This window comes from Capra hircus, chromosome 18 (genome assembly GCF_001704415.2).
Source record: "Capra hircus breed San Clemente chromosome 18, ASM170441v1, whole genome shotgun sequence".
Taxonomy (NCBI): Eukaryota; Metazoa; Chordata; class Mammalia; order Artiodactyla; family Bovidae; genus Capra; species Capra hircus.
The window spans coordinates 28,134,975-28,279,153 of record NC_030825.1 but is presented as its reverse complement, the minus strand read 5'-3'; positions in this window follow the sequence as shown (position 1 = coordinate 28,279,153).

The following is a 144,179-nucleotide window of genomic DNA, read 5'->3' as shown; positions in this document are numbered from 1 at the left end:
GTACCACCATAATTTTACATTCCCACCACAAACTACAGGAGTTCCATTGCCTACGTTTTTATCAACATTTGTGGTGTAGCATCTTATAGCGGTTATAGTTCTCTAATAATTAATATTGAGCATCTTTTCATATAATTACTTGATATATGTATATCTACTTTGGTGAAGAGTCTGTTTAATTTTTCCCATTTTTATTGAGTTGTTTTAATATTACTGAGTTTTTGAGAATTTTTTGTATATCCTGGATACAAGTCCTTTTTTAATAAATGAGATTTCTAGTATTTTCTGCCTGTCTGAATTGTCTCTTCATTCTCTTCATGATGTCTTCAAAGAGAAAAAGATTTTAACATTAATAAAGTCAAAATTATAATTTTTTTAATTTTGTGGAACATAATTTTCATGTTGCACTAGCCAATCTTTTCCTGACCGAATGTCACAAGATTTCCTCCTATCTTTTTTTTCTAGAAATTCTATCATTTTCAATTTTTCACTTAAATATAAGATCTATTTGTTATTAGCTTTTGTATTTGGTGCAATCTGTGTGGACCATTGTCAAAAATAAATTGACCATATGTGTATGGGTCTATTTCTAGATTATATTCTCAAGTGATCTATTTATCTATTAAAATGGCAGCATCATACTGTCTTCATTATTGTATTTTATAATAAATGTTAAAGCCAGGAAGTAAAAAGTCTCCAAACATCATTTATCTTCAAAATGTCTTCAAATAATTTTTGACATTTTTATTTAAATTTTAGAATCTGTATATCAATTTCCACCAAAACAAAAGACTTCTGGGATTTTTATTAAGATTTTAATGAAGCTAGATCAATTTGGGGAAATTGTCATCACATAAAGTTTTCTAATCCACATACTTAGTTCATCTTTAATTTATCTCAGCAATGTTTTGCTGTTTTCAGTCTACAGATCTCCAATACCTCGTCAGACTTATTCCAACTGTTTAATATTTCTGATTCTATTATAAATGGTTTTGGATTTTTATCTCAGTTTCTGTTTCATTGCCAATACATAAAAATACAACTAACATTTGCACATTCATCCTTTATCGTGAATTTTTGTTCAATTCAATTGTTAGCTCTATAGGTTTTTTTTGGGGGGGGTGGGCTTCCCAGGTGGCACTAGTAAAGAACCCACCTGCCACTGCAAGAGACATAAGAGATGCAGGTTCAGTCCCTAGGTCAGGAAGATCTCCTGGAGAGGGAAATGGCAACCTAATCCAGTATTCTTGCCTGGAGAATTCCATGGACAGAGTAGCCTGGTGGGTTATGGTCCATACGATCACAAAGAGCCCAACATAACTGAAGCAACTTAGCACACATAGGTTTCTTACATATTTGATTTAATTTTCTACATAGAGTAAAATATTTTCTGCAATAACATACAGTTTTACTTTTTCTTTTCCAATGTGGATGGCTTTTCAAATTTCTTGCCTTATTGCTCTGGCTAGATTGTCCATATACTGTTGAATGGAAATGGTGAAAGGAAATATTCTTGCTTTGTTCCTGATTTAAGAGGAAAGTATTCAATCTTTCACCATTAAGTATTTTAGAACTGCAGGGTTTTGGTAGAGGCCCTTTATCAAGCTGACAATGTTTCAACTGATTTCAGGTTTACTTAAGAGTTTTTATCAGGAATTTATGTTGGCTTACTTCAATTTTTTTTTTTTGCATACATTGAGATGATCATGTTCTTTTCTTTCTTCATTTCTTAAAAAGGTAATTATCTTGATTGGTTTTTAAATGCTAATGGAAGCATGCACTCCTGGAATAAACTCCACTGTGGTCATAATGTATTACACTTGTATATACTGTTGGATTTAATTTGCTAAAATTTTAAGAATTTTTAATTCTATATTCATGATGTAGATTGCTTTGTAGCTTTCTTTTCTTGCAACAGTTTTTCCTGGGTTTGTTATGAGGGTAATGCTGACCTTATAGAATGTGTTGGAACATTTTCCTTCTTCTTCAGATTTCTGGAACAGCTTGTATAGAATCTGTTTTAATTCTTCCTTAACTGTTTGAATTCTCCAATGAATGCATGTGGACCTTGAAGTGATCTTTGTAAAAAAGTTTATCTTATAAATTCAGTATCTTTTATAGATATGTTTATTAATGTTATTTATTTCTTTTTCAAGTAATTTTGGTAGGTTGTGTCTTTCAAGGGATTCAACTATTTCCTTTAAGTTGTCAAATTCATAGTCATAAAGGTGGTCAAAGTATTCCCTTATTATCCTTTCAACATCTGTAGTAAGATCTGTAGCCATTCTATTGTCTTATCTTCCCCCTTGGTAATTTTCCTTGTCTTGTTCTCTATAAGAAATTCACTTCCACCATTATTTTCATTTCTATGTACATATAATTTTTCCTTTAAGATTTTTCTCTTTGTCACTGGCTTTTAGTGAGTTGATTATCATGTGCATTGGTGTAATATTCTTCATGTTTCTTGTGCTTCAGGTCCATTGAGCTTCTTGGTATCATGGCTTTAGAATTTGCATTAATATATTTGGAGTCCCAGAAAATGAAGAGGTATTTTATCTTATCTGATGAAAGAGTGGCAACAATTTTGTTTCTAGTTTAATAAAAATTCTAAATATGAAATTAAATTCTAGGTATAGAACTTTTGTATACATACGTATACACACACACACCCCAATACACATAAGTCTTTGAAATTTTCCCAGAGCTTAGTGAGGCATTGTGGGGTTTTTAGCTATATTTTCTACATTTCATTTTAAAAAGTTTGCATTTTTATATCTTTGAGTACACTAATATTTTCTTTCACAATTTCTAAACTGCTATTACTCCCATCCATTTATTTCAGGAGTAGTAATTTTTATGTGTTTTATTTCAAATTTTGTCTCTTCCACAAATATGATCAACCTTTCCTCTAGTTTCTTGAACGTGTGGAATTCAGTTATATGGTTTTAATGTCGTTGTCTATTAATTATGTCTTGTCTGGCATCCCACTCCAGTACTCTTGCCTGGAAAATCCCACGGATGGAGGAGCCTGGTAGGCTACAGTCCATGGGGTCAGTCGGACACGACTGAGCGACTTCACTTTCACTTTTCTTTTATTTATTTATTTATTTATTTATTTATTTATTTTTAATTTTAAAATCTTTAATTCTTACATGCGTTCCCAAACATGAACCCCCCTCCCACCTCCCTCCCCACAACATCTCTCTGGGTCATCCCCTTTCATGCATTGGAGAAGGAAATGGCAACCCACTCCAGTGTTCTTGCCTGGAGAATCCCAGGGACGGTGAAGCCTGGTGGGCTGCCATCTATGGGGTCGCACAGTCGGACACGACTGAAGCGACTTAGCAGCAGCAGCAGCCGCCACTAATTATGGATAGAATTTTTTGCATTCCTGATAAATTTTAATTGGATATAAACAATGTGTATTTTACCTTTTAGTGCTGAATATTTTTTGTATTGCTATAAACATATTAAAGCTTTGTTCTGATGCATAGATAAATTACTTGGAAAGTCTCATTGGATCTTATTCCATTACATAAATCATCAAGCTAATAAAAAGAGCTGAATAACAGGGTCTATCAAGTTAGAAGCCTTGGCAAGTCCTATGTGCTCTTGAGGGGGAAGACAAGCCAAACAAAGTTTCAAAGCTCTGCCACTTGAGTGAAATGTTTAGGAATCCAGTGCTTAGGAGTATTCTGGGATAACCCCTGCAAAGGATTAAAGATTATATTTGGTACCTTACTCCATAGGAAAGGAAACATCACACAGTGCGTTTCTTTGGTTCTAGAGACATCATGTTCATTATCTGGGACTGTGATCCTTTTCATATACCAAGTGTCACAGAAGGCTGTCACCTGTGAATAGGGACCAGAGCATGAAAGGACTGCACAGCAAGCCAAGACTGCAGTGTGAAAACTTTGCCTCAGGGGATATTTGAGCCAGGAGAACATATAGTTTTAGACATACCAGTGGTGATGAAGATGCTGTGGGGGATTAAAACAAGCCACAAAGTGAAAAATCACAATGAAAACTCCTAAGTTTCTGGAGTGGGGTCAACCTAACTGAAGAAAAGAATCACATACATTTTTGGAAAAGAAAAAAATAAACCCTAGCATGCTTCTAGGCTCTGGTAGAGAGAAAAAGTGCCTGGTGATGGTATAACACTGTCCAGACAATCAGAATGTCCATCATGAGCTAGGTCCTGTCAGACTCGCAAAGCATTAAGACAAGCTAAGTAAAAATACATTGTGATATAGAAGATACAGCAAGACTGAGCACAAAGTAAAGCAGAGGGCATAAACAAGCTACCCATCTGTCAACCCAGATCTCCTAGGATTGTACCAGAGCCTAAGCTCTGACCAACAGCCATACAGGAGTTTCCATTATGACCATTTGCATCTTACAAAGTTTAAATGAGATAAAATCAAAGAGCTGCCAATGGCAGTCAAGTTATAGAAAAATTTTAAAAGATGTATAACAAGTGTGTTTGTGATTATCTGCAAATAGAATTCTATGGAAATAACTGAATCAATAGTCACAGTAAGTTAATTTAAGCTTTTTGACAAAGATTTCAGTGGACAGGGAGAGGTTCTAACATTCCAGACTCATAATGAAGCAGCAATTATGTGCCAGAACTGATGCTAGAAATCTGCTATCTCTTATCTCACTGAATGCATATAACTAGTCCTGCTGCTGCTAAGTCGCTTCAGTCATGTCCTACTCTGTGCAACCCCATAGACGGCAGCCTACCAGGCTCTGCCATCCCTGGGATTCTCCAGGCAAGAACACTGGAGTGGGTTGCCATTTCCTTCTCCAATGCATGAAAGTGAAAAGTGAAAGTGAAGTCACTCAGTCGTGTCCAACTCTTGGCGACACCATGGACTGCAGCCTCCCAGGCTCCACTACCCATGAGATTTTCCAGGCAAGAGTACTGGAGTGGATTGCCATTGCCTTCTCCAATAACTAGTCCCATTGCCAACTCATTCGAAGATAAGTTGATTTTCAAAAACACAAGAAACCCATCTAAATATACATACAGCATTGTTAAATTAGGGGCTTCCCTTGTAGCTCAGTCGTTAGAGTCTCCTGCAATGCAGGAGACGTGGATTCGATCCCTGGGTCAGGTAGATTCCCTGAAGGATGGCATGGCAACCCACTCCAGTATTCTTGCCTGAAGAATCCCATGGACAGAGGAGCCTGGCAGGCTACAATCCATGGCGTCACAAGAGTCGGACACGACTTAGCAACTAAACCTCCACCGTTGTTAAATTTGGAGGAAAACTTTATCTGCCTTCAAATAAAATTTTCCTGTATACCATTCAAGTTAGCAATTCAAGAATAGTTAACATATATTATTGTATGCAGAGAATGCTCTACCACATCTAGTAGAGAAATTTGTTGCCAGGATTCAGAGACAAGGATTTCCTAAGACCAAGATTTCAGAGCAAGGTCCCCCAAGACTGAGTCTCCAACTCACGAGTCACCATTGACTCAGGCACTGAACTGAGATACCAACAGAAAAGAACCAACAGAAGATACCAACAGAAAAGAACCCTGCAGTCATCCAACAATAGGGCCAGACATCCCTAGATTCCTGATCGCACACAGCCAAGGTGCTGACTATATCGTGTTTCTTGAGAATTCTTCTGGCTCTAAATGCATACGCCTTCTGGTCATTATAATATAGCCCTCTACCCATTTTTCATGGTCTAGTCTCAATATGTAGGCCATATCTCTGCCTCAGGAGAAACTGGATGAGAATTAGCAAGTTCACCTGGAGGAGACAAGTCTATAGCAGCAGAAGATAAACAAAACAACAGGAAAAACGTGGGGGAGGTTATCTGCATATGTACAATATATATAATATTCTATTTACTAGTTGACCTTGAGACAATAAATTATATATATAGTAAACAATATAAATAAATCATCTACACGCAATTATAAAATTTAATTGGGAATGAGATATTTCATTGCATTCTATTTTTTAATTTATTTTTATTTTTTTAAATATAAATTTATTTCTTTTAATTGGAGGCTAATTACTTTACAATATTGTATTGGTTTTGCCATACATCAACATGAATCCGTGTTCCCCATCCTGAACCCCCCTCCCTCCTCCAGCTTTCCTGTTGTTATCCCAGCCTCCATTCTTCTCCAATCATCCCAACAACTGCTCAAGATTAATCTTTGACAGATTATTAATTATTTTAGAACAAACATCATGATTTCTCTATTTGTATATTTCCCATGGAACATAGAGCTCTGTCATGTGTGATCTCTGTAATGAATATTTTTAGAGTGAAAATTAAAGGTTCTAGGAAATGAAATTATATCCACATTATTGTGGAATCTTAAAGTTAAAACTTCCTTACAGACTTTTTAGTACAAATTTTCATACTCTGTGATGGCGGAGAATTAGAATTTAATTGATTTGCACAAGATCACAGAACCAAGCATCAGTAAAACTAATTCTGTTAACAAATATTACAAGTCCCTACTATGTAATAAGGCCTGGGATTATAATGAAGGTCTTTCACTACCTAATTTAGTACTCTTTCCAAAATACCCAGGAACTAGTTTTCAATTACTCATAATATAATATAAGCTCCATGCGAAAAGGGATTTTGTTCTATTCACTTCTATATCGCCAGCAAATTGAGCACTGCTTGGCCTCTGAATATTTAATGAATATTTGAAGAATAAGTTGATGAACCATCAATTTTCAGACTATGTAAATATCATTTGATGATCTACAAGTTATTTAAGAATCTTATCAGTTCACATTCAGAAATGTCAGTGATTACTGTACAAATCAAAGATTGTAGAATTCTGATCAAATGTGTTTCCCTTTCTCATAAAAAAAATAGTCATATGTATTGGAGGAAAGGATTCAGTTATATGTGCTTTGTGATTGCATTCAATATAAGCAAGAGTTTATTTCTTCCTTTTCAAAGAACGTTCACATTTCTGTTGGATTTTTTGTGTTTCCTTCCCTTGTTTGGGCACAGAGCAAACACAGCCAGAATCTATAATTGGCCATACTATGGCTGAGCCCTCACTTGCCCAATGGAACATCAGCTTTATGAAAGCAGGTTTGCTTTTCATGTTCACAGTAGTGTGTTGAGTTTTCTAAAATGAGACTCTGGCAAGCCATTATCAACGAGAAATAATAAAAGGCTAGTGGGGGCCAGGTTTGCATTACTTCTTTTTAAGGTGTTTTACAAAGGTATTCTTGGGAATGCTGTTTTTCAAAATCCTGTCCTGACAAGTTAAGTACTAGCAGTTCTTTGTTGAAAGAAAGATCTTTCATCTTTTTTTTTTTTTTCTATTTAGGAAAGTTTCTTCCTCTGAGATAGCCTCCTTTACTCTGTAATATGCCAATTGTATGGCAGGCAGAATTCACATATTCACTCCCCACCACCCTCTTTTATTCTGAACATAGGAAAATTGCTAGCTATACATACTGCTTGAGTCTGAAGAATGCCACATTCTTCCTGTTTCAGTAATATTGATTTATCATTCATAAACATCTCCTGAGTGTCTAACATATGCAAAGGGTACATAGGTAACTACAAAGAGGAATCAACCTTTACAATCATAGTATATGTAGAGTAGAAATAATTTGTACTGCCTGCCTTCCATATTCCAAACACTGAGTGAACCCATGACAGTATATAATTTAATATTTAAAAAAAAAAACAAATTAGGCACTAAGGTATGCATGCATGTGTACATGTCCAGTCATGTCCAAGTCTTTGTGAGCCCATGGACTATAGCCTGCCAGGCTCCTCTGTCCACGGGATTTTTCAGGGAAGAATACTGGAGTGGGCTGCCATTTCCTCCTCCAGGGGACCTTCCCAATCCAGGGATCAAAACTGCATTTCCTGCATTGCAGATGCTTTACCTCTGAGCCACCGGGGAAGTCCCATAGACACTAAGGTACTAAGATGGTTATTCTTAAAAAGAGATAAGTGAGACTTGATAAGATTGAACAGCTTTTCAGGGAATTCTCTGGCAGTCCAGTGGTTAGGACTCCATACTTCCTCTGCAGGGGACATAGGTTCAATCCTTGGTCTGGGAATAAAGATCTCACAAGCCAAGCAGCGTGGCCAAAAAAAAAAAAAAAAATTAGCTTTCAAGGTCACGCATAGATAGAAGACCTTACACTCTGATTTCAAACTGTGCTTCTTGCCCCTAATCTTCATGCTTTTCCTACTCTAAAAAATATTTTAAAATTTTACAAATCAAATTTAGAAAATAAATCATAAAATTTTAATTAAATCATTTAAATAATAAATTTCATTTATAAATTATATGTTTATGAATTATTAATATGATGGGAATTATTTAATTGATCTTGATCGTTAAAACTCCATGGCTTTGGGGGCTTATAAAGCTACTTATAAAGGTTTGACTAGGCAATTCTGGACATACTGATGAGAAAGAGAACACTGCCTGCGAATTACATCCAAGCTACCTCCAGGCCCCAATTTTCTCTATAAAGTGAGGAAGCATATTCTACCAGTGGTTTTCAAACTGGGAGCCTCCTAATCCTACTGTCTACAGAGGTGCCTCGGGGGCCAAGGAAAAAACCAAATGATATAATATTTTGAGCTGTCCCATTTCTATCCATCCACCCCCACAACACACCTTCAAACAGAGCAGCTGCACCTTTTTTGGTATGATACACTGGATTTCCATTCAAGATTATCTTTAAAGAAAATATTCATAACAAAAAAATTTTAATCAAATTTGACAGTGACTTGACTCTAAGTTTTAGCATCTAAGGCCTCTTTGATTTTGTGATTCTAAGGCCAATACAAGTAGCAATGAAGCATCTGGAGCAGAAACGACAAATTCATATTTCATCAGGAGTCAGATGGGACAGATAAACTTGGGGAAAAAAAAAACTTGAAAACCTGGTTAGAAATTATACAGGTAATGCTGTTCTGCAGAAACATGAGAGTATATGCCCTACTTCAAAATGTGTGAACTTTTAGATTTTTTTGGTCTTTAACACTGTGCTGATCTATATCTCTATATATCTAAACATGTGACTATATATCTCTAAACATGTGACTCCCAGTCTAGAATGAGAAACTCTGTCCAAAAAGAACTCTGAATTATAGAAACTGTGAAAAGAAGGATTATGTTCATATTGACGATCTGGGTTTGAATGAGCACCACTATTATTTCACTCAGGAAGAACTCAATGAAGATGCAAAATGCAGTCATGGCTTGTGAAACTGCTACCCAAATGTTCACACTGTACAAAACTGAGAAAACGGATAAAAAACAAACAAATGTAAAACTAGGACCCTTCATCTACTCTCAATTTCCTCATATGTAAAATGGACTCTAAGGATACTGAGCTATACCATTTACCAATGGTATATGGGATCTGACTTGTGGGATCTCTTTCCCCCACTGTGACCCTGGGTGGATTATTTTCAAATAATAGATCATAGACTTTCCACATCATCTTTTGCTAGAGTGCACATGTCACACACACACACACACACACACACACACATACACACACAGAAAAGCATGAGGTGGATATGGCAAGACTTTATCCCTGCTGTTCATTGTTCACTGCATCAAAAGGGAGCCTGCCAGCCACTTCTCTCTGAATGCACTAGTCTCTGAGCAGGGTCAAGAAGAGCCTTCTTCCTTTGGCTCCTAGCATTAGCTGTCTTATGTTTGACACTTCGTGCTGAGAGGCCTTACTTGGCTGGAAGCTCTGCACTAACTCAGCTCAGTCTGATGAGCCACTTGGAAGAACCAAGTTGAAGCTGTCTTAAAACTGCAAAAAGAGCCAGAAGGTCAGTGTAGTTAGTTTGTAAAGAACCAACCTGGCTAATGAAGAGGCCAGGAAAGTCCAGCTCACTCACATAAGGCTGTCTTTTGATCCTGCAGGAGAAGGGAATTAAAACTTTTATTTTACAGCAAATGTGCTTAGTGAGTCTGAATCTAATTCTTTGTCTGTTCCACTTTATTTCACCCTGGAACAGGAGAAGTTGCACAGAGCCACCCCCAAATGGGTAGGATTATCCTGAGATAATAAAGCAGAATGGCCTTAGAAGAACAGGGGAACTTTGGGCAAACTTGTAGGTACAGGAGTCAAGAGCATGTTTAGGAACTGTTTGTGTGGGAAGGGTCAGAAGATACATCACTTACCATTGCTTATTCCTACAGCATAATAATACTCACAGCATAGTTATCATTGATTAAATTAGATACATCAATGAAAGGGTTTCACAGTGTTCTTGGTTTATATAAATATAAATACTAAGTGTTTAATAAATACTGGTTATGTTATCATAACATATTACTATTACTGTTATATTATCATTATTTGAAAAAAAGCTTTAACAACACACTAATAAAATAAATGTATTGTAAAACTTATTAAGAGTGTTTTACATACATTAACTTATTTAATCTATATATAAACCTATAAGATATATAGATACAATTAATATTATTATGTCAAATGAGGAAACTAAGGTAGAGAGAGGTGAAATGATATATCCAACATTATCCAGCTGGTAAGTGGGTAGTCAGAATTCAAATTTAAGCAATGTGCTCGTGAATCAATGTCTTGATCACTAGTCCACACTGTCTCTCTACATCTTGGATGGCCAGGAATGCTATGCTAGGAATATCGATTTCTTCCTTTCTTCAGTGAGAAGTTATTTATGTTTTTGAGGAAACAAATGGCCAAACCATGCCAAAATAGGAATCACTGGAGAGCAGAGAGACTACAGATATCAGAGTCTTTTAGGAGGTTACTGAAAGGCAAGAGAAGGTACAGATGAGAGGCAGGGGTGAGATGAAGGAAGGAAGGAAAGAGACACAACAGAACCAGTGTAACTAACATGAGGTGTGAGAAACGGAGGAGAGTCTCAGAGCTCCGAAGCTCTGAGTTGGGCAAAGAGGAGGTGGCACTGTCACCCTTCTCCCCCCAAAAAAATAATTGGGGAAATAAGCAGGGAGAATAGATTTAAAGACGTAGAAGTCCTAAAAAGGCATTATGTAGTGAAAGAAAAACACTGAATAAAAAGTGTCACCTAAAAAAAAACTATTGCAGTATCAACACATATGTTCAACTGTACTGAAAGTTGTAGCTAATCCAGTAAGACAAAGCAAAAGGCACAGGATTGGGGCTTCCCTGGTGGCTCAGCAGTAAAGAATCTGCCTGCCAACACAGGAGATATGGGTTGGATCCCTGGTCTGGCTAGATCCCACATGCCATGGGGCAACAAAGCCCTCGCACCACAACTATTGACCTGCGCTCTAGCGCCCAGGAACTGCAACTACTGAGCCTACCTGCCAGAACTGCTGAAGCCTGCATGCCCCAGAGCCCGGGCTCCACAACAAGAGAAGCCACCCCAGTGAGAAGCCCATGCCCCGCAATGAACAGTAGGTCTGCTCGCGGCGAACAGAGAAAGGCCAGCGCAGCAGCAAAGACCCAGCACAGTCAAAAATACATAAGCAAACAAAATTATTTTAAAAGGCACAGGATTGGGAATGATGAAATAACACTCTCAGTTTTCATGATGACATGATTGCAGTCTATAAGCAAGCTATCGAAATAAGTGAATGTAAAATGTATAAGTGAGTGTAGCAAAGTGACTGGATATAAGGTCACTGTATTAAAATTACACAGCAGAGTCCAAAAGTCTGTTCTATACATCTGCGTCTCTTTTGCTGTCTCGCAAAACCAATACAGTATTGTAAAGTAAAATAAAGTAAAATTAAATAAAATACAATTACACAGCAATGAAAACATAAGAGTGAATTTGTATAATAACATCATTTATAATTGCTTCAAAAGTATTAACTACCTAAAGACAAATCTAATGAAAGATGTGGAATACACTGAAAATGGTAAGTATTACTGAAAGAAATCAAAGAAAACAAAGAAATTGTAGATAGACAATGTTCAGGGACTAGGAAATTCACTATTATTAAGATGTTAGTTCTCACAATAAATCTATTGGATCTATAGATTAATAAATAAATCTACTGGACCTATAGATTAATAAATAAATCTACTGGACCTATAGATTAATAAATAAATCTACCTTTGATTGAATCCAGTCTCAATCAAAATCCTTGCAGGGGTGTGGGGGGGTGTGTGTCGACACATATGTGTGTGTGTCAACACGTGTGGGTGTGTGGGTTTATGTGCATGATGGAAAGAGAGCAAATGTGTGTGTGGAAACTGACAAGCTAACACTAAAATTTACACAGACATTTGAAAAGACCGAGTATATTTGAGACAATCTTAAAGAAGGACAGGCTGGAGAATTTACATTTCCACATATCGAAACTTATGATACAGTATTTAAGATAGTGCCGTATTGATGCAAAATGATACAAACTGATCACTGGAATAGAATATCAAAAAACAGAGGTGCACAATGTCATCTGTTTTCTCAGCATGTTTATGTAGTACAGTGGGGGAAAATGTTCTTTCAACAATTAGTGCCTGTTCACTTACAGTCATAAAGAAAAAAAAACTTAATCTTAACCTCTACCTCACAGCATACACAAAAGTTGATTCCTAATGGATTGTAGGCCTAAATATACAGGGAAAATATTAATAAACTTTTAGTAAAATACATATGAGAAAAACTCATTATTTGGGTATAGGCAAATACTTCTTAAGCAAGACCTCAAAACTTCTAACCATTAAAGGGGAAAAAAAAGATTAAACTGTACCCTATTAAAATTAAGAAATTTGGTTCATCAAAAGTGAGAGTGACTCATTCGTGTCAGACTCTTTGGGACCCCATGGTCTATACAGTCCATGGAATTCTCCAGGCCAGAATACTGGAAAATAACCATTAAAACTGTGAAAAGGCAAACAGACTAAAGGACATAGTTTTAATACATAAGTATTAGGTTGAACAGTATCTCCCCAAAAACATATGTCCAAATCCTAACTCTTGATAACTGTGAATATGATCTTACTTGGAAATAGGGCCTTTGAGGTTATAATTAATTTAAAAATCTTGAGATAAGTTCACCCTAGATGTAGGATCCAAAATTCAGAGCCCCATATTGTATCTAGTGACTGGTGTGCATATAAGAGAAAGGAGAGGGGGATTTGAGACATAGAGTGATGGGGGAAAGGTCTTGTGACAATTCACATAATGATGGAGGCAGAGATTGGTGTCCTGCAGCCCCAACCGAAGGAATGCCTCTAGCCTCCAGAAGCTAGAGGAAACCAGAAAGGAAACTCCCCCTAGAGCCTCCAGGGGCACTCTTCGATTACTGCCGACACTTAGATCACAGATGTCTGGCCCCACAACTGTGAGAGGATAGAATTCTGCTGTTTTAAGCCATCAAGTCTGGGTGACTTGTTAAAGCAGCAGTAGGAGTCCAATATAACACATGATCTACAAAGGACTTGCATTCAAAGTACATTCTTCTCTTTTAGAGAATCCCCTGGTAGTCCAGTGGTTCGAATTCTGAACTTCCAATGCTGGGAGCCTGGGATTGACCTTGGTCAGGGAACTAGAATCCTGCAAGCTGTGGGGCATGGCCAAAATTTTTTAAAATAAAATCTCTTTAATAAAAAAAATTATAAGCATTAATAAATGCTCTTTTAGCTATATCATTGAGACAATCAATAGAAACACTGGCAGACTACTTGAAAAAGAAATCCACATAACATGGTACACAAGTGACTTGCAGATATATGAAAAGATGCCCAACTTCTCTTGTCATCAGGAAAATTAAAATTAAAATCAAATGTGATGAAACTATACTATACCAGAATGGTACAAATTAAAAAAGAAGGCAGGCAACTCTAATGCTGAATACACACTCTATCACTAGGCAATTCCATTCTCCTAAGCATTTTACCTGCCTCTTGAGAAATCTGTATGCAGGTCAGAAGGCAACAGTTAGAACTGGACATGGAACAACAGACTGGTTCTGAATAGGAAAAGGAGTACATCAAGGCTGTATATTGTCACCCTGCTTCTTTAACTTTTATGCAGAGTACATCATGAGAAATGCTGGACTGGAAGAAACACAAGCTGGAAGCAAGATTGCCGGGAGAAATATCAATAACCTCAGATATGCAGATGACACCACCCTTATGGCAGAAAGTGAAGAGAAACTAAAAAGCCTCTTGATGAAAGTAAAAGAGGAGAGTGAAAAAGTTGGCTTAAAGCTCAACATTCAGAAAACAAAGATCATGGCATCTGGTCCCATCACTCCATGGGAAATAGATGGGGAAACAGTGGAAACAGTGTCAGACTTTATTTTGGGGGGCCCCCAAATCACTGCAGATGGTGATTGCAGCCATGAAATTAAAAGACACTTACTCCCTGGAAGAAAAGTTATGACCAACCTAGATAGCATATTCAAAAGCAGAGACATTACTTTGCCAACTAAGGTCCATCTAGTCAAGGCTATGGTTTTTCCAGTAGTCGTGTACGGATGTGAGAGTTGGACTGTGAAGAAGGCTGAGTGCTGAAGAATTGATGCTTTTGAACTGTGGTGTTGGAGAACACTCTTGAGAGTCTCTTGGGCTGCAAGGAGATCCAACCAGTCCATTCTGAAGGAGATCAACCCTGGGATTTCTTCGGAAGGAATGATGCTAAAGCTGAAACTCCAGTATTTTGGCCACGTCATGCAAAGAGTTGACTCATTGGAGAAGACTTTGATGCTGGGAGGGATTGGGGGCAGGAGGAGAAAGGGACGACTGAGGATGAAATGGCTGGATGGCATCACTGACTCGATGGAAGTGACTTTGAGTGAACTCCGGGAGTTGGTGATGGACAGGGAGGCCTGGTGTGCTGCGATTCATGAGGTCGCAAAGAGTCGGACACAACTGAGCAACTGAACTGAACTGAACTGAACTGAAGCATTTTACAGTAGTCCTCACAGTAATCTTCTGAGGCATACATAACCATTCTATAGACGAGGAAAAAGCAGGTTCAGAGAAGGCAGAACAATTTTCCCAAAGTCCAGGATCCATCTTGCTCTAATATCCCTGTACTATGCACAAGGGTATTTCTCAAAAAAATCATGAGACATTTGGGACTACAGATCTGGAGAAAACAAAACGCCCTAGAGAAAGAAGGGGCAAAGCCAGAAAAATGCAGTGTATGAAGTGAGAATAAAAAGTATAAATTCTTTTTATTGGAGAAAATCTCTAGAATCAAGTTGCCCCATACCTCCCTGCCCCTTCACAAAACAAAATTTTTAAAAATCCACCATGGGGCCAACTAGCAGAAGAGCAAGGTTAAATTCCAGATCCTCTGATTCCCAGCTCCATTCATTTGCCTTTGTCCTATGCAATCTTCCAATCCCAGTTCTCCCAACATACATACCCTGATTAACACCTAGTCACATAGAATTGCCACAGAAGTTTCTCCATGCATTTGTCAGTATGGACAAAGCAAGCAAACTGACAGAAAACTAGTGTAGTGTTCCAATTCCATCAGCTACTCTAAAGATCAAATTTGATAGAGAGGTGATTGCTTGTTAACCAGTTTTATGAGTGTATTGAAAGAATTCAGTCTGACCAAAGGGCCTTATTCTTCCTTACCCTGGATGTCTCTATCTCTTTGCACCTGTCTCCTTATAACAAGTTATATCTCTGGATCTCAGAGAGATTTTAAAACACCACAGGTCTACTCTGAGGCATTTTCATTGCATTTCTGTGGACTATTTAAATCTCTTCTGTTTTCCATAAATTGAGGTGATCCAACAGCTCCAACTAGAAGGATAAAGTCTAGCCCAGTAGGGGAGGCATTAAACCTCCTTGCAAGTCAGCAAAAGCAAAAGTGACAGCCTGGTAGCAATTTAAAATTACTCCGAGACCAAAACTGCCAATTAAAATAGACTTTCACGGTAACAGATGAACATCTGCTATCTTCCATTTGGAAAGAAAAATTAAGAAGAGTTTACATTTCTTAGTAATGAAAAACTTAGATATAAGCCTGCAATGTTTTAGTTTGGGCTTTGCTTAAATTATATATTCTTGCATTATGCCTTCCAACAGTACAACATTTCCTTTTTTGTTGTTTCTTTTTAATAGCCACAAAATGTTCATAATGAAACAAACTAGGCAAAAGTCAGAATCTATGATTCATTCATAGTCATTCTAAAAGCTACACATTATCCTCTTCTCATCTCCTGCAAAAATAGATTTGGAGGAGATTATCTTAAAGATGGTATTTTGATGAAATGCATGTGATCTGAATTCTACAAAAGCATTCCTGGAAAAGGCCTCTCGGATCTCAGATGGAAAGAGCGAGGAAGGAAGGGATGGAGGAAGGAAGGAATAGATATTACACATGTGCACACATATAGGTGCACACAATCTAGACTCCTAAAGAGTACAGGGAGGGAGGGGGAGGGGGGTTCGGGATGGGGAACACGTGTATATCTGTGGCGGATTCATGTTGATGTATGGCAAAACCAATACAATATTGTAAAGTAATTAACCTCCGATTAAAATAAATAAATTAATATTTAAATAAATAAATATGATTGAAGCTTGATTCTAACTTGACTTTTTACTCAGACCCCCCATATAGTCAATTTTTTGAACATGTGGATTCTTTAATAAGTTATGCTTGATTAGCAGAAATCATACCAAGTATTATCTCTTAAGAAAAGAATTCTAGGATAACTGATAATCCATTTAGAGAGATATATCTTACATTCAAATTTTATACCTTTTGAGAAATCTGATCTTACTACTCAACTCACCCTTCCCATCTTCCTGTAATACACACCTCCATTATAATAATTAGTATTGAATCATATTGTTTACGGTCATGTCTTATCATCATGTGTTCCTAATGAATCATATTTTTTACTGTCATGTCTTATCATCATGTGCTCCTAAACTTTGACATGCTTCTTTCTACTTCTTATATAGTGAGTGAAGTCGCTCAGTCGTGTCCGACACTTTGCGACCCCATGGACTGTAGCCTACCAGGCTCCTCTGTCCATGGGATTTTCCAGGCAAGAGTCCTGGAATGGATTGCCATTTCCTTCTCCAGGGAATTTTCCCAACCCAGGGATCGAACCCAGGTCTCCCGCATTGTAGACAGACGCTTTACCGTCTGAGCCACCAGGAAAGTTATACTTCTTATCCAAGACCCAAACCTAACACAGGAATGACATTAAATAAAATGACAACTAAATGAGTAAATGCTATCATAAGAACGTGGTAAAAAAAAATTATCCTGAAGTGAACCTCAGTCATTTCTGCCGTCAATTACTAGTCAATCTCTTTAATTTTAAATGCTGACCTCAAGGTCTCCTCATACTCAAAGCCTATCTTCTATTTTTCCCTTTCTTTAATAATGTGTGACCTACATAAGTTCACTCATACTAACAGGAAGTATTTTCCACACATACCTGTTACACATTGACATGCTCAATGTGTTCCTCTAGGAAAGCTAGACTTTAACCACTTGACATAGCATCCATTCTCCCCACATCCTTTGTTCACCATCTGGTCAAAAACAGCTTCTGATGTCATTCCCCTCTCAGACACGCAATGCATTGGTCTTTATTTACTAAACAAATTCAGCCTTTCTTCACACTGCTTCTCAAGCAGGTATTGAGATGAAGCAACACAGTTTATGAACCAGACAAAGAAGAAGCACCAAAGAGAAAAGCAAAACCCTTGCGTGAAGTGTGATTCCTTGTGATTTGCACTGTGTGTCTAGTATAGGAGGTAAATTATATCACCCCTACCTCTGCACATGGTGATATTATAATATGGAGAGAGTAGGTAATTTTTCTACACATGAAAGTCTCAAACATTTGTTCAGAGAATGTTAAGTATGACAACTTATTTTCCTCTATTAGACCTTAAGCTCCTTGAATACAGGGGTTGTATCTTTCTTTTACTGGTCTTACTTATTGTTATTGGAGTAGAGTTAATTTACAATGTTGTGTCAGTTTCTGTGGTGCTATCTTGGTACTGAATCACATTAGTTAATCCATTCAGGATTGTCAAATGAATGAGTAAAATGGATCTATCATAGGATTTTCCTAGGATGTCCCACATAAGCACTTTACCCTCCCATCACCTCCTTCAAGAAAAATGAAGAATTACAGTGCCTAAATTATATGACCTAATATATGGAATGTGAAGTCAAGGGGGCCTTAGGAAGCATCACTATGAACAAAGCTAGTGGAGGTGATGGAATTCCAGTGGAGCTATTTCAAATCCTGAAAGATGATGCTGTGAAAGGGCTGCACTCAATATGCCAGCAAATTTGGAAAACTCAACAGTGGCCACAGGACTGGAAAAGGTCAGTTTTCATTCCAATCCCAAAGAAAGGCAATGCCAAAGAATGCTCAAACTACCGCACAATTGCACTCATCTCACACACTAGTAAAGTAATGCTCAAAATTCTGCAAGCCAGGCTTCAGCAATACGTGAACGGTGAACTTCCAGATGTTCAAGCTGGATTTAGAAAAGGCAGAGGAACCAGAGATCAAATAGCCAACATCCACTGGATCATTGAAAAAGCAAGAGAGTTCCAGAAAAACATCTATTTCTGCTTTATTGACTATTCCAAAGCCTTTGACTGTGTGGATCACAATAAACTATGGAAAATTCTGAAAGAGAAGGGAATACAAGACCACCTATATGAAGGTCAGGAAGCAACAGTTAGAACAGGACATGGAACAACAGACTGGTTCCAAATAGGAAAAGGAGTACATCAAGGCTCTATATTGTCACCTGCTTATTTAACTTATATGCAGAGTATATCATTGCCGGGGTCCAGCCCAGGTGGATCCAGGGTAATTCGAAGGGTGAATGGAGTAAGCGAGGCAAAACTTACTTATTTAGAAATATAAAGAAAGATTAGGGAAGAATAGTGTAGTGGGAAATTTAGTGGAGAAAAGAGGCTGAATAACTTGGTTTACGCGGAAAACTAATAAAGCTACAAGACAAGGAACTTGCACCATCTACATTAGGCCACCGGTGCCCACTTGAATAGCGGAGGGTGCCCCGCCTTAGGCTCCCTCTCACGTGGGTCTTAGAAGCCAGAGCAAGTAAGTAGACTCAGAGAGCTTCCATGTCCCAGGTGGGAATTCAGCCTGAAAATAGAGTAAAGAAGACACGGGGGAAACCAGTCTTTCCAGTGACTGGCCCATCCTCTATTGTCCAGAAAGGCCTTTTATACTTTTGATTGTACATAGAGATCAATGGATAATACAAAATTATGCAGCATCAGCAACCCTGACTCTTATCAAGACCAGGCTTTCTCTCTGCATACCTAGTTGTATACACAAGTCTTAGGTGATTTACATCATCTTCTGGCCAGAAGGCCAATTAGCATTTTACAGCCCTTTTCTGATAAGGGTAATAGTGTTGTTCTTCCCAAAGTCTGGTGCCACTCTCAGAAAGCACTAAATAAAGTTACATTCTTACATAGCAAGTACACAACAATTGATAACAAGGAAAAGGAGTACAGTGATTTATAACAAAAAGAAAACTCATTAACTCAAAAGTCTAGTATTGTTAACATCAAAACTACTATATTCCTATTTCTGCATCCCATTTACATTGATTAATATCCTCCCAGGTGCCTAAAAGATAAAGGATACAGAGGCCTAGCAGCAAACATTAACTCAACAAACTCTTCACCAAACTAATTCCTAACTCCAAAAGGCTCTATATCTTTAAGATGTTTTAAGCTTCGTGCCTCTCACGGTTGGGGGGCTGTAAACAATTCACAAGTTGTAAAAGTCCAGACACACTGGTCAGGTAAGTTAGAAAGCTATCAGAGGGGTTTAAGCCGAGACATTCTTTTTATATGCAGGAGACTGTTAACTGGAGCTCTGAGTTAACTCTTTCCAGAGAAAGCTGGTAATGTCAGAAGAGTATAGTATAGCAGACAGTAAACAGACAGATTTTGGTTTCAGGGTAGATGCTCAGGCAGAGGACCCCTTGAGACCTGACTCGCCTTACCCATCAGGTCTCTCCGCATGACCTTGTCATGGGTGGGATCTCCCGTGCTGGTTCCCAGCACATCATGAGAAACGCTAGGCTGGAAGAAGCACAAGCTAGAATCAAGATTGCCAGGAGAAATATCAATAACCTCAGATATGTAGATGACACCACCCTTATGGCAGAAAGTGAAGAGGATCTAAAAAGCCTCTTGATGAAAGTGAAAGAGGAGAGTGAAAAAATTGGCTTAAAGCTCAACATTCAGAAAACGAAGATCATGGCATCTGGTCCGATCACTTCATGGGAAATAGATGGGGAAACAGTGGAAACAGTGTCAGACTTTATTTTTGGGGGCTCCAAAATCACTGCACATGGTGACTGCAGCCATGAAGTTAAAAGACGCTTACTCTTTGGAAGGAAAGAGTAAGAGACAGGGAGGCCTGGCATGCTGCAATTCATGGGGTCACAAAGAGTCGGACATGACTGAGCAACTGAACTAACTAAACTGAATAAATGGTTATATATTATCAATGTCTCCATTTTTAGGCAAAAAAAAAAGCCAAAGAAGAGACTTTTTTAAGCAACTTGCCAAGTATCACACAATGAATCACAAAGATAAGAGTCAAATACCAGTTTAATCGCCATGTATTTTTCTGTTTATTTTCTGACTATTCATTGCAAGACAATGTATTACCTAGATAGCATATTCAAAAGCAGAGACATTACTTTGCCAACAAAGGTCCATCTAGTCAAGGCTATGGTTTTTCCAGTAGTCATGTATGGATGTGAGAGTTGGACTGTGAAGAAGGCTGAGTGCCGAAGAATTGATGCTTTTGAACTGTGGTGTTGGAGAAGACTCTTGAGAGTCCCATGGACTGCAAGGAGATCCAACCAGTCCATTCTAAAGGAGATCAGCCCTGGGATTTCTTTGGAAGGAATGATGCTAAAGCTGAAACTCCAGTACTTTGGCTACCCCATTCGAAGAGTTGACTCATTGGAAAAGACTCTGATGCTAGGAGGGATTGGGGGCAGAAGCAGAAGGGGACAACAGAGGATAAGATGGCTGGATCGCATCACTGACTCGATGGACGTGAGTCTGAGTGAACTCTGGGAGTTGGTGATGGACAGGGAGGCCTGGCATGCTGCAATTCATGGGGTCACAAAGAGTCGGACATGACTGAGCAACTGAACTAACTAAACTGAATAAATGGTTATATATTATCAATGTCTCCATTTTTAGGCAAAAAAAAAAGCCAAAGAAGAGACTTTTTTAAGCAACTTGCCAAGTATCACACAATGAATCACAAAGATAAGAGTCAAATACCAGTTTAATCGCCATGTATTTTTCTGTTTATTTTCTGACTATTCATTGCAAGACAATGTATTACCTAAAACTGCAAAGCAAAACACAGGTGGAGCCAAACCTTAGAGGCATATCTTACTGATCCATGTAAAAATACACACAGTTAAAAGTTGACTCATTACATCCTGCTCACTGGTGGGCAGCCAACAGAACACTGGAGAAAAATTCATCAAATCTCTTCAATTTACCCAGACTGAAATAAGGTTCCTGGGAAAACAAATGACTTCCTCAAGACTCCCCAGCAAGTGATGCTAAGGGAAGAAGGAGATAGATCCTACTGTCCGTCCACAAATCTGGTCCTCAGGCTGCCACACTACTCCGCCTGTCTTAATTAATAGCTGCTTCTGTTATTATCGAGGTACTCTCAGAATGGCCTTGATGGAATAATTCAACAGAGCTTTCAGAGCAGCTTATGTGCCCCACATTGGGACTGCTTTTTGGGGGGAAGCTGAGATAAGACATGTTTCCATTTCATATTGAACAAGCCCCCTGAAATGGAACAAAGGACAGCCTTTGTGAGTCAGACAACACACACACACACTCCTTGATATTTAATGGAAATTCCATTATCCTTATGTTTCTTGCCCAAGCCCATTGCTTTCCTCTTTATTCTCTTTGGCCAGAGTGATTAGGTTACAAAGCTGAGCTAATCCTGTTAGAGCCCAGATGACTTTTTCACACTTGTGTGTCCCGTAGCTCTTAGAAAGTCAGAAGGAATTACTGGACATTGAATTCACCTTGCCAGAAAGATGACAAACAGGGGAGGGAGTGTGGATGCCCAGCCGACCTGTTCTTTAACCTTTCCCTCTGGAAGCCATGCTTCCCTCTGTGGGTGTCGGTGCAGGCCAGAGGCATGGATAACTCTGCCCTTGAGATACAAAAAGAGCAAAGTTGACGTCAGCTGTTTCTTCCTGAGCAAACATTCCACTAATTCCACAGCCAGACAGTTTGCAAAATTGCCTTTGTAAGACTGCTGAGGTCTCCTTTCCCGTCAAGTTCACTTTGTATCTATTCAGCAAAGATGCACCTACCACAGAGTGCACCCAGAGACACGGCGTCAGAGTCGTGGCGAGCCCACTTCATGGATGATTAGCATTTTCTGACCCAGTCACCATTTTCAATCACTTGCACCTGTAGACCTCTGGCTGAGGCAATTACTTCTATCCTTCGAAACACTTTCCTTCTCAACAACATCAGAATAAGTTTGTTAAAGCTCTCTGCTTCAAATGGTGCCTTGCTTGTACACCAGCAGCACTCTGATACCAAGTCGGTATCAAAATACACATATTATGAACGCTGTTGCTGCTGCTAAGTCGCTTCAGTCGTGTCCAACTCTGTGAGACCCCATAGACGGCAGCCCACCAGGCTCTCCTGACCCTGGGATTCTCCAGGCAAGAACACTGGAGTGGGTTGCCATTTCCTTCTCCAATGCATGAAAGTGAAAAGTGAAAGTGAAGTCGCTCAGTCATGTCCAACTCCTAGAGACCCCATGGACTGCAGCCTACCAGGCTCCTCCATCCATGGGATTTTCCAGGCAAGAGTACTGGAGTGGGTTGCCATAGCCCTCTCTGATCCTGAACGCACTCCCCAGCAATTTAAATTCTGTAAATCCCATGCATATCCCCCATTAAGAATCACTGCATGAGATGAATGGCCATGTGTCTATTTGATTTTCAACCTAAAGTAGAGTTCCTAAAATTAACTGAGTTGATTTTCACTGAGCATCTTCCGTGAGGCTTCCCTGGTGGTTCAACAGTAAAGAATCTGCCTGCAATGCTGGAGACACAGGAAACGCAGGTTCGTTCCCTAGGTCAGGAAGATCCCCTGGAGGAGGGCGTGGCAACCCACTCCATTGTTCTTGCCTGGAGAATCCCACGGACAGAGAAGCCTGCTGGGTCTCAAAGAGTCGGACCTGACTGAGCACGTTTGCATGAGCACCTTCCATGTCCTTTGCATTGTGCTAGACCCAAGGCTCCTGGAAGTGTGAACTGTAGACCAGCAGTAACAGCAGTACCTGAGATTTGCTAGAAATGCAGATTCCTGGGCACCACCCAAACCTACTGACCTAGAATCTCCAGTGGCAAGGATCTCCCAGCAAATCATATAAAGTCTGAGAAGCCTATAGGTTGTGGCATACTATAAGTGGCTCCAGCATCAGTGGCAAGGTGATGCGTCTCCTGAAATTAAAACAGAATTGTTGGAACCTGGATTCCATGGCTTGGGTGTATTAGTGTACCAGAGCTGCTATAACAGAGCACCTCAGACTAGATGGCTTCAATGATTCAGGAATTTGCTTCACGGTTCTGGAGGTTTGGAGTCCAAGATCAGGGTGTTGGCAGAGCTGATTCCTTCTGAGGATGGTGAGAGAAGGCTCTGTTTCCCTCTCTTTGACATATAGATGTCTATCTTCTCCCTGTGTTTCTTTAAATCATCTTCTCTATACGTGTATCATTATCCAAAATTCTCCTTTCTGTAAGAACACCAGTCATGTAGTATTAGGACCCATCCACCCAGTGATACCACCTTTCCTTGACTACCTCTGTAAAGAACTATCTCCAAATATGGTCATGTTCTGAAGCAATGGAGGTATAGGACTTCAGCATATTTCTTTGGGAGGGGGGAGGCACAATTCAACACCAAGTTCTGGGGAATTTCCTAAGTTTAAGTATGATTTTACAAATATTAATCACTGAGCTAACACTGTGGCTTTTGCTATCACACTTAACCCTGGTATCACCCTGATGGTATCATATGATGCTAATCACTTTCTTTGGTTCCAAGTGAACTCTAATAATGCCAAGTTTTTGGTGAATTTTACTATGTCTTCAAGGTGAGTGTCATGGGGAGAGGAGTGTTGCGTATGGTTCAGTCGCTGCCCCCCCCCCCATTCTTTACTTTTGTTTAACTGTCAGCAGTTGCGCCAACTACCCATGATTCAAAGACAGAAGAGATACCACCATGAATCCTCTCATGTACATTAAGAGGCTGTTCTTTTATACTATCAGCCTTTATTTATGATGACAGGTTTTAAAATGGATGGCCAGGTAACATTTGCCTCTGAATTGCTTTGAAATTCTTGGTGCAGACATGGTTCATTATTGCCACTCATTTCAAAAATCACATTTTTCCTGGTGCAAATGATTTGTGAACTTCTGACTTTCAAATGTTGAGAATGGTCAGGAAATTTGTTTCTGAAGAGGCTAAAATGTAAGCCACATATTCCGTCACAGCTCTGTAAATCTTTATTGTTAGGGTGCTGACTTTCTATCTCCCTCCATGGACACTGATATTTTATTACTAGTTCGATAGATGCCTTGTCAATGTTAGTAGCAATGAAAACTTTTTGGGAGGCAGGGACAATAGCCTAAATAAATCCCACAGGGGCGTACTAAACACTCATTTAAGAATCAGGCAGCATCCCCTAGCAAGCTAAAACCTGAAAGTCAAAACACCCCCAACAGAATCCATGCTGTCACCCCTTCAAACCGCCTGCTTCCTTGCCTTTCCCAATAAATGGCCCCATTATCCTCTAGGTGTTAGCACCAACTTCTTTTCTTCACTTTCCACATCCAATCCATCAACAAATACGTCCAAAATTACTTCAAAAGTGAAAGTCACTCAGTCATGTCTGACTTTGCAACCCCATGGAATTCTCTAGGCCAGAATACTAGAGTGGGTAGGCTTTCCCTTCTCCAGGGGATATTCCAATCCCAGGGATCGAATCCAGGTCTCCCACATTGCAGGTGAATTCTTTACCAGCTGAGCCACAATGGAAGCCCATTACCTCAAAAATAGGTCCTAAATCAAGTTGCTTCTCCTAGCCACCATCTTTACCAAAGTCCTGGCCACCACAATTATTGAGTGGATGGCTGAAATAGCCTCCTGGCTGTTCACTGCACCTCACCACCCCAACATCTCCATTAACTCACTGCTGCCAAAGTGATCTTTTAAAAACTTAAAACATAATCATATCACTTCTCCACTTACAACCCCCTAAGGTTTCTCTATGCCTATAAAGTAAAATACAAACTCTGTACTCTGATTTACAAAACCACATACAGCATTTCTCTATCGGACTTTAACTCGTGTAACATGCCTTAGGTCAGAAATGGCGCTAAATACCCAACAAGGAACATCTTCCTTAATCATCAAGACAATGCTTCATTTCAGTAGAGTAGCTGGCAGAGGGAATGCTAGAGATGAGGATTTAATAAAGTGAAAGAACTTGCCCAGATGCACACAGCTAGTAATTTCTATAACTGAGATTCACACCTACTGTCGAACAACAACTCGTTAGTGCACGTTATGTGCCAGACACGAGGCTAAGCCCTTTATGCATATTTACTCATTTAATACTTCTATCATGGAATATTATTCAGCCATCAAAAGGAACAAAATTGGGTCATCTGTAGAGATATGGATGAACCTAAAGACTCACAGAGTGAAGTAAGTCAGAAAGAGAGACACAAATATTGTATATTAGCGCATATTTATGGAATCTAGGAAAATGCACAGACGGACCTATTTTCAGGGCAGGGATAGAGACACAGACATAGAGACAGACTTGTGGGCACAGTGGGTAAGGAGAAGGTGAGATGAATTAAGAGGGAAGCTTTGACATAAAGACACCACCACGTGTAAAATAGATAGCTAGTGGGAAGTTGATGTTTAATGGACGGAGCTCAGCTCAGTGCTCTGTGATGACCTTTCGGTGGGGGGAGGAGCGAGGGGATATATGTATACAGACAGCTGATTCACTTCGCTGTATGGCAGAAACTAACACAACATTGTAAAGCAAGTATACTCTAATTTTTAAAAATAAAATAAGCATATAATATGTCATTATTTTTGTAATAAATATATTTGAATACAGCTAATATTTTAATAACTATAAATGGAGAACAACCTCTAAAAATTGCGACTTACTATAGTGTACACCCATAGCTTATAGAATATTGTACATCAACTATACTTCAATAAAAATAAAATGCAAAAAAAAATCAGCTCTGTGAGTCAAGTGTTATTACCACCTTTATTTTATAGTTAAGGAGACTGAGACTCAAAGAGGTTTCATAACTAGTTTATGGTCATACAAGCCAATTAACGGCAGAGTCTGAATTTGAATCCAGGCAGGCTGTTCCTAGTTTCACGCTGATAACACTTTGTATATTGCCACTACCACTGAAATTCTCTACACTTCAGCTTCCTTATCTTTAAAATGCAATTAACCTACCTACCTTGGAAGGCTGTTTAAGGATTAAAGCAACAATGTATACATGAAATTCGAAAAAAAATTAAAAATAAGTTCCATTTAATCACTACAATGAGAAGGGAATGACCCAGAGCTTAATTGCGTGAGATAAAATAAAACTATAAGCTTCCATACTTGACAGTAGATTAAGACTGGGTAAAGGAAATAGAAATAGCATCGTCTAGATAAATACAGATTCATGCAAATGGATTTTTTTTCCATATGAAAGGCTCAGAGGATAAGGGTGGTCAAACTAAAAATATAGATGGCCTAAAATCCAATATCTTAAATACACTAAACCCAAAGCAGTTTGGTTGATGTGAGATCATAATTCCACAATGTTCATTTTCACCTCTTCTGTGTCCTCTCCCACTCCACTACATACCCAGCCTTCTTGATGCAAACCTAGCAGAAAGGAGAGTGGTGTGATCCCTGGAGGCAGCCCCTTGGCATCTGAATCTGACATAGTGCAAAGTCCATGTCCCGCTGTCTTTCACAGTTTTTATTTGGAGATGATTCACCGGATGGTTCCTGTGGTTCCTGGTCCAGCAGGGACACAAATGTGACAATCTGACTTGCAAGAAAAATTAATTCTTCTAAACTGGCAACTACCATGACCAGTTGGGGAGCTCTCTTCCTTAGCTGCATTCCATGAACTACAGAGAGGAAAAGACAGAACTGTCTCAGCAATCTCTCTGTATATCCCATTAGAGTTACGGCAGGAGGTGTTAGTAGCAAAAATGAATGAATCATCCATACTGGTGACTTCGTAGTTGCCAGTGCACCCCTCTTCCTTGGTCTCTCCCCGTCACTCTGCCTGCTCTATTCAGACCATCAGTCTTCTTGATTCTCCAAATCCCCAGTCTCCATTCTAGTTCAGGGACTCGAACACGTGGTCTTCTGCCTGGAACACTATTGACCCTACCTGCTGTGAGTTAATTTGTGCCCACTCCCTGGCCCCCTAAAAAATGATGTGTTGAAGTCCAAAGCTCAATATCTCAGAATGTGACTTTATTTGGAAATAAGATCTTTACGTAGTTAATCAAGTGAAAATCAGATCATTTGGTGGGCCCTAATCTAATACAACAAATGTCCTTAGGAAAAAAAGAGAGAAATTTGGACACAGAGACAGACACACAGAGAGAGAGGAATGATGTGAAGAGACAGAAAGAAGATGGCACTTTACAAGCCAAGGAATGCCTGAGGAAGCTCGGAAGCCTAAAGCAAATCCTTCCCTGGTGCCTTCAGAAAGCCGACATCCTGGTTTTAGGCTTCTGGAATTCAGGGCAGTGAAACAATACGTTTCTGTTGTTCTAAGTCACTCAGTTTGTGGTACTTTGTTATAGCAGTCCTTGCTGATGAACATGCTAATCTCTGTAGAGCTGTCTTCTTTCCATCCTTCAGGCTCAGCTTGTTATTATCCAACATCCTAACTAAAGTACCTCTCTGACAAAGACAGACTACTATACAAAAGATAACTATTAATGACCTACTGTATATCATAGAGAACTCTACTCAATACTATGTATTGGGGATTTCCTGGTGGCCCAGTGGCAAAGAATCACCTGCAATGCAGGAGACATGGGTTCGACCCCTGATCTGGGAAGATCCTACATGCCCCAGAGCAACTAAGCCCATGCACCACAACTACTGAAGCCCAAGCGCCCTAGAGCTTGTGCTCTGCAACAAAAGAAGCCCCTGCAACGAGAAGCCTGAGCACCACAGCTAGAGAGCAGCCTCCACAGTCCGCAACTAGAGAAAGCACGCACAGCAAAAGAGACCCCACATAGGCAAAAATCAATAAACTTTAAAAAATTAAAATGGTCATTTAAAAAATATTCTGTAATGACCTATATGGGGAAAGAACCTTGAAAAAAAAAGAATGGATATATTTTTATGTATAACTGATTCACTTTGCTGTACAGCAGAAGCTAACACAACATGATAAATCAACTAGACTCCAATAAAAGTTAAAGAAGCAAATAAATAAAGCTAATCTCCTTCTCTTCCCCAAAAAAGTACCTCTTAACAGGAGGTAGTATACAGAATGGTGGCTGTAGTTAACAATAGTAAATTTGAAGTTGAACATTGTGGGCATCCCTGGTGGCTCAGACAGTAAAGATTCAGCCATCTTTCCTGTAATGCAGGAGACCCAGGAAGATCCACGGGAGAAAGGATATGAAAGTTGCTAAGAGAGTAGGTCTTAAATGTCCTCATCACAAGAAAAAAAATTTTTTGTAACTATATATGATGATTGATGTTAACTAGACCATTTTGTACTGTACAGTTGACCCTTGAATAACTCAGAGATTCTGAACATCAACCCTTCTTCACAGTAGAAAATCCAAGTATAACTTTACACTTTGTCCTCTGTATCCTCAGTTACATATCCATGTATTTAATCAAGTTCAGTTGCCAATTTGGAAAAATATAATACAATGCTGTATTGTATTTATTGAAAAAAATGCATATAAATGAACCAATACAGTTCAAACCCATGTTGTTCAAAGGTCAACTATAGAAAAATACTGAATCATTATGTTGTATATCTGAAACCAACATATTATATGCCAATTGAACCTCAGTTTCTAAAAAATCCTAGAATATTCTGATTGAAAAGTCCCACTGAGTGTCAGAATGGTGAATAGAGAAAGATGTATTAAAAAATACAGATACATCTCTTCTCGGCCTTTTGGCTAAGATCAAGTATAAAAAATACAGATAGACAAAGAATAAAATTTTAAAAAGAAAGAAACAAAAGTCACTCATAGAGAACCATGTCTTTTTAAAATTATATACACTTTCTCTACAAAAATAGGATCATGATTTTTGTATCTTTAGCGCATAGATTAGAACTATGCTAAACTCACTTGTCTAAGGTTTCTTCTGTAAATACCATGGATTTTTCTACATAAACAATCACATCAATTGCTAATATAGCTTTACGGTTTTGAAAGAGGAAGGGAGGGAGGGAGGGAGGAAAGAAAGAGCCTCTGAATATGCTCTTGTCTGCACCTTTCTACCTCCTTCACAGTAGTAAACACAATCAATACCTATTCAACCTCTTTCACCTGCACTCTGCTTCTGTGTCTGTGTCTGTGTGGGTAATGTAAATTTCATCACAGAAAAACTATGATTTTCCTGTTCATGTTTATATTCTAAACATTTGTCATGGCTCTGGCACATAGTAGTTGCTCGAGAAATAAACATATTTAATGAGATCAGTCCTGGGTGTTCATTGGAAGGACTGATGTTGAAGCTGAAACTCCAATACTTTGGCCACCTGATGCAAAGAGCTGACTCATTTGAAAAGACCCTGATGCTGGGAAAGATTGAGGGCAGGAGGAGAAGGGGACAACAGAGGATGAGATGGTTGGATGGCATCACTGATTCAATGGACATGACTTTGGGTGGACTCCGGGAATTGGTGATGGACAGGGAGGCCTGGCGTGCTGCGGTTCATGGGGTCGCAAAGAGTCGGACACGACTGAATGACTGAACTGAACTGAATGACTGAAAAAGAACCTGAAAACAAAAACTGAATGCTTTCAAAAACAACAAGTGTGAATGAATAAATGCAAATAATGCTGTCTAAGACATGTCCTGGAAGTCTGAGACTGTCTCATTAGAATGTAATTTTAAAATGTGGCACAAATGAAAATCTTCCCCAAATCCAGGATATGATCCTTCTTTTTCTCCTTTTGCCAACCTTCTCAGAACTTTTTGACTCATGTTACATTTTACCAGACTAAAGAGCTTGTATGGAGCCATTCGATATTCATTTGGAGCCTCTGGGAGTCTTGCTGAGGCAACCTCTGTGGGTTTCTTCCTTACTAGGTGGGAAAAAATTGATCAAACAAGAGAGTGCTTCGTGAGATGTCAGGGAGAGTGAAGGGAATAGGAGAAAAGCTTGGCTGTTATTTACCAGCCCCTGCTGGCAACTTCATGCCTAGAAAATCAGCTTTAGGGGAGAGAGACTTATAAAAGCCACCTCTCATTGCCCATAGCTTAAAGGTCAGCATCGAATAAATGCTAACATCGCACAGAAAATTACCTCTGAAAAGCTCCTCTCTCCTTAGATCTATATCCAACATGCAAATGTAGCAATGTCTTATTTTTCCTTCTCAACCCTTGAGGGTTGTGGCTGTCTCACTTTCACACCAACAATGGCAATATTTTTTTTAATTAAACCAACAGATATTTATTGAACATCTACTATGCGTCAGCACCAGTTAAAGGTACTGACAATAGAGCATTAAACAAAACACCCGAAGTCCCAGCTGTCTGGATCTGACATTCTAGTAGGTGAGATAAACAATAAATAAAAAACATGTCAGATGATGACTCATCATGTAGTTTTAAATTTCCAGACCCTTCTCTTTTGAATGTGAAAAGGGGTGTTTCATGATTATTCTGGGACAAAACAAGTGTGAAGTAAGACTGTCCTAAGCAAAAGTAGGCATTTAGTCACCCTAGGAATGAAGAAAAATATAACTAGTATGCTCATAGAAATGCTGACCCTTAAGCAAGAATCAGAAGACCTAGATTCTTGATTTGAATTGTCTTCCCATGTTACCTTTAGCTAGTCACCTCAACTTCTATGAGCCATTTTCCTCCAATCATTAACTAGCAATCTGCCACCTGTATCGTTTGGATAATTCAGTGAATTCTATCTTCAAAGTGCACTGACTCTCTAAAGGAATGATACATAGTCTAGAAACCTGGGTTCCACTTGTTGGACCTCAGAGCAGTCTGTCCTAAAATAAGCAAAAATGGCACGTTGATCATTTCAAAATAGGGTTATTTAAGAAATGGGCTTCCCTGGTGGCTCAGGCAGTAAATAATCCACCTGCAATGCAGGAAACCCAGGTTCGATCCCTGGATCAAAAAGATCCCCTGGAGAAGGGAATGGCTACCAACTCCAGTATTCTTGCCTGGGAAATCCCATGGACAGAGGAGCCTGGAGGGCTACAGTTCATAGGGTCACAAAGAGTCGGACACAACAGAGAGACTAACACTTTTTTTCTTTAAGAAATGGCCAACACAGGAGGGCTACTTTGACCTTCTCCTATGTCTCCCTGAAAGCAGGAAATAAACCTTGTATGTGAAAGCCACCCTCCCTGCAGGGTAGGGAGGAAGAAAAGATGGAGAATTCAGACCAAGAAGTTTATATATACAAACCGTGCTCTTCTTTAACTTATTATCCCAAGCCCAAACTCTGGTTAGGTTCGCTGAACACCCAAGCTTACATTTCTTTGTCCTGCCAGTTCCTCACAAATGTATCATTGTTTTGTCTAGAAAGTAATAAAAGCTGCCTGCTCTGGCCACTGTTTTCCCCACAGGTAGATTTTTCTTTTTCCATTATTGGGAGGTGATAATGTATTCCACGTATAAAATTCATATCATTTGTGTATAGCCTCCTTTGTTATTCAGTGGGTTGTGAGGGGCCCCACTTTAAAACGAATTTGCTGGGAGGAGGTAAGCCTGGTCTGAGTTTTTCCAAACACTGCTACTCACTTGCCAAAGTGAGGTCAAGGAGGACTTGCTGTTAAATCCTTCAGACTCATCTGCAGGGGTTTCAAAGTGCTAATCAAAAAGCTAGATGAGGTGAGGTTTTTCACATTAGAAAAAAAAAAATGGCTCTGAAGGTTACTGGAGATCAGTCTGAAGAAGAAAGGGTGTGTGATGGTGATGGCATCACTCCTGCAGGGATGGAAACGGACTCGAGGTCAGGAGAGTGCTGAGGTTGTTTTGTGTTGGGCTTGAGTTGGCATGTTTTGATTTGACAGGGGTAGGGCCTGGAGAGGGGAGCAAGCTTCCTCCCCCAGTGGTGGTACATGAGTGCGAACCAGCCTCAACTTGGACGATCCCACCGGAAGTTCATCAGCAGGATGCGATGCTGAGCCGCAAAGGACCATCCTTTGCGTTCCAAGTCTGGATACAGACTGAAGATGACTAAGGAGCTGGGTGAGGCTGGGGCAGGATGAGATGGGGCAGCTGAATTCCTGGTACTTAGGCTAACTCGCTAGAGGTTGAAATCAGCTTAGGGCAAAGGCTGGTACCTACACTCTCATTTTCAAAACACCAGAAGAGCCCTGCACCTGGGGCTTAGGGTCATTTGAGATCCATTTTTGAGAAAAGGGAAACAACAAAATTGTATGAAAAATTTTCCCTGTGGAAAAAAATGACATCCACTCAAAACAAAATAACTGGCAATCAACTTTCTTTTTAGTATGAAAATATTATTAGCATAATTGGTTTCTGCAGGGCTGCCATTGGGACACCTGGACAGGGGAAGTCATATGCCTTATCCCAGCTTCTGATTGTTATTTCACAGCAATAGAAAGCCGTGAAATAACAATTTTCACTGAAATGGGTCGAGATAACCGGTCCCCTCTCTGCCTAGGGCTTTTTAAAACGGAGTCCCTGCTGCTACCCAGATTTCTGGATACTGGTCTCCCAGGGGTCACATATTTGCGGCATTATCATCCAGGGACCAAAAGCCCACCAGGGAGAAGATGTCCAATGATGGTAAAAATTTTCATCTTGAACTTCTATTCTGGATCTCACTATTTAAAAGGCACATGACCAAAACAAGACAAAACCAGAGGAAAGTCATAGGGAAGGTCATAGAAACAAAGATGGAAGGAGAATGTAAAACCAGGGGACACCATGGTAACCGAAGGACCCAGGGACACTTACCCTGGGGAACAAAATGTGTTATGAGCTATGGGTTTCAGGAGGAAAGAACTAAAGCCGGTGAGTATGATATTAGATTGAACAGGATTCTGGCTCAACCTATAGAACAATTTAAACTCTGAAATGATCTCATACTGAGATGCACCCTCTTAGAAGCGGCTGACCTGTCTGGGTGAGAACAAGCCCCTCCCTAGCTTGTTCTAGGATGGGGTCTTATAGACTGGTCTATAGACTGGGCAGCCTTCAGCGCTGAGGGTAAGTGAGTTTATAAAACTTACCCCAAAGTCCAGCCTGTCTCACTTAACCAGTTTGGGCTTCAGAGGTATCATTTGTAGACCTTTTAATTTGTAGAACACCACCTCCACCCACCCTGCCAATGATGTCTACCTATACTGGTGAGGGAAATTCAACAGTTGGGCACCTCTGTTCTTTTTATGTTAAGATTCCCTTGCCCCAAAGGTTCATTTAGCATAAAGAAGTAGCTTCTCTGTTGAACTGTTCTGTGTCCCTCCTCTAATGTACCAATGTCTAGTCAGCCTAACAGGCTCTAAGAAGTTAAGAGTCATCCCTTCTCTGACCTCTCATCATCCATCTGCAGGGTAAAGCTCAAACTTGGTCCAGGAAATCTTCCACGACCTGTCATCTGCCGCCTGAAGGCTCATTTGCTTTTCTCTCTCTCCTCGCCACATACTCCTATTACAACTCTGTCAAGAGCTTGTGAGCACTTCTGAAGAAGTCCCTCCTCTGAGATTCTTATATGGATTTGTATAATAAACATGTTTCCACAATTGTACTTCTCATACCATACTCCAAATATCCTATCCGACTGTGTGCTCCTTGAGAGAAAGACTTGAAGTATTCATATCTAAATGTCCATTATCTAATATATCACTGGCATACAGAGAGTAGACCCTCAAAATATACTTTAAATGAATCAGATATAACCAGAGTATCATGAAATTGAATATACAGCTTTTAAAGTCAGAGACAACAGCCTTTTATATATATATTAAATGTCTATAAAAACTCTGTAAATACAGGTTTTTTTAATATTGTTTGCAATTCAGTAAACAGATATATTGTCTTTTGCATAAAGATTTTATTCTTCTCAAATTATATTAAGTGTACTTTATTGGAAGGATATTGTTCATCTGACAACATCAAATTCTTGGTCACGTATGTTGTCTTCCAGCTTTTCTTCTCTCCTCTCCTTAATATTTGCTATTTCTTCCATCCTTCAGTTCCAGCCTATTGTTCATCTCTGGTAACTAAGCTAAGCTGCCCTTTATCTCCTCTTGAAATCGTCTTTTCTCTTCTTCTAAAACATTTTATTTATTTTTTAATTGGGGGATAATTGCTTTACAATGACCAGCAAAGACCTGGATAGCACATGGAACTCTGCTCAATGTTATGTAGCAACTTGGATGGGAGGGGAATTTTAGGGAGAATGGATACATGTATAGGCATGGCTGGGTCCCTTCACTGTTCACCAGAAACTACCACAACATTGTTAATCAGCTATATCCCAACACAAAACAGAAAGTTTTTAAAAAATGAATAGTATAGTATGTCAGTGCAAGAGCAGCAGTAGTATGTAAGAGCAGGGCTCCAGGATCCATTAAATTCAAGCTCTTTCATTTACTAACTTGAAGACAGGCAAGCAGCCAAACCTGTTTCTGCTTCAATTCCTCCTCTGTGAAATAGGATGCATGAGTGCTAAGTCACGTCAGTGTCTGACCCTTTGTGACCCCATGAACCGTAGCCCACCAGGCTCCTCTGTCCAAGGGATTTTCCAGGCAAGAATACTGGAGTGGGTTGCCATACCCTCCTCCAGAGGATCTTCCCGGCCCAGGGATCAAACCCGCATCTCTTATGTCTCCTGCATTGGCAGGCACATTCTTTACCACTAGCACCACCTGGGAAGTCTGTGAAACAGGAGTAATGGTACCTATCTCAGAAAGGTGGTCTGAGAATTGAGAAACAGGCAGAGTGTGCTTAGAATGGTCCTGGGAACCAAACTGTTTAATGAATTTTAATAATTGGTACAAAGGTATATTATAGTATATTATATTATATTTATCATTATAACAAAAGCAATAAAAATATAATTTAAATTATATTGCTCACTCTTTTACCTTCTTCAATTCTTGAGTCAAATTTCATCTCATAGAACACTTTCCTGACCAAGCTATAACTGCAAACAACTGCCCCACTCTCATCTATGTAGGTACTTTTTCTCCCTCCTTTTTTCCTCCATAATGTCTCACCCTATTTTATTTTTCTCCTTAGCACTCATCACAATCTAACACACTATGTTATTTATCTATTTATTCACTCATTCATTCATTCTGTTTACTATTGGTCTCTGCCCAGTAGAATCTCAGGCCCATGAAAATGAAGATTCTTGTTTATTTATTGATGTATCCTCAGCACCTACAGCAATGTTGTCACACGGTTGATACTCAATAAATATTTGCTGAATGAACAAATGTTAATAAAAAGTTTGCAATGACCTGACACATGATATATACTGAACATATCCATTCAATTTGTCTTTTAGTAGAAAGTGCCTTGGCCAAACATATTCACTTAATGAAATCACATCAGGCAATCTGAACTAATGGAGTTTGATCCTAGGGCCCATAAATAGCTAGAGGATGGCACACAAGTATCTCTCTCTTACTCAATGAGGGAAATGGTAAATAAGCATGCCAACCAGACTGGCTTCTTCTGGGCCTTTTTCTAGAGACCATCACAAGGATGAGCCAGGTGATGAAGGGAAAAGAGAAGACTCACAGAAAGAAGAGAAGGCATAGAATGGAAAGTTAAGACAGAGAGAGAAAAATTGACTAGTGCTTCCTCAACCTCTAACAGCTCTCAGTTCCAAATCCAGGTCGAAGCTGCCAGTCAAGAATGCAAAACCTCCTTTGTTGGTTTTTTGTTGGTTGTCTTGCTTCCTTTACGTGAACTGAATTGGTTTCTGATCCTTAGAATCCAAAGAACTAAGTTAACAATTGAAGATTGGTTAACTAGAATAAGCAGTATAGAAAAATGTACTGAGTTTATCACAGTTATTTTTATTACTTTTAATGTGCTTAGGAAAAAGAAGGCCAGAAGGAAATGAGCCATCTTGTCAGCTTCTTCTGAATAGTAAATTAGGTTATGATTATTTTTCTTTTGTAATGTAGTCTAATATTTGTCTTCCAAATTTGCCACAATATGAATGCTAAGAGCAAACCTTTTAGGCAGTTAAATGCTACTATAGAGTATGTACTCAATACTTTCATCATTGCTTGTTCATTTATTTATCAAAAGACTCAAATAAAGCACCAACTATTTTCCACCTACCTCTACAGAATAGTAAGATGATGTCATTAGTAAGTTTCAAGAGTTATTCTGAATTGTTGGCCAGGGTTTCCTTGAAAATTAATATTATATTCTAAAACTATTATGAATTCTAATAATCCTTTCTAATGTAAAAATTAATTGCTTTTGAGAAGGACAAGGTATAGAAAAGCCCTTTTCAGCTCCACCTTTAGGATGATGCTCAGTTTCTGATGTTTTTACCTGTAGAAGAAGATGAAGGTCGAAGTGTTAATTCCACTATCATTAATATTATGATTCTAATTATTATTATACATTTTTATAGCGTCTTTCATCTTAGAGTCTCACAGTAACTAACTGCTTTGTCTAGGAACTGATTAGCTCTGCCTTGAGTCTGATGAAAATTTCTAGATGAAAAATAAAGGAGATTGTCATAATGGAGTTCACATATCAGTCAATGAAGTGGAATGAAACTAACGTGGTTGGTTTCACCTTCTTTTAAATTTGATATAATCGGAGCTGAACAGAGACTGACTGAAAAGTCCTGAAATCATCTCCACCAGAATGTGAAGACTGACAGTATCTGATCTGGCCGTTCCAGCGGGTGCATTCAATTTTGAAAGGCCAGTTAGATAAGGGAATATTGGCACAACTTTCCAGATATCTACTCCCCAATTAACAATGTCATTTTGTGTTTTTCTAAGTGAGGACTGGGAAACTTGCCTTGGCATTACCAGCCTCTGCTTGGAGCTTATAGTTTTCACAGATAGTGACTGCTCCAGTTCTACAGCTTTGGAAGGATGTGGGGAGAGGTGATAGAAGGTGATGACGGGGAGAATAAGAATAATAATATAGAGATGAACACCATGGCTAGACTATTCCTTCAAGCCCTACTATGCTCAAGTTTCTACTTTATGGGAACCTATATTTTAGTTATGAAGACAGACCTCTATCTAGACATGCTAATAACAGTCAACTACATGGGTTTCCCTTGTGATTTTATTTGACTTGGCACTGACTAATTAACACATATCTGAGGAAACAAAGAGCAAAATAAAGGATCAAAAATAAATAAGTTCATACTTGGCACAGACTTCAGCAACCATGTTGCCCACTTCATTGTGGTCAGTAACAAAAAGTTACAGACGCTTGGCAAATTTTTAACTTCTGCATGAATATCCATGTATGATGAGGGGGATATACATGTGCTAAACATGTATATGTGTAAAAAATTTAGATGTTATACCCTCCCTATTTTTTGTCCCCCCAAACTTCTCCGGAACCAAGAATATGAATGGGTTTCTAATGTAGAGGATATTAGAGAATTATCTCAAGAAAAAAATCAAGACAACATAATAATATTAATCTACAGTGGTTATTCTGGCCTATAGATGATACCTTATCTTAAATTCCAATGATCCACCCTCTCATATATCAATCTATAGTTCAGAATGATATAACAATCAATCAGCCTGCTTCAAAGCTTACCAGTCATTTGAATTCTAGACAATTGTCTACCTTTTCACTCCCTCTTTTCTTGATAGCTATTGGAGGAACAGTTACACTTCATGCCTATTCTGATCTATGAGACCATAGCCAGGGGGCATTTTTGGTGGCATGGTTTTTCTGTTCTGTAGTAAGACTCCACAAAGAAACTGTTGGAGTGTCCAATGTCAGAAACTGACATCGGTTTCCATATAAATATTGTATGCCAGCCACTGAGCCTACTTTTGGCTTCTCCAAGAAGGTTGGATGCTGAACCATCAATAACTGACAACAATGACAAGAAGATAGAGCTATCTGATGAGAGCCTGATAGAAGCTGTCACAAGAAGGAGCTTATCTTTGCTGAACACATGCAGTGTTTCTCCTGCAGAATATATCTTGAGTGAAGAGTAATCGTGTCTACTTGTTTAATTGATGGAGAGTCCATGTATTCAAATTTTATCTGGACAAACTCAGAGAAAGGAACAGACACTGTCTGTATGTTTGTGTGGCAATGGAGGTTGCAGGGTAAATATCTCCGATATCAAACAGACTGAATTTTTGGGAGCCAGACAAAAGCACGTTGAGGAGGCATTTAGAGACTTACAAAATATGCAAACACACAGACATATATATACATATATACATTTACATTTAGAACAGATTTGTATATAATAGCTAAGAAGTGGGAAGCAACTCAAATGTTCAAAACAGGAGAATGGCATATTCATACATGAATGTACATTGTATGAATTATTGATTGACTCATACACTGCTTTACATTGTATGAATAGCATATTCACACAGTTTGATATATTATGGTTTATTAATACAATGGAACACTATTTGCAATTTTAAGAAGTAGCAAACTATTGATACATCAGCAACACAGAGGAATCTCAAAATTTCATTTTGAGAAAAAAGTCAGGGACAAAGGAGTTCAAACTGCATGATTCTATTTATACTGAATTCCAAGAACAGGCAAAATGAATGCAATAAATTATTGAATAGTGCTCCTACTTGGGACACAAATAGTTGTACCCCTCATTTTACATATAATGAAAACCGAAGTTGCTGAAGCAGATTGGCAAGGTTACGAGAATAATTAACAACAAAACTGAGATGTGAATTCCCAGACATAAACTGTCTCCCCTTGGCTCTTATTTATTCAGTGACTACATGTTTATGGAGCCTTCTCTTTATTCCAGGTGCTGTGCTAGGTATGAAAATCAAACAATAAAAATAAACTTGCCCCATGCCCTAACTGACAATGAAGCATACAAGGCAAAAAATTTACTTTTTCCAAAAAGATGTACTGAATTCATAGTGTGTAGAATAAAACCTAATAGTGTATAGGTTGCTCATCTCACCCCTTTAAACCTTGACTTTAAACTTACCCAGAAATCTACCTAGCAACAACTTCAGTCCTTGGGTCATAATTTTTTCTAAGAAGAATACAGAGGCTGAAGGTCTATCCTTTAAATGCAGCCGTGTGAAAGGAGGCTGCCATTTTCTAGCATATTTCCACTTCATTCCCCAAAGTCAAGTCTTCTAGGCTTTGGGAAATCTAAGAATTCATTTCTTCTCTCTTTATCATAAGTAGCAGTTGTCATTACCTTGTTATTCTAAGCGATAGCTATTTTAGCACTTGCTTGTTTCCCTCACAGAGTTGTGAACTCTTTGAAGGCAGAGTATTATTTCATTCATCTCAGTATCAACTGAGCACACATCCCCAAGTGCCTGTCTCCTGAACACTACACTATGCCTGGTAATCTGGGCCCTTCCCATCGTCTACCGCTATTTTCTTACTCAAGCGCATGTGCACCAAATAAATGGGTTCTATAGCCAAATACAGAGCTTTCCCAGTGGCTCAGTGGTAGGAATCCAGCTGAAATGCAGGAAACTTGCAGGAGACATGGGCTCAGTCCTCAGGTTGGGAGGATCCCCTGGAGAAGGAAATGCAGCCCACTGTAGTATTCTTGCCTGGGAAATCCCATGGACAGAAGAGCCTGGCAGGCTACAGTCCATGCAGTGACAAAAAGTTGGACATGATAGAGTGACTAAATAACAACAACAATAGCCATATATATTACATGCTCTGAAGGAATAATGGCCCCAGTGAAGGCTTAGATCTAACATATGACAGGTATACATGGATCTTGAAATAGACCAGAGTTCCTAAACTTCAGATTTTCTCCCATGACCTCAGAATCACCCATTCTAGTCCATCGTCATCCCTACCGCATCAACCTAGAAATCAAGTCGAACATCAGGCTCTTGAAAGGAGATAATGTGAAAAGGATAAAGCTTTCTCTGTTTCAGCACACTGCACCTGGCCTCCTGGAGCCAGTCACCTGCACAAACGAAAGCAAATATTCCTCAGGGTTAAGTTCTAAATTTCTCATGTGAAATTACAAAATACAGTGGAGTAAAAATGGAAGAGAATCCTTGGAATCTGTATCCTGGAAGATAATATCATGGAAGATGATGCTCATACGAGACGCCAAGTATCACACACACTGTGACAAAATAGCCACTGAACAGACAGACAACTCAGACGGATTGTTTGCTGTCAGAAAGACAAAGAAAAGCCTGAATGTTTGGGGGTGTTCTTCTTTTTCTCTCCTGTGCAACAGCATGGAATGAGCTAATGGAAAGGATGGAAATGATGCATGTGATAATCTGATCCACTAACGTGATGGGAAAGAATGCCTTGGAAGTTGCTTGTGGCCCAAACACTGATTGCAGACTCTCCTCCCATCCCTCTTCTACCATCACTTAACCAAAATGTTGCATTGGAGCATCAGGCATGATAAAATAAAAGAAGGTTTTAATATTTTCTTGCTTTATTATTCTTATTTTATTTTATTTTTTGGCCATGCCATTTGGCATGTGGGATCTTCATTCCATGATAGGGAATGAACCCTAACCCCCTGCAATGGAAGCGCAGTCTTAGCCACTGGACCTCCAGGGAAGCCCCACTATTATTCTTTGTTTTCCATTTGTAATTTTTTCAAAAGCATAACATAGCATTGAGAACATATTTGAATTTCAACCTAACAGTTGAAACAAACTTTTAAACCCAGATGTATTATTACTCTTTTGCCATGAGCATGTGTTTAGCTTAAGAATATTTATTCAAGAACCAAGAAATAGCTCTAGGCTCTTCTTTTTTTCATACTCAGTCACAAGTTACAAAGAACCTTCATTATGAAAATTTAACTGAGCCACGTGGTTTTGTGTCAATTTGCATTCTGAAATATTTGGCTTCTGCCAGTTGGAAAGATATTATTCTTTGTTAGGTTTATAAAATCCTACAACTTTAATTCTTCTCTACCATTTTGAAATAGATCTGGTTTTTGGCAAATTGAGTCAGTAAGTAGAATTTACTTTTTTCCTTGTAACTGTTTTATTTTCCTAAAAAATATGTGCAACGTGGAAAATGAAGCAGGACTGGAATAAATGGCTGTCAACTCAACAAACCTTAAGTAAATTTTATGCCTGGTGCTGCCATTGGTATTCAATATCACTAGATATTTTACCTTGAATAATCACTGATGGACATTGATTTTGCCTTTGCTCTTCACAGCACAGCAAAATTAATGTGAAAGTCAGACTCAAATGAGTCCCAATGGTGTTCTCGGATCTCTGCTGAGAAGCACATTTCAAATACAGAAGAAATGGCAACCAGCTGAGACCCCGTGTATCTTGTATTGTAACAATTAATGGATATGAACAGCCCTCACAGGAGAGCTCAGGTTACCTTTCTATCAACTTTGGAGGTGAGAGTCTGAAACAGTTCATTGAGGTTAATACGTAGTGGGTTTATGATTTGATTAATCCCCACCAATTAAAACAATGATGTTTCTCTTTTTTCACATTGTATTTTTGTAATTATTCTTTGGGGTACATGGATGTAACACTGAAATGTCAACAAGGGTGCAATAATTGCATAGGAGTTTAAAGTGAGGGAAAAAATACACTTTTCTGAATGTAATTTTTAAAAAGGAGAAAGAGAATGCAATACAGTATTCAATGGGAAAGTAACAGTAACTCTTTGCCCTTCATTCAAGAAATCATACTGGTGATGTGACGTGTTGACATTGTCTAAAACACTACCCTACCACTTATTTGGTTCAAATTAATTCAGATCATGAGACAGAAGAATGAAAAAAAAAAAGAGCAACTATGCTAGGTGTGGTAGTGGTTTGGTCACTAAGTTGTTTCTGATTCTTGCAACCCCATGGACTGTGGCTCCTCTGTCCATGGGATTTCCCAGGCAAGAACACTGGAGTGGGTTGCCATTTCCTTCTCCAGGGAATCTTCCAAACCCAGGGATCAAACAAGCATCTCCTGCATGGCAGGCAGATTCTTTGCCAACTGAGCCACCAAGGAACTTTAGACTACTATAGCTGGTGATTTTTTATAGATAGATAATGTTTCTTCTTTGCTTTTAATCTCCCAGAACCTAATTCAGCTCACTGGGGGCAGGAGATGGGTAAGTTCTTAGTAAATTTTGAAACGTAACATATTTGAATAAATATATAACAAATAAAAGACTTACTAGACATTACCTATGTGTCAGAGGAGTAACAATACCTGACTTTCATATATAGTTGGTGCCCTATTCCTGAGCCTTGGGCCATCACTTCTTGGCTTCTTACTCTCCAAAGGCATTTTATGCCAAACGGGTGCAACTCTCTGCCCAAAGATTTTTCTCATTGCACAAAGATTCTTGACCCACACAGGTAAGCCGTTAGTGCTATTAAGTCTGTAATATCACTAGAAACAGCCTCAATGAACGACAAAAGGATTTAGAGGGAAATAACTTCGTATTCTCAGATCTTGGCCGGGGGGCGGGGGGAGGCGGGCAGGGCAGGTAGCTTTGAGGGTTGCTCAGCAACATCATTCAGAGTTTCTTGCTGAGATTAATCCAAGGATTCCTAACAGTAATCATTTGATTTATGCACCCTATATTTTCTCCTTTCTCTCACTTTTGCCCTTCCCTACTGGTACCTCCTGGAATCACCTTCCAGGTGCTTATTGTCATAGGTCTGCTTCTAGAGTAATCCAATTTAAAATGCATGATTTGGCAACATTCCTCAGGATACTTAAAAAAAAAAAAAGATGGTACATGGCATTTATGCCACATCATGTTCTACAATGCAATGTAAATAAGCAGTTGTGATGCTCAGTCACAGTACCTACAGCTTAATACCTATTCATTGCATCAGCATGTTTCAAGTATTTGTATTAACTGCACATATCCTGTAGGAGTTTGTATTGTGTTTCTAGCACCTGCTCCTGGAAGGGATAGGCTACCCACTCCAGTATGCTTGGGTTTTCCTGGTGGCCCAGCTGGTAAAGAATCTGCCTGCAATGCAGGAGACCTGGATTCAAATCCTGGTTGGGAAGACCCCCTGGAGAACGAAAAGGCTACCCACTCCAGAATTCTATCCTGGAGAATTCCATGGACAATACAGCAACTTTCACCAGGACCAATCCAGTGATCAAAAAAGCAGAAATGTTCTACACAGTTAATCAGATTGCTTCATGGACAGGGTAGGAACCAAATCCAGTCATTTATCTTCAGTGCTTTACTTGTCGTCTTATCTCTTGAGCTGTCTGTGCAGCATACACTGAAGAGGAGATTTGGCAATTATTTGATGTAATTTAATCAAAATAGATGGCAAATCAAATACCCCAAGGCATAAAGTTACATAGAGACTAGATTTCATCTGTGTTGGTGTTACAACTGCCAAATTACAACTTTAATCTCTCTTGAATCTTTACTTCTCTTAATGAAACTAGTTGTAATATCACTGGATTTTTGTTTTACCATTTTCACATTCAACAGAGTTTTGGTAAATTGAATTGATTCTCTCATCCTCAGTCTATCTCAGTGTTTTTGAAATATGTCAAATATTAAGACTAGATTATCTCTATTTTTAAAATAAATGTTCCCATTAATAACTAATGATAGAAGAGGAGACAAACACAAGAGATAGTAAAGGATCCTTGAAGCTATAGGATCCTTGCTGCTACTGCTGCTAAGTCATTTCAATCATGTCCGACTCTGCGTAACCCCATAGACGGCAGCCCACCAGGCTCCCCCGTCCCTGGGATTCTCCAGGGAAGAACACTGGAGTGGGTTGCCATTTCCTTCTCCAGTGTATGAAAGTGAAAAGTGAAAGTGAAGTCGCTCAGTCGTGTCTGACTCTTAGCAACCCCATGGACTGCAGCCCACCAGGCTCCTCCATCCATGGGATTTTCCAGGCAAGAGTACTGGAATGGGGTGCCAGTATAGTGCTAGCTAAATTTATTACCAATTGTGTGACCTCAAACAAAATTCTTGATCCCTGTGGGTCATTTTTTATCTATATGATGAGAATAACAATACCTAACTTTCAGGGCCTTTATGATAATTAGCAATAATATATTTAATATCACTAAACACATTGTGAGTACACAGAGCTATAATTATTGTTTTGGTATTGCTCAATCTTCCCAGGCTAATTTCTAGTCCAATTGTATTAATTGCCTCTAAAATTGATTATGCTTCTTTGGAAAGCTTTGCATTCTATGTTTCTCTCAATTCACATAGGACCAGTTCTAGCCAAGGTTTTCATAAGCTTACAATTTCAATCAAGTCAACAAATAAAACTTTGCATAGGCAACTCATGAGGTAGAAGTAGAGGTGCCTGTTTCTCTAAGTGAAATGGTTTCCATGGAAGAAAATATAATTTTAAGATAAACTTAACAATTTAATTAAGTGTAATGTGTCACTAATCTAGGAAGAAAATTAAACCTGAAATTATTATTCTTGAGTTTATGTTTTAGAATTCAGCCTGTTAAACTGCCAGCTGCAAAAATTGCTATTATAGTGTTGCAAAAATTAAGTGAGATAACATAAGTAAAGCACCTAGCACAATGGTTGGCAGAAAAGAGATTCAAATAAGTATGACAACTTCTTAACAAAAGAAAACGATGAAATTGTAATACCATTCTTGCTATATCATGGGACAAGATAATTTGGATTGACATATACTACTTTATCCTAATATTATAAATCAGGGATGTTAAATATGCAACATATTCTTACTCATTTAAGACCCAGAGACATCATTCATAAGGAAACAGAATTTTAAATGCCTTCTTCACTTTTTTGCCCATAAACTGCACTTCCCTTTCTGTCTTGAAACTAAACAGCTGGAAAATATCCCCAACCAACCTCTCATTCTCAGTGATTTAAATTTAAGATTTTTGTTTTAGGGAGAATAAAATAAAATATCTTATCATGGTAAGATGCATCTCACAGCATTGAGCCCAACTGGTATAAATGATCCAGGCTCACAAAACACAATTTCATTCTAGAAAGCATTCCTAAACTTGCCATTTGGGATTTGTATTCCGAGAAGGCAGGTAATGCAACGAAGATGAGAGATCTCTTCTATCTTATTAAACGTCAAAAAAAATGACATTTTACTTATTTTTTTTTATAATTTTTATTGGACTATATTTGGTTTACAATGTTGTGTTAGTTTGTGTACAGTAAAGTGAGTCAGTTATACATATAATAACATCCACTTATTTTTAGATTTTTTTCCCATTATAGGCCACTACAAAGTTTTGAGTATAGTTCCCTGTGCTATACAATAGGTCCTTATCAGTTATCTATTCTATATATTTGCTGTTTAGTTGCTAAGTCATGTCTGACACTTCTGTGATCCCATGGACTGGAGCCTGCCAGGCTCCTCTGTCCATGGGATTTTCCCAGTTAAGAACACTGGAATGGGTTGCCATTTCCTTCTCTAGGGAATTGAACCTGCATAGGGGATACAGGGTCAGAAAACGAAAATCATGGCATCTGGTCCCATCACTTCATGGGAAATAGATGGGGAAACAGTGGAAACAGTGTCAGACTTTATTTTGGGGGGCTCCAAAATCACTACAGATGGTGATTGCAGCCATGAAATTAAAAGACGCTTACTCCTTGGAAGAAAAGTTATGACCAACCTAGATAGCATATTCAAAAGCAGAGACATTACTTTGCCAACAAAGGTCCGTCTAGTCAAGGCTATGGTTTTTCCTGCGGTCATGAGTTGGACTGTGAAGAAGGCTGAGCACCGAAGAATTGATGCTTTTGAACTGTGGTGTTGGAGAAGACTCTCGAGAGTCCCGTGGACTGCAAGGAGATCCAACCAGTCCATTCTAAAGGAGATCATACGGATGGCTAACAAACACATGAAAAGATGCTCAACATCACTCATTATTAGAGAATTGCAAATCAAAACCACAATGAGGTACCACTTCACACCAGTCAGAATGGCTGCGATCCAAAAATCTGCAAGCAATAAATGCTGGAGAGGGTGTGGAGAAAAGGGAACCCTCCTACACTGTTGGTGGGAATGCAAACTAGTACAGCCACTATGGAGAACAGTGTGGAGATTCCTTAAAAAATTGCAAATAGAATTACCTTATGACCCAGCAATCCCACTTCTGGGCATACACACCGAGGAAACCAGAATTGAAAGAGACACATGTACCCCAATGTTCATCGCAGCACTGTTTACAATAGCCAGGACATGGAAACAACCTAGATGTCCATCAGCAGATGAATGGATAAGAAAGCTGTGGTACATATACACAATGGAGTATTACTCAGCCGTTAAAAAGAATTCATTTGAATCAGTTCTGATGAGATGGGTGAAACTGGAGCCAATTATACAGAGTGAAGTAAGCCAGAAAGAAAAACACCAATACAGTATACTAACACATATATATGGAATTTAGGAAGATGGCAATGACGACCCTGTATGCAAGACAGGAAAAAAGACACAGATATGTATACCAGACTTTTGGACTCAGAGGGAGAGGGAGAGGGTGGGATGATTTGGGAGAATGGGAATTATAACATTTATACTGTCATGTAAGAATTGAATCGCCAGTCCATGTCTGACATAGGGTGCAGCTTGCTTGGGGCTGGTGCATGAGGATGACCCAGAGAGATGTTGTGGGGAGGGAGGTGGGAGGGGGGTTCATGTTTGGGAACGCATGTAAGAATTAAAGATTTTAAAATTTAAAAAAAAATAAAAAATCAAAAAAAATAAATAAATAAAGGAGATCAGCCCTGGGATTTCTTTGGAGGGACTGATGCTAAAGCTGAAACTCCAGTACTTTGGCCACCTCATGCGAAGAGCTGACTCATTGGAAAAGACTCTGATGCTGGGAGGGATTGGGGGCAGGAGGAGAAGGGGACGACAGCAGATGAGATGGCTGGATGGCATCACTGACTTGATGGACATGAGTCTGAGTGAACTCCGGGAGTTGGTGATAGACAGGGAGGCCAGGCGTGCTGCGATTCATGGGGTCGCAAAGAGTTGGACACGACTGAGCGACTGAACTGAACTGAACTGAGGGGATGCAGGGGGATTCTTTACCACTGAGCCACCAGGGAAGCCCCATCCTAGTGTGTATATGTCAGTTCTAATCTTCCAACTTATCCCTCCCTTCCCTTACCCCCATGGAACCATAAGTTTGTTTTTTACATCTGTAACTATTTTTGTTTCATAGATAAGTTCATTTTTACCCTTGTTTCTAGATTTCACATATAAGCAATATTATATTATATTTCTCTTTCTCTGGCTGACTTACTTCACTTATTATGACAATCTCTAGGTCCACCCATGTTGCTGCAAATAACATTATGTCCTTCTCGTTTAAGGTTGAGTAACATTCTTTAGTGGGCTTCTCTGGTGGTTCTGTGGTAAAGAATCTGCTTGCCAATGCAGGAGACACAGATTTGATCCCTGGGTAGGGAAGATCCCTGAAGGAGGACATGGCAACCCATTTCAGTATTCTTGCCTGGAGAATCAATGGACAGAGAAGCCTGGTGGGCAACAGTCCGTGGAGTTGCAGAGTCAGACATGACTGAAGCAACTTAACATGCACACATGCGTGCACATTTTTAAATTACGGTTTTCTCTAAATACATAACCAAGAGTGGGATTTCTGGATCATATGGTAGCTCTATTTTTAGTTTTTTAAGGAACCTCCATACTGCTCTCCATAGTGGCTGCACCAGTTTACATTTCCACCAACAGTGTAAGAGGAGGGTTCCCTTTCCTCCACACCCTCTCCAGCATTTATTGTTTGTAGACTTTCTTATGATGGCCATTCTGAAAAGTGTGAGGTGATACCTCATTATAGTTTTCACTTTCATTTTTCTAATAAGTAATATTGAGCATCTTTTCATGTGCTTTTCAGCCATCTGTATGTCTTCTTTGGAGAAGTGTCTATTTAAATCATCTGCCCATGCTTTGATTGGGCTGTTCATTTGTTTATTTGCTTTTTATACTGAGCTGCATAAGCTGTTTGTATATCTGAGAGATTAATCTCTTGTCAATTGCTTCATTTGCAAATATTTTCTCCCATTCTGAGGGCTGTCTTTTCATCTTGTTTATGGTTTCCTTTGCTGTGCAAAAGCTTTTAAGTTTAATTAGGCCCTATTTGCTTATTTTTGCTTTTATTTTCATTACTCTAGGAGGAGAATCAGAAAAGATCTTACTGTGATTTATGTCAAAGAGCTCTCTGCTTACATTTCCCTGTAAGAGTTTTATAGTATCTGATATTACTTTTAGGTCTTTAATTCACTTTGAGTTTATTTTTGTGAGTGGTCATAGGGAGTGTTTGGATTTCATTTGTTTACATGCACCTGTACAGTTTTCCCAGCACCTGTTTTGAAGAGACTGTCTTTTCTCCATTGTATATTCTTGCCTCCTTTGTCATAGATTAAGCTACCATAGGTGCACAGATTTATCTCTATGCTTTCTATCCTGTTACACTGAAGAGGAGCTCCATAGTTCCATTGGCTATGCTTCTGTTTCTGTGCCAGTACCACACCGTTTTGATGACCAGAGCTTTGTGGTATAATCTGAAGTCAAGGATTCTGATTCCTCCAGCTCCATTTTTCTTTCTCAAGATTGCTTTGGCTGTTCATGGTCTTTTGTGTTTCCATACAAATTACAAAAATCATGACATTTAAGATCTATGCCACAATAACACAATTTACACACATACCCACAAATGACCAAACATGCACGGGATTACAGCTTGCACTTTAATATACCTTTCATTTTAATTTTTAAACTTTCTAGCAAGCAATCCATTGGCAATTTAGAGATAAGTGCAAAGAAACTTTTTTAAATATATATTTTTTAGAGTAGAACATACTCATCTCTATTTTGATCCTTTCAGACATGATTTCACTACTTGTAAAACTTAACAGAAAACTTGGGCACAGTGTGATGGGATCTCCAAACTCTAATTTCTGCAAATCTACATTAGTTACAAGGAGATCAGCTCAGTCAGAGCTACAGGTTTAAAACACTAGCTCCTTCCTTCCCTCGTTTTCAGGTGGATTCCGCCAGTTTTATTAAAGGAAATCCTAAAATATAGTTACTTGATAAGCAGTGACGAAGTTTAAGTATGTTGCATGGGAGAGTCCAGTGGGAAAAGTTTCTGAATAGCTGATTTGCATGACTTATTTAAAAATTGACCCACATTATTATTTTACAAAAGCATAGTTTTCTCTTATTCAGGCCTCCTCCCTTTATAGTCTTATTCAACTTGACAATTATGAGTATTATAATAATATACTATAATAAATAGTGATCCTTTTCTGCTACCCCCTGTTGATAACAGTAAAGAACCCTTATATGAATAACCTTTTATTTTCAGTTAGGTGTGTCCATCAGACAAATAAATGTGAAGGTTTGAGTCCTCCCCACCTTCATATTAGCAAACATGTTAACTAAATTTGGATGGTAAACCACTGAATAATTCATTAAAAATAAATATGACATAAACAATCATTACAAATTTGCACCATTTGGTTTTCCTCTAAATAATAAGAAGAGAGCTGGCTCTGGCGGATGCTAATTGAGGTGGAAATGGGAGTGGGGAGCTTGTTTTCTGAGAGCACAATTCCTGGGCTTGGTCAGCTTAAATTTCAAAACTCAAAATGAATCCAGCAATCATGATCCTAAAATATAAATGCTCCATCCCGCAACCAGGATGGGAGTCAGGACTCCTTTCCCATTTCAATAATAACCTTTTCCTGGCACATATCAATAGGTACCAAAGCCAAGTTCTTTGCAAGAAAATGAATATTAGGTCTCACTGCTTGAATAACAATTAAATTTGGATGGTTAACTACACTAGATATGACAGTCTGTTAGGGAATGTTCCATTAGAGAACTGAAGTATTTGGATATATTACAGTCACTGTAATAAATTCAAGTCAGTGGATTTGAAAGTCCTTTCTGTATGAAAATGCAGATATAATCTCAGAATTATCTTTGCCGAGACATGCATTTATAGACATGTCTAAATGTCAAAAATGTCTGCAGATAGACTAGATTTGGGAATGCAAAATAACTATGTAAGATGTAAAACTTAGAAAAAATATCTAGCAAACATGTACCTATCTATTGGATTATTGTTAAATTCCCTATAAGTGGGAGAGTCAATTCCTAGGTAGGTTGATAAGAAGTCCAGGGTTCCTGAGGAAGAGAAAGGGGTCTGGGGTTCTTGATGAGGAGATAGGGGTCTGGGGTTCTCCAGGAGGAGGAAAGGACAAACTTTTTTTTTCTCTACATTCCTTAGTCTTAGTCACATAAAACAGTTTTTTTTTTTCCTTTAAGCCTGGAACTGATGATTACACAACTCAGTTTAAACACTTTACTAGGGATTATCACCATTTTAGGGATGAGGGAATTGAGGCTCAAAGTGTGTCCATAACTTAATAAAAATCATATGATACAACAGATGGTATTTTCCAAAGATAGTCACACCAATAACTCCACATGCTCTTCTATCATGCAACCTTGAGGTCAAGTCTATACCCTCTCTCCATTTTTCTGGGAAATGTGTTAACTGCTCTAACCAACAGAATATGGCAGAAGTGATGCTATATGGTTTCCTAGGTTACAAAGGCCATGCGGCTCCTGCCTCATTCTCTTTGGATGACAGCTAGGTACTACATATGAATTTCCACCACTCTGAGACTGTCTTATTGGAGTGGTCACATGTAGATGACCCAGTAGACAGCCATAGCTGAGTTTTCAGGCAAGAGCCAACATCAACTGACAAGCATGTAAGTATGCCATCTTAGACATCTAGCCTAGCTGAGATTTCAGATGACTGCAACAGCCAACATACAACTTCACCTGCGTGACAGATCTCAAGTGAGAACTTCCCATCCAGACCCTACTTAAATTTCTGACCTACAAAATCATGAGCAAAATGATTTTTTTTTAAGCACTGAGGTTTGGGGCAATAACAACTGAGAAGCACAGCTAGTAAGTCATAAAGCTAGGATTTGGAGCTAGTTGTGTCTGATCCAAGGGTATTATTTTTCCCAATTATATATCCCCTGGGGTATATAATTCTCATTATTTTTCACATTCAGGACATGGGACTTCAGTGGAGAGAACGTATAGCTTTGAAATCACCTTTTCTTTAGTGAACTGAGTGGTCAGGTGGGTAGGTCCAATAAACACTAAGGTGCAGCAAAGATAAAAGAAAGTACGAGGTAGAATGCTGAGACTTACCAGTCATTAAACCGTTAAGCTGAACCAAAAGCATGAAAGGGATCTCTGAGGCAATGGAATCTAACTCAGTCCTTGCGACTTAATGGTTAGTTAGCAGAGAAAAATGTACCAGAATAAAGGACCTTACCTTCTCCCCACTCCCCCGAAATATACTCTGTTATATCTTCCAGAAATCAAATATGGCAAGCAATTGCAAAACAGACAGCTATTTAGATTTTAGCTTCACTACAACTCCCAGAAGGGAGAGGACAGTTAATGGATGCAGAATTCAAGTGGAGGCAAGCATCTTTCTTATAGGTGAAACAGAGCAACTGAATTTGTTCTTATTTGTCAATCATCACCAAACAAGATATATTGAGTATCCATGGTGTACAAAGAACCCTGAGGTAGAAAAAGAAAAAAGAAACAGAACATAATTTTATTCCCAGAGAGCTCTGGCAAGCTCTCTAGGGATAAGACAAACATATGGGAAGTGATGACACAATTTACTTACTTTTTGCTTAAACACTTGTACTTTTCACAAAGGACCAGAGGGCATCATGACTGATATACAGAAATAATCTAACATTTGAAGGTCCAATGCAGGCATTGTATTTACACCAAAACTGTAGGAGAAATTCTTTTTCTTTTTTATCTTACTTGCAAATAAAAGGACACGATTAAAGCAGTTAGATGACTTGCTCAAAGTTACCCAACACAGCTGAGGTTTTTCTGGAGCCTGTCAATGCAGAATCACACATCTATTCATTGTGCAATGAAGGTGAAGGACAAAGAAGAATAGTGGACACTGAACACCAGACTCAGGACGGCTCTTGAAATGCAGAAGTAAAAGGAATTAACAACAAACAAAAAGGTCATCCACCTGCGTGTTGTTCCTGTATCACTTGATTTTCTGTAACCTCTAGTTTTTTCCCTGCCTTTGAGTTGAGCTAGGTTTCCCGCTTACCCTGCTAATTCCTAACAGCAACTTTAAATGTGCTACCTTTCTGGCATCTAATGTGCCTCCAAGTAACATATGTATAAATCAAATCAAGTGCTGTTTTTAAAAAATTCCTTTATGAATTTGTGTTAATTCCTCAATGAGAGCTAAGCCTAAAGAGTCTACTTCATACTTGCATCTATGCTTTACAGCTGTTCCCCACATGTCTCCCTGCCCCACATTAGACGTGTTCATTTGATTGTTAAGAAACCTAGATACCATGCTAAGAGTTTAAAGAGAAAACTGTGCCTGAACCTGAACTTGTCAGGGATATTTTGTACAACTAAGCAGGGCTTGAGCACAACATTAAAAATGGTGGAGTAATAAATATGGAGAGGATGATGTAAGGGAAAGTATATAGGTGTGGGCTGGTAGGGGAAGAAAATTAAGTTGTATAACATTGTAACAAAATTTGTTTCTAGTAATCTTTTAAAATGATGGAACATCTGGGATCGCATGTACACCCATGGTGGATTCATGTCAATGTATGGCAAAACCAATACAGTATTGTAAAGTAAAATAAAGCAAAAATAAAATTTTTTTTAAAAATAAATAAAATGATGGAACGACAGATTACCATGAAAGGTGGGAAGAATATAATTTCAGAGCGGGGTTGAGGGTACAAATACCACAATGCTTGATTACTCTTTCAATAAAATGTTATTTTTCCTAAAATTCAAAATAAAAGATAAACTTATATCAGGCACCTATCTTGCCGCAGGCATTTTGCTGTGTCCCTGTATGGAGTACACATTGACAATTAACAGAGTTTGCATAGAAATGCTAGTTAAAAGCCAGAGACTCCATTGTGGGCTTACTTTCAGAGCAGGTTTAATCCTATTTTTGAAGCTCACAGGTTTTTCCCAACGCATGATAGATGATGGAAAGCCAGCAGAGAAGCCTTTCATGTATTTCTTTATTTGCCTGCACCAGGTCTTGGTTGTGGCATGTTGGATCTTGAGGTAGGCATGCAAACTTTTATGCAGGCATGTCAGATCTAGTTCCCTGACCAGGGGTTGAACCTGGGACCCCTGCATTGGGAGCACAGAGCCTTAGCCACTGGACCACCAGGAAAGTACAGGGAAAAGTCTTGGAAAGGCAACTGTGTATTGAAGACATTCTCTCATGCAATGATATCTGGGACAGTTACCTTAATGGCCACCTTCCCCTCTCACGTAGTACTTAGTACTTTTTGGAAATATTTTCTACACTTTTAAAAATAACATTATTGGAACTTTATTTTAACTATCTTTCAAAGGCATTGGAGGAAAGGGCCTAGATGTTTATGGCCTTTAACTTATTTTTTAAGGCAAATACTCTCTAGCTTTGTTGATTATAATGTACTGTTTTTTTTCTTTTCGGTTCTCCACTCTAGTTTACCCTTTGGTATCAAATTGATGATGGTCAATATTAGTTAAGCAAAAATCTGTCCTATTTCCCCATATTTGCCTTTTCACCAAATTTTCATTTATGTATATACACATATATATATTAGCATAAAATATATATTTTATATTCTATATTTTATAAATATATATTAGCATATATTAGCATAAAAGCACAGCTCTGGAGCCAAACTCCCTCAGTTAAATTCTTGGCCATGTCACTTACTTCAACACAATAGATCCATAGTGTCTCTGTGCTTCAGTTTCATTTGTAAAGATGTGGATAAGTATATTCTCTCATAAGGTCATTTAAATGACTAAAAAGAGTAATAAGTTTCTGACACAGCATAATTTCTTTATACATATTAGCAATTTTAAGTATTGGAATACAATATCCAAGAGAGCAGGAAATTTTATCTGTATTGCTCACTGTTGCATCTTCAGTAGCTAAATAGTGCCTACCACATAACAGATATTCAATACATAATCATTGAATAAGTATATAATTTCATTTGCCTATTTTTATAATAGCAAGGGAGACTGTACTAGGATTCTATTATTCCAGAAGAATATAAATAAAAACTTAACTAAAGAGAAAATAAATTCTGCAGCTAATTGAAAAATTAAACTTGGACTTAATGAATCCTATCCATGAAGTGGCTCTAAGAGTCCAGAGAATTTCAGGATGAGTTACAGTAATATATGTAGTTGTAGCAAATACTTATTAAGCATTTACTATAAACCAGGCATTTGATAAGCATTATCTTATTGAATGCTAGTGTGTCCTTGTAGAATAAGCTGATTTTTATCCTGATTTTACATATGAGAATTTTGAAGCTCATAAAAGCTAATTAACTTGCCCAAGATTGTATACAGCTAACAAGTGGTAGAGTCGGGTATGCATCATAAGGATCTCAGAACCCAGTTATTCAGTTGCTCAGTCGTGTCCAGCTCTTTGTGATGCCATGGACTGCAGCACTCCAGGTTTCCCCATCCTTCACCATCTCCCAGGGTTTGCTCAAACTCATGTCCATCGAGTCAGTGATGCCATCCAACCATCTCATCCTCTGTCGTCGCCTTCTCTGCCTTCAATCTTTCCCAGCATCAGGGTCTTTTCCAGTGAGTCAGTTCTTCACATCAGGTGGCCAAAGTACTGGAGTTTCAGCTTCAGTGTCAGTCCTTTCAATGAGTATTCAGGGTTGATTGCCTTTAGGACTGACTGGCTTTATCTCCTTGCTGTCCAAGGAACTCTTAACAGTCTTCTCTAGCACCACAGTTCGAAAGCAACAATTCTTTGGTGCTCAGCCTTCTTATGTTTCAACTCTCATACCTGTACATGACTACTGGAAAAACTATAGCTTTGACTATATGGACCTTTGTCAGACTCCAGAGCACACGTTTTTAACCACTTTACTATGTGCTATTATATTTATTCAATAATCAATGTGTGCGGAATCTAAAATATGTCATGCTCTATTTTGAGAAAAATGCACAGAGAAAAACGTGGTGGAAGAACGGTTCCAAGGTAAAAAGAGCAGAGCTGCAATGGGACAATTAAAGGAGAGAGTGAGCACCTTAGTAACTAATATAAAGGGATGTCTACACCAAACAGAATGATGTATAGCGCAAAAGCTGCACTATAGAGCCAGCGATTAGAGACAGAGGAAAAAGTGGTCAGTCATAGGTCTGAAAACAAACAGCAAGGTGCCCCTGAGTGAATCATGTGACCTGCCTCTGGCTTTTTCTTTCCCCTCTGGCTTGTTATCTATGAAAGGATGACAGGAGCCCACAGGATGCTAGCCTGCCCTCTACATAGAGCACACTCTTTGTTCACGATTCCTAATCCTGCATATACTGCGGTCCCTTACTATGATACATCATTACAATGTGTTTAAATATTGAGGCACGAAATAGATGGGCCTCAGGCTAAGTAGCCAGAGGTCATCCCCTGTGGACAGATACTCCAACATAGCAGGAGCAAGAGAGGAGTTGAGCCCTGCTCAGATAAAAGACCACTTATTTCTCATTTTTGAAGTCAAGGAGACCTTCCTGACTACACTTGCACAGAAAGACTTCTTGGAGGTCAAAAGGAGGGGGGCACCAACCCATCGTAAGAGATGTCTTGGATGCAGACAGGTGTTATGAAAGAAATAATAAAACTCCTTAAGTATATCCAAGGTTACATGAAAGTTAATGCCATTAGCTCTCAAACTTTATTGGAAATCTGGACTTTTTCAAGCCTATTAAAACACAAAACTACATGCTTCAACATGGTTAAACCTTGAAAACGTTATGCTAAGTAAAAGCAACTGGGCACAAAAGGTCACATATGCTATGATTCCATTTATATGAATAGCATATAAATGGGTTGTTTCCAGGGGCTGTGAGCAACAGGGAAGCTGGGAAAGGATACAGGGTTTCTTTCTGGGCTGATGAAAATATTCTGGGATTAACTGATGATGACGGTTGTGCAATACTGTGAATGTGCCGAAAGCTAATCAACTGTACACTTTAAAATGGTTAATATGGTGAGCTTGATGTTATGTGAATTTTACCTCAGTTTTTAGAAGACACAAAAATATTACTAACAGGATCTTTGACTCACAGAAATCCTTTTTAACTTCAATTCCAAAGCCTCAGGACATTCATCTGAAATCAAACTACTCTGAAAGTTGCCAACATTTACTCTTTTAGAGATCAAGAAATGGAAGTAGAGAAAACTGAACAGTTTGCTTCTAAAATAAGAGGTCAACCTCTTCTAATAAAACAATTACAATAAAGGAAAAAACCCTGGGCTACTTCCCAAATTGCTTCCAGCAGAACTGCTCTAAGACATGGTATGTCTTCATTTTCATAAAATATTGAAAAATACTTTAAGAACACTAATTTTAGATGGCACAGTGTTATTTTAAATTCCTGAGTAGTTATTAATGCCCATAAAATAGCCAATATTCATTTACAGCAAATAAAACCAAGAAAAGGAATTTGTTACTTAAAATACTTTTCCAAAAAATTTATCATTATTTACTCACTTCAAATAGCTCGGTCTTCCTTCTACTTCTACATAAATCAAGCTCTTACCAATTTTTTCTAACTCTCCCTCCATCTTTCCATCCATTTGACTATTTAAAGTACTTTGCAATGACTGCCCTTACTCTGAGCCCCCAAGTGTGTCTTCCCCATGTCTATGTAAGACCATAGAGTAAGGCAGCAAAAGAAGCCAAGAAAAGGTGAAGCTCATAAAGTAGAGAGACAAGATAAAGGATCGGAAATGTGTTGGAGATTATGAGGCTCACGTTTAGAGCTTGTTGGCTAAAGAAAGCCAGTTGTGCAGCATTGTTAGTCAATGTCCACTCGCAGGCTGCCGTTCCAGAATGGTGTCAAGGTGTGGGTTAAGGCAATAAGCTTGGGTTCAGACACTCCTGGGTTTGAATCCAACTCTTTATGAGCATGGTCAGGTTTTCACCTACTTTGAGTCTCAGTTAACTCATATGTAAAATGGGATTAACAATATTTCCTGAAATTATCATAGTGAGTAAATAAGATTATGTTAGCAAATCACTTAGCACTGAGTAGAGTTCAAACTAAACTCTATCACCAATAGTAAAGTGAACCCCATATTTCACTACTATCAACATTATGGACCTTACTTATCTACCAACATTGTTCAAGGACATATTAGATTGTTTGGCTTTTATATTAATATCTATTATATTGAGCATTCAACAAGCATTCCAATGGCTTTTTTGGCCATTTATAAAGTTTATTTCCCCCTATCCTAATCATTCATTTCTTATTGACTTAAAGAACTTTTACATTTATCCCCTCTCGATCTCACATAGCATCATTCCTTCTCCTTTTTTGTGACCTTTCAATATTCTACCCTTTGCTATTAAGCAGACTGATTTCAAGGGCTTCTCCAATGACTCAGCAGGTGAAGAATCAGCCTGCAATATAGGAGACACAGGAGATGCGGGTTAGATCCCTGGGTCAGGAAGATCCCCTAGAGAAGGACATGGAAATCCACTCGAGTATTCTTGCCTAGAAAATCCCTTGGACAGAGGAGCCTGGTGGGTTATAGGCCATAGGGTCGCAGAGTCGGACACAACTGAGCACAGCACAGCACAGACTGATCTCAACTTGGTTCAGTTCAGTTCAGTTCATTTCAGTCGCTCAGTCGTGTCTGACTCTTTGTGACCCCATAGACCACAGCACGCCAGACCTCCCTGTCCATCACCAACTCCCAGAGTTTACTCAAATTCATCTCCATTGAGTCAGTGATGCCATCCAACCATCTCATCCTCTGTCATCCCCTTCTCCTCCTGCCCTCAATCTTTCCCAGCATCAGGATATTTTCCAGTGAGTCAGCTCTTCGCATCAAGTGGCCAAAGTACTGGAGTTTCAGCTTCAGCATCAGCCCTTCCAATGGTTGCTGCACTGCAATTCCAAACCATATTAATGAGCCAAATATTAGTCACCTGAATAACTGAAGAGGACAGTCTTTCCACTTCCATTTGCCTTTTAGAAGAGACTAATAAATTGATTCACAGCCCATGGCTCAGGGATGAATCCAAAGAGTTTATTCCCAGCAGGCAAGGCATGTGCCTTCTGTGTAACAGCTGTCTCTTTGTGCTATAACTTCAAGCACAGTATTGTGCTAAAATAGCAAGTAAGGCAATAAAAATGGGACAATTTGGCTTCCCCCTGTGCACTGGGACATGTGAATAGGAAAAATAAAGAAAAAAAAATCTGATTTTTTTCGTCAGTGAAATGGAGACACTGACCAAAAAAATAGCTGGGGTAGAGGAAAGGTCTGGGAGATGATATTTCCATTTCTCCTTTGCTAAAGAAAAACCCCAGTTATTCTCTGACTTGCTTTCTGATGTTTTGCCAATACCATCAGATTCTCTGAAAGGAAGAAAAGAGACACTGACAGCTGTGCCCAGCACAGAAACCACCACACTGTATAGCCTATCACATGGCATCAAGCCAAAGGAAGATATCAAAAAGATCCAAACACAGCTCACATGTATCAGAGTGTTTAAGAGAAACAGAGGGCAGCGCATGTGGGAGCACCATGGGCTCTGTGATACATTTTTTTGTCTCCAAAAACATGAGATTCATGCACTAGAAGAATTGATCCAGTAAAAGAGTATATCACTATGCCTGGTGTCAGGAGAGGTTCAGGGGAAAAAGGAAAATAATGCTTTTTGGGTAATTTCTACACAGTGCTTCTCAACACCTAGTGCTTCGCAATGATCTTCACGCTAACCTTCTAAACTAGGGAGCACTTTTTAGTACATAGAAACCAATTGCAAATTAGCGTACACAATAAAGAGAACTTATTAGCTGATCTGGGTTCATGAATATTAGATACCCTAGTGGACCCCCCTGTCACATTTACATGACTTTCTCCTCAGATAGAGCTCCTCCTCTTAGAAGGTGAGGTTGATCAAAAGAGAAGGAAAATCTTGAGCTTTTCCCAGTGTCAATTCCTTCCATTTGATTGTTGTGAGCAAATAATCACCATTTCTCACATGTGTCCTCAAAATTTCCTGTCTCCACAATGGCCAACCAAGTGTTAAAGATCCTTGCTGAAAGGGAAGGAGGAGAAGAAGGGTGAAAAGGTGAATAGAAGAAAGAGATTATGGATGAAATGAGAAAGTACATGAATGCTCCGGTTGCTCCATTTTCTCTGTAAACATAACAATAGATTAGATTCCATTACTCAACAAATATACGTTCATCTGTACCGTTTCATATGGTAGCCACCAGCTATATGCGCTCATTTCAATTTAAGTGAAAATGAAGCAAAATGTAAAATTTAGTTCCTCAATTGCACAAGTCACATCTCAAGCGGACAACAGCCACATGTGGCCAGTGGCTACCTTACTTGACAACATGAATATAGAATATTTCCACCATCACAGAAGGTTCAACTGGATAGTGATCTATATTTTTAAGACTTAGTCTGGCAAGCAAAATAAAGAGAGATACAATTCATACCAGAAAAAATATAGAATTCAGAAGTGAAAAGCAAAAGGAGAAAGTAAACTTTCTGATGGGAGAGGGTAGTGAATACTGTATCAAGAGGGTCTAAGGACAGGAAACAGATCAGCTTCTTATGGATAAATCTTTCTACACTAGAAAGAAGTATGAGATAAGGTTAGAACTGGGGAGTGAGGAAATGGGATCTGTAACACAGGCCCAGGAGACACATTGAGTCAAAGCTTAATCTCAGACTTGGGGATCAGAGATACGCCACTCAAGGTGAGGGATTATCATCTGCCTAAAAAAAGTTTTTTTTTTTTTAATGGAACTGAAATAAAACATGCTGTAAATTGGCTAATTGATCAGGTTGCTCTATCAGCTTCATTTCTTAAGGCAAATATTAGGGTTTGCAAATTTTACTATGAATTAGGTGCCAAAGAATGCATTTTCTTTTAAATTTCTTTATTTGAGTAGGCAGACAGTTTACAGATACAATCACCATCTTACGCCGGTTTGCTTGCTAAGGTGGAAGTGATAAAATAGTTTTTATATCCTATATTTAGCATGAAATGTGACACCAGATGTCACTAAGTGTACATAACCTGAAATTTTAGTAAATCTAAATCTCTGTGATCCGAAGCGAAATTTGTTCTCTCTAACCTTCCAGACAGATTAGTACATTGACCTGGTATCAGAAAGTCCTATGATTCTTGAAACACCAAGGAAAAATGAGGATGAAAGTCAATATTTTCACTCTGTTTTGCAACTATGGAATGACCTATAAAAGAAAGTAGAGGAAATCCTTAACTTTAAAGGATAAATGTTTCCAGCGTCCTTGACAGATATCTTTAAATGTCAGTGTTTAAAATGAATACATTTTTATTTCCACAATAATATACTCATTATGGAGAAAAACAAAATATAGAAAAAACAAGGTGGAATTGGGATAAATATTTGAACATATTTGTACAACTTATATATGAATACAATCCCTATTGACATTTTGATGTTTGGGGGTGTTTTTGGTTGCTAATTGTAGCTTAGACAAGTGTGTTTTGTCATACATTTAGAGTTAGGATTATTTTTAAAAGCTGTCAATATAAAAAACTTTGTTTATAACACTTTGCATAATATAATTTACCTACCCATTTTCCTTATATTGTTTTTAACTTTTGGATCATCATAAATACAAGACAACAAATATTTTCAGACATTATTACACAGAGGGTTGAGATTTTAGTGATTTTGTGCTCACGCACTGATGTTAGATCCCAGTATTGAACATATGAATCTCTGGTTTCCCATCTGTGGGATCTTGGAAAGCTGCTAAAACTCTCTGTACCTCAGTTTCCTTATTTGTAAGACTCAATTCATTCTGTGTGAAGAATTAAAAAAGAGATGATAATAGCTCATTCTCTTAATAAATAATATTCTCTCCATAAGATGGATTCCCAGAACTGAAATTACTGGATCAAAGCTACAAAAGGTTTCAAGTCTATTATGGAGTCTTGCCAAATACACTTTTTAAAAGATTTATGTCAATGGTTATGTCACCAGTCGTTTCTAAACATGCCTATTCGCTATTCGGTCACCAGCCATAATTTTAACTAAGTAAGCAAACAACAGATTTTCTTCAGCCAAAATAGAAAATAAAGTCCTACCATAAAAAAAAGTCAAACTTAGCATCTTGCTCTAAAACACCTGGAAGGAAACAATCAGGGCATCTATTCTTTAATATTTGCTCTCCTTTCTCAGAGGCCTTTATTTTTAATGACATTCTCAGTGGGGAAAACAATGTCCTGCCAGCAAATGGAATATTGCTGTTTGTAAGTAAAAGTAACAGTATTCAGGGGACTTAGAACGGATGAATGGAAATGATAAACATCAAATGATAATAAGAGGCTCATCTTTCTCCTGTGTCGCAGCTAAATAAAGCTTTACCGTAGATCCCAGTTGAGGAAATGTGCTGGCAGGTTTTGACTATCCAGAATTTCTATCACATTTCCCAAGGTTAAATACGCTGCCTTGAGGCAGCTGCTCAAAATGATAAAGGGGACACTGTAGGACAGTGGTGCTCTTTGTAATGTTAATAACCCTTGGTTCTGATATCTGATGCAACTCTGGGGAAATCTGCCAGTTCCAGACAGTTTAAAATCTAACTCAGTTAAGTGCACATTATTGCAAAAAAAAAAAGTTTGTGTTTTTTTTTTTAATTTGGCAAGAGCAGGAAGATAACTTGAGCATTCCACATATTTAGATACTTTCTTTATTTATATCACTGAATTGAATTTCCACAGGATAACATGTTGGGATATAAAATTAATGTGTCTTTTTCCTACCAAAGCAGATGGTATTTTATTTCAGAATTCACATATATTTACGTGCTTATTGAATTCATTTTTATGGTATAAAGCTAACCAGGGTAGTGATCTTTTATCATACTTTTTACTTATTTATTTATTTAAGATTTATGCCCCATCTGGCTTCAAAGGGGCATGAGAACATCTGCAGATGAATGCACAGGTAAAGCAAGACATAAAGCCATCGTTACGTTTAATTGAAAAGAGCAGAAGGAATGAGCACATTCAGAACCAGAATTAATGCAAGTACTGCTTTGGGTAAAAAAATTGAGTCCTCTATATTTTCTCATTGCTAATTTTTTTAAATGTATATATGCGTATATACATATAGAATCACTGTAATACATTACCAGCCATTCCCCTGTTTTTAAATGGGAAGCATAAGATAATTCCACCTAAAGAAGAATTGAATGCGATGGAGATCTAGGGTATCCTAGAAGCCAAGAAGAAGAGGGGCAAAGAAAAGGAGAAAGACACCACAAGAAACAGTTCTCAAGGAACATGCCTCTTATAGGGATGATCTGCACTGTGACTGGTTTGAAAAAGGCGATAATGAATAAAATAAAGTCGTGCTCATGTGATAAGTTTTGGCAAATAGAGAGGGCTTCCCAAGTGGTGCTAGTGGTAAAGAACCTGCCTGCTAGTGCAGGAGACTAAGAGACGTGGGTTCAATCCCTGGGTTGGGAAGATCCCCTGGAGGAGGGCATGGTAACCCACTCCAGTATTCTTGTCTGGAGAATCCCATGGACAGAGGAACCTGGCGGGCTACAGTCCACGGGGTCACAAAGAGTCGGACCCTACTGAAGCAACTTAGCAAGTGTTAATCAAATGTTGAAAGTAAATAAAAATGGGTACTTTCACATGTTATCATCTTAACACAATGATGGACTTGGATTTCTTTTTGAAGACATTAAGTTAACCAAGTAACAATATGCTCAACCACCATTTTAAAGAAGGCATTTTTGCATTATTCAATTCACTATCATATTAATTAATAAGTGTTGAAGACAAGAAAAACATCGTAATTTATATTCTGATGGTCTAACATTTAGGATAGAGTTTGCAGAAAGCTGGAGAAGTTGATTTAAAAAATAACAATATTGACATTCTCAAATATCAACTCCCTTAGTAAACAGTAGAATAATTTTCTCCTTCAGACAATAGAACCATATACCAGAGGCTCATGCATTCAATTATTAATTCATGGAAAGCATTTCTCTATTCTGTATATATCCTAAGTCATGGCTGCCATCTATTTGTGACCCCACCACCTGTGCATATGGGCGGTGTTCAATTTTCCTTTTTAAACTACAGCCATTCTAGCCATTTTGGTTATGTTTCCAGTAGCCCAATAAAATGACATTAGAAGATTTCAAGCATAAATTGCTACTGACACAGAAAGAAAGATGTTAAAACTAGAATGCTTGTGATCCAGCAACAGCAAAATTACAAGCCGTATTTGAAAAGTTAGTCAGAGCTGGGAGGTAACATGAAGTTAACCTGGCTGTGTTCATCTCTCTTGCATGAGTCACTGGAGTGGGAGAGTGACTTGCCGAAGGTCATAAAAAAAACAATGAAAGAGGAATGCTGGATGTACATCGGAGTTAGGTATCCCATCTGCCTGTTACCCTAACCTTTGGGTTCTGCCCTTCCCCATCCCTAGGATTCTCTCAGGGATAAAAGGCTACGCCAAAGCCTTTAACTGTGTGGATCACAATAAACTGGAAAATTCTGAAAGAGATGGGAATACCAGACCCCCTGACCTGCCTCCTGAGAAATCTGTATGCAGGCTAAGAGACAACAATTAGAACTGGACATGGAACAACCGACTTGTTCCAAACTGGGAAAGGAGTACATCAAAGCTGTATATTGTCACCCTGCTTAATTAACATATGCAGAGTACATCATGCAAAATGCCGGACTGGATGAAGCACAAGCTGGAAGCAAGATTGCTGGGAGAAATATCAATAACCTCAGATACGCAGATGATACCACCCTTATGGCAAAAAGTGAAGAGGAACTAAAAAGCCTCTTGATGAAAGTGAAAGAGGAGAGTAAAAAAGTTGGCTTAAAGCTCAACATTCAGAAAACTAAGATCATGGCATCCTGTCCCATCACTTCATGGCAAATAGATGGGGAAACAATGGAAACAGTATCAGACTTTATTTTCTTGGGATCCAAAATCACTGTTGATGGTGACTGCAGCCATGAAATTAAAAGATACTTGCTCCTTGGAAGAAAAGCTATGACTAACCTAGGCAGCATATTCAAAAGCAGAGACATTACTTTGCCAACAAAGGTCCATCTAGTCAAGGCTATGGTTTTTCCAGTGGTCATGTATGGATGTGAGAGTTAGACTGTAAAGAAGGCTGAGCACCAAAGAATTGATGCTTTTGAACTGTGGTGTAGGAGAAGATTCTTGAGAGTCCCTTGGACATCAAAGAAATCAAACCAGTAATATTCACTGAAGGGACTGATCCTGAAGCTGAAGCTCCAATACTTTGGCCACCTGGTGTGAAGAACTGGCTCATTGGAAAAGACCCTGATGCTGAAGTAACTTAGCAGCAGCTGCAGCAGCAGCAGCAGCTAGGAAAGATTGAAGGCAAGAGAAGGGGACAACAGAGAATGAGATGATTGGATGGCCTCACCAACTAGACAGATATTAGTTTGAGCAAGCTCCGGGAGTTGGTGAGGGACAGGGAAGCCTGGCATGCTGCAGTCCATGGGGTTGCAACTAAACTGAACCGAACTGATATAAGGTCTAGATTTACAAACCCCTGATTATCTTTTTCCCATAATGTTAGAGAATACTAAGTATGGGATGGATCAGGCAAGTCCATGCTCATATTCTGAATGACTCTAAAGACTTCTTTCTTAGCTTCAGCTGTACACACTAGGAAAGGAGCTGTTGTACAAGCTGGTGTATTTGGGAAGTGTTCATGGGAAGTGTGACCCACTAGTGGTTAAGAACCCACTTGCCAATGCAGGAGACATAAGAGACGCCAGATCAGTCCCTGGGTCAGGAAGATCCCCTGGAGGATGGTATGGCAACCCGCTCCAGTATTCTTTCCTGGAGAACTGCATGGACAGAGGAGTTCGCAAGGCTACAGTCCACAGGCTCACGAAGAGTCAGACATGACTGAAGCGACTTAGCAAGCATGGGAAGCAGGCATCAGGACAAGAAAGACGGAAATCAAGGAGAAAGGTATTTTTCCTTGTAAAAAAGTGCATTATCAAGTTGGCTATGATGATACCACTGGACCCTTTGGACAGTGTATTCCCTGGAGACATGAAAGAAAAAGTATCCATTGACTCCTGCTCTCTTATTTTGAGTCATCTACGGGCTTTTAATACTTTTCCGCAATGCCACATCCACTCGACAGCTCCTACAGGTATCCTCTGCTACGGAGAGGGATTGAGGGAAAATAATAGTTAAGAACTAAAGAATTAGGTAATAAAAAGAATTAATTAAGAATGATAGAGATAAATGGAAAAATATTCCAGATGTACACATTACCTAATTTAATACTCAGATATGTATTATGTCAATTTACTGATGAAATAACTCACATTTTGACATTTCAAAGGGATTTCTCATGACCACAAGGTCAATAGGTGATGAAGTAATCATTTTATTATTAAATTGGTAAAGTCAATGATCAGTTTCTTCATTGATTCGTGAAAAATACTATAAAATCTTAAACACACACTCTCTACCTTTCCCTCCTACAGTCTTATTGATAATCATATAGTGTCATTTTTCCCCAGTGTCTTTAGATAAGTATTCTTGTTTTATTTAACATAGCTTTTTCCCATCCTATTACCTATGAAAGGGGCTAGTAATAATGATAGTAATAAATAACATTAATTGAGCTTTTATTAGATCTAGACAATGTTCTAACCTAAGCTATTTACATGCATTGACTGATTTCATGTTTTATTTTAATTTTCACTGCAACTCTATATAGTTTTACTATAGTTTCATTATATTTCTTTTATATATTAGAAAACTGAGGCACAAAGGAGTTAAGTGATCTGCCCAAGATTAGCCAGGAAAGCTGATTCTAAAGTAGTGCCTTACCCACTGCCCTGCCCTGCCCAGCCTCATATTATGCCTGTCTGTACCATTCAGAGCAATCCAGTCATGAGAAGTTCAGTAAAAGACTGAGGGAAAGTTATGGTGTTTTCTGGCTGAATTGCTAGAAACTGAATTGTCCAAAACTATTTAATTCTTACCTCTGCATGATTACAAATTAATTCTGGAAGCAGAAACTTTCAGCACTATTTTTCTGAGTTCCTGTTATGTGTTAAGTGTTTTAATACAATACCTCATTTCATCTTCTTAGCAGTCTTAGCAGGTACGATTTGGTTAAGGGATAAAGTCTGGGACTCAGAGACATTCAGTAACTTACAAAAGGTCACACAGTTGCAGTGACAGATATTACTAAATTAAAATTCTGGCTGAGACTTCAAAGCCCATGCTTTTTATACAATTCAGTCATGCCCTCTGTAATCCAAATATGTAAAAATATTTGTGGGAAGGATGGCTTTACACAAACATCAAACATGGAGTCAGATTCTGCAAAGTACAATCATTTGGGCTTGTTTTCTTTTTTCTTGGTCTTTCCAATCATATCTAGCAGTTTCTAAAAGGATTGGTTTTTTTTTTTTTTATAGTGATAGCTTTGACCAAAAGCTACACAAAGAGTCAAACGCAACTTAGCAACTAAACAACAACAACCTATGTATCAACAACCTATGTATCAAATCATGTATCAGTTCATCATGTTGTGCACCTAAAAACTAACACAACATTGTATGCCAATTACATCTCAATTTTTAAAGCTACCTGTACAAATACATGCAATGGTATTTACACAATTTTATTTTCATTAATTTAAATACCACTCCCTCAAAAGGTGATTCAATTTGTTTCTTGGCCAGTCTACATATCTAGAACATCTTCTCAGTGTTCCCACTGAAGGATGAGGAAAGTAATATTCAAGGACTGAAGAGACTTTCCAGGAGGGACAGACAGAAATTAAACTGATACTGACAAGACCAGGAGGCAAGTGGAATAGGGAAAACCGGTGGGAGATGGTGACTTTTTTCCCTGAACGAAAGTATAGGAAGGAGTCTGTGGAACTGCATATAAAAAATGAGGCTATCAATGCTACTTACATCATAGGTTCAATATGGAAATCAAATAAGCAACATATCATAAGGCTATGAAAAATTCTGGGGCAATGGAAAGTGAGATGAGAGGTGGGCGGGGTTCTAATGATGATCAAGGTGATGGTGATGATGATGGTGACAATGATGACAACACTGATGATCGTGACAACGATGACAGAGGTTAAAGAGCTTGAAAATTTATGGAGCATCTGCTGATGTAAGTGCTACGTGGCTTCAGTTCAGTTCAGTCACTCAGTAGTGTCTGAGTCTGTGACCCCATCATCATCACCATCACCATGATTATAATTAGAACCCTGCCCACCTCCCATCTCACTTTCCATTGCCCCAGAATTTTTCATAGTCTTCTAATATGACATCATTTCTATGTGAGCAAAAATTGGTGGAAATATCATAAACTTTGCAGACTTTGGTAAAGTTACATAGATTCTAATGATGAAACTATTATTTCTTCATAGAATATTGAAATCTGCAAAGTACTTGTACAGGTGGACACATAGTAAATGTGCAATAAATGGTTCCTTAAGGTAACATAATAATACAAGGTGGTACAGAGTTTATCAAGTTTATCATTCAGTCATGTCTGACTCTCTGCGACCCCATGGATTATAGCCCATCAGGCTCCTCTGTCCACAGAATTGTCCAAGTGAAAATATTGGAGCAGGTACCTGTTCTCTTCTCCAGGAGAATCTTCCCGACCCAAGGACTGAACCCAAGTCTCCTGTATTGCAGGCAGATTCTTTACCGTCTGAGCCACCAGGGATGCCCTTATCAAGTGGTGCCCCACCTATAAATATGAGGCACTGTGAAGCTAGGATAATTTGAGGAGAGTTTAACAAAGACAATATTTTAAAACATAAAAAAGAAGATATAGAACCCATGGAAGATATGACAGTACACTATGGTCAAAACAGGGTAAAAAGAGGGGAAGGTTTGCTCAAAATGGACAAGGTTGTGTGCTGAGAGCCATTCTATGGTAGCTGAGAACTTCAGCTACAAGAGAGAACAAGCCTGCAGTGAGTCGCAGTGACAATCTGGGAGGTTATACACCCCAAGCTCACTCTCCACCCTCCTTTCCATGTAAATAGTCTACATGTCATCCTCTCATGGCACAAGACAAGAAGGAAAAAACTAGAAAGTGGATCTGGAGAGGTAAGCAGAAAATGTTTCACTGAGGGTGTATTTAAGCAGGTTAGCTTCTGTATACATGTAGAGAAACATACAAATATATACATGCTTACTAGCAATTTAGGCATAAAGTTTTCTTCTGTTACATCAAACGTGACAACAGGTTTCCTTTAGCTTAACAGTCAAATAATGAGTTTGTATATTTATTTTTCTTATTGATAATACCTTGATGGCAAGGGCTGAATTCCATTTTGTATCTCAGTCCTCACTGTTATTCGATATGTACTAGTTCAGTATACTTATTTCATGAATGCTTAATGTACTACATTGAGTTAAATGTTTGTTGGAGGCTACGCTTTTATTGGGCTTCCCTGGTGTCAGACAGTAAAGACTCCGTCTGCAGTGCGAGAGACCTGGATTCAATCCATTGGTTGGGAAGATCCGCTGGAGAATGGAAAGGCTTCCCACTTCAGCACTCTTGCCTGGAGGATTTCATGGACAGAGGAGCCTGGCAGGCTGCACTTTCATCAAATAAGTAATCTCACTTACATAGGATTTTGACTTTACATCTGAAAATAATTTTGTAGGAAAGAGTAAAGTTTTTAGTCAAGGTCACAGAGCCAAAGAGCCATAATAATATATAAGAGCCAGGGTCCCATTTTCTGAACCTGTCCTTTTCTAATATGCCGTTCTCTACATACAAATTCTCTTTACACGTGCACTTGACGACTCCATCCATTCAGCACCCTGGACAGTGCTTGGAACATGGAAACAGAAACAGTTTCTTTTACTTGCTTTGCCTTTCACCGTTGTGTTCTCTGATCCTAAAACAGTACTAGGAATACAGTGGGTGTTCTATTAATGGTTTGTTGAAGCAGTAAAATAATGAGGAGAGAGAGAAGAAAGAAGATTTTTCCCAAGCAAACAGTATATTATTTTTTGCTAATCATGACTATTTTCTCTTAGGTACCTTCTGGATACCCTGCACGTATAGACGGAAAATTCATTGCATTGGCAACCATGTACTTGGGCAACATTAAGTCTTAGGGATATTCTCTATCAGCCAATTTCTTGGTGATGAAAAAGGAAAGGAAATCATAAGTAGAATTTTCTGTAAAAAGACCAGTCATTTTTCTGTGTTCTCCTTTCATAGCATTAAAATACTATTCCCTTTCTAAATACCAAAAAAGTATTTCATGTAAGGGCTCATTCTGGGCTAATCTCTGAATCTATGGGTGGAATGACTGAATCTGGCTTTTCTCTCAATGAAAAAATTATTAATGGGAGAGCTTTAGAAATCATTTCCTTGTGAAATATAAATCTGTTTCTTTGAATAAAACATTCTGACAGGCAGCCTAGAAAGTACTAATACAAGGTAACAATCTACTTATACTGCTGAACTTTATTACACTGTGAGAAAAACAGCATAAAATTCTATTATGGCACATCAGAAAGGCTGGGCTCTGCCCAGGCCTTTGAACTCCCTTTACAAAAATACTCATAAATCATTTAAAACCATTGATCATATCCTACACCTCTCTTTCTGCCATAGTTCAGATGGAAGCTGTGTTATACTCTAAATGACTTTGCTTCTCGGATGTAAAACAGAATTTATGTTTACTATTCTTCTTCAGACATCCACACTTTCCTTCTGCAAGATAAAGCTTATAACTGCTTTAAATCATCCGTTTTCTTCATGTGATTACTGAAAGAATGGCAGATTTACAGGCATGAGACCATCTGTACCAGGAAAAGATTATTTTTTTTCCTAATAGAAGAGATGGCATCGTTTCATTGTCACATTTATAATCTTGCTTATCTGCACACAAGAATCCTCCAGGTTTGACCTGGAGGGATCTCCCCTTTGAGTCCAATGAAACATACTCACGTTTACGCTAAATGAATGTTTCTCAGCTTCTCAGCACTAATGACATTTCAGTGGTGAACAACTTGATAACTCTTTGTTGCGGGGCATGGCCCACATGGGGCAGGGGGAACAGCAGTGTGGGATGCTTAGCAACATCTCTGACTTTTACACAGTAGATGCCAGAAGCACACCTCCCCAGACCTGTTGTGAAAACAAAAATGTCAAATGCCGTATTGCAAAATCACCCCTAAGCTGAGAACCGCTGTGAAAACATTCCACACCCGCTCAGTAAACTAAGGGGAAAATTGAAGTGAAGGTAAACCTACTGAAGATCCAAAAGAATTCATACATCCATTCACACACCGTTCATTCATTCAGCAACTCTTTCCTTGAGTGGCTTTTTCCGGACCATTTGGATGTTCAGCAGATCTTCCCCATAGTAAATAACATCCTCATATAGAGCTAGTCTTAGTTATTTAAAGGGTGTAATTATGTACAAAGTCCTAGAAAAGACTTGATTGGCAAGTCTATGAGAGAGTGAAAAATAGAATAAATTTGAATCTTGATTTGGAACTCATGGATTCTGCAAAAAGTAGTCTCAGCACTTGTACTCACCAAGATTTTACTTTGTATTGGAGTTAGAAGAAGACATAGTGCCACAATGAGTTTAAGAGTGTTAATACCTCATAAAGTACGTAATGCTTCCAGTGCCAAATCTCCTAGCAAAACACTACATTTTAGCAGAGACAGACGAGCACAAGAGACAGACGAGCATATATTTTCAGAAATTTGAGGTAAATCATGTAGCGAATATACAATAAAACCTAGATTAGAGGTGTTTTTTCATTTGCTTGATACTTTATAATTTCAAGTTCTTCTATGAGTATGTATTTTTTTTATCATTAGAAAAAAAATCAATGAGCTTTATAAAGTTCATTAGAATTCTGGCTCCTATACGTTTGAAGTTAAGCCCAGTGCAGTGAACACCTTACAGTAACTTTCAGCCTCAGATAGGATTATTTATGGGCAACCACAGAGTACCCCTAGAGAGCAAGGAAATAAAGTTGACATGATGGCATTTTCCAAATTGCTTCTGAACACACAAAACAGCAGCAGGCCTTTGAAGACTAGGCCTGCAGTCTCTGCCCAGGGAACAATGGCTCCCATAAACAAAGTCGTCTCTCTCCAGTCTTCCCCACGTCTCCCCCAGGTGATTCCTGCTGCAGCAGCTAAAGCTTCTAACCACTTCGCCCCCAACACCCAGGCCTCTAGAAGGTCACATTTGCATTGGCTAGAAGGTCAATCCAGGTGGCAATGCCTGTGGATACTATCTGCTATTGCTTGTTTGCTTAATTACAGGCTCTTCCCCTGCCAGCGTTTCCTTCCATACCACCTCCTGCTCTGTGCTGCTTGGATGTTCAGCTGGATATGGGAGGAAAGGAAGCATGAAGCTGAGAATCAGGCTACGGACCTGTGAAAAGGACAATCTGTAAGTCCATGCAAGGTGTGTGCGGGATGCAAAGGCAGGGGATAAAAGTCTCTCAGAGAAAAATTACTTCCTGGAGAAAACAAATAAAAACCCCTCTGTGGCTATGAGTACCGGCTTGGATACCACATTGCCCTGGGCTCCAGCTCCAGCTCTGTCTGTGTTAGCTCTGTCATATCAGGGGCTCCTGGGAAGCATTCTGAACCCAGTTTTCCCCTCCTGAATAATGGGCTTAACAACACCTATCACTGTCTGCAATCTAAATGATACCTACCACAGGTCATATTTACAATACTTTTACAAGTCTTTCATTTATTCACTCAAACACTTTGCTGAGTGCTTAATATGGGACAGAAACTCGGCTACATGTTGGAAAAAACACAGTCAACAAAAGTAGATATAGTGTCTCCCCTCAGGGAGCACCAAGCTCAATTGAAATCTGTATATTTAAGAAACCTACACTAAAGTATATGATGAATGATACTACTTACAGCAAAGCAGAAGTTAGTGGAGGCCATTTGAGGGTTGGGAGGACTGTGCTGAGGATGATCAACTTGAATCTGGAAGATAGAAGATTTACCAGGTGAAGGAAAGAAAAGCTGAACAACATAAGGAAGTATCTTATGATATTAAGGACCATGGGAGGCCCAAATAGCCAGCTCCTTTGTGTACTCAGCACACAATGCAGGGCCTAGCACACGGAGGTCAATAAGTATCTGTTGAATTAATAAATGAGATTTCTAAGAAGTATTCTGTGAGTGTTGATTCAATTACTTGCTAGAGGTACAAATTTTGGCAAACAAATTACTAGTCTAAGCCTCAGTTTCCTTATTTGTCAGCTCCTTTATATATTTTTTCATATGAATTTTATTTTATTTTTTGTTTTTTTAATAAATTTATTCATTTTAATTGGAGGCTAATTACTTTACAGTATTGTAGTGGATTTGCCATACATTGACATGAATCCGCCACAGGTGTACATGTGTTCCCTATCCTGATCCCCCCTCCCACTTCCCTCCCCATTCCATTCCTCTGGGTCATCCCTGTGCACCAGCCCCAAGACCCTGTCTCATGTACTAAACCTGGACTGGCGATTCATTTCACACATGATAGTATACATGTTTCAATGCCATTCTCCCAAATCATCCCACCCTCGCCCTTTCCCACAGAGTCCAAAAGACTGTTCTATACATCTATCTTTCTAAATTTCATATATATGGGTTAGTATACTGTATTGACGTTTTTCTTTCTGGCTTACTTCACTCTGTATAATAGGCTCCAGTTTCATCCACCTCATTAGAACTGACTCAAATGTATTCTTTTTAATGGCTAAGTAATATTCCATTGTGTATATGTACCACTGATTTCTTATCCATTCATCTGCTGATGGACATCTAGGTTGCTTCCATGTCCTGGCTATTATAAACAGTGCTGCAATGAACATTGGGGTACACGTGTCTCTTTCAATTCTGGTTTCCTCAGTGTGTATGCCCAGCAGCAGGATTGCTGAGTCATATGGCCGTTCTATTTCCAGTTTTTTAAGGAATCTCCACACTGGTCTCCATAGTGGCTGAACTAGTTTGCATTCCCACCAACAGTGTAACAGGGTTCCCTTTTCTCCACACCCTCTCCAGCATTTATAATTTGTAGACTTTTGGATCGCAGCCATTCTGATTGGCGTGAAATGGTACTTCACTATGGTTTTGATTTGCATTTCTCTGATAATGAGTGATGTTGAGCATCTTTTCACAAGCTGGAATCAAGATTTCCGGGAGAAATATCAATAACCTCAGATATGCAGATGACACCAGCCTTATGGCAGAAAGTGAAGAGGAGCTAAAAAGCCTCTTGATGAAAGTGAAAGAGGAGAGTGAAAAAGTTGGCTTAAAGCTCAACATTCAGAAAACGAAGATCATGGCATCCGGTCCCACCACTTCATGGGAAATAGATGGGGAAACAGTGGAAACAGTGTCAGACTTTATTTTCTGGGGCTCCAAAATCACTGTAGATGGTGATTGCAGCCATGAAATTAAAAGACGCTTACTCCTTGGAAGGAAAGTTATGACCAACCTAGATAGCATATTCAAAAACAGAGACATTACTTTGCCGACTAAGGTCCATCTAGTCAAGGCTATGGTTTTTCCAGTGGTCACATGTGGATGTGAGAGTTGGACTTGTGAAGAAGGCTGAGCGCCGAAGAATTGATGCGTTTGAACTGTGGTGTTGGAGAAGACTCTTGAGAGTCCCTTGGACTGCAAGGAGATCCCACCAGTCCATTCTGAAGGAGATCAGCCCTGGGATTTCTTTGGAAGGAATGATGCTAAAGCTGAAACTCCAATACTTTGGCCACCTCATGTGAAGACTTGACTCATTGGAAAAGACTCTGATGCTGGGAGGGATTGGGGGCAGGAGGAGAAGGGGACGACCGAGGATGAGATGGCTAAATGGCATCACAAATTCGATGGATGTGAGTCTGAGTGAACTCCCGGTGATGGTGATGAACAGGGAGGCCTGGCATGCTGCGATTCATGGGGTCACAAATAGTCGGACACGATTGAGCGACTGAACTGAACTGAGCATCTTTTCATGTGTTTGTTAGCCATCTGTTTGTCTTCTTTGGAGAAATGTCTGTTTAGTTCTTTGGCCCATTTTCTGATCGAGTCATTTATTTTTCTGGAATTGAGCTGCAGGAGTTGCTTATATATTTTTGAGATTAATTCTTTGTCAGTTGCTTCATTTGTTATTATTTTCTCCCATTCTGAAGGCTGTCTTTTCACTTTGCTTATAGCTTCCTTTGTTGTGCAAAAGCTTTTAAGTTTAATTAGTTTATTTTTGCTATTATTTCCAGTACTCTGGGAGGTGGGTCATAGAGGATCCTGCTGTGATTTATGTCGGAGAGTGTTTTGCCTATGTTTCTCTCTAGGAGTTTTATAGTTTCTGGTCTTATGTTTAGATCTTTAATCCATATTGAATTTATTTTTGTGTATGGTGTTAGAAAGTGTTCTAGTTTCATTCTTTTACAAGTGGTTGACCAGTTTTCCCAGCACCACTTGTTAAAGAGATTGTCTTTTCTCTATTGTATATTCTTTCCTCCTTTGTCAAAGATAAAGTGTCCTTAGGTGCGTGGATTTTTCTCTGAGCTTTCTATTTTCTTCCATTTATCTATATTTCTATCTTTGTGCCAGTACCATACTGTCTTGATGACCGTAGCTTCATAGTATAGCCTGAAGTCAGGCAGGTTGATTCCTCCAGTTCCATTCTTTCTCAAGATTGCTTTGGCTATTTGAGGTTTTTTGTATTTCCATACAAATTGTGAAATTATTTGTTCTAGTTCTGTGAAAAATACCATTGGTAGCTTGATAGGGATTGCATTGAATCTATAGATTGCTCGGCTCCTTTAATACCATCATCTCTAGATGATTTTAGGGATTACATGGTGGGCATGAAAGGATTTGCCTTGTCAAGGGCTGCACAAACATTAGGTTAGTCTTCCATGAATAAGAGATTTCCTCCATAAGTATCACAAAGATGACAAGCCCCCTGAGCACAGGAGCCAAATTTATTTAGTTCACCCCTACATTCGTCACACCCATTGGGGTACCTGGACTAAACCAAATGCTCAGTAAACAACTATTAACAAAATACTCACTGATAGTGATTATGCTTTTTATTCCCAGTGAGTATACACAGCTATGTGTGCCTACACATCAACTTTGGCTTTGGTTCCTGTGTTGTTTCTGTCTAAGGCATCAAAATACGAGCATATTAAACCAAATATGATTACAGTCTCTCTCTTGTGCTCTATGCACTATTCATGAAATTTATGCCTATTAACTGTCCTGAAAAGGTCCTGAAATATTTCTAAGCAGAGCTGGTGCCTCTACTAATTGAGTCTTTCCCTATATTCTCTAACTCAATTTGCTTCTGAAAAACAGGAGCGGGACACAGGAAGAAAGAGGGGTGGGAAATTTATAATTTATTGGAAGATGAATAAGGCCACCTCAAAGTCTGAAAAGTGGTAGAGCACAGCTAGTGTTGAGAGAGGCCATTTACCACACAGCTAGAGCACATGCTTGCTGTGGATGCCAAGAAGGCAAGATCTTGAGCTCTCATACCCGAATCCTTTCTTCCTGTGAGCAGAAAGCAACCTTGAGGAATGACATAATCTCTCTACCCTCTCCACTGGAAAAAGCTATGGCTTTTCCAGTAGTCATGTATGGATGTGAGAGCTGGACATAAAGCTGAGTGATGAAGAACTGATGCTTTTGAACTTTGGTGTTGAAGAAGACTCTTGAGAGTCCTTTGGACTGCAAGGAGATCCAACCAGTCAACCCTAAAGGAAATCAACTCTGAATATTCACTGAAAGGGCTAATGCTGAAGCTGAAGCTCCAATATCTTGGCCACCTGATGCTAAGAGCCAACTCATTGGAAGAGACTCTGATGCTGGGAAAGATAGAAGGCTGGAGAAGAAGGGGATGACAGAGGACAAGATGGTTGGATGGCATCACCAGTTCAATGGAGACGAGTTTGAGTAGCTTCGGGAGATGGTGAAGGACAGGGAAGCTTGGAGTGCTGCAGTTCATGGGGCCACAAAGAGTCAGACACGACTGAGCAACTGAACAACAACCCCCTCCACACCTCTAACACAAAGCAGACTTGCTTCCACGCACTATGACAGTGGTGACTCCCACAATCCAGAATTCCTCTCCTATACCCCTCAGACTTGGTGAAGGGAGAAGCTGGGGGAACCGAAACAAACTATCATAAAGCTCTGGTTACCACTCCGGCTGTGAGGAACAGCATCCTTTGTCTCTGAACTAGGAGTCTCGTGTCTTGTCAGTCCATGAGACTATGCAGATTAACTTGCTAGCTTGTAAGCAGAGTAAAATCACAAACTGTCCACTGTTGTGGACACTGGGTAATAATTTTGGCATTAGAATCTGATATATCTGGGTCTCTTTTTCCATTGGCTTTTTTTGAGCTTCAGTTTTGTCTTTTGAATGCTGTGATCATAACCCCAACCACAAGTGCTGAGCCAGAATTATATTTTTTCATTTGCAACCAAATAAGTCTAAATACCACATTGTGCTAACAACAAAACAAGACAAAAGAAAACAACCACAAGCTTATTGGTCACAGGAAAGTCAGAATACTTCTGGGTGTCTCAGACATGGGAACTCACAGGCCATTTATGGGGTTATTTTGAATGATATAACTGCAGTTATCTTCTATCTTTATGTTCAAGATTCTAACTCCTAGGAAAGGAATATTGATTAGTTGAGCTTAGGTCAGGTCTTTTCCCTTTGACCAAAGTGATGTGATAGGGAGAGAAGAGGGACAGGCATTTTAAATACTTGGACTGGTTGGAGTAGCAAATGCCCAAAGAAAAGACAAAAGCTACAGATATCCTTTAAATATCACTCTTGGCATATGTAAATGCTCCATGTATATTAGGTGCCACTATCTTGTTCTTTAATGCTGTTATTGTTGCCTTTATGGTTAATAATAACAAAAATCTTATTACAAAGCTGTCAGTTACTGATAGCATAGGCTCATTAGAAAATATCTTTTACTGTTAGAAAATTCAAATCTCTCAGGGAAAAATGTCATAGATGTAAATTTAAGAGGTACCAGATTTTTTCCAATGTTAAGTTTACATTAGCCTAGCAACCAGTGGGTGTGAAGGCCTGGACTGACAATTTGTCTCAGATTTGATAAGAAAATGAAGAATGTAACCCTTGATTAGGAATACAGACTCTAGCTGCTTTGAATGTTAGCCTAGCAACTTGTTAATTATTTGATTCTTGGAAATTAGATTAATCTCTCTACATTTCAGCTTTCTCATATTTAATTCATCGAGTTAATTGAAGTAGACAATCCACTTATAGCATTCACACAGCCCGTGACACTTAGTACATGCTCAATAAATGTTAACTATGACTACTATTCCGTGAGCTGCAAAAGTTCATGACTTCCCTCTTTCACCTGCCTGCCCACACCATATAAATAATAGATCTGCAAACTCAGGCATGGCCTCTACAGGACATTTTTATAAACAGAAATAGCCAAATAATTATGAAAACTCTGCCTGCTGAGGATAGACTTAATCTGGCAAATATTTTTTCTGAGAAAAACAAAAAGGTTCAATAAGATCTTAAATTTGCTTGTACAGGGAGAAAAAAGTACACTTAGAGAGATTTAATTATTTGGCAATAAAATCCTCCTCTTTTATCGTGATTTCAGTGTGCAATTTAACCACGCTTTTTGATTGTGTGTGTGTATGTACATTGTAATCATTCAACTGTCTTAGCTATTTATCGTCTCTGTCTTATAAACTGTTTATTTTTGCACTGAAACAAGCTTTTAAAATTTTCATAAATGTTTGTTTTACATAACCACTGTTGAGGAAAAAAGAAAAAGCTTATTCATATCCTTGTAATTCTTAAAGTATAGAAAATGATACTTTGTGACTCTGCATTGTCAGCCTATAGTTATGTAAATATGATCTGTGACCAAGTATTTACTGCATTTGTATTCACTGAACAATGCAGCAGAGACCCAGAAATTATAAAATATGTAAATTTATTGATCTGTAGCATCTCTTCCTGTTTAATCTATGCTTTTTTAAAGACACAAAAGAATTTGCCAAAATGTTAGTTCCATAATAGTTGCTGACCTCAATAGCTAGGCATGACTTCTAAAGAAATGGGAAAAATCATTTTCACATCTCTCACTATTGGATTTTTCACTTTGCATGTCCCAAATTTTGTGAACATGAATCCAGACAAACCTGAGCTCAAATTCTATCTTTGCCATTTTACTTCCCACATGCTCAGTGTACTCAGTCATGTTTGACTCCTTGTGACCCCATGGATTGTAGCCCACCAGGCTCCTTTGTCCGTGGGATTCTCCAGGAAAGAATACTGGAGTGGGTAGACGTTCTGTCCTCCAGGGGATCTTCCCCACCCAGGGAAGGAACCTGGGTCTTCTGCATTGCAGGCAGACTTTTTACCATCCGAGTCATCAGGGAAGCCCCTTATGTAACTTCATACTTCAGTTAACTTTGCTGAGCCCTGGTTCCTAGGACTCCTGGTCTTTTATTGTATTGGGTCTGTGGGAAATCAGAATAATTTTTCTGAGTTTGTATTTGTGGTCCCAATTATATAAGAATGGTCCTCCCTCTCAGAGGTGATTTCATTCTTCACAATGACCTTGGTTTATGTATTCCTCAACCTTGACCGCCATGACCAGAGAGCTAGATTTCCATAACAAATTGCTGTTCTGCTTTTCCTTTTGCCTCTTTAATTACTCTTTTGTCCCCATCTGCCTCTCCTCTTCTTCCTACTATTCCATGCAAGGAGAGCTGTAACACAACTGAGTCCTTGACCTTGTGTTCTCTTATGTCTTCATTCCTGGAAACAACTTGAAAAGATTCTTAACTCACTAATAATTGGTATCAACCATTGTCTGCCATCAAGTAATGGCAGACATCCTAATTCTTGTAACAACTCTATAAGCTGCTTCTAATATTTGCCTCTTTTACACATGAGTTTTATTTCTAGCCTTCAAAAGAAAACTTAAAACCAGATTTGCTCAACTCTACCAGATATCAAATTGCCAGTATCTGCTGGATCACTGAAAAAGGAAGAGAGTTCCAGAAAAACATGTATTTCTGCTTTATTGACTATGCCAAAGCCTTTGACTGTGTGGATCACAATAAATTGTGGAAAATTCTAAAGAGATGGGAATACCAGACCACCTGACCTGCCTCTTGAGAAACCTGTATGCAGGTCAGGAAGCAACAGTTAGAACTGGACATGGAACAACAGACTGGTTCCAAATAGGAAAAGGAGTACGTCAAGGCTGTATATTGTCACCCTGCTTCTTTAACTTCTATGCAGAGTACATCATGAGAAACACTGGGCTGGGTGCACTACAAGCTGGAATCAAGATTGCTGGGAGAAATATCAATCACCTCAGATATGCAGATGACACCACTCTTATGGCAGAAAGTGAAGAGGAACTAAAAAGCCTCTTGATGAAAGTGAAAGAGGAGAGTGAAAAAGTTGGCTTAAAGCTCAACATTCAGAAAATGAAGATCATGGCATCTGGTCCCATCACATCATGGGAAATAGATGCGGAAACAGTGGAAACTTTGGAAACTTTATTTTTTTTTTTGGCTCCCAAATCACTGCAGATGGTGATTGCAGCCATGAAATTAAAAGACGCTTACTCCTTGGAAGGAAAGTTATGACCAACCTAGATAGCATATTCAAAAGCAGAGACATTACTTTGCCAACAAAGGTCCATCTAGTCAAGGCTATGGTCATGTATGGATGTGAGAGTTGGACTGTGAGGAAAGCTGAGGGCCGAAGAATTGATGCTTTTGAACTGTGGTGTTGGAGAACACTCTTGAGAGTCCCTTGGACTGTAAGGAGATCCAACCAGTCCATTCTGAAGGAGATCAGCCCTGGGTGTTCTTTGGAAGGGCTGATGCTAAAGCTGAAACTCCAATACTTTGGCCACCTCATGCAAAGAGTTGACTCATTGGAAAAGACTCTGATGCTGGGAGGGATTGGGGGCAGGAGGAGAAGGGGATGACAGAGGATGAGATGACTGGATGGCATCACTGACTCGATGGACATGAGTTTCAGTGAATTCCGGGAGCTGGTGATGAACAGGGGGCCTGGCGTGCTGCAATTCATGGGGTCGCAAAGAGTCGGACACGACTGAGCGACTGAACTGAACTGAATGATCATACGCTTTCAGATATACACACTACTTCTCGACTCACACCTCTTGGCTCTACACTTACAACTCTTGGCCACCTGAGTTTTCAGCTTATGTATACAACTAATCAGGTCTGAGTGTTTTTACTGGAGGATGATCAATTTCCTACAGACACACTCTCCTATGTCCATTCCAGTTTCTGTCCAGTAGAATTACCACTATCTTCATTATTTCCTCAATTGCTGGTATGTTATGTTGGGATGGCCAAAAACTTTGTTCGGATTCTTCTGTCTGAAAGAACTTTTTAGCCAGCCCAACAGTTCACACATCAAAGGGTCAGTTAAGGGACAAGAAAAGTGAATAAGTATAGATGGGGCAGCATCTGGCACAGGATCTATTCTCAGTAAGTTGTTGTTAATAATACTACTGCTACCACAATGCTCTTAAAGCTGACAATCTAGAAAATGAATAGATACACAGAGAGTAACAATTCAATCAATATAAGCGCTCTGATGGATGTTTGTATAAGATGCTTTATGAGCACAGCAGAGAGTGTCTAAATGTACCATGCCTGCACGTTTTAGTATCAGTCACTACACACAGAGAGACGCATGGGCACACACAGTGACTGTACGCATGTCCCATATTTCAGAGAGGGAAGTATATTGGTAAGATTCCTCTGGACTATTCCCCCATGGAATGAAATTCTTAGTGAATGCCACTTTGAAGTGAGGCTTTCTATCTTCAGTTACCAGATTGTCTCCTGAAGTAATTGAAACCCGTAAGCCTTGAATATAAAGTTGCTCGGTGCCATTGATTATAACAGAGCAATTTGAGCTGAGGCGACAATGCTGTTTTTGAAATGGGAGGGTTAGCACAGCCAAGACAAAATATATAAACAGATTTATTTAAATACATATTTTTTAAAGGATTTGTGCCTGAGTGGTGCAGTTCCTAAATCTGTAATTACATTTAATATAGTCAGGAAGCCTAGTCATTGCTTCCTGGTCCTTCCCACAGGAGTCAGGATAACATTCAGTGAACTTCATGGGAAGAAAAGCCCAATGACCTTCTCTCTCTTTGGAGAATCCTAAAGGAACAGAGCCTGAACTCAGCCCATGCTGCTACTGATAGCACAGCTCCTTGCTACCACCCATTACCTGAAGGGATGAGAAAGCAACCATTAAATCCCTCTATCTCTTAACTTACTGAGATCCAAAAAGGAAGAAGATAGGAGATGGCATTAAAGCCTACCTCTACTTACTTCTATTTCTGCCTCTGTGAAAAAGAAAATTAATTCTCATTTGGACTAAGTCAGAGGAAGAAGTTAGATTGGTAGGAAAGGTTCCGATCTCTGGTCAGAGAACTAGATCCCATATGCCACAACTAAGCATTTGCATGCTGCAACTAAGAGTTTGCATGCCACAGCTAAAAACACTGCATGCAACAACCAAGATCTGGCACAGTCAAATAAATTAATAAAAGGTGGGAGGTCCGTGTCCCCTACCTTGAATCTGGGTGGGATTGCACTTTCCAGCATCAACTTTCTAAAACCAACTAGGTGTCCTACAATTCAATTAGATTCTTACTGCAGATGGTGACTGTAGCCATGAAATTAAAAGACACTTGCTCATTGGAAGGAAAGCTATGACCAACCTAGACAGCATATTTGAAAACAGACACATAACCCTGCCAACAAAAGCTTGTACAGCCAAAGCTATGGTTTTTCCAGTAGTCATGTATAGATATAAGAGTTGGACCATAAAGAAGGCTGAGCACCAGAGAACTGATGCTTTCAAATTGTGGTGTGGAGAAGACTCCTGAGAGTCCCTTGGACTGCAAGGAGATCAAACCAAGCAATCTTACAGGAAAAAAACCCTGAATATTCATCGGAAGGACTGATGCTGAAGCTGAAGCACCATAACTTTTGCAACCTGATGCAAAGAGCCAACTCATTGGAAAAGACCCTGATGCCAGGAAAGATTGAAGGCAGGAGGAGAAGGGGATGACAGGGGATGGATGAGATGGTTGGATAGCATCATCAACTCAATGGACATGAATTTGAGCAAACCCCAGGATACAGTGGAGGACAGAGGTGCCTGGCTACAGTCCATGAGGTCACAAAGAGTTGGACACAACTTAGCAACTGAACAACAATAACAACCACAGACTAAAAGACTCAGTGCTATGAGATCGTCACCCCTTTGATCCCAGCTCTTCGTGGCTCAGACGGTAAAGCATCTGCCTACAATGCGGGAGATACGGGTTCAATCCCTGGGTTGGGAAGATCCCCTGGAGAAGGAAATGGCAACCCACTCCAGTAGTCTTGCCTGGAAAATCCCATGGATGGAGAAACCTGGTAGAATACAGTCAGTGGGGTCGCAAAGAGTCGGACACGACAGCGACTTCACTTTCACAGGTGCTGGAGACTACCACACTTTTGACTGGTAGGCTTGGCTACAAATTCAGGAGTTTTCCTGAACCCCTACAGTTTCAGTGATTTGCTAGAACAACTCACAAAACTCAAGGAAGTGCTATATTGAGATTACCACTTTATTATAAAGGATACAAAAGAACAGCCATTTGAACAGGTACTTGGGACAAAGGTCTCAAGTGCAGGAGATTCTGGCCCCATGAAATCAGAGTATGTTACCCTCCCAGTTCACCAATATGTTCACCAACCAAGGGGCTCACTAGTCCCTCTCCCTTCCATGGAGATCAGGGGGTGGGACTGAAAATTCCAACCCTCTAACCACATGGTTGGTTTTTCTGTCAATTAGTCCTCTAAAGCTTTCTAGAGGCTCCACTATGAGTTACCTCACTGCATAAATTCAGATATGATTGAAGAGGGATCATTACAAGCAACAAAATACACTCTAATCACTCAGAAAACTCCAAGGATTTTTTAAAGCTCTGTGCCAACATTCAAGGACAAAGACCAGATATATTCTTTATTACATCAGACCTTGTGATGCTTTCACAGAGAGAATTGCTAAAGGGATTCTGTGTGATGCACCAGGCTGGGTCATAACAGGCCATGCACCTTCCACCTTGTTCAATGGACCATTCATACTCAGAGCTCTGAGCCATTCTCTAAGAAACTCAATCCACAAGGCCTCTGTGCCATAAACCAACCAAACCCCACGTAGGCACTCTGATTGCTTGTCCGAACTTTTGTGTCATTCTAATAGATAAGAGGAGTCTTTAGATAATTCTAGCCACCAGCCCTCTAGTCACCTTAGCCATTAAGTCTGACCAACTGAATTCCCAGACTGTGAATCAGAGAAAAACCACCCCTGCTGGGTCCTATCTGAATTCCTGACCCCTAGAATCTGTAAGCACAATAAGAGGGCTATTTTAAGCTGTTAAATTACAAGGCACCCTATAACACAGCAGTAGTAACTGGAACAAATCATAACAAGTGAGTCTGGAGAAGTAGAATGGGACCGGGTCATGCCATGTTAAGAGTGGTAGGCTTTATTCCATTGAAAAGCAGTTTTAAGAGTGGGGAGAGATGCATCAGAGTTGGAGTTAATTTTGAATAACTCACCCTGGCTGCAGGGAGGAGGCTAAATTCAAGATGGGCAAGACCAGAGTCAGGGAGATATATAAGAGACCATTGCAAGATGACAGTGACATTTACTACGACAGTAATGACACAAATACAGAAGGGAGGATAGCCTTGACAAAAAGAAAAAAACTACAGAACAAATTTAGAAGGTAAAAGCATTGCAATTTGGTGGAAAATCCAACACAGAATTGGGGAACAGGAGGGAGAAGGAAGAATTAACGATGGCTTACATGTTTCTGGACTGAATGGCTACAAAGATGATAGGGCTATCAACTGAGATACAGAATAATGGAGAGGTTAACTGGTTGAGGAAGAGATAATGTTTACCATGCCTTGAATGCGCTGAATTGGAACTTCTTGGGCTTCCTTGATAACTCAGGGAAGTTATCAGGGAACTCAGTTTGTAAAGAATCCTTCTGCAATGCAGGAGACCCTGGTTCGATTCCTGAGTCAGGAAGATCCTCTGGAGAAGGGATAGCCTACCCACCACGGTATTCTTGGACTTCCCTTGTGGCTCAGCTGGTAAAGAATCCACCTGCAATGAGGAAGACCTGGGTTCGATCCCTGGATTAGGAAGATCCCCTGGAGAAGGAAAAGGCTACCCACCCCAGTATTCTGGTCTGAAGCATTCCATGGACTATACAGTCCATAGAGTCACAAAGAGTCGGACGCGACTGAGCAACTTTCACTTTGGAATGCTAGGTGGATGTATCCAGCAAATTGCTCAAAACTTGGAAAAGAAGTTAGGACAGAAGGTAGTAGATTTGAGAATCAAGTCTCTACAGTTAAACCAATTAAAAGAGATCATTTAGGGAAATTATGCAAGATAAGTAAAATAGAGAATCAAATCTAAATCACTATAGAACTCCAGCATGCAAGAGTTTTAGAGGGTAGGAATGATCAAGGAAACAAAGAAAAAAAGTAAAGTAAGGTCAGAGAGGAAAGCAGGAGTGGCACTGACTCCGAGGAGTAAAGTTTCAGAAAGCCTTCATTGTTCTCTGTCATTAAATGCAGCAGAGAGCTCCACTAACCCCATGTCAAGACCTTTGCAAGACACTGAGCATATGAATGTGAAGACATCATCATTCTAGCCTTCAGAGAAACATAGACAGGTAAACACACATGTGACAGGAGAGTGGGAACAATGCAGAATAGGACTGTTACTCAGTACAGAATCACCTCCAGGAGGGAGAAAGTGACTCGGTGCAAACTGAGAAAATATTCACAGGATAGAATATATCAGATTTTCATCTTCTAAAATGGAATGCAAGCCACTTGAATTCAAGAAGCAGAACTTTTTTCAGACTCAAGCCTTGAGGACCACTACTTGGAGTTCAGTAAGTAAGTACACAGGTGTGTGTGTCTGTTGCAGGGCGGGTGGGAGTGTGTGGGTGTAGGTGTGTATGTGTGCATGCTCAGTTATGGCTGACTCTTTGCGACCCCATGCATTGTAGCCCACCAGGCTCTTCTGTCCATGGGATTCTCTAGGCAAGAATACTGGAGTGGGTTGCCATTTCCATGATGGGCCTGAAATTCTGTAACTTCTGGGAACATCACACATTCTAAAATGCATAACCTGCATTAATGTGTTAAAAAAAAAATCCCACCTGGAGGAGGAAGATGGTTGTCATTTATACCCAGACCCAAAGGGAAGCCAGACCCTTCTCCCTGTTGCATCAATTCAGCTAATCTGTGAACTGCCTTTCTCCACCCTGGAACCTCCCCAGTGGCGTCTGACCCTGCACCATTTGGGGGATGGGGGGGGAATGAGGGGGAAAGCTCAGAAAGGAGCATTTACTGCAGCCTTGAACTGAAACTTAGAAGCCAGAGTTGCTCAGGAACTAAAAGCAGTTTATTTCTAAGCTTTCATTTTTATAAAATTGAGATGACTCCCATGTCCTGCCCCTCCTCCCCACTCTCCGGGCTAGCCACCTTCAAGTCCCTGGACAGGTATGTCAGGCTTCGGGGCTGACTCATCTTCAGATGATTTCAAGGTTTTGCAGAGGTCTAGAATGTACACAATTCCAAGTTTTATCTTTGAAGAAACAGCTAGCCATGTAGTTTTTAGATGTACAAGAATGTCTTCCATAGGCAAATGCACAAAACCATGTAAGTACCATGCATACGACTGGTAATTTTAGTAAGAAACCTGTCCCTTTAAAGTGCTGTGTTTGTATGTATGTGTGAGAGAGAGAGAGAAGACAGAAAAAAACAGAGAACAGTGATTTCAACCAGGGGCTATTTACGTGACAGGAGACACTTGCCAATATATGGAGATATTTTTGGTTGTCACACCTGGGAGGGGGAGGTGTACTAGCATCTAGTGGTTAGAGTCCCGGGATGTTACTAAACACCCTATAATGCACAGAACAGCCCTTCACAACAAGGACTTTTCCAGCCCCAAATGTCAATAGTGCCACGGTTGAGAAATCTTGAGAGAGAAAGACAAGGAGAAGAGGAATCAAGTAGTCATTTCAGCATTGTTGTTTTTTTTTTCTTTTTCTACACAAATCAAACCTAGTTGCAGAACCATCACGTCTTCAAGTTGGGAGAATATTCTATTCATCACGTGGTCTCACGCACCATGAAATACAGCATCAGGATGGCAAGACAGACTGGCTTGTGTATTATAATTCTATTAGACAGACTTGTTGGATGAAAGAGAAAACATCGCACATGACTCTATGATAACACTGCAAAAACATCGCCCTTGTGCTGTGACTAAAAAGAGATAACCCCTCAAGCTAGCAACAGAAGGAAGCTGACTGCGTGAGGAGACAACAAGAGACAAAATATGTTTAATGTTCCAATTGGAAACGCACTGGCAAGACGCAGCTCTGAGACAATCTTGTAGATTTAGGAACCAGAAGGGAAAATGGCCTTTGACCTCCAGGGGCAGCTGGGAAACAGATGCCTGAAGAGCCCAGGGAAGAATTTCCGACCCAACAACAGGCATCTTGCATGTGTCAAATAGTATTTCCTTTTGTGTGGAAATTTGCCGCTTCTTGTTAAAATATGAGAAAACGTCCAATTTCTTGTGCAGCCTCCCTGAGGCTTCAGCTCATCTGGTTGGCCACACTCACAGCTGGAATTTCTGATACCCAGATTCTCACACTGCATGTTACTTAAGGATCTGCTGTTCTAAGAAATAGCACGGGGTTTTCCCCTTGTCTCACGGATCGGTGGGCAGTACAAGTCTTTGTAGAGATTTCAGGAAATCAGATGGATATTCACAGTGAAAAAAACATGAGTCTGAGGAACAGACAAGCTTGAGTTTGAATACTGGCTAGATCCCTATCCTAGCCTGTAATGTCAGTAATGTCTTAACTTCTTCAAAGCTCAATTTATGAATAAGTCAATAAGGAAACATGATCGTTGTGAGGATTAGGTGTGACACCATATTTAATTCTGTCAGGACAATGCCTGGCAGAATTTATGGTAGGTATGCATTTGGGCTTCCCTATGGCTCAGGCGGTTAAGAATCTGCCTGCAATGTGGAAGACGCGGGTTCAAATCCCTGGATTGGGAAGATCCCACGGAGGAGGTCACGGCAACCACTCCACTATTCCTGCCTGGAGAATCCCCATGGACAGAGGAGCCTGGTGGGCTACAGTCCATATGGTTGCAAAGAGTCGGACACAACTGAGCAACTGAGCACAGCACAGCACATGCAGTTAGATGGCTATTATTGAGATAGGTATTGTTTTTCTGAAACTTAAGATTTAAAAGTACTTTTCTACCTATGTTATTTTGTGTTTCTGCTTATAACCAAGTTGAGACAAATGCTAAGCTGAAGAAATTTCCTTGTACCTCTTTCTAATCACGTTGGTGACAAAGTGACAAAGGTACAGGCCACACAGGATGGAGACAAAGGTACTAGAATTTAAAGAGAGACAGCTTTTCCTATTGAGAAAAATTTTAGAACCTGCATGTGTCTGTGCATATTTTTCCTGAATTTCTTCCCAATGAAGAAAGAGAGCATAACGTCTAATTAGAGTAGATGGGGAGAGGTGATTCATATGAATGCATAGCCTCTTAAAAAAGATGTTTTCTTAGACTCAAGTACATTTGATGCCTAGAGAGACAAAAGTGTGTATCATTTTTCCCTTCACACCCACCCTTCTCACAATTTCACAATGACCCCCCTACCAAGTCCAAAATAAAGTCCTGGTCTTCTGGAAGGCAGTGGAAGGGAATGTATATACTGTTGTGAAATACAGTGCATGGAATTTCACACAGTCTGAGATTTCAACTGTGGGGAAAAATCACTCTAGATGTTATACCCATTTGATAATACAAACTGTTTAAATAATGAAGACACTAAAATATGAGACATAATTTTAGTCCAGGGATCCAAAGCTTCTGTAAAACCTTCTAAGTTCTGAAGTTCTAACAACCCTTTCCTTCAAGTGTCTTTCAGAGCCAAAGGCCTAAAGGAAATGCTATGGCAGGCCAGGACATTTGCTAGAAACAGCATGCTTGGGTATGAGTCCTAAAACCAGCACCTACTAGCTATTTGAATTTGGCAAAGTAATTTCTCTCTTCAGAGTCTCAAGTTTTCTCATTTGTAATATAGTAATGTTCTCATTTACCTTGAAGGCTTGTTTGTAGGTATTAAGTAAGATGGTTCATATAAAGGCATAGAGATGCCCCTGTTGATAGTCTTATCTTTGCTACTAGAGACTCCCATTTCATTGTTCCTTAGAAAAGTGGAACAGTGAATCTATGCGTTCATTTCAACTCCATCTGATGGCTTGCTACTTATTGTCCCCACCTATTCCCTAAATTGAAGTCTTCTGTGCACATTTCCAAAAGGGAAGCCACTAATGGAAATGCTGCTTTATTTGGACAGATTCCCATGTACAACCACTATCCTGTGTGTGCATGCACGCTCGGTCACTTCAGTCATGTCCAACTCTGAAATCACATGGACCAGAACCTCCCAGGCTCCTCTGTCCAGGGATTTTCTAGGCAAGAATACTGGAGTGGGTTGCCATGCCCTCCTCCAGGAACCTTCCTGACCCAGGGATTGAACCTGTATCTCCTGCAAAGCAGGCAGATTCTTTACCACTGAGCCACCGGGGAACACCAACCACTATCCTAATGGACTTCAAAACAGAAACATCACCAATGTCTCCCCAAATGTGATAAACTTCCTGCTGTGATTATTACAATTATCTCTAACTTTTCAGAGACTTTGGGATCCTTCACCTCAATATCCTCAAATTTTTAAGGCTCTCTGGAGAAACAGATCCAATGGAATGTGTATAGAGAGAGATCTATTCTAAGGAATTGGTCACATGATTATGGAGACTAATCAAGTCCAAAATCTGCAGGGTAGGCCAGTAGGCTGAAGACTCATGGAGGAGCCAGTATTTCGGTTCAAGCACAAAGGCTGCCTGCTGGCAGAACTCCCTCTTACTCATGGGAGGTCAGTCTTCTGTTTGAGCAAGGCCTTCAGCTGATTGGATAAGGCCCACCCACATTTAGGAGAGCAATTTGCTTTACTCAAAGTTCACCAATTTAAATATTAATATCATCTAAAGACACCCTCTGGAGAAGGAAATGGCAATCCACTCCAGTATTCTTGCCTGGGAAATCCCATGGACAGAGGAGCCTGGTGGGCTACAGTCCATGGGGTCGCAAAGAGTTGGACACAACTGAGCAACTAACACACACACACACACACAAAGACACCCTCACAGAAAAATCCATAATAATGTTTGATCAAATATCTGGATACCATGGCTCAGTCAAGTAAAACAAAATTAACCATCACCATCCTTTCTCAGGGCAGTTGTCCAGACAGGATGCTCTGAATGCTCTCAACCCCAACACAAGATTTCATTTGCTGCTGGTCCCCTCTGTCCAGGTTTTGGCACACAGCTTTCCATGCTGTGATACCAGTAGCTAATAGTCAAGCAGTATAATGTCCATAGTCATTTCAAGAACAATCAGATCATCAAAATCATAAATCTTCTATAGTTCAGGCCATTCCATAGTACCTAGCACTACGTTCTTCAGATAGTAATATGTATCACAGATATTTGTTGAGAATACACCAAACTCTAGGCTTTTATCAGCTTTAAATATGGGGGGAGAAAGAAGTCCCTCATCCTCACAAAACTTATTTGTTGACTTTGATCATTTGGGTGAAACCTAGTCAGAATGAAGATGATTCCTTTCATTACATTTATCACAAGCTGAAATCATCAAGGCACTGTGATAGAGAAAGTCTGGAAATGGAAATCAGTTTAGATGTACTAGTCTGGGAAAGTCTACGGGTGACATTTGAGTTGAAATTGAAGGATCAGGAATGAAAAGAGCCTCCAGGCAAGGGAACAATAAGAAAAAGATTTTGAGATGCAAAGAGCAGTGTGACTGGAGTCATGCAATTGAGAGGATAGTTTGGAGGCAAAAGGTCTAGATCATATAGGACCCAATAGGTCATAGTAGTGCTTATATCATATTAAAAACACCTCAACACATGGATGCACTTTATGTGAGGATATGAGACAAACCAATTTAAATTTTAAAACATATTCCTTGAGCTTCTATGGAGCAAACAGGTGGCCTACAATAGCTTCCCTAAATTATCTATTAATAGTCTACAAGATTGGACCCACTTGTTTATATTTATTCCAGTTGACAGAGCTGGGAAATTTAGAAAAATACTTCCATCATCTTACTTGTCCTGATGGTTTAATTTCTGCCTGAATCCCTTTAGTCCTACAATAAAAGCTTAGTCACAGCTTGACTTGACTTGAGATAATCCCTGAAGCTTGAACAGTCTTGGTTTCCACCTTAATCTACCCTCACTATTCTTGCAAGGAAGCAGGGGGTTGTATACTTTATTATAGTCAGGGAGAGGTTTCAAAAGAGACACAGAAAATGAAGACATTATAGTTCTTCAGAATACCTATGTTAGCATTTATGTAGACACTTAAGATATTCATTGAATGTGTTCTATGTTTCAGGCACTGTGCTGGCCACTAGGGTTATAGTGATTGATAAGAGAGGCTATTTCTATGTGAAAGAGAATAAACGCACTTCAAAGCGTTAAAGGCAAAGGTCATATTAATTAACAAAATTTTCCTCTAGAACAAGGAAGTGTCTTCATCTGGAGATAGGGACAATAGGATTGCTTCAAAGATAAAATTTTTAAATCGTCACATTGACTAGCACATAGTGGATACATCTTAAGAAGCCACATTGATAGAGCTCCGGATTTCAGAAATTGAAGTGCTTAGAATTCTATCACTACTCTGACTTTCTGTCCTATAATCAAGGCTTATCTGAGCTACAGATGCCAATGGATTTTAGGAAGGATTTATTTACAATCTTCTATGAATAAGCAGTTTCTTAGCAAATTACCCAGACCACACCAGTCGAAGAATCCTTCTATTATATTGCTTATATTGTTGTATATTAACACATGTTTTCTCTATCAAAGGGGCTATAAGCTTGGCCCCAGGAACAACATTTTCTTTGGAAAGCCAGTTTTTTTCATGTACAAAGAGAAATCGTAATCTGAATCTGATCAGTAGTAGAACAGCATTTAGGGACTCACAGATAGCAGGTGCCACTTTCTTCCAGACAAGATAGAAATGAGGCATTGTATTATAAACAAGGTAGTAACAATAACATCACTTGTGTCATGAAAACAAATGTGAACTTTATGAACCCTAAAAATCTATTCTTCTGGACTGGGGGTAATAATCTAGTAATAATAAAAAATCCCACTCACTGAACATAAAAATGACAACAGTTGTAATGGCATTGATTGACACTTGTGTATCTGTCCTAAGCACTCTGCATCTCACTTAATCCCTAATGAAATCATCTGTTCCCTCCATTCATTCACACTTAGTAAAGCTAGGGCTTGGAAAGGTAATCCAAATCACCAATGGGACTGATAGTCTAACCAAGGCAATCTAAAGCCAAAGCCACACTCGTGATGAGTATGCTGTACAGGGTGGCAGTCTTTGCAGGCATGCCTACCTGACCAGAGGTGCTGCTTCAGACCTGCTTCTCCCTGGATAAACAAAGTGAGGCTGTTCAGGAACTATGCAGGGCTGTTCAGGAACTTGGCAGCTTTCAGACACCAAAGGCAATGACACTGAAACCAAGCACACTGGTGGTCAAGAGGAGCCTTTCGTAACAACTAGCATCAGCTGCTATCCTTTTGCCAAAGACGTAGCTGCAACACACTGACTGAGAAAGCCACACTTTCTGTGAAATCTGCGATTCTGCACACTTTGGTTGTACTGTATTACTTCTGAACACGCTGAATTTTAGAGCGTTCTCAAGGAGAGGAGAGGGGGAAAAAAAAAAAAGCAAACTCAGTAAATCCCAGTATTTTTACTGCCTTTGCCAAATTTGACATCTTTCAAAGTAACTGTGAGAAGCACGCACAATCTCTGCCAACTGCATGATTTAGCAGCTATAAAATCCCTCTGAATCAAACCCATTTTGAAATAAAAAGGAACCTGCTTGAGAATTTCATTGCACTGTTGGATACCTACTCAGAGATCAATCACCTCTCTTCATTCTGTATTCCTAGTATATTTTTAAGTTTAATCTTTTTTGCAGCTTACCCATTTAGTTAAGGGCAGAATTTTAAAAGACTAAAGATTGCGAAAGGAGGAGGAGGACGTGAAATCCGAACAAAGACTTTCTTTATATTCTGCACAATAGAAGTAAAAAAGATGGTCTATTTTCTTTTCATCTTTTTCCCCAATAGTGCAGTACCTAGATTCTCAAAACTTGAGTGTCCTGTCCCCCAAGGAAAATAGTATCTCTCTGCAGGCTGTCTAGCAGGATGAAACAGCTGTGTCTCCTACTCCACAGGGAATTTCTTCAGATGAAAGTCTATTTTTTTGCTGAATATGATTGGGTGAGCAGAAGGCTAAACACATTGCTTATGGCTGGGCCTCCAATGACAATAGAAAAAAAAATGTGTTCATAAAATGTAGTATAAAATGAATTAATTTAACTATCTGGAGACTGAAATATACATTGTAAAATAAAATACTGGCTATAGGAATATAAAGGTGTGAATATCGCCAAGCCACAAAGGAATAAAAATAAAATTGTTTGATTTTGGGTCTCTATGAAGGTTTAGTATCTATGAACAGAGAATTCTTGGCTCTCACTTGGAGTCTCACTGATGCAAACATTTTAGTTATGGCATATGGCACAGACACGCCAGTTATGTTTATGTTTAAAGGAGAAAGCAACAAAGGAAGATAATTTTTTCTCACAATGTTCATTTAAAGGACTAATATATGTTGATCTATAGAACTACTAAGAAAATACTAAAAGTCAGATATGAACTGAATTTCCATTAGGGGGCAAAATCTTACATTAGAAAGTAACTCACAACCTTTATCTTCCTCTCTCTAAGAAACAAGCCCTCACAAAAGAATCACACTCAGAAACCCTTTGTAGATTCTAATTGTCTACTAGTCCATATTTTTCTGGTTTGGACAACCAACAGCATTTTACTAATACCCCAAATTCATTTCAGTGATAGTCAATTTCAAGGTGTACCATTCACGTGGGATCGGTATGGAGCTCTCAATCTGAAAAACAGATTCACAACTGTGTATCCTTACTCTGCATAAAGCCATCAAGTTGCCAAATGGTGATTACTGTCTTGGATACAAAACAAAAATAGCATCTGCAACTTCCTTATAAAATCTACCCTGAGCTAGAGCGTGTGTGTGTGTGTGTGTGTGTGTGTGTGTGTGTGTGTGTGTTAGAGGATCACAGAAAAAGTGAAAGTGAAGTCACTCAGTCATGTCTGACTCTTTGAAATCCTATGGACTGTAGCCCACAGGCTCCCCCGACCATGGGATTTTCCAGTCAAGAACCCTGGAGTGGGTTGCCATTTTCTTCTCCAGGGAATCTTCCTGACCTAGGGCATAAACTCAGGTCTTCCACATTGCAGGTAGACTCTTTACCATCTGAGCCACCAGGGAATCCCTTTGAATCACAGGAAAGTTTACAAATAAAAAAGAATCATTTTTCACTGAAATATAGAATGGGGCTTATTAGTAGAGTGATCATATAATTTATCATCTAAAAAGGACAATCATGAGAGTTAAAGGGGGCACTATTGGTAATTGCACCAAGACAATAGTCATAAACTAGATATATGATGACACTATTAATAGCAAAATATCCTCTTCCTAATCAGAACATTAATATAACAGCAGCATGATAGGCAAGGGAAGACTTGCTTTGGAAATAACTATGCTTAGATTAAACTCTGACATATATTAGTTGCTTTCAAATTGTAGTACTGGAGAAGACTCTGGAGAGTTCCTTGGACTGCAAGGAGACCAAACCAGTCAATCCTAAAGGAAATCAACCCTGAATATTCATTGAAAGGACTGCTGCTGAAGCTGAAGCTCCAATACTTTAACAACCTGATACAAATTGTCAACTGATTGGAAAAGACCCTGATGCTGGGAAGGGTTGAAAGCAAAAGGAGAAGGGAGCGGCAGAGGATGAGATGGTTAGATAGCATCACTGTCTCAATGGACAAATTCCAAGAAGTAGCGAAGGACAGGGAAGCCTGGTGTGCTGCAGTCCATGGCGTCGCAGAGTTGGACACAACTCAGAGACTGAACAACAACAAAAATATTACTCATATGCATTTGTTTCCATATTTCTCCATTTCCTCATCTGTAAGATAGCAGAAAATATAGCTAACTTTGTGTAGTAGTTACAATGCACCAGAAAATATGCTAAGGCATAATATTGAATAGCTTCATTTAAACCTCATAACAGCTAAACCATATTGTACTATTTTCCCTATTCTACATGTGAAGCAATGAATTAAGTGAGGTTAAACATCTTGCTAGTGTTCATTCAGCAAGTGGCAGAGTTGGAATATGAACCCTAGCAGTTGGTCTTTAGTGTTCATACTCTTAACCCTTGTGATATCCTGAAGATATCAATACCAATTTTTCAGAGTTTTTGTTAGGGCTAAATGAGAGACTGAATGCCAGACAACTAGCACAATGCCCAAAACACAGCAGAAAATAAAGACAGAGTTAGTAGTAATGGAATACAAAATAGCCAAGATGCTTTTTTGAGGTAACTCATCTGGAACTACTTAATAGTAGTGATCAATAGTGATCAATAGGTTGCAGGTGATAGTTATTTATAGTGAGTTGCTCTGATAATTCTGTAGCTAAAGCTCTCACTTGACTAGAAATCTCTACGAACCTGATCTATTCTGAAAGTGTGTGTGCATGCTCAATCATGCCCAACTCTTTGCGACCCCATGGACTATACCCTGCCAGGATCCTGTCCATGGAATTCTCCAGGCAAGAATATTGGAGTGGGTTGCCATTTCCTTCTCCAGGGGATCTTCCCACGGACTGAACCAGTGTCTCCGGGCATCTCCTGCATCGCCACATGTGAAGACCTTATAAATCAGAAGACGAGACTGAAGTAACAGTCACTTTAAACTTACACAAAGGCCATGAGGGGAATCTGGGGGGCGACAAAGCTGTCGCATATCTTAATTGTGATGCTAGTTACATGACTGCATTTTGCCAAAATTCAGAACTCCTCAATTTTACTCCCAAATTTTCTCAACTTAGCATTAAACTACTTATTTTCTCTCAAATTCTTTACAAACAAAGAAGCATTTGCATCCTCTACTCATACTTTTATACAACAGTAATTAAATATCCAAGAAAGATGGATCCCATTTGAAATATTGTACAAACAGAGAATTATTAGGAAGTAATTTGTTGGTTCATTCTCTCTAACATTTATTTTAAAAAACACCCTTAGAAGGCAACCTATTAAAATGATTAACATCATAATCATGTGACCAAAGAGCCAATAAGTTAATTAAAGTTCATTCATTCTACGAGCTCATCTCAGGAAGAAGTTGAATAAATTGAGCATAAAGATTTTTACATCCAATTTGATTTGCCTTCTAAATAAATTTTATATGTATATATATATAGATTTTTTTCTTATGCTTACAGAAGATTTAATAACTTGGAAAATGTACCAAAACAACACTTAGGAAGATATTTTAACCAAACTCCCCAATCAGACTTTTTAAACCTTGTGACTATGATTTAGGATGCTAGTAGTAGATAAAATTATTTTCCATTACCCATTTAGAATATTTGATTACTAATTTACATAGGCAAGGCATCAGAACATAATGAATGTATGTCACCTTTGAGAGAGAGCATTTTCAGAATTGAAAGTGAGCGCCCTGCTGCCTTCAGCCCAAGAATGCTAATAATTCAAATACATTCTGTCCAATCAGATGAAAGCACCATAAAGCACTTACATGCCAGGAAGTTGGATGCTGGTTAATACAAAACATGTTGGGAGATGAAGCAATCTTTTATTATTTGATTATAAAATGCCACCTTTACCCTTCAACTCTGAGTGATTTATTACAAGATGATTAAGACTGTGTGTTGATGCCTAAGAGGAACTGTTTTGATTTATGACAATTTCACACAAAATCACAACTGTCTTGTTTAAAATCATTCTAAGTTGCAGTCCATGTTTGAGTATAGAAAAATAAAAGTTTAAACAATAAACAATTCAAGATTGCCATCAACATCTGAATTCACTGGGAGTTTCTTCTTGTATGTTTCTCTCCTGATGATTATTCTTATGTGGCATTTTCTCAGACTACCAAGCAAGGGCTGTAGTTTAGCCGGTGATATGCTTGGCTTCCTATATCGGTCACCAAGCTCAGGAGACTACGATTGCCAGACCAGTCCTTTTTCTAAGATGTCTTATCAATCTCCAGGAAACCAAAAATGTGGCATTTTAATGAAAAATTCATTAAATAATGTCATTCTAAATACCTCTTTTATAAAGGAGTGATCAATAGGTTGCAATAAACACTTGAATACTTGAGTTTTATTAGATTCTGCTAAGAACAAATATCTCTATATTGATGAATAGATGGTAACATGGGTTACTAACCAACTAAGATCGCCTTAGAAAGTAGTTTCAGACCTACCTCATCTAAAGTATGTAATCTTGAGATAAGATGCTGGCAAATGCCTGAAGAGATGTGCCAGTTAGTTAGGGCCACAAAATTGAGCATGTGGGCTTTGTAAATCAACTGAGTTTTCTTAATGTCACTGTAACTTGAAAAGTGGGTGGGTTTTCTTGCTTCCTATAGTATCATGCTTTAATGTGTCTCTGCTTTCCCTTTCTCTTTTAAAAAATCTCAGGCTATCTCAGTTTTGCTCTACAAACTAAGAGGTTTGGACACATCATACTAAGCATTTTAAGAACACGGGCCAGGGTAGCAGGCAGTATCCTCCAGAAATTAGTACGGTGACATCTCATATCTCAAGAGGGAGACCTTCCCAATCTGAAGGTTTTGTTTCTTCTATCTGTGCTCTAGGTATTAGTATTTTTAAGGGAGGTTAGTTTTCTTTTTCAGAACATCAGACTGAAAATTTTTATTCCAGGATTCTTAATTCATAATGGTAATGAACTGTAGAAAAAAATTATTTTTGAGAAAGTAAAGTCTGGGTTTTTGATTTGGCAGAGCCATAAATGCTTGTATCTTCATTGTAACGCTGTACCTCTGACAGTTTTATAGTTTAGAACGTTTTGATCATTATTACTAGTTCATGTGAATTGGCAACCATTGAAAAACAAAAGTCTTTTTAAAAAACTATTTATCTGGCTTCACTGGGTCTTACTTGGGGCAGGCAGGATCTTTAGTTGTGACACACAGGATCTACTAGTTACCACATGCGAACTCTTAGTTGCGGCATGTGGGATCTAGCTCCCTGACCAGGGATCGAACTTGAGCCCCCTGCATTGGGAGCACAGTCTTAGCCAATGGGCCACCAGAGAAGTCCTTAAAAAGCATAGTCTTTAAATCAAGACAATTTCCCATATTTGAAACTTTAGGGGATTTTTTGTTGTTGTTTGGTTGGTTGGGGGTTTTTCATTGCTCCTTTTGTTTTTTGTGTATGTGTTTGCAAGTAGGATATATGAGGCAGATAATTATCATTCCTCTTGAGTTTTCACGGGCTACAAATGTGAAACTTGGTACTCCTCCCATATTACACTTCGGGGAAGGGGGGGTCCGTCTAGTAGTCTGACACTAGCCCAGAGAAGAGCACTGAAATTTTGAGAGTCTCTAAACTTGTAGGCAGTTTTTAAGAGCTTTCACATTTCCCCCTATAGTTTCAGAAGAAAAGAGAACAAAGCTGCTAGCCAGGACACATGCTCTCCTGACAAGGGTAGCCTGAGAAATGGAGATTAAATTGCTTCTTTCTTCTGATCACATACTGATGGGTCCGTGTCACCTGTTTCCGGCTACTGAACTGTATTTTCTCCACAATACGGCCGGGTGTTTCACATAGTCCAGGCTGGTGTTGTATTACTAATGGGTCCTCGGACCTCCAAGAGGCCACATGTCTGCATGGTGTGATATCTCAGCTGGAATTTAACTTCTATTACTATCTTATTTTGTGACCTTTGGCAAGTCTCTTAACCTTTCTGAGGATCTCTTAACATTTTTCCAGTTCCAGGGTTTGAAAAGTGTGGATAACAATAGACAGTGCTTGCCTTTCAGAGGTGGCATGAGGACTAATTAGCTGATGTTTGTTAAGAGCTGTATAAATGCTAAGTATTATGATTATTCTTTACTTGTGTTAGCGTTACAAAATGTCAGTGTGTTGAGTGGGAGAAAATGGGGTTTAGGACCCTGGTGGAGCATTACTGTCTTATAAGTTTCCCCTTTCTGACGAAATTACTAGAAATATGTTTAGTTATTTGTAAACTAAATGGTTTCACTATAACTAGAGGATAGCAGTTAGCTCATTTGAATTAATACATAAAAACTATATCTCACAGTTTTCTATGGACCAGAAGACTCAGAAAGAAAGGGCCCTCCCAGGATAATCTGTACATATTGAACTACTGCAGGGCGTGATTGCTGTACCTGACTGCCTGGAGTTAAACATGCTCCATATAGGAACAAGGCAACATCAGATCCCCAGAGAGAATTGAGTTGTTCCACTAACTAGTTGCTTATGTTCAAGTAGTGAAGGTGGGTGGCAGCTCTAGGTACGTTAATCACTCATATGTAATACTCCATTTTTTAGATATGCAGTGTAGAGCAGTGGGCAAATTTAAACAAACAAATATATAAATAACTTTACAAAGCAATGGGGCTCTTCACTAACAATTTCATTAAGAATGCATCACAGTATTTGACTCTGATGGCTCCTCCGTTCCTTCCACCATCACACCTTCACTACTAGGCACTCAGAAGCATGAATAGACCTGACATCTGGACTGTACACATATTTTCAAAACAGTGGAGTTTTAGTTCAAAGGAAAATATTTTATCACTTATATTTAGATCAAAGTAATAATTTTTTAAATGGATATCCCAGGGCCTGCATGCAGCCTCTAGTATTAATACACTTCCTTAAAAGTATATGCATTACTGACATTTCAGGACAGGTGATCCCCAACCCTGGTACGTTGCTGGAAGTCACTGATACTTTTCTTTAGTTTATTTGCATTTGGTACTCGACACCAACTTCTCATTGCTTTTTGACAATAGTGCTCTCAGCACCACCAAAAGAGATCAGGATAGGAATTTGCATAGAGGCTGGCTTCCCCAATGGCTCAGACAGTAAAGAATCTGCCTCCAATGTGAGAGACCCAGGTTCCTTCCTTGGGTTGGGAAGATCCCCTGGAAAATGGAATGGCTACCCACTCCAGTACTCTTGCCTGGAGAATTCCATAGACAGAGGAGCCTGGTGGACTACAGTCCACAGGGTCACAAAGAGTTGGACACAACTGAGCAACTAACACTTTCATATAGAGAAGGTTTGGAAGCATGCTTTATCTAATCTGACTTTCTCATACTGGATCAGTTCCCCATCACATTGGCAAACTGAGGCAGATCATTAAACATGTTTACTTCCGATTTTCACAGGAAAATTATCTACGTGACCACTTCAGTTCAGTTCAGTCGCTCAGTCGTGTCCGACTCTTTGCGACCCCATGAATCACAGCAATAGAGGAAAACAAATTTCTGCAGAAACTACAGTATATTCAAATGCTGCTTTGTATCTCGTAACACTCGTACCCTGACACCATTATTGTATTACTAATTGACACTGACTTGTATAAAACACCAGAGATGAATGATAACCGTGGATGGGCAAACAGATAAAGAAAGCCCTATGAGATGCACATTAGTAAGAACCCAGTGTAGTGAAGAAAATGAATCTGACCTGGGCTGAAAGATAATAGCAGCATTAGCCAAGATATCACATAACTATTGATATTTAGAAGTCAAAGACTTACTCTCAGTTTGGATAAATGTTTCTCTCACACATGCATTTAAATGTCTTTTTTCCGCAACAAAATGAATGGTATTTGTCTTTTCTTTTCTCCCTACAGACTGCCAGATTATTATAAAAGAGCATTTTATATAGGTGAGTATGGTACACCAATTGAAACACAATTGTATCATCATTTCAAGCTCAATAGGCACAAAATACATCTCTTACTTGGCAATTCCCAGCCTGTTGTCAGGAAATAGACACAAATCAACTGAAAAGCTTGTATTTATTCATATCCAAGAAAGGTTTTCTTGTCAATAACTATGTATGAATTTTTCCCTAGCGATTTAAACAAAAGGAAGATCCAGAATGTTTTGGTAGTTTATTCTTATCTTCATTTGTATATCTACAAAAGAAGAGTTAATATTATATGATGCCAATATATTTCGAGCAGAGTAATACTCTCAGCTCAGCTATGACCTTTTCCCCTGTAATTAGTTCCAACTGAAATTAGATTCAGTAAAAGCATGGCTCCAATTAGAGCTAAATCAAAACAAAACTCAGGGCTTGATTACATATAGCAAAAGTGTGGAGGGAAAAGAGGGGTAAAAGAAGAGGCGATATTCTTCTAATTTAGTTCTGCAGATTGAACCATATGGTAAATCCTTTGAACTCTGGAGAAAATGTGCATTTATTTCCATACAGAGTTAGGTTAATATTTTCCATGACTCATAGAGATTTTGCACTCTCACCTCAGTTGACCAGTTTTCCAAAACTCTGCATGCAAAAAGCAAATCAAAAATTTTCAAAGTTCTGACCTAGGAAAAGATCTAGGTTCTCTAGGAGAAGAAAAAAGGGAAATCTTCAAGCTTGTTTTGAATAACCTTATAAAACACAAAGCCAAGATTATGAGAGTTATTGGAATGCATTTACTTATCTCACACTGAATAACTCTACATAGCTGCCTGACATGCAAGTCTATAATACAGCAGAATTTCTAAGTTCAGTTTTCTTGCCTGTAAAACAGACAAGTAAGCAAGTAAATAAACAAAAAGGATGGTAAGACTAAGTCCTGATTCATGAGGCATACTATAAATGTGAGTTACATTTCTTCTCTCTTATCAAACTTGTGTTGAGGCCCAAAGCCGGAAAGTCCACAGACTGACCAAAATATAGGCTTCATGAAATACAGCAGTGGAAAAATGGGCTTCAGAAAAAATGTTTGGGACTAATTATTGGGAGCTTCAAAATCCAAGTTAAGAAGCTGTGACAAACATAAGGATGTGTCTCACCTACAGGAACAGACAACTATTTCAGGTCTGAATTTGCCTTTTATTCACAGAGAGCCTATTTCAGCACTGCTACCTGGGGATTTATGAACTCTCTAGTCCACAAGTATGAGATTGCATATTGCACAGCATCCAAAGACAGGACTCACTTTACAGCAAAAGAGGTGTAGGAATGGGCCCGTGACTATAGGATTTGCTAGTCATAGGTCATAGCACATACTATGGCAACCCACTCCAGTGCTCTTGCCTAGAAAATCCCATGGACAGAGGAGCCTAGTGCAGGCTACTGTCCATGGGGTTGCAAAGAGTCAGACACGACTGAACAATTTCACTTCACTTCACACCATCCAAAGGCAGCCAGTTAGCTTCATAAAACACTAGACAGTGAAAGTGAGGGCTTCCCTGGTGGCCCAGATGGTAAAGAATCTGCCTGCAATGCAGGAGACTCAGGTTCGATCCCTGGGTCAGGAAGATCTGCTGGAAAAGGGAATGGAGCTTCTAAAGGCACAACGTGCCAGCCTGAAAGAAACACTCCAAAAGGGATGAAGTGTCATCCTTCAACACAGAGTGCTGCTGCTGCTGCTGCTGCTAGGTCACTTCAGTCGTGGTCGATTCTGTGCAACCCCATAAATGGCAGCCCACCAGGCTCCCCTGTCCCTGGAATTCTCCAGGCAAGAACACTGGAGTGGGGTGCCATTTCCTTCTCCAATGCATGAAAGTGAAAAGTGAAAGTGAAGTCACTCAGTCGTGTCTGACTCTTAGCAACCCCATGGACTGCAGCCCACCAGGCTCCTCCATCCATGGGATTTGCCAGGCAAGAGTATTGGAGTGGGATGCCATCGCCTTCTCCTCAAGACAGAGTAAACTTACTTAAATTAGAGATCTCTGTGTGACACTGTCTCTCCAAGAGAAGGAATACATGGGTTAGGGGATGAAAGAGTGGAAGCCTGAGACATCCCTGGTGGTCCAGTGGTTAAGACTCCCCTGCATGGGGCCTGGGTTCAATCTCTGGTCAGGGAACTAAATCCTACACGCAGAACTATAAAAAGATCCATATAACACATCTGAAAAAAAAAAAAAAGAGAGAGATCTCGCATGCCACAATGAAATGGAAGATCCCATGGGCTGCAACTAAGACCTGGCATAGCCAAATAAATAAATATTTTTTAAAAAAAGAGTGGAAGACTTACCCTCTCTTCCAATGACCCACCAGGTGACCTTGTGCTTTCTGCCCCTATAATTCTGGGGCTATGCAAGGTTAAAGATATTGGTCCCAAGAAAGGGGAAACTCTAATGAGCAGACAGCACCAGGGTTCATTCTAACTACAAAATACAGCCTGCCCCAGGGCCATCTGGACTCCTTGTGTCCAGAGGCCAGGAGATGAAACCAGGAGGCACCATAGTGGCAGGGGCAGTCTACCCTCCTCAGTAGGATATTAAACCACCACAACCCACTGGGCATCTCCAGTGCTCTCTGGCCTCAGAATGACCATGAGCACACACATATAAAAGCCCTAAACTATGAAGAGTATTGCGTGTTCAGATCATTCAAGACAGAAGGTTTGGTCATGTCACCAGGTAAGCCACACAGACTTGCCAAAGTGAGAGTCAAGAGAATTCAAGAAGCGATCATAAAGGAGCAAAAAGTGAGTATCAGCAGCAGCCCCAAGATCAACCTCAGTGAAAGGAGTTATAGTTCATCTCATTGGCCTCCTTCTTTTTGAAATTCCCCTCAAGAAGAAAGACTGCAGAGTCTGGGAGTTTGCAACTGATGTCTGTACACCATTGAAACTATGTATAAAATAGATTAACTAATGAGGACCTACTGTGTAGCACAGGGAACTCTACTTAATGCTCTGTGGGGATCTGAACGAGAAGGAAATCCAATAAGGAGGGGATAAAGGTGTATGTAAGTTGGAGAAGACTCTTGAGAGTCCCTTGGACTGCAAGGAGATCCAACCAGTCCATTCTGAAGGAGATCAGCCCTGGGATTTCTTTGGAGAGAATGATGCTAAAGCTGAAACTCCAATACTTTGGCCACCTCATGCGAAGAGTTGACTCATTGGAAAAGACTGATGATAGGAGGGATTGGGGGCAGGAGGAGAAGGGAACGACAGAGGATGAGATGGCTGGATGGCATCACTGACTCGATTGACATGAGTCTGAGTGAACTCTGGGAGCTGGTGATGGACAAGGAGGCCTGGCGTGCTGTGATTCATGGGGTCACAAAGAGTCGGACACGACTGAGTGACTGAACTGAACTGAACTGAACTGAACTGAACTGAAGGCTGATTCACTTTGCTCTACAGTAGAAACTAACACAACATTGTAAAGCAACTATAAGTTGAGTTCAGTTCAGTCGCTCAGTCATGTCCGACTCTTTGCAACCCCATGGACTGCAGCATCCCAGGCTTCCCATCCATCACCAACTCCAGGAACTTATTCAAACTCATGTCCATCGCATTGGTGATACCATCCAACCATCTCATTCTCTGTCCTCCCCTTCTCCCACTTTCAATCTTTCCCACAACTATACCCCTCTTTATTTAACTTATATGCAGAGTACATCATGAGAAACGCTGGACTGAAAGAAGCTTGTGCTGGAATCAAGATTGCCAGGAGATATATCAATAACCTCAGATATGCAGATGACACCATCCATATGGCAGAAAGTGAAGAGGAACTAAAAAGCCTCTTGATGAAAGCTCAACATTCAGAAAATGAAGATCATGGAATCTGGTCCCATCACTTCATGGGAAATAGATGGGGAAACAGTGGAAACAGTGTCAGACTTTATTTTGGGGGGGCTCCAAAATCACTGCAGATGGTGACTGCAGCCATGAAATTAAAAGACGCTTACTCCTTGGAAGAAAAGTTATGACCAAACTAGATAGCATATTCAAAAGCAGAGACATTACTTTGCCAACAAAGGTCCGTCTAGTCAAGGCTATGGTTCTTCCAGTGGTCATGTATGGATGCGAGAGTTGGACTGTGAAGAAAGCTGAGTGCCAAAGAATTGATGCTTTTTTTTTTTCATCTTAGGTTGAGCTTTATTTCACATTTTTGTTGTTCTTTTAAACAAACGTTTTTGTGTTTTTTTTTTTTTCACTTTACAATATTGTATTGGTTTTTCCATACATCAGCATGTGCTTTTGAACTGTGGTGTTGGAGAAGACTCTTGAGAGTCCCTTGGACTGCAAAGAGATCCAACCAGTCCATTCTGAAGGAGATCAGTCCTGGGTGTTCTTTGGAAGGAATGATGCTAAAGCTGAAACTCCAGTACTTTGGCCACCTCATGCGAAGAGTTGACTCATTGGAGAAGACTCTGATGCTGGGAGGGATTGGGAGCAGGAGGAGAAGGGGACGACAGAGGATGAGGTGGCTGGATGGCATCACCGACTCGGTGGACATGAGTTTGAGTAAACTCCAGGAGATGGTGATGGACAGGGAGGCCTGGCGTGCTGCGATTCATGGGGTTGCAAAGAGTTGGACACGACTGAGCAACTGAACTGAACTGATACTCCGATAAAAAATATTTTTTTTTAATAAAGGCTGCAGAAACCATGAAGGAGTTGTTTCCAAAACCTCTGCAGAAAAGTATATCTGTGTGGCACACAAGTGGAGAATGTGTCAAGCAGATCTCTTATAAAAGTCTCAGAAAAGGTGAGAGCCTTCAAGGACCTCAGCTTTAGAGGTCAATAGACCTTCCATCTAGAAATCTGTCATTACCCTGGCTCAGAGCCCATTTTTCTAGTCTTTATTTTTCATACTATAAATTATCAGACAATGAAAATGATTGATTCCGCTTGGCTTGGATTGCGTGTATAACTCTGCTCCAGAAATCTCTTCCCAGTCGGGGAGGGGGCTGGTTATGAGTCTCGACCCTAGAGAAGGCTCCCACCGAACAGACCCTCATCGGCTAAGAAAATCAAAAGCAATCCTTTAAATCAATATGACAAAGATACCCTCTACAATTCCTCTGATGCAAAACAATCCACTTTCTTCAGAAGCAGCTTTCCCATCTGGAGATAGTTCTAAATATTTCTCTCTGTCCCTGGGTATTTTGGGAACTGCATGTGGCCACTGCCTCTTAAGGTAACACAGATGATATCTGCTGCCTCTCAGAATTTCAGTAAGTGACCAGAAATCTGTAATCTTTTGAGCTTCTGGAAATTTCATCGTTTGATGTGATTTCAACCACTTTTTTCTGTCATTCAATCCATGCCCCATGCACTACTACAGATGAGGAAAACAGCTTAAAGATAAACATGCCATTCTCCAATATCCATTTAGGTTACTTACTTGCAAGTGTTGCGATGCCAGTGGTTATTTTGGACAGGGCAAATCTCCACTTAAGCCAATGAGGGGTGACACAGCAGGAGAGAGGTTCAAATCTGTCATTTTTTTTTTCTGCCTGCATTTCCATTTTGTTTCCTAAACTTCAATCTCTCCAGAATGTAGTGTCCATTAGGATCCTGCATCTAAAAGAAAATTTTGATGCTCAAAGCTTTTTATCATTTCTTTCACAAATGAAATTCACAGCCCCACAGTGCAAAACATCACTTGGAGTAAATCCCTTTGGAGACACATGATAGCAGTATTTAAGTTTTATCATAATGGAGCTTCATCTGCAGATTTCCAACACAGAGACATTCTAGTTTTCTCTGGCCACTTGAGAAAGTACAAGCTAAGAAAATTCTTGGAACTGTGCCACAGACATTGACAGGAGCAAAAAGAGCCTAACTATCGGCTGAGGGGAGAAAAAAATGGGAAGTAGGCAAAAAGAAAGGAATACTTGCAGAAACCCTGTGAAGGCCAGACACTTGGCATCTAAGGGCATTAACTTATTTAACCTTTACAAGGAGCCTGATAGATGGGTTTTAATCTTACTGCCTGCAGGTGAGGAACTGAGGCTCCAAAAGAGTAAGCAACTTGCCAATATGGTCATACAGTTTATACACTGAAGAGATGGGACTCAAAAAAACTCATTCCATCATCAAAGCACACATTTTCAAAAACACAGCAGGGCCGAATCTCTGGTCTTACCAGAACACGACTCTCCCCCTTCCCTTGCTGTTGAATATAAGAAATCATAGGTGCTATTGAATACAAGAAATTAAAGGAGGCAAATATGGCAGGACTCCACAGTGAGTGTGCAGCTGCTGTGCCTCACAACAATGTTTATAGGGGCAATAAAGACAAAAAAAGAAAAGAAAAGACAATTACAGTTTAAAAGCTAACCAAAAGAGTATAAAAGGTTAGTGGCAAGATTACCTAAAGTTCTACCCTTATCCCTACCTTCGTGTATGGTAAAACAGAGAAAAATTTATGTCCATATGGCAAGAACTAGAGTTTATTAAACAATGTTTTGTCCTTCATGTTTTAAATTTTATATCTTGTTTAATCCTAACAATCCCCTCATTCAGAGAATACAGTTCTCGTTTTACAGATGAAAAAACTGAAACGCAAAGACAGTTTAACAACTATAATTGTTCAGGTACAAGCTACAGAAAACCTGACTCACAGTGGCTTGGGCAAGTAAAGCATTGTTTCTCATGAAACCGGAAGTCTGGGTGGGCAGCAGAGGCTCATACAAAGAGTCCACACAGCCAGCACGGACTCAGGCTCCTTCTGCCACTCTGTACACCATCCCCAGCATGTGGCTTTTATCCTTATTCTTTCAGCATATCTGCTGGACCTCTGAGCATTGTAAATACATTGCAGGGAGAGAGATAAAGAAAGACGGAAGAGCAAAAGGTAAACAGAAAAGAACCATGCCAACCAAATCTGTCCCTTTTTATCAAAAGGATAACAGAGTTTCTGAAAGCCATACCCAAAGCTTAATCTTCTTGCTCAGAACTACATTACTTAACCACCTATCTCTGTAAGAGAAACCACTGAATTGAATATTTAGAATATTCTAAACTCCACTGCAGCCCTAAATAAAATCAGAATTAGTAACGAGTTAATATTTGGGCAAAGTGCTTAGAATAAGATCTGACTCCTAGTAAGTGACGTGTGTTTAACATATGAAGAAATGAAGGAATTAAGTAACAAAAGAATGAATAAATAGGACCTGGATATTGGGTAGGCAAACAGAATTATTTAACACAGATAAAAGACTTGCTTAAATTGCCCAACTAGCAAATGGTAGTGATGTAATTCCATTTTGAGTTCTGATTTCAAAGGATTTTTTTACTTTTTTCTTATAACATAAAAACACCCCCTCAGTAATCACTCAGTTGTGTCTGACTCTTTGTGATCCCACAGACTGTAGCCTGCCAGGCTCCTCTGTCCATGGGATTTCCCAGGCAAGAATACTGGAGTGGGTTGCCATGCCCTCCTCCAGGGGATCTTCCTGACCCAAGGATCGAACATGGGAGCAGATTCCTTACCATCTGAGCCACCAGGGAAGCGATCCCCACCCCCAGTCACACACACACTTTTAAATTCCTATGTGACTATGTCTGCAAATGTTATATAATTTTCCTGAGTGCTGCTTAAAATATTAGATTCCAATTGCAGAACTGGTTCTAAGAAAATAGGCATGCCAGTCTAAACAATTCCATTCTCTGGGGGGTTACTTAGCCTTTAATAGGCAGGCTGAAAGAATATCACAAATAGCACTGGCATTCGCAGCAGCTCGGCCCTGGCTTAATTGTAATTGTGTCCCTAAACCTAGTGAAAGTGAAAGTGTTAGTCGCTCAGTAGTGTCCAACTCTGTGACCCATGGCCTGTAGTCACCAGGAATTTGTAGGAATTTCTAGAAATTTCTATGAAATTTCTAGGCAAGAATACTGGAATGGGTTGCCATTTCCTTCTTCAGGGGGTCTTCCTGACCCAGGGATTGAACTCAGGTCTCCTGCATTGCAGGTAGATTATTTGCCATCTGAGCCACCAAAGAAGCCTAGAGCCACTGATAAACTGGAAGAAGCACATGACTCCCCAGCACAGACTGACAAAGGAGCGCTTGAGTGTAATGTGGGGACTGCCTTTTATTAGCCAGACTTCTAGCCCCTCTGGTTTTTATTCCCTAGGATAGCAAGTGGTCTTGGTGTGCTGTGTCACCTATTGGCAGTGCATCCATATATCAACAGAGCTGGTAACCTCCTTTGTTTGACCTTCAGCATCCTTAAATGTCAAACATCACCCTCCATATACAGACGCATCAGGTCAACTCAGGTTTATCCTAGGTGCCCAAAGAGAGAATCAAAGATCAGCCCTTATAAAAATTCATTACTGATGAATATTGAAATATTACAGGGAAATTAATCAATATTATTAAACATCAAGAGATTAAATGCTGGCTCATTCTATGAGAGATGGAACCAACCACCACAGAAGACCTCTTAAAAGTGCTGATTGGGATTGTTTAAATATACATGTATATGAATGTGAAAATGACTAACTTTTCCAAGGTCGATCAAGGATAGAAAGCAAACAGAAAGCTGAGTATGAAGGGTTCAGTGGCACAGGAGATTGTCCGTGGCCCTTCTCAGCAGTCGTGTGACACCCACAGGATTCGCACTGACTCTCCCTGAAGTACCCCTGCACTAATCGAGGAACGGGAGCTTGGCCTTTCTCTTTAGCCGAGATCCACTGTGAATTCAACGGCTATCCACTGCCTAGGTCGAGACCTTAAGAATCAAATCAAATAATGAAATCCCATTGGTTCCTCAAAAGAAATTACTGTTTTCTTTTCATGTGGATTATGTCTTGTTTAAACCCCAGTGACTGTTCAGTTTCTGCTCACATCAGACAAATATTTGCTAATTAAGGGTAAGAGGAGATAGAACCAGAAGGTCAATCAGCTTATTCCTTGCTAGAAACCATATAAGGAGGTTTATATCTATGAATTCTATTTTACAAAACAGTAATTTTTGTCTTGTCTTCCATACACACTGACACCGTTCCTGTTCTTTAAAACATGCCTTCCTCTGTGAGATTATTATTGTGAGCCCCAAAGTAAGAACAAGGAGTGATTTCTGTCCTGGACACTCATGAACTATTTCAGTCCGAATCTTAGATAATCTTCAGTTCATGCTCTGGAATTAGATTCTCTGAGTTTGACTACGGCTTTTACTACCTACACCCAGTATGGTCTTGAACAAGACATTTCACCTGGTAAAGCCAGTTTCCTTTTCTAAGCCATGATGAGCTTGCTAATATAAATACTGCAGACTTCCAGTTAGATGTAGGGTCATACATGTCAAGTGTTCAACCTAACTCTTAGGTACCTAATAAATATCCAATATGTAAGATTAGTAAGTCACTTCAGTCATGCCCAACTCTTTGTGACCCCATTGACTGTAGCCCACCAGGCTCCTCTGTCCATGGGATTCTCCAGGCAGGAATACTGGAATGGGTAGCCATTCCCTTCTCCAGGGGATCTCCTGTCCCAGGGATTGAGCCCATGTCTGTCTCCTGCACTGACAGACAGGTTTTCACCACTAGCACCACCTGGGAAGGCCAAGGTTAGTTACAACTTAAAGCAAAACAAAGCATACTTTTCCAGGTACTGAATCTTCTTATAATGGATTTACAGTGGACTCATATCCAATATTTTCCCCATCACTCTGTTCTCTCAGGAAATTAATAAACTACATAATTATATGAATATGTTTCAAAGATTCCAAATAGATCTTAATCCAAAGCCAATTCTCTACCACTCAGTGGCTCCATCCTCTGATTAATGGCTTTAGTCTTTTCCTTTTATTCTGGAATGGAGTGACCTAGTAGAAGGAGGGCAGTTCTACCATCAGAGTGGTGAGCATTATCTATTCCAAGATAAGAGGTATGATCTTCAGGGGATGTCAGAATCCCCTGCTCATAAGCCTCAGTACATAGATGGATATGTACCAAGGTGCCTCTAGTTTGCTTCAGTAATACCTCCCTTTGAGAGACATTAATTAAAATATTTAGGGATCACAGCTGAGTCTACAATTTGAATGGAAGCCAGATACTGAAAAAGGTCTCTCTTCCATTGTGCTATTTACTGCTGGTAAAAATATTCCAGCTGAGGCTCAGAATGCTAAAACAACACTTCAAAGATGTCATGCATTTAACATCCTCCTGCCCCACGGGGACCAGAGAAATGAGTCATGATGTAAAGTGGTCCTCCTGCAGACATCCTGGTGCTACAACAGTAAAATGGAGTAAAAAAGACATCCTGGTCTCAACAATAAACCCCATAGCACAAAAGGTCTCTCAAACTACAGTGACGGGTCCAAAGTCCAAGTTATTGTGCCAATAGGCCAACATCTGTGACTTTTCCAAATATCACTGTGTCAAATGCACCAATAAACACTGATGAATCATTTCACTTCCAGAATTTTCTTCTAATCAAATAATGAGAGCTGACATCTCTCTCACTCTCGAGTCTCTATTTTACCCCCATTCATTTCTCTCTTTTAAACTTCACATAACCACCTGCCTGTTCTTCAGGAATACCTCACACATTTAAACCATTACTCCTTTGTAGGCTGGCTTCTTGTATGTTGCCTGTTCAAGTACATGGCAGCATGATTTCTTCAATGAACACCATCCATGACTGCTTCTTCTCCCTTAGTTGCTGAGTACAGTCATCATCTTTTCAATGTTAATTTCTTAAAAATTCATTTCCTACATCCTAATTCCACTCTCCTACTACCTAGGTCCAACTATATCATCATCTATACTTTGTATCATGGAAATAATTTCTCAATTAGCTTATCTGTCTACTTTGTTCCACCAATGCAGTCTCCACAAAGCCACCAGTCACCTTTCACAATGCATTTCTAATTATGTTGCTCTCAATTAAAACATGCTAAAGACTTTTACTGCCTTCAGGATAAGGAACAAACTCCTTGCTGCTGCTGCTGCTGCTACTAAGTCGCTGCTGTCGTGTCCGACTCTGTGTGACCCCATAGACGGCAGCCCAACAGGCTCCCCCGTCCCTGGGATTCTCCAGGCAAGAACACTGGAGTGGGTTGCCATTTCCTTCTCCAATGCATGAAAGGGAAAAGTGAAAGTGAAGTCGCGCAGTCGTGTCCGACTCAAAGACCCCATGGACTGCAGCCTACCAGGCTCCTCCATCCATGGGATTTCCCAGGCAAGAGTACTGGAGTGGGGTGCCATTGCCTTCTCCGAACAAACTCCTTTAGATTTTCGAAAAGTCTTTTCATGATCTGGCCCCAAGCTCTCTTCTCAAGAAACCAATGTTCCAGATGTACTAAATTGCTTATAGTTTTTCCAGATTGTCATGCTTTTTCTTGCCCATAGGTCTTTGTATGTGATGTTCACTATATTTAGAAAAGTGATCCTTCCCCAATATTTTCATTTATCCCATTAACTCTTACTCACCCTTCGGTTTTGAATCTAGTTTAACTTCCTTAAAGTTCCTGACTTCCAGTTGTATCCAGTGCTTACCATATGCCCTCAGCACTTTTCACAAAATAATGTAATTGCCTTTTTATAAATTCCTTTCTAGACCTTTCCTTTTCTAAGATTCTTAAATTCAACAATTGTGCTATGGCCTTATACATAGTAAGTCCACAATAAATAATTTTTAATGACTATCAAGATATTTGTCAAGGTTTGATTACAGAAAGAGAAAATTGACAACTAAGACTAGCTATACAAATGAATAACAAATTTTGGCACATCTTTAAGGTGGAAAATAGTATTTTTCCTTTTCAAGGTAAAAAAGTTTTTTAAATGTTTTCATAGGTGGAAGCATAGAAATAATGGAATATTGAGTGAAAATCACAGATAAAATCTACATTAATAATAAGATATCAACATGATAGGTAGACAGATAACAAAGATAGGCAGGTAGGTAGAAAAATAGATAGGTGATAGGAAAAAAAAGAGGATGGGAGGGAGGGGAGAAAAAAGAAGGAATGGAGAAAGAAAGAAAATATACAAATTTGATAACAGATTTATATTTGGCTTATGCATAATATGTGCTTGCTTGTTATGCCTTGAAGTATATCTCTGATTTCCTGTGATGAGTCAAGTAAAAACATAATAAAAATGGGCCACAGTGAATATTGACTTTATCGTGGCCAGTATCTACAAGCAAAGCAGTCACATTTGCAGATGTTGAACATCACAGCTGGATTCTCAAGACAGAGCTAATGTTGAAAAGTTAGGTGGGCGGCAATTCAGGCGTCAGACACTCGCATCAAAAGCAGGAACAAAAACCAGAAAGACACGAGCAAGTACAGAAAGCAGGGCTCAATGGCCAGGGACCAGCTGAAACCATTAACAATCTCGTCCATGGATCTGAGTGGGTCCGCAAAGCTAAAGGGATGGAACCAACATCTCAAGCTCTGGAAGCACAGAAAAATTCAAGTTCTAATTAGGAGCTGAAGTAGACTTGCGTTGCATAGATTAGATATGCATGGTCAGAATAGGGTGATCATAATTTGGGGACGTGAAGGTAGGCATAAGATATGTAGACTTATTTCAATAAAACCCATATTGAATCCCACTAGCTAACGGAAATTAATTACCCCATATAAACTTATCTTCCTTAAAATGTGCATAAGGCCTATCCAGGAGATTCAGTAGTAAATGAAAGCATCACTTTTATATTTGAGAAGAGTGGGGAAGTGAGAGGCAGAAAAAGAGAAAGTAATTTTATGACTATTCTCAGATTTTTAAAAAAATGCCTCAGCATTCTTTAGTAGTTTTCAAAATGGAACTAAATAATAAATGTTCTCTTTGTAAAGAACAATTACCTAGTTAATTTAAAAAGTGTTTTCTTATAAGGGTTGCAATTAAAAATAGAGGGCAAGAGAAATTTGCTTTAGCCATTTGCTATCACCCCAGGGTTTGTTGATCAACTTTATGCTCCATTTATGTCCCCATAAATCATACCGTAGAATTAAAAGTATGCAGTTGACATGAATATTGCCCACTTTGCAAATGAGAGACAAGGAGGAAGGAAAACCTTTATGCAGAAGCATGAGTCTATCATACAAAAATTCTTTACAATTATTATCTCTGCTTCCCCACAAAAGTGAGATTACTCTCTTGGTAGATGTCATAGAATTGAGGCTTTGAAATGGAGATGCCAAGCTGTAAATTACATTTCTGAATCAATTATGCTTCTATCAGAAAGGCTATAAATAACATGCAGAATTACCAGATGTGTAATTTTTTGTTACACTTGAACATTTGGCACGTTTAGAATGTCTAAGTGAGGGACTTGGGTTAATCTGTGAATTTCACGGATTCATCTGACAAGACAGCAGAAAAGTGTGGTTGAGAATTACGATGACCTTGCTTCAAAGAGATTTATCACAACAAGGTCGAGTCAGGAATTTGCCTGCATTTTTTTAAAGGGATCTGGGTGGGAAATGGTCGTGGGAAAGCCCCTTGGTGTTTCCATTGGCTGAATTCTCAGAAGAGTTGAACAAAGGACACATTTAGTTTCAGGTGGCTTACTTGAGCAAAATATAATTCAATGATGAGCCCCTTTTTTTGACAGCTTTTACATGGATTTTATTTCCTCACCTTGAGATTTCTAAGTGAGAAATTGTTGGGCAGTTTATTATAACCAGTCTCAGCATCCAAACAGTAGGTACAGGAAAGGCCTGGAGTTTATCAAGTAGCCTCGGGCAGTGGCCTTCCCAGGAATATCACTTATTCCTGGGTCTGGTACATTGTAGCATTTTTCCCTTATGGCAGGTTAAGCTTTTATTCCTCTTATTGTTAAGTGCATTGAGTTATTAAATTTAGAAGCTGTCAGTAATAGGACTAAAGAAGAAAACTGCCTCTCTATTTATGAGACGATAGCCCCCACCTTTCCCTGAGAATTTCTGGGGACAGGTAGGATCTATTCTTTGTTACAGCACTGGAGGAAACCTGGCTTCCTTGGCAGAGTTAAGCAACTACCGTGCAATCAAATAAATTTTTACTGATCACGCTAGAACTGACTACCACTCTTAAAGCTAGCAAGTGGAATTAGGTGGGTTGTTTGTTTTTTTTTTTTTTTTCTGTCTCACAGCATAATAAACAGGAGTCTGGAATCATCTGGAGCCCAGCAGATAAAATATATCTAGGATTATGGTATTTAAAGCACCACACAGAGATTCCAGCCCAGCTTAGATTTCTCATTTATAAAATGGATATAATGGTATCTAATTTCCAGCATAATTTTTAAGGTTAAAATGGATAATTCTTGCCAAAATGCTTAGCATAGTTCTCTACTTGTAGTTGGTACATGAGGAAGTGGTTCTTGGTGTCATTTAGAGTCTTTTTATATTAATTCAACATGCTTTCCCCAAGATTCTTTCTTCTACCTACAACTGCCTGTCCCAAGAAAGGAATGTAGGCTAGCAATTGAGAGCTTAAACTCAGTTAGTTTTGTTTCAATCCCAGTTCAGGTATGAACTCATCAGCTTCATAAGCTCCAGAAAATTATGTTAACTTATCCCTGCTTCCACCTTCTCATCTGTTAAATAGGGCTAGCGATAGTAACCGCTCCAGAGAAATGATACTTTCCCTACCTAACTAGTGTTTGTTTCTGGATGTAACTGAAATACAAGAGGAAGAGTACTTGGAACACTAACACAATAAATGCTGCTTCTATTATGAATATTTTTAAATATCTGAATCCATCCTCCCTCTATTTTGTTTTCAACAAACTTCCATTCACATGTTAACTCCATAATACATAAGAAGCGTATTTACTTCCCATTATGGCGGACTTTATTTTGGGGGGCTCCAAAATCACTGCAGACGGTGACTGCAGCCATGAAATTAAAAGATGCTTACTCCTTGGAAGAAAAGTTATGATCAACCTAGATAGCTTATTCAAAAGCAGAGACATTACTTTGCCAACAAAGGTCCGTCTAGTCAAGGCTATGGTTTTTCCAGTAGTCATGTATGGATGTGAAAGTTAGACTCTGAAGAAAGCTGAGCGCCGAAGGATTGATGCTTTTGAACTGTGGTGTTGGAGAAGACTCTTGAGAGTCCCTTGGACTGCAAGGAGATCCAACCAGTCCATCCTAAAGGAGATCAGTCCTGGATGTTCTTTGGAAGGAATGATGCTAAAGCTGAAACTCCAATACTTTGGCCACCTCATGTGAAGAGTTGACTCATTGGAAAAGACTCTGATGCTGGGAGGGATTTGGGGCAGGAGGAGAAGGGGGCGACAGAGGATGAGATGGCTGGATGGTATCACCGACTCGATGGACATGAGTTTGAGTGAACTCCTGGAGTTGGTGATGGACAGGGAGGCCTGGCGTGCTGCAATTCACGGGGTCGCAAAGAGTCGGACACGACTGAGCGACTGAACTGACTGAACTGAAAGTAGTCATCATCCATTTTGAGTAACAGGATACAAAGTCCACTGGTGATTGGATATTAGAAGAATACTCTGTGTGTGTGTGTGAGTGTGTGCACGCGCATGCTCAGTCCTGTCTGACTCTGCAGCTCTTAGGGCTGTAGCCTAGCAGGCTCCTTTGTCCATGGGGTTTTCCAGGCAAGAATACTGGCATGGGTTGTCATTTCCTCCTCCAGGAGATCTTCCTGACTCAAGTATTAAACCCACATCTCCTGTATCTCCTGCGTTGCTGGCAGATTCTTTACCTGTTGAGCCATTGAGGTGGGCAGATATCAAAGTTAATGTACTTATCAGAAGAAAAATCAGGCTCAACTATCATAATAGGATGTACCCAAACCAAATAAGGTAAGAATATGAAGACTAGTAGCAGATCCTTCACAAAAGCAAGCAAGAGACACAAGGAGTCAGAGAAGACCATAGTCATGCACCTGTCAGATATCCTGGAGAGATGTTCTTGAAGGCACTGGGTCTTGCCCTAGAAAAAGGCCTCTTAAATATCCTGATTTCCAATTATTAGAAAATTTGCAGGAAGCTACTAATAAATAAATGCTTCTGATGTCTTAAAAGCATTGTTTTCTTTGATTTGATGGAGAGGAGCCTCAGAACACAATGCATGTCTCCTCAACAAGTACAAAATCACACATGGTTTTGGGCTTGCAATTTCCAAAAGGATAAACTATCTGAATCATTTTTTTCAACACTGAGGGTGAAGTTGTCACATTAGAACTTGGCAATGCACCTGCCATCTTAACTGATGTATGAAGAAGTGTTAAACTGAGAGTCAAGGTTTCAACCAACTCCCAAACATCCTGCAATATTGCCATGAACATTTTACATATGGTTACCCTCGGAATGAAGAGTATTTTTTCCCCTTTAGGATAATAATAGAGAGTAGGATCACGTTTCTGACTGACGTATGGCTGTCGTATCACATCACACTGCACCAATCATTTACACATTAAGCATTTTTATTTGTTTAAAACGTGGTGTTTTTCTCCCATCTAAATGACAGCTTTTAGGCAACAGAAGGAAAAACATTAAAATCTTAGTGTTTACTCTTTAAAGCATATAGTTATCAAAACCAAGTCATAAAAGGAAAATTGATGGGGCCAAATCTTCTCTTATGCCAACAGTGAAGTGTGAGTAAATAAAAAGGAAAATTGCAAATAAAATATATAAGTTCAATACAATTCATGCTAATATTTTTTTTTTAATTTTAAAATCTTTAATTCTTACATGCGTTCCCAAACATGAACCCCCCTCCCACCTCCCTCCCCATAACATCTCTCTGGGTCATCCCCATGCACCAGCTCCAAGCAACAATTCATGCTAATATGAAGCAAGAAAAGGATGGCACCGGAAAAACTAGATGCACTTGCAATTAATGTTCAGTCAAATGTGGATCAACTGACTATGACGACAAAAAGAATTATTCTCACAACTTAAATATTTTTAAAGATGTGGCCTGGGACTTCCTGGTGGTCCAGTGGTAAAGAATCCGCCTGCCGATGCAGGGGACATGGCTTCGAGCCCTAGGCCTAGAAGACTCCACGTGCCGCAGAGCAACTAAGCCCTTGCAGCACCAGTACTGAGCCCATGCCTGGAGCCTGTGTGCTGCAACCGGAGAACAGCCACCACTCGACACAGCTTGAGAAAGTCTGCACACAGCAATGCAGATCTGACGCAGCCAGAACAATTTTCTAACAAGATAGGACCTGTGTATCGTGGGAAAGAATGCACCTGACAAAGCAAAAGACACAGGAGACGTGGGCTCGATCCCTGAGTCAGGAAGAGCCCCGGGAGGAGGAAATGCAACCCACTCCAGTATTCTTGCCTGGAGAATCCCATGGACAGAGGAGTCTGGCAGGCTACAGTCTTTGGGGTCACAAAGAGTCAGACACAACTAAGCAAGTGAGTGCTCACACACACACCCAGCATGAGTAACACACTAGTTAATAATGTCTGACTTAGTTTTCACTTTTTTTCATTGAATTTATTATAACCCTAAAATGAAAGGATTAATCTTTCACTATTCAAAAAATTTATCTTTCACCATTCAAAAAACTCTAAACCATAGAGTTTGAGTAATATGTGAGCATTTTTTGGATGAATGAAAAAGTTCCATTGTTGCTGAAAATGTCTAATTGAGAAAATTTTATTAAAAACTACTTTTGATAATTCAATTTAATCTCAACATAGTTTCATGGGAGATGGTATATAAAGACAGGAAGATAGATTTATAGATTTGAAAATAGGAAGCAGTGACTGAAATGTTGCATTTGAACTGGATCCAGCTTTGATGAAGAATGGAAATGAGGCACCTGATGTTCTAATTCAGGCAGTGTTCTGGGAGAGCTGGTTCCCATGGGTTTTTACTAGAAAAGATGTATTTAATCGATAACAATGAGATTCTCAGTGTGAAAAAGAATATTAATGTTGTATATTCTCATTTACAGGGCTTCCAGGAGGCATCGGTGGTAAAGAACCCGCCTGCCAGCACAGGAGACATAAGAGACGCAGGTTCGATCCCAGGGTTCAGAAGGCCCCCTGGAGGAGGGCACCGGCAACCCACTCCAGTATTCTTGCCTAGAGAATCTCACGGCCAGCAGAGCCTGGTGGGCTACAGTCCATGGGGTCACAAAGAGTTGGATATGAGAAGGAACTTAACATACACGCATGCATTTTCATTTACATATTTTAATATCGTGTTTATAATAATATGTCCAATATTTTTTCCTCTAAAATATAGCTAGACCCCAGAACTAACCCAAGCTATGGCTGGGTGATTTACTCTGGTAGGCCCATAATATATAATTCAAATTTATTTATCTATTAGCCATAACACACGGCTTATGGAATCTTAGACCCCAAATCAGGGATTGAATCCATATCCATGGTAGCGAAAGTACCAGGTCTCTACCACTGAACTACCAGAGAATTCCCTATAACTCAAATTTAAAGAATTATAATTAGGCTAATAGCAGACTGTAATGTTTGATAATAACTGATTTTATTTTCTTTTCCCCCCTGCAGTTGACAAGGGGTGGAAAGACATGAGGGACAACCCCTGTCTTTTTCTGGGGAGGGAGTTGGTTTGCCAGCTGTGAGCGAGCCTGCTGCAGATAGGGTGGAGAGGGTATGCCTCAGGCAGACCCTAAGGGAACAGCTCTGCACCAGGGGGAAAGGCTCTGTGGCCAGGGTTTCTGCTGGGCATTTAGTCCTACTGCGCCCCCAAAGGCTGCAGGTAGGAAAGGCCTGAAGAAGGGATGGGGGCGCAGAACTGGAAGGATAGAAAACAGTAGTAATTGATTCTGTAAGGTACTTGCACTAATGCCACACAGTGGGCTGTTTAATATGAACTTGTTCACCTATCACGTGTTAGAAACAAGCTCCCTGTGAGATATGTAGACTTCTAAATGAAGCTCTAGACTCCTCCTGGTCCCTTTCTCTTTCCCTACATTTTGTAAGGATGCTGATATGGATTGGCCAAACTCCAGGATGATGAAGCATGGCACAGATTTAGAGACTGGGAATTTCAAAGGAGTGAAAAACTAAGCATACCCATTGACTATGGAAGCCTCACTCATGTGGCTAATGGACATGGGCCTTGGAAATATTGGGAGCCACCCAGGGTATGCAGCCACAGCCACCACCATGCTATCTTCAGGTCTGAACTGCTTTCCTCCTTTCTTCAGGTGGCCATGCACATACCTGAATGATAGGACCTAAGGTGCATATTCTCGCTGCAGTAGGGCATAGATAGAACTTGTCTAGGCAAAAGGAGTCCTCCAACAAAAGCTAAAAATTTGTGGTTCAAGCCAGACTTCCAACTGGTAATAACATATTTCTACTACTTCCGTACCAGAAACTCACAAGGAAGAATTTCTAAAACCTGTTTTCTAGAGGTTGCTATCTCTCTCTAAGCATTGTCGCTGTTGTTCAGTAGCTAAGTCGTGTCCGTCTCCTTGCAACCCCATGGACTGCAGCACGCCAGGCTTCTCTGTCCTTCACTATCTCCCGGAGTTTGCTCAAATTCATATCCATTGAGTCAGTGAGGCTATCTAACCATCTTATCCTCTGCCACCCTCTTCTCCTTTTGCCTTCAATTTTTCCCAGCATCAGGGTCTTTTCTAATGAGTTGGCTCTTTGCATCAGGTGGCCAAAGTATCGGCGCTTCAGCTTCAGCATCCAGTCCTTCCCATGTATATTCAGGATTGATTTCCTTTAGGATTGACTGGTTTGATCTCCTTGCTGTTCAAAGGACTCTCAAGCGTCTTCTCTATCACCACAGCCTAAAATCATTGGTTCTTTGGCGCTCAGCATTCTTTATGGTCTGACTCTCAGATCTGTACACGACTACTGGGGTAACCATAGTTTTGACTATACTGACCTTTGTTGGCAAAATGATGTCTCTGCTTTTTAATACTCTATCTAGGTTTTCCACAGTTTTCCTTCCAAAGAGCAAATATCTTCTAATTTCATGGCTGTAGTCACTGTCTGCAGTGATTTTCGAACCCAAGAAAATAAAATCTGTCACTGCTTCTGCTTTTGGCCTTTTTATTTGCCATGAAGTGATGGGACTGGATGCCATGATCTTCGTTTTTTGAATGTTGAGTTTTAAGCCAGCATTTTCACTCTCTTCTTTCAGCCTTATCAAGTATATGTCAAGACAATTTCCTATCTCTATGAAGAGAGAATTCCTAGAGCATTTGCCTATAATTCCTTTCATGAATGAAGGGAACAGGTTTGAGTTGCACTCTTTATCTTCTTTACATTTTACTTATCTCATATTCTGATAGATGATATAAGGATGGGACTTCAAGCAAGGTCCCTGTCATTATGTTCATGACAGAATTATTAAAACAACCACGAGAACACAGTTATACAAACATAACTCATAGACTACTTTAGCCTTTGCTCATGTGGCTAAATTAGTCACGCAAATCAGTTTTCAAAGCCTTCAGAGACACCTCCCTATAATTTCACAGATTCTATGCAAAATGTCGGCATCACTAAGGAAAATGCCAACAATCTCCTACTGAAACAATTTGGTCAAATAATTGAATGCCAGCTTATGAAAATAATTTAGACAGAAAATGGATTCAAGTAAACAAACATTTAACAACTTAACCAGTGACCAACTGATAATTTTACCCAGCAATTCACAGAAAATTCTGAATTTGTGTAAAGTTCATTATTCCTCTACAAACAATTGTTCACCATAGTTTCACAGAAATATTCAAAAGATAAACAGTGCACATTATCATCTGAAAGGCACAAGATAGTTCTCTGTTTTTCACTGCAATAAAGGAAACTAATACTTCATTCATTTTATTTGTCTGGGCTTTGTTGTTATTTTTTGACAAAGTGCATTGAGTTGAATTTTTTAAGCCAGAGACCTACATTCAACTCCATATTAGTTACTCAATGCTTGACCCTGAGCAAACTGCTTAATTTCTCAAATTTCCAAATCTGTACAGTGGGAATGCCTACAAAGTTGACTTACAAAGAAGTTTGCCTAGAGATCTAAATAAGCAAATACCTATTAAAGATGCTCAGCAAATGATGAGTCTCTCCTGCACTTCAGATCTTGTGCCAGGCATGGAAAATCTACAAAGATATTTAGGGATTGTCACTACCTTTAAATAGCTGAGTTTAGTAAGAGACTGTACTCAACCAATTAATTTTTATTATTATCAAGTAACATTATTGAGACCACAATGTGAAGGTTGAATAGGCTGCTATTCAACCACATCTGCCCCTTTCATCGTTAGGTTCTTTTTTGCCCCAGTCAGTATCCAAAACAGAGGCCATTATCCTTGATTGACAAATCCATGCCATCCTCGGCAAGTTCACTCACCCTAATATACGTTCACTTGAATACGTGTTCTTTCTTAGTTAGGAAACAGGGAACTAAAGGAACTAACTAAACAGTAACATTTGTGTGAATAGAGATTATATTTTGTTAAACATTTTATTGTTAAAATATAATAGGTGTTTCAATAAATCCTGGTTGCATGAGTGTATATCTGCTTTGTTCCCAATGCTCTACTAGAGGAAGCTGACTGTATGCTTTCTTAGTTAATCCTACATACTACCCTGATACTGAAACAGAAACGCTAGTTTGTGTGGAGAATACTGAGGTTCAGAAATGTTTATTAATTTGCCAACATCCAAGGAAATCCACCCTGAAGCTGAATCAACCCTTCAACGCTGAAGCTGAAGCTCCTACACTGGAAAAGACCCTGATGCTGGAAAAGATTGAGGACAGGATGAGAAGGGGGTTACAGAGGATGAGATGGTTGGATGGCATCACCAACTCAATGAACATGAGTTTAAGGAAACTCCAGGCAATAGTGAAGGACAGGGACAAGGACACGGCATGCTGCAGTCCATGGGGTCACAAAGAGTCAGACACAACTTAGTGACGTAACAATGAACACTGCATACATTAAGAGACTGAGGTGGCATCTCTGTCAGATCTAGATAACTCCAAACTTCCTGTCTCATCTACTGTAGCATCCTCTCCTCCTGCGTGAGGCTGGGTTAATCACAAGATTAAAAGATAGATAGTGCATTAGTAAAATTCTTTATGACTTTCTGCCCAGAAAATAATGCTAATTGACTAAGCATCCCCAATTAAGAGATGAAGTACTTATAATAACTAACCTCCATCATCATCAAGACTTTCAACTTTTACAGAGTTCCTTAAAGTTTACAAGTACTTTGCACATTTAATTTAGAAATATCAACTGACTTGCGCAGGGTCACATGATTATAAATGATAGGGCCAGATTTCTTTGTGGTTCTGAAGCCCGTCCATGAAATAATCCCTTATTCCCTATAAAGTGCTAGCAGTGTTGAAGAGGGAGGTACCTTGGCTGCAAATTGCTTGAGAGTTTTCTTACAAACCGAAGGAAGGACTTTCTCTGAATTGTCCTCCTCTATTCGATTCCACTCAGCCCAGTGACACAAGTGAGCAAGACAGTATCTTGTGTTGGTGCTGAAGGCTGGCAATGAGTCTGGAAACGGCCGTGAATGCTGTAGAGTTTACTTCCTCGACACTTGATTGAACAGAGAACTTCCCCAGCAAATGTATTCTATATTCTCTCTTGTTACCAACAAACATCTCAAAGGAACCATAAAACATTAATTCTGAAAAATGTTTAGGAGACATATGTAGTCTTTCCTCACCATGTTGCAGATGAAGAGTCTGAAACACAGAACTGACTTTTCCAAGGAAAAGTCAAGATTAAGACAAAATGAAAGGAAAAGTCAAGATTAAAAACAAAGTTTCTTTCCTTCCTCCCTCTTTTGCCTCTCTTCTACAATAATTAGTTGAGCATCTGTCGAATCAAAGGATACAAATTATTTTCCTATATCGTGTGTGTGTGTGTGTGTGTGTGTGTGTGTGTGTGTGTGTGTTCCAAACAGGGTCCTTGCCACTGAAGACACAAAGCTGATACTCTAGGAATTCACTATTACTGGAGAAACAAAGTTGTAAGCAAATAATCACTCAAAAAAAGCAGTTATAAGTGTCACAGTTGTGATATTTTCAGGAGAGAATATTGCTCCTGTGAGCCAGATCAGCTTGTTGATGCCCTCTGTTCCTTAATCTACAGCTTGCTTCCTCCCCATGGGTTGATTCTTATCGCCTTGTCAATTGCAAACCTCCTAGGAGACCAGAGTGGATGACATGGTAACCTAGAGCGGACCTCAGGGACCAGCCACCATAGCCGCAACTATGACACTTTCCTTCCATTAACCCCCACTGAGTACTAAAGATGGAACATTTTGGTTTACAATTCCCTAAACACCTCTTGAGTTTTAGCTTGCCTCAAGAAGGACCACACATCAGAATTACACTTTTCCTAGCTTCAATGCCTTATACTCTGGTTATGATCCAGGGCATCCAGGTTTCAAACCTGTATTTTAAATGTACTGTTTCAAATATTCGGGAAGTTCTATTTGATTATTTTTTAACTTGGTGGAAAAGATTAAACAGAAATGGCTTTCCACTTAAGAAGAAGCTTAAGTAATTAAGCTTTTAATTACTTATGTAATTATTAATAAATAATTCTATGACATTATAGAAGTATAGAAGCTGGATTCTAATTAGTATAAGTGGTGGGTACTCAACTTTTGTTTGGAAGAAGGCTTATTTGCCCACATCATCCAACATTTAGAGTTGATACAGGCCACTAGTGTCCATTTTTGCATTTAGTAAATGATTAAGGCAAAGGGATTAAAGGTTTAACAAACATGTTCTTCCCTCCTCAAAATAACAAATCCATGATACTGAAAAGTATATAGAGAGAAATTTTTAAAAGAGCAGTTATATACCTAATTAGGCTAGCTTGTAGCCAATATTTTTAAAAAGTAATGGACATAGTAGCACAATAACAATCAATCACAAAACTCATTAAATATGCACAAAATATAATTAATATGTATCCACCTGAACCAGTCTTAACATCTAACTGTTGTGTACAATCGGGCCAATTATTTCCATGAGGAATAAGATTCTCTCAAGTTTCCAATACTGACATTTGTAATCACACGCTAACTCTGGTTTCCTAAATACTCAACATTCTAAAGATTTATGCCATAGCTAACAATAGTCTCTTAGGCTCAGGAATAGTTTTCTGGTTTAAATCATAAAAACTTTTCAAGTCTGAGAGAAAGACAAACAAACAAAAAGTATGTTGGTGATTTTTTTATTCTAATCCTTATTTGCCATGTACTAATAATCCTTTTCAGAGAAGGCAATGGCACCCCACTCCAGTACTCTTGCCTGGAAAATCCCATGGACAGAGGAGCCTGGCGGGCCACAGTCCATGGGGTCACTAAGAGTTGGACACGACTGAGCGAGTTCACTTTCACTTTTCACTTTCATGCATTGGAGAAGGAAATGGCGACCCACTCCAGTGTTCTTGCCTGGAGAATCCCAGGGACGGGGGAGCCTCTTGGGCTACCGTCTATGGGGTCACACAGAGTCGGACATTTATCATATTCTTAAGTAAAACCAAGTTATTATTGAAATGGGTGGACATTTTACAAGACTTGTGTTAAGTAATATGCAAAAAAATCCTCTATAAATATTCCTCCTGAATCATTTGATCATTTATACAGTACATAGTTTTCCTAATGACTGCTTTGTACCATCCACCAGGGAACCTCTGAGAATGGCCAGGTGTGTAAGAGGCCCACTTTTTGGAGTTACTGGAGCCTCTTATTCGGAGATAAATGAGCAAATAGTTGGGGAAGGCAATGGCACCCCGCTCCAGTACTCTTGCCTGGAAAATCCCATGGATGGAGGAGCCTGGTAGGCTGCAGTCCATGGGGTCGCTAAAAGTCGGGCCCGACTGAGCGACTTCAGTTTCGCTTTTCACCTTCATGCATTGGAGAAGGAAATGGCAACCCACTCCAGTGTTCTTGCCTGGAGAATCCCAGAGACAGAGGAGCCTGGTGGGCTGCTGTCTATGAGGTTGCACAGAGTCAGACACAATTGAAGCGACTTAGCAGCAAGCAAATAGTTATATTCCATTGCCAGAATAATAGTATAGATGCAAACAACTGGACCTGACATGATAGAAGAAAAATTAAAGAACTGATGTGAGGGAAGTCAGGAAAACATACGAGGTGGCATTTGAGGACTGAATAGGAGTATTTTAGGTGCCTGTGTCAGGGAGAACAGGAAGAAGGGAATCCTAGGGGGGTTAATGATCCACCTGTTGTCCAGTTGTAAGTGAAAAGGAGAGCAGAGTGAAGGGACAGAGCTCACAGTATTCCTGTCCCTGCATATTGGCACCTATATACAATTATTCATCAGGTTAGATGATACTTAAACTATTCCTGTCTGTGGTTAAGATGACTGGCCTCTTCCAAACTGGAAAAGATTTTCTGCTTTTCCCTTTCCTGTTCTCCATTATACCTCACCTTTCTTGCAGCTCCTCCCTCGCAACAGAAGCCCCCAAGTTGCTTCTACAGTACTTGTTATGCAGGAAGCTGAATGATGAAAAGCTATTCAAACAGCATAACACGAACTAACTATTCCAAGCGTATCTATTGACTGAAGAGATTTGCATTAGGAACTAAGTCAGTGCAAAAAGACAATGGTAAATAGCAGCAAAAACAAAGAAATAGATTATTTAAATAAAGAAAAGGCGTTAACACCACCGTGTATCCATTTCTCCTCAGCTGAAATTTATCCTGGAGGAACTAAAATGAACTAATATGAGAATATGACTTTCATGGTTTAAAGGAAATCCAGTGGAATGGAATGCTAATTCTGTTTCTCCAACAGGAAAATAAGAGAAGCATTCAGTTGAATGCATCCAGTTTCTGCAGTACACTCACTGTAAAAAGTCTGGAGATATAAAGAAGACATAGTCATTGCTTTCAAGGATATAACAGTCCTTCAAAGGACACAGATAAGTCATTGCAATGCAAATTTGGGGAAGTGCACAAAGGATGGATACACAAAATGTCATGGGAGGATGGAAAAGAAAGGAATCCTCCTACTGTATTTGGTTGATGTCGCATGGGGGAGGGAAGATAATTAAACATAAAAACTTAAGAGGTTACATTCAAGTCAGAAGATTAATAAACGGGAGTGTTGATGGGGGCTGCAGATGATCTGGGAGACGACGGGACCTTCCAGGAGGAGGGAATGATGTACAACGTTTCAAGAATATGAAAGACTGGGACCACAGTGATTATTTCTGTATAGAAAGGAAAAGAAGTATCCGTGCGGCCTGATAGAAAGAAGTTACAGGGGAGTAGTGACGGGAGTCTAAGCTGAAACTACTTCATAGAGCCAGTTTGTGAAGAGCCTGCATGCCACACTGAGAAAGTTACAACATATCTGATGCTTTAAGTGATCAGATCTGCTTTTCAAGAAGAAAATTGAGGACAGGTGAGACAAGGGATTTTAGTTAGAGAGACTTGCAGGAACTTATTTCAATAATTTGAGGTGGGAGATGCTGTAACCCAAAACAGAATTTATATTGACTCGGGTAACTTTTATAATTTAGTCATAAAATAACTAAAGAACACTTACTGATGGCAAAGTGCTAAGCCCTTTCTCCTAGCCTAAAGCTCTTTTCTTTTCAAGCAAAAGCAGTAAAGAACTCCACAGGGATTTTGCTTCTAGGAGTCCCAAAAATCTCAACATATTCTCAAGACCCTGAACACTGCCTGGCAAAAAACAGGTACTTAATACTGCGTAGGACTGGAAAAGGTCAGTTTTCATTCCAATTCCAAAGAAAGGCAATGCCAAAGAATGCTCAAACTACCACACAATTGCACTCATCTCACATGCCAGTAAAGTAATGCTCAAAATTCTCCAAGCCAGGCTTCAGCAATACATGAACCGTGAACTTCCTGATGTTCAAGCTGGTTTTAGAAAAGGCAGAGGAACCAGAGATCAAATTGCCAACATCCGCTGGATCATCGAAAAAGCAAGAGACTTCCAGAAAAACATCTATTTCTGCTTTATTGACTATGCCAAAGCCTTTGACTGTGTGGATCACAATAAACTGTGGAAAATTCTTCAAGAGATGGGAATACCAGACCACCTGACCTGCCTCTTGAGAAATCTGTATGCAGGTCAGGAAGTAACAGTTAGAACTGGACATGGAACAACAGACTGGTTCCAGATAGGAAAAGGAGTACATCAAGGCTGTATATTGTCACCCTGCTTATTTAACTTATAAGAGTACATCACGAGAAACACTGGACTGGAAGAAACACAAGCTGGAATCAAAACTGCCAGGAGAAATATCAATAACCCCAGATATGCAGATGACACCACCCTTATGGCAGAAAGTAAAGAGGAACTAAAAAGCTTCTTGATGAAAGTGAAAGCGGAGAGTGAAAAAGTTGGCTTAAAGCTCAACATTCAGAAAACGAAGATCATGGCATCCGGTCCCATCACTTTATGGGAAATAGATGGGGAAACAGTGGAAACAGTGTCAGACTTTATTTTGGGGGGGCTCCCAAATCACTGCAGATGGCGACTGCAGCGATGAAATTAAAAGATGCTTACTCCTTGGAAGAAAAGTTATGACCAACCTAGATAGCATATTCAAAAGCACAGACATTACTTTGCCGACTAACGTCTGTCTAGTCAAGGCTATGATTTTTCCTGTGGTCATGTATGGATGTGAGAGTTGGACTGTGAAGAAGGCTAAGCGCCGAAGAATTGATGCTTTTGAACTGTGGTGTTGGAGAACACTCTTGAGAGTCCCTTGGACTGCAAGGAGATCCCACCAGTCCATTCTGAAGGAGATCAACCCTGGGATTTCTTTGGAAGGAATGTTGATAAAGCTGAAACTCCAGTACTTTGGCCACCTCATGTGAAGAGTTGACTCACTGGAAAAGACTAATGCTGGGAGGGATTGGGGGCAGGAGGAGAAGGGGACGACCGAGGATGAGATGGCTGGATGGCATCATGGACTCGATGGACTCCAGGAGTTGGTGATGAACAGGGAGGCCTGGCATGCTGCGATTCATGGGGTTGCAAAGAGTCAGACACGACTGAGCGACTGAACTGAACTGAACTGAACTGGGAGCGTGAATGAATGAGTGTGTGAATGAAACAAAATCTTACTTTTCACCTAACCTAGACCAGTTTCCCTAGGAACTAGACTTTGAGCAGAGATTGGAGGGCATGATATTCAGGGAAGAAGTCTCAGGAACAACACTTGTAAGGAAATGAGAGAAGCAAGCCTGGGTAGAGGAAGAAGATAAGCCACAGAGAAGCCTCAGCCAGCCCTAGAGGATGTGCTGCATGGCTCCTCAGAGTTATCTTGCTCTTTTGAACCCTATGTCAACTAGTCATTGGATAAGGACCACATCCTTGGGTATATTTCCAGAGAGGGATTCAGCTCTGAACTGTTGCTGGCAGCCAACTTCCCCATCTAGAGAAATGCACTGTGTGTGCTCAGTTGCTTCAGTTGTGTCTGACTCTTTGAGACCCCATGGACTTGAGCCCACCAGGCTCCTCTGCCCATGGGGGTTCTCCAGGCAAGAATAGGAGTGGGTTGCTGTGTCTTCCTGCAGACACGGGATCTTCCCAACCCAGGAATCAAACCCGCATCTCTTCTGTCTCCTGCATTAGCAGGCAGGTTCTTTACCATTAGTGCCACTGCCTCGTTCTAAAGGAGGAGGTGGGTCTGTGTTGTACTGTAGCTTCTACTACCTCCCAATGAATAAAGGAGATGACAAATGATTGGCTAGAATTGATGGCAGGAAGGAGACACAAGAAAGCAAAATCCCAGTTCTTCTAGTTTAGGTCCCAGAGCAATATAAGGTGTTTGTACAGGCTACAGGCTTCCCAGGTGGCACAGTGGTAAAGAATCCTCCTGCCAATGAAGGAAATGCAGGAGACCCAAGTTCAATCCCTGGATCAGGAAGATCCCCGGGAGGAGGAAATAACAACCCACTCCAGTATTCTTGCCTGGAAAATCCCATGGACAGAGGAGACTAGCAGGCAGACTACAGTCCATGGGATCACAAAGAGTCAGACATGACTAAGCACACGCTCATGTGTGCACATGCAGGCTACAGCCCTGTACTTACCACATTCTGTTTGCACACTCTCCACTCCCCACCCCACCACCCCCAAATCTCTACAGGAATTAATATCCTAGTGTAGAAACTGAACAAGACAGTAATGCTTGTCTCACAGTAATTCCCAAGGATTAAGCAAGATAATAAAGGTACTTTGGCCACTTCATGCAAAGAGTTGACTCATTGGAAAAGACTCTGATGCTGGGAGGGATTGGGGGCAGGAGGAGAAGGGGACGACAGAGGATCAGGTGGCTGGATGGCATCACCGACTCGATGGACGTGAGTCTGAGTGAACTGCGGGAGTTCGTGATGGACAGGGAGGCCTGGCGTGCTGCAATTCATGGGGTCGCAAAGAGTTGGACACTACTGAGCGACTGAACTGAACTGAAGCAAGATAATATATTTCATGGTGCATGAGACATAGTAAACACTCACTAAATGATTAAATGTCAGAGTTGTTTTGGAATGCTTGAATGACAGGACTGATTTCCTCCCATTTTTTTTTTCCAGTTCATCTCCAGTAAGTTATTTTAGGGAATTAAAATTCCCAAGTCTCAAATATCTGAAGTTCAAAATTTCTTGAAGTTCGGGGACTTTCTTCTATAAAGTCAAATCCCAAAGTTTTCTATAGCATGGACATGAAATAAATACAAATTCATGGTTACAAAGAAAGGGTTAATTCCCCTGATGAGCGGGGCTCTCCTCTTCAATCACGTCAAAAGAGTGAGAGGACATCAGAGCACTTCTCAGACCTCTGAGTTTAAAGAAGTTGCTTCATCTCTCAGAACTCAAGTTGTTTCACCAATGGTAGGTCTTTCCTCAAAAGGTTGATTTGAAGAGTACATGAAAGAACACCCAAAATAAAGGGCCAAGTGAACTGTCAAGGGGGCACTGGCTATTTAAGGGCTTCAGACTCCAAACAATAACTTCCTTTTTTGCTCTTGGTCTCTGTTTAGTTTCCAAGAGACCTGGACTGAGTTGCAAAAGTTAATTATTCTTCTCATTGAGCTATATGAGATTATATCCCCAGAGATTCCAAATCAAACCAACAAAATACCATGAAATATCTCTACCTTATTATAAAGAGGGGGATTTTTATAAGCTATGAATAAAAGTACATAAATATTAATAGACATGATATATACAAAATTTAGGATTAAAAAACCTCTGGGAAGGTTATGAGGGAGAGAGAAATACAATTTAAGAGAGTTTTGGTTTGGGGTTTTTCTTTCTAACTGAAATAATTGTGGCAAAAGTTAAAAGTGGTAAAGCTGAGTTGGGAGTATAGGGATGTCAAATATATTGTTTTTCTTTTGTTTTTATTTGAACCATTTCTAATCATAAAACATAAATATGAAAAGAAGTCTGTTGGTTTAGAAACCTGAATGGCTGACAGCTGGCAAATAAAGTTGGCAGAATTAAGACAGAAATAAAGAGGAGAATTCAACAAAAAAGGATACAAAAATTGTGTGCAGTGTGTGAAGATAGTTATGTTCTGTTTATCTGTAGTTCGAATAATTTGCCAGGTTATTGGCTTTGCCATGTCAACTTCCTTGAACCCTAACTTTGCACACTGCTATACAGTTATATTAATATGAGTATAGCCCTTGAGGGCAAAGGTTATAGCATCAGATAATCTACATTCAAGCCCCAGTTCCACCACTTTACTAGCTTAACTAAGATTTATCAACTCTACCACTTAATTTGCAAAGTGTGCATGAAGATCTAACATAAGATTCTGTGATGAATAAGATAATGCATGTAAAGTACTTAGTGTAGTACCTGACACTTGATAACCGTTATCAATATAAGCAGCCGAGACTTCCCTTGTGGTCACAAGCTAAGGCTCCACGCTCCCAATGAAGGGGTCTCAGGTTCAACCCCTGGTCAGGGAACTAGATCCCACATGCCACAAGTTAAGTGCTCAGATGCCTCAACTAAGACCCAGGGCAGCCAAATAAATAAATTTTTAAGCAGCCATCATTTTTTGACCACTGCATTAATTTGCTGTGTGTGTGTGTGTGTGCGTGTGTGCACACTCAGTCGTTCAGTCATGTCTGACTCTTTGTGACTCCATGGACTGTAGCCCACCAGGCTCCTCTGTCTATGGAATTCTCCAGGCAAGAACACTGGAGTTGGTTACCATTTCCTCCTCCGGGAAATCTTCCAGACAGAGATCAAACCCTCGTCTCTTGCGTCTCCTGCACTGTAGGTAGATTCTTTAGCTCTAGAGCCACGTGTGTTAGTTTGTTAGGGCTGCCATAACAAAGCACCGCAGATTGGGTGGCTTAAACAACAGAGATGTATTCTCACAGTTCCGGAGGCTGGAAGGTCAAGCTCACGGTGTCAGCAGGGTACTTTCTCCTGAGGCCTCTCCCCGTGGCTTGCAGATGGCACCTCCTCGCTGTGCCCTCACATGGCCTGCCCTCTGTGTGTGCTTCCCTGCTGTCCCTTCTACTTAAAAGGACACCAGTCATATCAGATTAGGGCCTGGTCGTAATGGCCTCATGTTAACTACTCACCTCTTTAAAGACCTTCTCCCAAAAGTTACATTCTGAGGTACTGCAGGTTGGGACTTCGACATATGAATTAGGGGCAGGGGGACAAAATTCAGCTTGTAACAACCACTTACTCTTTGCTATCTATTAAGCGTCAGGCACAAGGCCAGAAGCTTCTTTCTTCTGAACTGGACCCAGGTGTGGTTTTAGCTTTACTTCATAAATCTTTATACCCTTTAAGTCAGCTCCTTTAGTAGTTTACCTACCCTTATTTATTTTTTCCAAAATAGAAACAGGGTTCTTTTTTCCTAATTATTTCATAGATATAATGTATGTTCATTACAAAATACCCAGACAGTGCAACATGTATAAAGATAAAAGGAAACCTACCCACAGTCCCACTACAAAGAAGTAATCACTGTTTCCGATTTTGTATATGGACAGAATTTTTTTTTCTTTTTCTATTTACACATATTGCTTGCTAAGTCAGTTTACATATACAAGTTTGTTATTTTCCAACCTTGGGATTATACTCTGGCTATCCTCAATTTTTCACTTAAAATATTTTAGACTTTCTTCATGTCAAGAAGCATAAATCTGTATCATAACAACATAATATTTCTACATAATATTTTATAATAATATACAGTAGTTCATGGAGACTGTTTTCCAGCACTAACTGACAAATGTTTTTGCTATTTTAAAAAAAAATGTTCAGTGAGCATCTTTGTTAAAGCATCTTTTCCGTGACCATTTTTTATATACTTTCTTAGATTTAAAAAAATCATTTAAAATGTTAGATTTGTTGATACATATTTCCTGATTTCCTTCCAGAAACACGCTCCAATTATACTCTGTCTAAGTGCCTAACAGGTTAATATAATTGCCAAGAAACGTGCTGATTTTGCATCAATCCTTTCCTACCCCCTGCTTTCCCCAACTATAACCATGCTTTTGAGAAGCCCTGTAATATTAATCGAACCAATATAACATGGCCCTTTCCCCTCAGAGTGAAAGGCTTAAACAGATGATACAATTTGCAAGAAACACATGGAAACATATATCCAAGTGCTAAATTATATGTAGTACAGATGCTAAGCACCCTGGGAGGCTCAACTTATTTTCTTCTGCTTTTAATCCCCAAACAGGGTTGAACTGAAACAGATCCATGAGTTGTAATGTGTTTGATATAATATACTAAAGCAATACCTAATCTGGCTCAACTCTGAAGAAACTGATGCAAAAATAGCCACTACCAACCACTCTCTACTTACACCTGGTACTATGATTACTTTAACTACTAAACACCAGTCGCGGTGATTTTCATTATTTTTCTCTTAAGGGTCACTTCTGAACTTGTTTTCTACTTGCTCTCTCTCACTTAAATGCTGCTCCCCTGGGTCACCACCCAATGACTTCTTTTCACTATTCAGGTTTCAGTGTCATTCATCTCACTCATGACATCCTCAGAAACCCCAGTACATACTTTCTTTTCATCATAATATATACCATGGGCAAGAATTATCTGGCTTTTTTTATGCTTGTTTCATATTGGTCTCTACATACTAGGATGTGAACTCAATAAATGCAGTGATCTTGGCTGTTTCATCCATCACTGTATAAAAGCCCGTACTTTTTATCTTTGAATGATCTTTTTCACATTTTAACATCAAGTAGTATATTACACAGTGTCATTTAGACTGCAATCAGATATAAATGGCATTGCCTGCACGTGCTTGTACTTGGTCATATCTGCTTATATTGTCATCTCTTCATTAGAGCTGGTGTACTGTTGAAAACTACTTGCATGGAGTTTAAATGCCACGTAAAATATCTTTGAAAATTATGTTACAATTTAGCATTGAATAGAATATACACAAAGCCATAGAACAGAGCACCAGAAACAGAACATATGTTTGATGTTAGTGAAACAAATAATAATAGCAAAAGAAATAATCACATTTTCATGTTTTTCTTTCAAGCAAAAATAAGTGCATTATGGGGACTATGAAATGAAGGTCTATCCAAGAAGTTTAAACTGTGTCACATTTTGTTACTAAGACATATGCAAAATCTGTGTCCATTACCTACCAAGCAAAAGATTTAAAAACCAGAAACATTTATGCACCTAATTGTAGACTTTCACAATAAATAAAAATAAATGCTAGAACTTCAAGTAAAAGTAGGCAAATCTACAACTACAATCAGATATAATTGATAGAAAAAATAGAATACTAGTAAAGATATACAATTGACCAAACATTCAAAGTGAAAGTGAAAGTCGCTCAGGCATGTCCAACTCTTTGGGACATCATAGACTGTCCAAGGAATTCTCCAGGCCAGAATACTGGAGCCTTTCCCTTCTCCCGGGGATCTTCCCAAACCAGGGATCAAACCCAGATCTCCCGCGTTGCAGGCAGATTCTTTACCAACTGAGCCACAAGGGAAGCCTTGATCCTTCAATGTCAGCTCTTCCTATCATTGTGAAGCAGAATTCACCATCGTTCAAAAATCAATGTAATTCATCTTACTAACATACTAAAAAAAACCTATATACATCTTAGTAGATATGGAAAATACATATGACAAAATCCAACATTAATTTGTGATTTTAAAAAAATACTCTCAGCAAACTACAAATAGAAGAGAACTTTCTCATCAGTAAAAGCATCTACATAAAATTTACAGCAACCATAAAAAATAATGGTAAGAGACTGGATATTTCTCCCCAAAGAACAGGATAAGACAAGGATGTCCATGTCCATCATTTCTAGTCAGTACTGGGCAATAAGGCAAGGAGAACAAATAAAGGGCATCAAGTCCAGAATGAAAGAGGTAAAGCAGAAGACAGGAGTGTCTGTGTAAAAAACACGATAGAATGTGCAGTACAGCAACTGGAACTAGGAGGTGGATTTACAAAAGTTTCAGGATACAAGACCAACGTACAAAAGACAATCGTATTTCTTTTACCAGCAGCAAACTACTGAAAGTTGAAATATTTAAATGTATCACAAAAGTATCAAAAATATTAAATGATTAGGGAAAAACTGGATAAAGTATGTGTAATATCTGAACACAGAAAACTAAAACACATTGTTGAGAGAAACAGAAGACCTAAATAAAGTGATAAATCATCCTTATGAGTCAGGAGATTCAATATTGTTGAAATGCCCATTCTCCCCAAACCAATCACATAATATCATAGTCAAAATTCAAGCAGACTTTTTCTGTAGAAATTGACAAACTGATTCTAACCGTTATGCAAAAATACAAAGGACCTCAAATATCCAAAACTACTTTGAAAAAGAATAAAGTTGGAGGATCAGCATTACTATTATAGAGCTATGGCAACCAAGGATGAGTTACTGCAAAAAAAAATTAACAAATAAAACAATATAACAGAATAACAAGTGCAGAAATCGGATTCAAACATATATAAACAACTGATTTTCCACAAATTCACGAAGACAATTCAGCAAGAAAGAATACTTTTAAACAGATGGCAGTGCAACAACTGGATATCCATAAACAAAGGCAAAAAATTGATCTATACTCACATCATATAGAAAAATTGACTCAGTGTGGGTCATGGATATTGTAAAAATTGAAAATCATACATTTCTAGAAGAAATCATAGCAGAAAATAGTTTTAACTTGGACTAGGGGAAAATGTCTAAGACATAACACAAAAAAATGGTCCATAAAAAAAATAAATTTATAAACTGGACATTGTATTAGTTAGCATTCTCCAGAGAAACAGAACCAATAAGCTGTATATGCTGGTGGTAAAGAACCTGTTTGCCAGTGCAGGAGACATAAGAGACACAGGTTCGATCCCTAGGCTGGGAAGATCCCCTGGAGGAGGGCATGGCAATCCACTCCAGTATTCTTGCCTGGAGAATCCCCATGGACAGAGAAGCCTGGTAGGGTCCCCCCTGGTAGTCCCCATAGGGTCACAAAGAGTCACACATATATGTATATATAGAGAAAGAAACTTACTGTAAGGAATTGACTCATGCAATTATGAAGGCTAAGAGGTCTTAAGATGGGCAGTTAGCAAGTTGGAGATCGAGGATGTATAGTTTTCATCTAAGTCCAAAGGACTGAGAACCAAGAGAGCTGATGGTATAAGTTCCATTCCAAAAGCCAACAGGCTTGAGAGTAAAGAGCCAATGTTTCTCTTCAAGTCCGATACAGAAAAGACTGAAAAGCGAAAGTTGCTCACTCATGTTCAATTCAATCCCATGGACTATACAGTCCATGGAATTCTCCAGGCCAGAATACTGGAGTGCTTAGCCTTTCGCTTCTCCAGGGGATCTTCCCAACCCAGGGATCCCACATCGCAGGCAGATTCTTTACCAGCTGAGCCACAAGGGAAGCCCAAGTATACTGAAGTGGGTAGCCTATCCCTTCTCCAGCAGATCTTCCCAACCCAGGAATTGAACCAGGGCCTCCTGCATTGCAGGTGGATTCTTTACCAACTGAGCTATCAGGGAAACTGAAAAGACTGAACATCCCAGTTCAAAGCAGTCAGGAAGGAGGAGTTTCCTCTCAATAGATTAGGGAATTGTCATTTTTGTTCCATTCAGGCTTTCAGTGGATTGGTTGAGGGCCATCCGAATTAGAGAGGACAATCGGCTTTGGTTAGTCTACTAATTCAGATGTTAATCTCATCTAAATACAACCTCACAGACACACCCATAATAATGTTTGTCCAAATATTTGGACACTACATAGTCCAGTGAAGATGACCCATCAAGTTAACCATCACAGACTTCACCAAAATTTTACACTACTCCTTGAAAGAAACTCTTAAGACAATGAAAAGAAGCAAAAGACTTAAAGAAAACATTTACAAAGCATATACCTGATAAGGGGCTCATATTCGGAATATATAAGAACTCTTGAAGTTTATCAGTAAGACATCAAACAACTCAGTTTTTTAAAATGTGTAAAAAAATGGAACAGATGGTTTACAGAGAAGATGTATGAATAGCAAACAAGTATATGTTGAAACAATTCAACGTCATTAGTCATTAGGAAAAGGCAAATTAAAACCACAACTAGATACCACTACAAGTCTATTTAAAGGGTTATTATTTTTTTTTAATGACCATACCAAGTATTGGGAAAGATGAGGAGGAACTTAAACTTTCAAACATTGATAATAGGAAAGTCACATGGTAGAATCACTTTAGAAACAACTGGGCATTTTCTTTAAAAGTTAAACCTACCATATGATCCACCCATTCCTCTCCTATGTATTTACCTAAGAGAAAGAGTGCATATGTCCATATAATGACTTGTGTACAAATATTCATAACAGATATGTTTATAATAGTCAAAACCTGGAAACAACCCAATGGCTCATCACTGGGTAAAGGAATGAATAAACGGTATTCATACAAAGGAATGCTACTCAGCAATAGAAAGAAATGAATAATTATCAAAACATTAATTAATAAACACCACAAATTAATAAATACCACAATTAATAAGCACCACAAATATAATAAACACAGCAAACATCAGTGAATCCCAAAATAACTAAATGAAAGAACTCAGACCAAAAATAGAAAGTATTATATACTACAAGCAATGTACAGTTACAGAAAATATTAAAGTAATCTATATTACTGATAATTCAGTGGTTGCCTAAGAACACGGCTGGGACAGAGCGAGCTTGAGAGATGGGGATTACAAAGGGATATGGTGAAACTTTGGGGATATAATGGATATGCTCATGATCTTCACTGTAGTGATGACTTCATGGGTGTAGCATACATCAAAATTTATGATATACCTTAGGTAATGTGTAGTTTATTGTATTGATTTATACTTCAATAATGGATTCTCAGGTGGTGCTAGAGGTAAAGAAGGCAGCACCTGCCTGCCAGTGCTGGAGATGTAATAGGCATGGGTTTGATCCCTGGGTCAGGAAGATCCCCTGAAGGAAAGCATGACAGCCCATTCCAGTGTTCTTGCCTGGAGAATCTCATGGACAGAGGAGCCCGGTGGGCTGCAGTTCATAGGGTCACAAAAGGGTTGGACATGACTGAAGCCACTTAGTACGCATGCATACTTCAATAAAACTACCCAAAAAAGCCTGCATCCCTAACATAACAATATTTTAAAGAGAGCAAATAAGAGCAAAAAAGAGAGTATAGGTTAGTTCCCCCATATTAATATTTTATAAGGAGAAAAATAAAGCAATAAAAAAGCTTACCTCCAGAGATGTAAATAATATCTCATACAAAACATCCTCGCTGTATCACTGTGTAGGATACATATTTCTCTATTTAAAAATAAAGATCCTGGGGTTTCCCTGGTGGTCCAGTGGTTAAGAATCCACCTTGCAATGCAGGGGACACCAGTTCAATCCCTGATCCAGAGGATCCCACATGCCACAGTGGCAACTAAGCCTGTGCACCACAACTGTCGAAGCCCTTGTGCCTAGAGCCCACCCATGCTCTGCAATGAGAAGCCACTGCAACTCGAGAGGAGCCCCTGCCTGCCACACTAGAGAAAAGCCCATGCATAGAAACGAAGGCCCAACACACCCAAAACTACAAAGACATTGAATTTTCTTAAAAAATGAATATAAAAATAATGATCCTGTTCATAAGTTAGCAAAAGTTTCTAATTTCTGATTTGTTTTAATGAAAATATTTTTAAAGTTATAAAACTAAAATCACATTGAGTATATATTTGATTTTATAAAAAGGGAAGAATCTGAAATAGTATATGGAGGTACCCAAATATGTTTACCAGTAAACTTTTTCAAAAAATTAAGAAAACAATAATCATATAAATTTTATGTGAAGTATATAAATTTTAAAAGGAGAAAAATAATGGTATATATTCCATATAATTCCATCCCAAAGGCACCTAATCTTTGTTTAAAAGCAAAACTAGGAAGACAGATATCAAAATGTATATCATTGAAATCATAAGCACTATACATTTTGTGTTGATTTCTTTTTTAGTATTGAATCAGTCATGGGGATGTAATATATAGCATGATGACTATAGTTAATGCTATATCAAACATCTGAGAGTTGCTAAGGAAGTAGACCTTAAAAGCTCTCATCACGAGGAAAAACAATTAACCAAGTGTGCCGATGGATGTTAACTAGACTTAGTACAGTGATCATTTCACAATATATACAAATATCAAATTATTATGTTGGACACCTGAAACTAATACGTCAGCTTATCTCAATTTTTAAAAATACTGAGTAGGGTATTTCCTAAGTCACAATAGAAACTCTACAATAAATTAGCTATTTTAGATTGTTTAATTTCAGATGGTTTTTATTAAACACTAGGTGTGAGGCTATTGTTCTTTGACTTCTTTAAAGCTTTGACTGCTATTTATATAATAAGAATTGAAGGACACAGGCATGATCTTAATTCCACATTCTGTATTCCCCTCACCATTCAGTAGGACTAAAGAATGCTTCCAGTATTTTCTCTGCAATTTGAAGTCTTTCTGGGTTTAGTGTAAATAGTTGTAGGTCAGCATTTCAGCAACTTTTCTATAAAACACAAAATAGAATACGTCCAAATGCTGTATTTTTCAGCACTATTAAGTCCCAGTGTTATTAAGCTCAAACTTGAACTAGCCCTGTAGGGTAAATTGCAAGAAACACACTCATAAATTCTCTGTGAATTCAGTAGCATTCACTTGGACCGTGTGCATGCTTCTTGAATATTTTCAACAGGCTTGTTTTTGCTTTGGATTTTTCCAATATACATATACTTACTTATAAATGTTATGTACATGCAAGCCTACTCATAATATACACTAAACATACCGGGGGGGGGAGATCTTTTTAAAACATGAAACAGATGAAATTAGCCATGATTTTAAAAATAATGTATTTGATGTATTATCAGAACAAGTAACCTTCTTATAGTCAATAAAAAATGTATCACTACGATTCAAAGGTCTGGCTCTTGGTGGAACTTATTTCAACACCGAGTTTTAGATGCCATGGCATCCGGTCCAATCACTTCATGGGAAATAGATGGGGAAACAGTGGAAACAGTGTCAGACTTTATTTTTTTGGGCTCCAAAATCACTGCAGATGGTGATTGCAGCCATGAAATTAAAAGACGCTTACTGCTTGGAAGAAAAGTTATGACCAACCTAGATAGCATATTCAAAAGCAGAGACATTACTTTGCCAACTAAGGTCTGTCTAGTCAAGGCTATTTTTCTAGTAGTCATGTATGGATGTGAGAGCTGGACTGTGAAGAAGGCTGAGCACCGAAGAATTGATGCTTTTGAACTGTGGTGTTGGAGAAGACTCTTGAGAGTCCCTTGGACTGCAAGGAGATCCAACTAGTCCATTCTGAAGGAGATCAGCCCTGGGATTTCTTTGGAAGGAATGATGCTAAAGCTAAAACTCCAGTACTTTGGCCACCTCATGAGAAGAGTTGACTCATTGGAAAAGACTCTGATGCTGGGAGGCATTGGGGGCAGGAGGAGAAGGGGACGACAGAAGATGAGATGGCTGGATGGCATCACTGACTCGATGGACGTGAGTCTGAGTGAACTCTGGGAGTCGGTGATGGACGGGGAGGCCTGGCGTGCTGCGATTCATGGGGTCACAAAGAGTCGAACACGACTGAGCGACTGAACTGAACTGATTCACTAAATAAGCTACCTCCCACAACACAGAGATCTCTAAAAGGGGGAGAAAACACATCACCAGCTTGCTAAATAAGTCATGATGTTCATTTACTAATCACACAGAGTTCACCTCATGTCTCAGGTGTATCATTTTTAAATACCTTGCTAAGGGGATTATTTCATACCTGTGAATCATATATCAAGTAGTTTCCTAGAAATTTTCTTTTTTTTTTTTTTTAGTTTACTTTTTCTTTGACTTGATTATCTTATTGTTTCTGACCTCACTAAGTATTCCAACAGGCTTACAGGGGAAATAGAAGAAATGAGGCTCTATCATTTTCTACTGTGTTTTTTTTTTTTTTTGCATTATTGATATAACTTAAAATTCATGATTTCTTTGCAGTAATCACGTTTAACAGCATTGGTGCTGCTGCTAAGTCGCTTCAGTCGTGTCCGACTCTGTGCGACCCCATAGACGGCAGCCCACCAGGCTCCCCCGTCCCTGGGATTCTCCAGGCAAGAATACTGGAGTGGGTTGCCATTTCCTTCTCCAATGCATGAAAGTGAAAAGTGAAAGTGAAGTAGCTCAGTCGTGTCCTACTCTTAGCGACTCCACGGGCTGCAGCCTACCAGGCTCCTCCATCCATGGGATTTTCCAGGCAAGAGTACTGGAGTGGGGTGCCATTGCCTTCATTACTCAGGTATAATTGACATACAGTAAATTGCATATATTTAAACATGTACAATTTGATTAGTTTTGACATATGTATACATTCCAGAAGCCATCATCACAGTGTATTGATTATGCAACTTTATATTAAGTCCTGAAAACAGGTAGGATAAGTCCTGCAACTTTATTTATCAAAACAGTTTTGGCTATTCTAAGTCCATTGCATTTCCATGTGAATTTTAGAATCAGTTTATTTCAAAACACAAAGACTGCTGGGGGTTTGGGCTGTGACTGCCTTGGATCTATTAGATAAAGTGGGAATAATTTACACCTTAATTTTGAGTCTTCATTACTAGATTTCTGTCTATTCTCCTATCAAGTATTGAGAGAGATAGATTCAAACCTATGACTAACATTGTGGATTTGTCTAGTTATTAGTTGCAGTTCTATCAGTTTGTATTGTCATGTATTCTGACAATCTGTTATTAGGTGAGTAAACATTTAGAAGTATTATGTCCTCTTGATAAACTGACCCCTTTATCATTATAAAATCACCTTTTCCTTGATAAAGTCTTTTCTCTGAAATTCACTTTCTCTGATTTTAAATAGCCACTCCAGATTTATTTTAATCAGTGTTAGCATGGCATGTTTCCCTTCTTTTACTTTTAACCCGTTTGTCACTTGAGATACCATAGTTACCTCTAACGTTATTATTAATATGATCTGATTTCAGTCTTGCTATTTATTTTCTATTAGTCCTTTTATTCTCCTTTTTTTTCTGCCTCCTTCTGTACAAATTATTTTTATGAATCCATTTTATCTCCTTTATTGTTTTATTAGCCATAACTTTGTTTTGTTATTTTAGTGGGTTTTTTATTATTGTTTTGAGGTTTATGGTATTCATCTTTATCACAGTCTACCTTCAAGTGATATTACACTGTCTATATAGCATTTTTAAAATAGTATACTTTCATTTCTTCTCTTCCCCTTTTATGTTATTACCATATTTCTTACTTTAACATTTATATTATAAACCCATCACAGCCCAATTCATTCCTTCCCCAGAGAGAAGCTAGGATCTGGGGTTTTTCACTTGCTTGCTCTGTGTAGAGGCTAAGGGAGGGGCTATGGTGACTGCATGCTGCTACTTCAAACCACCGTTTTTGTTCCCACTGGCCCTCGGGCACCTAGACTATGCCAGGTGCCAGGAGCACTCCAAAGGCACAAGTGAGATAGAAGCCAGTACCTCAGGCAGTCCCCCCAAAAGCTGGAGTGTTGGGCATATAGTCCATCTCTTTCCCTCTCTCAGAAGAAGCTGGACACTAAGGGTTTCTCTCTAATTGTATGGTGCTGTGCCAGGGGTAGGGATTATGGTTAGACAATTCTCGATTTTTCCTACTGGCTTTGAAGTGGCTGGTTTTGGAGCCTCTCAACTTGTTTCTGAATTTCTCATAGCAGGGTTTGTCACTAATTGTTGTTGAATCAATGTGTCCAGGAGGAAAATGGGGTCCCGGGGCTTCTAATTCCACCATCTTGCTGATGTCACCCCTCCTTCTCTCTTAAAAGGTAACATAAATCTTTGGGTGATGGTCAAAAAATGTACAGAAAACATTATGAGCTAAAATAAATGCTATGAAACAACACAACGTTTTTCACTTAAACCATTTAACCAAAAAAAACTGATTGACTATATGAGAAGGAAACACTTTCTTGAGGAAGTGAATAGATAAGCAGAGGAAAACTTCTCCAAGAAAAGGAGTTGCACCTGTAACAAAAAGAAGAGGGGAGAATTGGAACAAGAGCAAGTCTGAGGCAGGATGGGGCCAGGGAGAGGGCAGGGCTCTGATCAAGCAAAGTCTGAAAACCTTAGTAAGTCATTTTAGACTTCGTTCTGACAGCAATCAGAAACCATTCCATGACTTTCAGCAGAACACAACACAATAAGGTAGGGGTTTGAAAAGACTGGTTTTTGTTTTTGTTTTTTGGTTCTTTCTAGATAAATCAGAAGGAAAGCAGTAGGAAAACCTAGCTGTCCTTGGCCTAGATTAGTACGTTGAAAGGATTCTCTCAAACAAATAAGAGAAGAGAGAAGAAAAATCACACCAAGTATCAGCCCGCAGAGTGCATATGGTTGAGAGGCCCCCGCCGAGGAAGGGTGAGAGAGAAAATCGACACGAGGAAGTACCGTACGTAGCTAGACGCGCCCTAGACTGCGGACTACCGCCAACAACTGAACTCCACTCCTGACTCGGCCACTTATCAGTCCTGAACTTTCAGACAAGTCAATTATCCCTATTCCACAGATGAAGAAACTTAAACTCTAAGAGGCGAACTGTACCTACCTCACCCAGTCGTAGTGTGACATGTAAACCTCTCAGCATTAACGCTGCTGCTGCTAAGTCACTTCAGTCGTGTCCGATTCTGTGCGACCCCATAGATGGCAGCCCACCAGGCTCTCCTGT